We start from the raw sequence: 131,227 nt of genomic DNA on the forward strand, positions 1-131,227 counted from the left end.
TGAGACTTACTTTGTGCCTTACTTTATGTTCAGTTTTTGAGAGGGTTCCATGAGATGATGAAAAGAAGCTGTAGTCTTTTGAGTTTGGGTACAAAGTTCTGTAGACATCCATTAGGCCCATTTGATTTACTACATATGTAAATATCATTATTTCCCTATTTAGCTTCTGTCTAGATGATCTCTCCCTTGGTGAGAGTTGAGTATTGAAGTCTCCCACTACTAAGGTGTTGGGATTGATGTGTGATTTAAGCTTTAATAATGTTTCATTGACAAATGCAAGTGCTCTTGTATTTGGGGCATAGATATTCAGCATTCTGATACATGCTGTATTTCTGATACATGCTGAAAAATACATGGTGTATTTTTCCTTTGATGAGAATGAAATGCTCCTCTTCATCTTTTTTGATTAATTTTGTTTGAAATTGTATTTTATTAGATATTAATGTAGCTACCCCAGGTTGTTTAATGGGTCCGTTTGGTTGAAAAAACATTTTTTCCAGCCCTTTACTCTGAGATGTTTATTTTTGTTGCAAAAGTGTGTTTCTTGACTGTAGCAGAATGTTGGATCCTGTTTCTGCAACCATTCTGTTAGTCTGTGTCTATTTATTGGATTGTTTAGGCCCTTGATGTTGATAGATAATAGTGACTAATGAGTGTTAGTCCCTTTTATTGTGTAGTTGGTGGTGTCACAGTGTTTCAATGTGTTTTTTCCTTTTAATTTTTTGTTGTGAAGTTATCTATATCCTGTATTTTCTCAGGTGTAGTTGATTTCATTGGATTGGAGTTTTCCTTCAATTATCTTCTGTAGGGCTGGGTTGCTGTGTAGATATTGTTTAAGTTTAGTTTTGTCATAGAATATTTTCTTTTCTTCAGCTATGTTGATTAAAATCTTTGCTGTGTATAGTAGTCTGGGTTGTCATCTGTGGTCTTTTAGAGTCTGCATTACATCTGCCCAGGCACTTCTGGCTTTCATAGTTTCTGTTAAGAAGTCTGGTATGATTCTGATAGATCTAACTTCATATGTTACTTGCTCTATTTCCCTTGCTGATTTTAACATTTTTTTGTTTGTTCTGTAGGTTTAGTGTTTTGGCTATGATGTGATGTGAAGAGTTTCTTTTCTAGTCTAGTTTATTTGGTGTTCTGTTGGCTCCTGCGAGTTAATGGACATCTCTTTCTTTAAGTAAGGAAAGTTTTCTTCTAGGATTTTCTTGAGAATATTTTCTGGAGTTTGGAGCCAGGAATCTTATTTTTTGTATATTCCTATTATTCTTAGATTTTGTCTTTTCATGGCATTCTTGATTTCTTGAATGTGTTGTGATTGGAACTTTTCTGATTTTACTGGTCTGCTAGATGACACTGGTATACACACAGAACAGGGGTTTCAATGGTGAGAATGCTGTCTCAAGGATCCCTATGTTGCACACAGTGAGTGTGTGGGTGGGAGGGATCAGATGTCTGGCTGCTATCATACAGGGACCCTGGATCTGGGGTTCTGCAAGCACTCACTTAAAGGTGCGCTCACTTGCTCGCAGGCCTAATCAGAAAGCACAGAGGATCTCCCTGTTCTTTACTCTCAGATTTGGGTCTGCCAGAGCAAAAGAGAATGTAGGAGATACAGCAGCTTACTGATGTCCACTGTTTTGTCATCAGACAGGGAGGCCTGTACTTAGGGTAGCTGCCTCTGCAGTCTCAGTCCCCAATCGCAGAGGTTCACGCTTGGAGTAGCAGCTACCCTGCCAGAGCCACAGCTCTGGGAGGCCCATCTGTGCCATTTCAGTCATGGAGTGCCAGAGCACGGAGGTTCATGCTTGAAATAGCTGCAATCCTGCTGCAGCTGCAGCCCTGGGAGGCCTGCCTGTGCCATTTCAGTGATTCAGTCACTGAGCATAAAAGATCATCGTGCTTGGGGCAACCACTGAGGCTTTAGGTGAGCAAGGAGGCCCTTCCTTGGGGCCCAGGCCACTGCAGCCTGCCTCTTCCCAGCAGGGAGACTTTTTGTTGGGGCAAGGGGAAGTGCAGTGGTGTTGAATATTCATCACTCTCAGTCCCTGGAGATGCCCATGAGTTACCTGGATCCAAACTGGCCCAGCTCACGAGTTGTCCCCTCTCCCCCAAGGAAGTCTCAGTGTTGATGTTCTCACTTCAGCTGCCTCTCTACTCAACAATTTTGGAGTTCTGGATCCTTTGCCCATCAGATATGGTGTGTGCCAGTCGTCACCATCCTTGGACCGTTCCTGTGGCTTATATATTGAATACAGTTTTGGATACATAGCAACACACTTTCTCAAACACATAGAATTATATACTTTAAAGGTGGTTTTCTCCTTTACTTTGACATAGAGGTGCATACCTGTAACCCCAACTTTTGAGAAGCTGAGCAGGAGAATGCATGTTTGAGGCCAGCCTGGCTTACAAAATTGTATCCTATATGATTTCTACCTTATCAGCTAAGAAAAAAATATTAAAAAAAATATTGTGATTGAATATAAACATGAATGCTGGAGGCCAATTCACAGAAGTTAATATGTTAAGTCATACATTTCTTAGGAGGGAATTTCCAGCTTCCAGATTTCATTAGAGACCTTCCTAACATGAGATTTAAAGATAATTTTTATTGTGAGACATTGCATGGGAGATGCTCAGTGGGTACTACCTACTTAACAATATTACGGGGTGTCTAATCCTTGGGACAAGATAATAGACTCAGTTCAGTTATAATCAAAAGATTTATTGATTACTGCTAGCTGGATAACAATCTCCAAGACAAACTTGGGGTTGCTATGTGAAGGGGACATAAGGAAAGTATTTTTAAAGGCAAGAACCACGAGAAGACCTTGAGTGTCTGCACAAGCCAGCCATGAGCCTGTCTGCTAAGATTAGGAAGTCAAGGCAACATCAAAATAGTCCTTGACTATGTGCATGAGCAGATTACAGAAACCAAAATGTAGTAAGTCATATCATAACAAGTAGATGATCATGCCTGTACATTTCTGGGTTGGTGAGGGTCACAGAGTCAGGTTTATGGGGAACTTATATTCTAGAGACTGTAGTCAGAGAAAAACAGCCAATGGGTACCAAGTTGGATGCCCAGCATAAAATGGAGTTTCTTTAGCCATCATAATAATTTCATGGAAAATGTAAAAGAATTTGTGTGATTTGAATGAGACAGCCCACTCCCCAGTAGGCTCATGTATTTGAATTGTCTTGTTTTGCACTTGGTGGACTCTTTAGGAAGGATTAGGAGGTCTGAATTTGTTGGAGAGATATGGCCTTGTTGAAAGAAATGTGTCATTTGGAATGGGGTTGAAGTCTTAAATCCCAATGCCAGAACCAAAGTGTTTATTTTGGCCTGCTGCCTGCTGCCTGTGGATCAGATGTACATACTTAGCAACTATTTCTGCCTGCCTCCATCCATACTCTGGCCATGATGGCCATGGACTAACCCTCTGAGACTGTCAGCAAGCCCTCAATTAAATGCTTTGATTTATATGTTGTCTTGGCCAAGAAGTTTCATCATAGCAGTAGTAACCCTATCTAACTAAGCCTTATCAACATACCTTTTTGTTATATATGTAGTGATCCTGAATAAAGTCAGACAGTTAGCCAGGATGGTGTGTGTTTTGGGGAGCATACAGGCTAGGCTGTAGGTTAGCAAAAAATGACCTCTTAGGAGCCAGTCTTAGCAAATTCACACAATCAAGATCACACTGTAGGCTTGTGTGTTCTTAAGCACCTTGATGCTGTTTTTAGAGTGGAATGGACTCATCTGCATGTGACTCACATGCTAATGTCCTCCTTCACATCCAGAAACTTCAGGAGGAGTATGTTTTCAGTAGCATTTTCTGGCCAGCATGTTTTTCTAGATGCCGGGGATGATGAACAAAACCACAATACAGGCACTGGATTAGAATATTGATTGTTCTGTTCTTTGATCACCTCTCCCTGAGGGGGAAGCAGCCTTACCAGGCCACAGAAGATGACAATGCAGCCACTCCTAATGAGATCTGATAGACTAAGATCAGAGGGAAGGAGAGGAGGACTTCCCCTATCAGTGTACTTGGGGAGGGGCATGCCTGAAGAAGGGGGAGGGAGGGTAGGACCGGAAGGGGAGGAGGGAAGGGCTTATGGGGGGATACAAAGTGAATAAAGTGTAATTAATAACCAAAAAGAATCTTGATTGTTTATCTTTTGAAATGTGTGTAACATTAGGTGAATTCCATAACTTCCCCAAACCTCAATTTCCTGCCAAGGAATTTGCTTTTGTTGCAAAGATTAAAGCGTTACCCCCAAAATCACAATTCAGATGAAGGCTATTTAATATAATATTAAAAGGTAATTTAGTGCTTTACTTTGTGAATAAGGAAATGTTGGTTAAGGACTTTTTTTTTTTTTCAGATTAAAAACTTTTATTTCTGTGACATACACAGAACCCCTAGAGGCCAAGTAAGGAAACCAGACCAAACTCAAACACTATGAAATCATAAAAAAACTGTATTTAATATAATGTCAAGCTACTTAATTCACACTTCGTAGATTTATTGCATCAATCATTATTCTCCTACTAAAATCAATTTTTTCAAGTCTCAATTTCTACATAATTTACAACTCATTTTTAAAAATAGAATGAAAAGTTATGACAAAGAGAAGACCAATATTTATCTCATTGTTGAAATCAATGGTCTTTTATTAAAAACTGCTGACATCTGTCAGTAGTAACCATATGGAGGCTGCTGGTTGTCACCATACTGTTCTGCACTGTTGTTGATAGTAAGGCTCTGGTCTCTGCTGTGGGTAGTTGTTACCCCATGATCATCCATGCCACTGAATCTATCTGCTGTCACTTGGCCCTCCTCATCTGTTATCCCTACCAATAAACTGTCTGTTGTCTTGCAGCCAGTTGGCTCTATTTCTTTGGTGACCACCAACTCTTCTATTCCATTCCTCAACATTAGAAGAGATTCAGGAGGACATTTCAAGAATTCCTGGTACTCTTTGTCATCTTGTATGAATCTGCTTGCAAACATCTCTTCAAAATTTGGAATCACGTCAGAAGTTTCAATCATATTGAAATTCTGTACATTTTTTAAGATCCTTCCTCAAGACACAAGGAGGGATCAGGGGCACAGCAGCACCCCACACAGCTGTCCTAGGTGATCAAATGCTCAGCCTGTTAAGGACTTTTAACAAATAAGTGGATTCTGTTTATGTTCATGTCGTGTTCCCTCTACTAGGTGTAGTCAGTGCATAGCCTGAGATAAGCTTCAGAAACTCATAGTGAACATTCAAAACCTTTGATAACCTGATGGATAGAGTCTTTCAGAGGACCCCTGTGTAAGACTCCTGACCTATTCCCTGTCTTCTCTTACTTCCGGTGTCTATCATGTTTACCCTTCTGAATGAGGTGCCAGCCTCTTCCTTATGTTTCTCCTTGTTTAGCTTCTTTAAGTGTATAGATTTTAGTATGTTTATCCTATATTATATGGATAATATCCATAAGTGAGTGTATACCCTGTGTATTTCTGGTTCTGGGATACCTAACTCAGAATGATCTTTTCAAGTTCCATCCATTTGCCTGAAAATTTTATCATTTTCTATTTTTCAATTGCTGAGCAGTATTCCATTGCTTAAATGTACCACGATTTCTGTATCTATTGTTTTGTTGAGGAACATTTAAGGTTTTTATAGATTCTGGCTATTAATAGCAAATCTGCTATGGACATAATTGAACAAATGTCCTTGCTGTGTGGTTTTGGATCTTTCAGATCTATGTCCAAGACTGGTATAGCTGGATCTTAAGGTAGGACAATTCCTAATTTTCTGAGAAAGCATGAGATTGATTTCCAAAATGGCTGTACAAATTTACATTTTCACTATCAATTCAGGAGGGTTCTCCTATCTGCAGAACCTCTCCAGCATGTGCCATACTTTGGGTTTTTGAGCTTAGTCATTCTGAAGGCTGTGAGGTGGATTCTCAGGTTATTTTTGAGTTGCATTTCTCAGATGACTAAGGACATTGAGAATTTCTTTAAGTGTTTCTCTGATATTCAATACTGAGACTTATAGCCAGACTTTGGGAATAGTATAGACAACCTTTTGGATGAAGAGGGGACAGTAGCTCCACAAGGAGACCTAAAGAGTCAAAAAAACCTGGGCCCAGGAAGGCCTGCAGAGACTGATATTCCAACCAAGGACCATGCAAGGAGAGGACCTAGAGTTTCTGCTCAGATGAAGCCAAAAGGCTGTTCAATTTCCAAGTGGGTTCCCTAGTGAGAGAAGCAGGTCTGTCTTTGACAAGAACTCAGTGGCTGGCTGATAAGCTGTCCCTCAAGGGTGCAACTTTGCCAGGCCACAGATGAAGATGATATAGCTATACCTGATAGGCTAGGGTCAGATAGAAGGGGAGGAGGTCCTCCCCTATCAGTGGACTAGAACAAAGGCATTGGTGGATAATAGGGAGGGTGGTAGGATGGGAAGAAATGATATGAGGATGCTATAGCTTGGATATAATGTGAATAAATTGTAATAATAACAAAAAAAGAATTCAGGACCATTGCATGCTGTAACATGCTTTTGTAATCAAACTTGATGACCTAAACAAATGACTTTTCATCCTCCACCCCACAGTGTGAGCCTGTTTTCATGTGTAGATTTAATAATGGGATAAATGAAGTCAGTCTAATGCCATAGCTTTAATACTCTAAAATACTGAGAGAGATTCTGCAGTGCTGAAACTAGATCACTGCATGAAAGGCAAAGGATTTCAAGACAGTTTGAAGGATAAACAGATCAGCAGAGGAAGGGGGACAATGATAATTTTTATTATTTTTTTGTGATATTTCAAGTCTTGTATTGCCCAGGGAGACTGTCTTCCCTCAGTGGAATGTGTTAGAACAATTGATGTCTGGCCATTAAGCAGCAACAAGTCTGAACTTTTCATCTTCAGGAACATTTTAGTTTCACATTAAAACTGAAAAGACAATCTTGGACATTCTTTTCTTAATTTTTTTGTAATTTATTCATTTTATATCCTGACTGTAATCCCCTCCCTCATGTATTCCCAGTCCCACCCTCCCTACCTCTCCCCTTTCCTTTTCCTTCCCCTAGTCCAATGAAAAGGGGAGTTCTCTTCCACTGCCATCTGACCCTAGCTTATCAAGTCTCATGAGGACTGCCTTGCTCCTCTTCGTCTATGGCCTGGCAAGCCCATCTCACCAGGGAGAAGTGATCAAAGAGCAGGCAACCAAGTTCATGACAGAGGTAGTCCCTACTCCAGTCACTCAACAACCCACATGGAGCCTGAGGTGTCCATTGGCTACATCTGAGCAGGGTGTATCCAGGTCCTCTCCATGATAGTCCTTGGTTGGTACATCAGTCTCTGCAAGCAACCTTGGGCCCAGATTTTTTAGCTCTGTTTTACAGGTCCTCCTACATACTTCTTCTTCCACAGGACACTCTGTGATCTGCCCAAATTTAGCTATGAGTTTTCTCATAAGCTTTGATCCCTTGTTGGGTGGAGCCTTTCAGAGGACTTGTATGGTGGGCTCCCTACCTGTTCCCCTTTTCCACTGTTTCTGGTGTCATCCTATTTGCCATTCTGAATGATGATTAAACATCCTCCCTAGGGTCCTTCTTGTTTAGCTTCTTCAGGTCTGTGGATTTTACTATGGTTATCTATTGGTATAATGTTCTTGTGTAATGTGTACAATTTACCCTTGTTCATTCAAATGCTGATTCCTCTACTCCATTATCTGGTTTCAATCCAGACATTGTATTGTGATGCTTATTCTAAGCATCACCTTCTCAAGTTTGTATAAATATGCCACCATTTGTTCTCTATATTGTCAATTAAAAATTCAGCCTGTGTTGTGCAATGGAGAAAATAGGGTAGGACATCCTGGTCAGGAAAGGAGAAGGAAATGAATGGGATTATTTGGAGAGGAGTGATGAGTAGGAGAGGACTTGGAACGAGGAGTGATGAACTGGACCTATGAACCACACTGACCTTTCAAGGAGGATCAGTTCAAGAAGCTTACTATTCCTCATCTCTAGCCCCTGGCTTTCACAGAGTCAGGATAATCCTGTGTTTGGACCCTGGGTCTTCATCTGTGTAGGCTCCAGGCTGTTGCATACCACCTGGACAAAACCCTGGGCAAGGACATGTTCTGTTTTGGACTTTAGCCCTGGTTTACAGGTTTCACCTCCCTCAGGACTCTAGTTCCACCTCTCTCCACAGCACATGCACTGATGCTCTTTTCCACCTTTCCTGCCAGTTTATCATACCTTCGTTCTTTATAGTGTTGTCCATTTGGCCTGGGCAGCTTTGGCATCACCTTGTGACCCCCAAAATGCAGGCCATGTCTGTCTGGGCTGTCTCTAGAATTCCTTTTTTTTTTTTGTCTCTAGAATTCTTATAGCTTGCCTTATGTCAATGATAACAGAGGTATACAGAGTAGCCCTACTCTGCACTATAAATGCAGAAAACAATGAAGCTTACTACTTATACAAGGCTTATCTCATCTGTGTGAGCAGGAAGGAAGTGAAGAGCATGTCTATTTTCCTCCTGGAGACTGAACTGCATTTACATTTCTATGTCCTTGGCCCCAGTGCTATGTTAGGATTCCAGGGTCATGGTATCATATATTTCCATCAGATTCTGAATTTCCTCTTGAACTTCTGTCTGATGCTCCAGGCAACAATGAACTTTCTGTCCATTGGCTTTTTTCAAAAGATAGTATTTTATTGATCACCTTAAAGTCTGCCCACTCCAATTTTGAAAGGTATCAAATAAAAATTCAGTTTTACTCTGTGGCCTACTCTTTATCACTTTCCCTGGGCAAGGTGAACTTGCCAGGCCACAGAGGAAGAGGGTGCAGGCAGTCCTGAAAAGACTTGATAGTCTGGGGTAAGTTGGTAAGAGAGGAGGGCACCCCCTTACTTGGGGCTAGAGGAGTGGGATAAGGAAATGAGTGAGGTAGGGTGGGACCTGGAGGAGACAATGAAGAAGGCTACCATGGATATGTAAAATTATTAAATTACTAAAAATTCCAAATTTAAACAAAATTCAGTTTTAATTTCACCTCCATTGCTTGGGAGTTCAGCTTATCATATTGAGTTTGGTTTTCTCCGAATACCTTGGTACAGTTGATTCTCCAGATTCTTGGTAAGGACAAAGTGAGATGAGGAATGAAAACAGGTAATAGGTCACCTTTGAGATTACGATGTTTCCTATGTGTTTTAGTTCATACAAGATATGTGTAGGATTTATCCTGCTAGTTTCTGTCTCTAGGCAGGATGTTCTGACTTGACCTGTGGAAGAAGGATGGATCTCGGAAACAACTATGACAATTTAATATTCTATGTGAGAGATAGAGCTTGAGGTGGGGCAGAGATGAAGAGATTGAGGAGAGTTTTTGTTTATACAACTCAGATGAACCAGTAAAAAGTAAAATGTATCCATGATAGAAGAAAGAGAAAGACAAAGAAGATGGGTACTTTTAGCACTCTATCTTGGATAGTGTCCTAGTTTCCTTTCTATCACTATGATAAACATCATGACCAATTGCAAGTTGGAGAGGAAAAGGTTTATTTGGCTTACATGTCCTGATCACAGACCTTCATTGAGGGAAGTTAGGGCAGGAACTCGCAGCAAGAGCAGAGGCAGGAAGCATGAAAGTAAGGCACTTACTAGCTTGCTCTCCATGGCTTGCTCAGCTTGCTTTCTTCTAACTTCCCGGATCATTATGGAAGAATGGCCCGACCTATGGTGTCATGGACCCTTCTATAACAATCATTTATTAAAAATCATTTGTCTATGTGCAATCACATGGAAGCCACATCTCAATTAAGGTTCTTCTTCCTTTCTTGTGTCAAGTTGACAAAAAATACTAAACAGTATTCCTAAATATATAAGTCCAGTGTGAAGTCAACAGGCATGGCTCAGTCTCACTGAATTCTTCCCCAATGTAAGGGTTCATGCTGTTACTCGTGATGAGAACCTTGCAGAATTTCTTATTACTGACTCGTTTGTTGAGCTTCTGTTATGCAAGTAGTAATACTTTCTATTCCTGTGATAAAGTATAATTTCTCCTCCTCTCTACATTAGAGTACTTTACTGTGTAGAAGACTTAGGGCAACAGCAGAGTTTCTATTACTCTGGGGAATACTGCATCCTGGACATGGTGTTCTTATTCCCGAGGTGGAGCTTTACAGGATCCCATCAGGATGCAACATCATGAAGGACAAAACATTCATGTAAAGAAAGCCTGTCCTAAATTCAGTGGCTGAGAGAAGCTGGAAGGTGACTGTGAGGTGGAGATGTCCCAGTATCCAAAGGAGATTAATAGAGAAAGATGTGTGGGAGAGAAAGGGGAACAATGGGGGAGAGAGAGAAAGAGAATGAATGTTAATTAATCCAACCTGCTTTTCCTCTCTCTTTTTCTCTCTCTCTCCTTTTCTTTTCTTTTCTTTTCTTTTCTTCTTCTTCTTCTTCTTCTTCTTCTTCTTCTTCTTCTTCTTCTTCTTCTTCTTTTGTTATTTTGATCGCATGTCTTTTTTTTTTTTTTTGAAAAGCACTGAAGACCACAGAGAAAATTAAGGAGACAAGACAACTCCATGTAGTCTGTGTTGGTGCTGTTAAGCTGTTTTCACTGTCCACAAACAACTGCTCAGCTGTGTCTCTCACAGGAGTTCCTGAGTCCAGGGAAGGTGGATAAAGCAGGTTTGTGGGGAGTTATTGTTCAGGACTCAATCACTGTGGGAAGCCTTTTCAGTCTTTCAAGACAGTGGTAAACTGTGCAATACTCAGGCTGAAAGTCTGCAATAATGAAGGTGAAGTTTGTCCCAGATCTGCTGCCAATGAATCTGGTGGGGTCTCCATCAATCCCAACTGAAGTGGAGTAAATTAGGGCCTTGATGGTCTGTCCAAGACTCTGCTGGTCCCAGAACAGTGCTATCCATCTGTGTAGCAGAGGCTCAGACTGACCCTGTGTATGATGGAGACATCTTCAGGTTTCTCCTGGAGAAACCTGAAGGGATTCTGCTGACTGAGTGAGCATGATCTACCCATTAGATGCTGTAATCAGAGGCACAGGGGGATATTAAGAGTGTATGAGATGTTAGAGCAGAGGTTCCCACTATCAGGAGACCAGTACCTGCCAGAGCTGTGCTACAAATGGCTTTGATTCCTTACCAATCTCCAAAGCATCTTTGAGGTCAAAGTCATCTTGGGATGTTATTCCACTTGTGCCACACCGGAGGAGATGGAGGAAGAGCAGGCCTGCCACCATTTCTCAAGCTTCTGAGAATGCTCTGACCCAACCAAAGGCTCAATTTTTAACCCCTGATCACAGGGAGGTGACAATAAGATATATTAATGCAAATTCAATAGGGATGAAGGGTGAGCAAGTGGTATGGAGGCCTGTGGTCACCCCTGCATCTCTAATGCTAACCTCAATCTTCCATCAACTACCTGCCTTTACCCTTACCCCTGAGGATATCCTCTGGTAGTGCCACAGGCGTTGTGCTTATAGTGTGACAGCCACTGCCACCTCCAACGTAAACAGCTCAAGATCTGAAGATAGAATTGGAAAATTTAAAGAAAACACAAATGGAGGAAATTGTGGAGAGAAAGAATCTAGGGAAGAAAACAGGAACTACAGAGGTAAGCATAACCAACAGACTACAAAAGATGGAAGACAGAATCTCAAGTGTAGAAGATACAATGGAAGAAATTGATGTATCCGTCAAAAAAAATGTTAAATCTAAAAAATTCCTGACACTGACCATCCAAGAAATTCAAGACAGCATGGAAAGACAAAACCTAAGAAATATAAAATCATTGAAAAAAAATTCCCCAACTTAAAGAAGAGGCCAATAAGAATAGAAGAGACCTACAGATCATCCAATAAATTTGACCAGAAAAGAAAAACCTCCCTTCACATAATAATCAAAACAGGAAGTATACAGAACACAGAAAAAATACTGAAAGCTGCAAGGGAAAAAGCCAAGTAACATATAATGGCAAACCCATCAGATTCACACCTGACTTCTCAACAGAGACTATGAAAGCCAGAAGGGCCTGGACGGATATCATGCAGACCCTAAGAGAATACAGATGTCAGCCCACGCTACTATAGTAAAACTTTCAGTCCTCATAAACTGAGAAAACAAGATATTCAGTGACAAAAACAAATTTCAACAACACCTACACACAAATCTACAGAAGAAAGTAGAAGGAAAAACACAACCCAAGAAAACTAGCTACTTTCAAGAAAACACAGGGAATAATTAACCTCACTATAGTATAAGAAAAAGTAATCAAGCACACAGACTTACTAACACAGCGAATATCAAAATCAAAGGATCTAACAGCCACTGGTCATTAATATTTCTCAACATCAATGGACTCAATGCTCCAATAAAAAGACACAGACTAATTGAATGGATGCATAAACAAGACCCAGTAATCTGTTGCATACAAGAAATACATCTAAGGCACAAAGATAGACATTACCTGAGGGTAAAGGTCTGGAAGAGGGCTTTCCAAGCAAATAGACCCAAAAAGCGGGCAGGAGTAGCGATTTTAATATCTCATAAAATAAACTTTCAACCAAAAGTAATAAAAAGAGATGAGAAGGACACTTCATACTCATCAAGGGAAAATTCCACCAGAAAGACAACACACTCCTGAACATCTATGCCCCAAATACAAGGGCATCCACATTTGTAAAAGAAACATTGATAAAACTTAAACCACACACAGATCCCCACACATTAAAAGTGGAAGACTTGAACAAGCCACTATCAACAAAGAACATGTCAACAAAACAGAAATTAAACAAAGAAACAATGTCTCTAACAGAGGTCATGAATTAAATGGACCTAATAGACATCTATAGAATCTTTCACCCAAACACAAAAGAATTTACCTTCTTCTCAGCACCTCATGGAACCTTCTCCAAATTAGACCATATATTTGGTCACAAAGCAAGCCTCAGCAGATACAAGAAGATTGAAACAACCCCTTGTATCCTGTCTGATCACCATGGAATAAAGCAGGACCTCAACAGCAACAGAAATAGCAAAAAGCCTGCACACACATGGAAACTGAACAACTTGCTACTAAATGACAGTTGGGTCAGGGAAGAAATAAAGAAAGAAATTAATGTCTTCCTAGAACTCAATCAAAATGAAGACACATCATACCCAAACTTATGGGACACAATGAAAGCAGTGCTAAGAGGAAAATATGCAGGGGTGGTTCAACATATGGAAACCCATCAATGTGATCCACCATAATAACAAAAGGAAAGCAAAAAAAAAAAAAAACAAAAAAAACCATGATAATCTGTTTAGATGCTGATAATCCATTTATGTTTAACGTATTGGAGAAAACAGGGATATAATGTACATACCTAAACATAGTAAAGGCGACATACAACAAATTTATAGCCAACATAAACCTAAATGGAAAGAATCTTAAATCAATCCCACTGAAACCAGGAACAAGGCAGGCTGCCCAGTATTTCCATACCTCTTCATCATAGTTCTTGAAGTCCTGGCTAGAGCAATAAGATGATTACAAGACATAAAATTGTAAAGCAGGAAGTCAAAGTATCACTATTTGCAAATGATATGAGAGTATACCTGAGTGACTCCCAAAATTCTACCAGGGAACTCCTACAGCTGATTAACACCTTCAGCAAAGTGAATAGATTAAAAAAATCAATAAAAGGTGAAAGATATACACGATCTGAAGAGAAACCAGAGTATAGAAAGTGTAATTAATGAAAGTTAAATAAAAAATTAAAAAATAAAATAAATAAAAAATTAATTAAAAAATAAAATAAACAGAAATATTACTGCAGTAGTTTTCTGAAAAAAAAAATCATTTGCCCTCCTGTATTCAAAAGACAAAAGGGATACGAAAGAAATTAGGGAAACAACACCTTTCACAATAGCCACAAATGACATACAGTACCTTGGTGTGACCCTAACCAAGCAAGTGAAAGACTTGTATAAAAAATAAATATAAGAAGATATCAGAAGATGGAAAGATCTCCCATGTTCATGGCTTGGCAGGATTACCATAGAAAAATGGCCATCTCCCAAAAAACAATCTATAGATTCAGTGCAATTCCCATCAAATTACCAACACAATTTTATGCAGACCTCGAATATAAAAATCTCAACTTCCTGTTGAATTATCTGCAACCCAGACTAGCTAAAACAATCCTCTACAATAAAAGATCTTCTGGAGGTATCACCATCCCTGACCTCAAGCTTTAGTATATAGCAACAACACTAAAAACTGCATGGTACCGGCATAGAAACTGACTAGTGTATCAATAGAATTGAATACAAGACCCTGAAATAAACCCACACACCTGATTTTTGACAAAGATAGCAAAATCATACAATGGAAAAATAAATACTATCTTCAACAAATGTTGCTAGTCTAAATGGATGTCTACTTGTAGAAAAATGTAAATAGATCCATACTTATCATCCTGCCAAAACTAAAATCCAAGTGGATCAAATACCTCAATGTAAAACCAGAGAGATTAAAACTCTTAGAAGAAAAAGTGGGGATGAGCCTTGAACTCATTGGCACAGGAGACAACTTCCTGCTCAGAATGCCAACAGTACAGGCTCTAAGAGCAAAAATAAATAAATGGGACCTCATAAAACTGAAACCTTCTGTAAAGCAAAGGACACTGTCCTCAGAACAAAATAACTGCCTACAGATTAGGAAAGGATCTTCACCAACCATATATTTGTCAGGAGGTCAATATCCAGATTATAGAAAGAACTCAAAAAGTTAAACATCAACAAATCAAGTAATTGAATTAAAAATTGCAGAACAGTGCCAAACAGAGAATTCACAATAGGGGAATATAGAATGGCAGAGAAACATATGAAGAAATGCTCAATGTTCTTACTCATCAGGGAAATGAAAATCAAAAGGACACTGAGATTTCACCTTACACCCATCAGAATGGCTAAGATCAAAAACTCAATTGACAGCACATGTTGGAGAGGATATGGAGAGAGGAGAACGTTCCTCTATTGCTGTTGACAATGTAAACGTATACAACCACTTTGGAAATGAGTCTAGTGCTTTCTCAGACAATTAGGAATAGTGCTACCTCAAGATCCAGCTATAATACTCCTAGGCATATGTCCAAAGTTGCTCAACAAGCACATTTGCTCAACCATGTTTTCAGCAGCTTTATTTGTAATAGCCTGAAGCTGGAAATAAGCCAGATGCCCCTCAGTTGAGGAATGGGTACAGAAAATGTGGTACAATCACACAATGTAACATTACTCAGCAAGTAAAAACAAGGAAATTATGAAATTTGCAGGCAAATGGTGGAAACTTGAAAAGATCATCCTGAGTGAGGCATTCCAGAAGCAGAAGGACAGAGAGGATATATACACACACTCATAAGTGGATATGAGACATATAAGATAGGATAAACATACTAAAATCTGTACCACTAAAGAAACTAATCAAGGAGGACTCTGTTAAGATGTTCAATCCTCATTCAGAAAGGAAAACAGAATGGACATCAGAAGAGGGAGAAAACAGGAAACAGGACAGGAGCCTATCACAGAGGACCTCTCTAAGTCCCTACAGTGCAGAATATCAAAGCAGATTCTTAGTCTTATAGCCAAACTTTGGGCAGAGCACAGGGATTCTGATGAAAGAAGTGGACAAGACCTGGAGAGTTCAGGAGCTCCACAAGGAGAGGAAAAGAACAAAAAAATCTGGGCACAGGGGTCTTTCCTGAAACTGATACTCCAACCAAGGTCCATTCATGGAAATAACCTAGAATGCTATCAAAGATGTAGGCTATGGCACATCAGTGTCCAAGTGGGTTCCATAGTAATGGGAACAGGGACTGCCTCTGACAGGAACTGATTGGCCTGCTCTTTGATCACCTCTCCCTGATGAGGGAGCAGCCTTACCAAGCCACAGAGGAAGACAATGCAGCCACACCTGAAGAGACCTGATAAACTAGGATCAGAATGAAGAAGAGGAAGACTTCTCCTATCAGTGGACTTGGGGAGGGGCATGTGTTGGTATAATGTTCTTTTAAAATGTATATGCCTTACCCCCGTTAATTCAAATGCTGATTTCTCCCCCCACCCCCACACTCTCTGGTTTCAATCTGGATATTGCATTGTGATACTCATGAAAGAATAAAGTCCTAGCATAATGCTGGCAACACTATTTGACAAGACGGGAGCAGTGCAAGGTCAGAAGCAAGGCAGGACAGGTGTCCAACAACAGGATATCTGTGGTTGGGCACCTGGCCTTTGAGGGGAAACGGAAAGTCCCTGAGAAAAGCACTCTGGGTACCCGAGATAAGGGCCGGGTACGTGACTCGGCTCACAATCTGCCTTCCCGCCTTCCCTGTTCTGGGTACGTGACTTAACTATGCCTTTGTTCAAACCACCCAATCAGACCCCTGTAACTATGCTTCTCGCTTCTGTAACCGCGCTTCCTGCTCCCGAGCCCTATAAAAACCCGTCACCCCAACCGAGAGGCGCGCAAGTCCTCCAATAGGCTTGGTCGCCCCGGGTACCCGTGTATCAAAATAAACCTCTTGCGGCTTGCATCCGAAGGCTGGTCTCGCTGTTCCTTGGGAAGCGGGGTCTCCCTGTCTAGATAGGCTCTTGGGAGTCTTTCAACTCACTATAAGCATCCTGTCTCAACACTTTTGTAAACAGGACAAAATTGGGTCCTGTCTTTGCAACCTTCACAGGCTACATACTGTCAGCCTGTGAAAAATTGAGTTCATTGATGTTAATAGATATTAGTGACCAATGATTGTTAGTTCCTTTTATTGTGGAGCTGGTAATGATAGAGAGTCTGTGTGCTTATTTTCTTTTGGTTTTGCTGTTGTGAAGTTATCTATACTCTGCATTTTCTTGGGTAGAGTTGACATCATTGGATTGCAGTTTTCCTTCTAGTATCTTCAGTAGAGCTATTTTGGTTCACAGATATTGTTTAAATTTAGTTTTGTCATGGAATATCTTGTTTTCTCCATCTATGGTGATTGGAATTTTAGCTGGGTATAGTAGTTTGGGTTGGCATATGTGGTCTCTTAGTGTCTGCATGACATCTGCCCAGGTCCTTTCTGGCTTTCACAGCCTCTGTTGAGAAGACATGTGATTCTGATAGGTCTACCTTTACAGTTACTTGATGTTTTTTTTTTTTTTTTTCCCTTGCTGCTTTTAACATTCTTTCTTTGTTCTGTAGATTTAGTGTTTTGATTAGTATGTGGTGGGAGGAATTTATCTTCTGGTCTAGTCTGTTTGGATTTCTGTAAACCTCTTATATGTATGTTATACATATGTTCTGTAAGCCTTTTGTATGCATCCCATTTTTTAGGTTGGGGAAATTTTCTTGAAAATATTTTCCAGGTCTTGGAATCTGGTATCTTCATTTTTCATCTTTTCTTTATGTCTTTCACGGTGTCCTATATTTCTTGCATGTTTATTATCAGGAACTTTTCTGACTTAATGTTTTCTTTAAGAGATGTATTGATTTTTTTCAGTTGTATTTTCACCTGAGATTCTCTCCTCTATTTCTTGTATTCTGTTTTAGATGCTTACCTCTGTGGTCGCTGATCTCTTCTCTAAGTTTTCCATGTCCAGGTTTTTCTCAATTTCTTTTCTTTCTTTCTTTCTTTTTTTTTTTTACTTTGATTCTTTTTTTCTGGTCTTGACCTGTTTTATACATTTCCGTCACCTATTTGATTGTGGTTTTGTGTATGTTCTTGAAAACCTGTATTTTTTTGTAGCCCTTTGAGATATTTATGTGTTCTTATCTATATATCTCTAATAACAGCGTAATCATAGATTTTCTTGTGTTTCAGCTACATTAGAATAGCCATTGCTTTTGACGGTTTCTGGTGGAACCACGATGTCCTAGTTGTGTCTGTGTTATTTCACTGACCTTCAACCATCTGATTGTCCATAGCCTTTGCTGTTTGTTCTTTGTATCTTTACCTGTGACTGGATCTGCCTTTCTATGATGTCTGGAGTACTCTTCATGGTGAATAGAGAGGTCAGGGAAACACAAGGAGGTATTGTTTTTTTAGAAGCAGCCATGCTATGGTGGGTGTTTCAGTAGGCAGGGCTCTCAGGCATGGGTGCAGGTACCTTGAAGGGCAGGGCTCAGATGTCTCAGGTGGTAAATGAGGGGGCACTGGTGCCTCATTTGGAAGCTGTAGGGTGGGGGTGTTCTGCTTCAGTTTGTAAATACAGAGGATCTCATGACTCTGAAGCAGCTGAGCTATAGCTTAAAGACCTACCAGACACTGTAAGCAAGTTCAGAGGTTCAACCACCTGCTTGCTGAGCAGACAGAGTCTGGGGCAGTAATTTGTTGTGAAGCAATACATTCCTGACATTGAGATTCCTCTTTAATAACCCATGTCTTCGAGAGCACTCTTACTAAGTTAAGGTACTTTTTGAAATCTCTAATTTTACATATATTTTAATTAATGTGAAAGCTATTAGGGTTAATGTTTTTGATGACCCAATCCTACTCCTTTCCCTAAGACTTTTCTCATTTCCACTTAAACATTTATCTTCCAATATTTCCTCATCCTTGATTTTTTTATATCACATGTGTTCCCTTATATCCTCATATTTTTTAAACTTTAATTGCAAAATCCTAGGTTTACAAGTAGTTTCTTCATGTATACTTTGCTTTGGGCAAGTCTGTGTTTATCTCTTCATTTCCCCATAGCTCCCCTCTAAGATTTACTAGAACTCTTCTGCCACAACCCATATCTTTTCTACTTTCATTGAAATTATAGGCCATTATTTTTCCTTCCTAAATGGATGCCCCCACCCCCACCAAAAGCCTACTTCTAGTTTCCTACAAGGTATGTATATTCTGATAATACTGAATGTAGAAGATTTGAAGCTAAGATACTCATATGAGAGAACACATGTGGGGTTTATCTTCTGGGATCTTGATAGACTCAGCATAATTTTTTTTTCCTTTTATCTACTCATTTTAAAATTTCATAATCTCTTTTTACTTTATAGCTGAGTAATAATATGATGCTGCATTCTCAATGTAACATGATTATTTCATACATGAACTCATAGTAGCTGTTGTTGTCTGCACATGATTAAGCCAGTCAAAATTCTCATAAATGATAAATTGGCAGTTGATGCCTGCTGAGAGAGGGAGAGTCACTCTCCTTTGGAGAAAGGCTTCTCATGTCTTCATGGGTGGTGACATGGCTATATGGACAGCACTAACCAGACTGGGGAAATTGTTAAAGGGGCATAAACCTGGAAGGAAAATCAAATCGGGAGGAGTTGGGAAAAAATAGTGGTCTACAGATATGATCAATATATATGAATGCCTGGAACTATTTAAAAAAACAAAGGATATTGAGTATTGAAGAACTGAAATAAACACAATAAATGACTACAAATCAAAGCAAAAACACCTTGATGACAACAGGAAGAATGTGGAGAAGCTTAGCTTTGCATTTCCTGTTCCATAGCCTCCAGGTTAAGAAATTCTGAAAGAAGCTAGCATGCTAATTCATGTGATAAATCACAGATATTCTTGAAATGTTTTCAATTCCTATGTCCAGGTAATACAAAAAATAAAAATAAAAAAAACTTTAAAAAAAAAAACTTCATGTAAGGCAAATGGTACTTACATTTCCATAAAACAAAGAGAACTTATGTAAATAAAATAAAATAGAAGAAAAAGGGGAAATGCCATACATGGTTCCACAGGCTTTAATCCCCAGTGCTATGGAAGCAGAAGCAGACAAGCATCTGTGAGGTCAAGGTTGGCTGTCTACACAGTAAGCTCCAGGCCAGCCAGAGCTACATAGTATACCTCCTGGCAACCTTTGGGCAGAATGCAGGGAATCTTAGGAAAGAAGTGAGAAACCGTAAGATCTGGAGAGGACAGGAACTCCATAAGGAGAGCAACAGAACCAAAAATTCTGAGCTCAGGGGTCTTTCCTGAGGCTGATGCTCCAACCAAGGACTATACATGGAGATAACCTAAGACCCCTGCACAGATATAGCCCATGGCAGTTCAATATCCAAGTGGGTTCCATTGTAATAGGAACAGGGACTGTCTCTGACGTGAACTGATTGGCCTGCTCTTTAGTTACCTCCCCCTGAGGGGGAAGTAGCATTTCCAGGCCACAAAAGAAGACAATGCAGCCACTACTGATGAGACCTAATTGACTAGGATCAGAAGGAAGGAAAAGAAGCCCTCCCCTATCAGTGGACTTGGGGAAGGGCATGCATGCAGAAGGTGGAGGAAGGTAGAAATTTTGATGGGAGGAGGGAGAGAACCACAGGGGGAATACAAAGTGAATAAAGTGTAATTTATAAAGAATTGAAAAAATAAAAGTAAAAAATAAAATAATTTTACACTTCTAAAAAAAAAAAAAAAAACAGAACAAAACAAATAAACCTTATCATAAAAGTGTTAGCTGGCAGAGAAGGACTCTGTTTTCCCAAGGGACTTGCAACTGGAAGTTTCACCATGCTTCAATGAGAAAATGGGCAATAGAAGTTGAATTGTTTTCATTTTTCCTTTGTTGAGGTTAGGCCATAGGGGAAAAGAAGCAAATCTGAGAGGACTGGGAAGGCAGTGTGATCAGGGTTCATGATGTGAAATTCTCAAAAAAATAAAAAAAAATCATATGATTCCCTGCACTCTGCCAAAGGTTTGCTTATGAATCTTAGTATCTGCTTTGATACACTGCTAGGCAGAATCTTTCAGAGGCCCTCTGCGGTAGGCTCCTGTCCTGTTACTTACTTTCTCCTACATCCAATGCACATCCCCTTTGTCTTTCTAAGTGAGGGTTGACCATCTTACCCCATGTCCTCTTTCTTGTTTATCTTCTTTAGGTGTATAGATTTCATTATGTTTATTATATCTTATAGGTCTATATAAATGAGTATATACCATGTGTGTATATCTCCTTCTGGGATAAGGATAGGAGCTCCACAAGGACCAAATATATCCGGGCACAGGGGTCTTTTCTGAGACTGACACTCCACCAAGGACCATGCATGGATATAACCTAGAACTTCTGCTCAGATGTAGTCCATGGTAGCGCGGTAACCAGTTGGTTTCCCATAGTAAGTGGAACAGGGACTATATCTGATAGGAACTCAATGGCAGGCTCTTTGACCTCCCCACCCCCCAAGGGAGGAGCAGTCCTGCTAGGCCACAGAGGATGACTTTGCAGCCAGTCCCGAAGATACCTGATAAAACAGGGTCAGATGAAAGGGGAGTAGGTCCTCCCCAAGCAGTGGACTTGGAAAGGGGCATGGAGGAGATGAGGGAGGGAGGGTGTGGTTGGGATGGAATGAGGGACTGAATACAGCTGGGATACAGAGTTAATAAAATGTAACTAAAAATGAAAATAAAAATAAAAAAATCAATAAGAATATTATGTAAAAAAGAGCATTAGCCAGCATCTGAAAGTCAGATAATTACCAATGTTTTTAAATTACATTTCTTATATTAATTATATTTTATTCACTTTGTATCCAAGCTGTAGCCCCCTCTCTCATTCCCTCTCCATCACACCCTTCTTCCATCATTTCCTCCCATGACCCTCTCCAAGTCCACTGATAGGGGAGGTCCTCCTCCTCTTCCATCTGACATTAGCTTATCAGGTTGCATCAGAACTCTCCTAGCTGCAACCACTGCCTGTCTTTTTATTGTAGAGTTTTTAAGCCAGAGTAGAAACAATTCAGAACAATGGGTTATTTTCCAGGAGGAGCCTGAGGAAGAGGTGTGATTCTCACAAGCTATCCCACCTGCTGTCACAAACAAAAGGAGATGGACTTGCAAATTCTTCCCTGCCATTAGTGAAGGTCCCGTAAAAGCAGTCTCTCTGCTGAGATTTAAATATCAAAGCAGCTGCCTAAGGCACTGCTCCTGACAAATGACTAATTGATGCAACCTTCAATAGACATTTAATTAAGAGATAACCTCCATTCTTCCATAGTTTTGGCAATACAGGAGTAAATAGGTAAAAATTGAGAAGTTAAGTTAAATATTTAGAAGTTTTGTAAGGAAGCTAATCAGGAAGGAGGACTCTTGCTAAAATGCTCAATCCCTATTCAGAAAGGCAAAGAGAATGGACATAAGAGGAGGGAGAAACAGGGAACAGGAGCCTACCACAGAGGACCTTTGAAAGACTACCCTGCAGGGTATCAAGGCAGATGTTGAGACTCATAGACAAACTTCTGGCAGAGTACAGGGAATCTTTGGAAGAAGTGGAAGATAGTAAGACCTGAAGAGGACAGGAGCTCCACAAGGACAGTCACAGATCCTAAAATTCTGGGCACAGGGGTCTTTTCTGAAACTGATAATCCAGCCAAGGACCACTTATAGAGATAGCCTGGAACCCCTGCACAGAGATAGCCTATGGCATTTCAGAATCCAAGTAGCCTCCATAGTAACAGAAACAAGGACTGTCTCTGATATGAACTGATTGGTCTGCTCTTTGATCACCTCCACCTGAGGGAGGAACAGCCTTACCAGACTCTAGAAGAAGACAATGCAGTAACTCCTGATGAGACCTGTTAGACTAGGATCAGAGGGAAGGGGAGTAGGACCTCCCTTTTCAGTGGACTAGGAGAGGGACACTGGTGGGGAAGAGGGAAGGTGGTATTGGGAAGGGAGGAAAGAGGTAGGTACAGTGGGGATACAAAGTGAATAAATTGTAATTAATAAGAATAAAAATTGAAAAAAGAAAAATTGGCATGTTAATGGAAGAGAAGAATTAGAATTAATGTTTCATGAAAGATGCTTAATTAAATACATCTGTACTTTATGTAAAAAAAGTTATGTTGCACTGAGAAGATACAGTACAAGCAAGAAGGATCAATGAATTTCATTTACAGTGTCATACCAGTTTTAGAGATCTCTATGTTAGGCTTTGTGGGTATAATCAATCTGTATAAAAACAGGGTAGAATTTAAAATCATTTACAAAGAATACAGCATCATGAGATTATTAGTTTAGATTAAGAATCATCAAGCAATTAGTTACTTACCTGGTCAGTGCTCATCTTGCATTCAATTCATTCATAGTTTTCCAAAGATTTATTATACAAGCTGAAGATTAAATCCCTTTAGAACTGTCAGCATTCATTCAGTATTATGCTTGGAGTATTTGTGCTAATTAATCTTTGAAAATATCAGGACACATTTGCTGGTTTACCAGACCTTGGTGTCTCTTAGGTATTCCAATACATATACATATATCAGACAATAAAAAGTTAAAAAAATAACGAGAATATTAAGAGCGCGATAAACCTAATCGTCTCTCTGAGGCACTCAAGAAAGCACAAAGAGAACATTTGTTCTGTGTTGTTGTCCAAGGTATTCTTGGCCAGGTCCAGTCTGAACATGGAGCCTGAGCCTTGAAGTAGTAAAAGTTTTAGTCATTGGGAACTGGACTTTTTCCTCTGAAGGGCCATGGATATCAGTCCTAGGCAGTTGTGAAAGGGGCATCCTGTGTTTTCTTTGCCAAAAGTATCTGATTTCGCTCTCTTCTCACATGGATCTAGCATCACCCTTCAAATAGTATGTTTGAAGATGCTACACTTCTTAATAAACTTCTTTGACATAGTCATCAATTTATGCAAGCCTTCCTGGTCCCAAGGTTTCCTGTTGACTTCTTAATTCTTCCTTCTTTGCTTCTTCCACTGGAATTCTCACCATTCCTGACCCTTACATGTGCAGGTTTATTTCACTGTGGAATGTTTTTTCTTCCTCTGTCTATAGTTATTGATAGGTTTGTTGAGTATAGTAGTATTGGCTGAAACCTGTGGTTTCTCAGAGTTTGTAGGTTACCCTTACAGGGCCTTTGTTTTAAAGTCTTCACTAAGAAGTCAGGTGATATATTTATGTCCCTGCTTTGAATGTGACTTTGTCTTTTCTCCTTGAATCCCTTAATAATCCTTCCCCTCCACTATATGTTGAGTGTTCTAACAGCTATGTGTTGTGGAAAACTTCCTTTCTGCTCAGCCTACTTGGTATTCTTTATGGGTTTCTCATATTGCTTGAGAGCTATCTTGTTGTTTAGATTAGAGAAATATTCTTCTACAATTTTGTTAAATGTATTTTCTGTGCTCTTGACCTGGTTGTTTTCTTTCCTCTATCCCCAGGATTCATAGTTTTGGTCTTTTTATAGTGTATCAAGTTTCCTCCAGGTATTGTGTCTGGATATTATTTCAGATATAATGTTTTTTTTATTTTTATTTTTTTTTACTTTTTATATATTAATTACAGTTTATTTATTTTTATCACAGCTATAGCCCCCTCTCTCATTCTCTTTGAATCCCACCCTTCCTCCTTCATCTCCTCCATGCCCCTCTTTAAATATACTGATAGGGGAGGTCTTCCTCTTTTTCAATTTGACCTTAGCTTATGAGGTCTCATCAGGACTGGTTGCAATGTCCTCCTCTTTGGCCTAGCTATGCTGCTTCTCCCAAGGGGGAAGGGGGAGGTCAAAGAGCCAGCCACTGAGTTCATGACAGAGACAGTCCCTGCTCCAGTTACTAGGGAACCCATTTGGATACTGAGCTGCCATACTGGATACCTCTTAACAGGGGTTCGAGTTATATCCATGCATGGTCCTTGGTTAGAGAATCAGTCTCAGAAAAGAACCCTGTACCCAAATATATTTGGTCTTTGTGGAGCTCCTGTCTTCTCCATGTCTTACTAACACCCCCTACTTTCATATGATTCCCTGCACTCTGCCCAAGGTTTGGTTATGAGTCTCAGCATCTGCTTTGATACACACCTAGGTAGAGTCTTTCAGAGGCCCACTATGATATGCTCCAGCCCAGTTTCTTGTTTTCTCCTACTTCCAATGTCCATCCCATTTGTTTTTCTAAGTGAGGTTTGATCCTTTTCCCCAGGTCCTCCTTCTTGTTTAGCTTCTTTGGGTGTACAGATTTTATTATGTTTCTCTTATCATATGTGTCTAGTATCCATTTATAAGTGAGTATATACCATGTGTGTATTTCTGCTTCTGGGATACCTCACTAAGGATGATCTTTTCTAGATCCCACCATTTGCCTGCAAATTTCATGATTTTCTTGTTTTTATTTGATGAGTAGCATTCCATTGTTTAAGTATACCACAATTTCTGTATCCATTTCTCCATTGAGAGACCTCTCGTTTTTTTCCAGGTTCTGGCTATTATGAGTAAAGCTGCTACAAACATGGTTGAAAATGTCCTTGTTGTGTACTTGAGCATATTTTGGATATATGCCTAGGAGTGGTATAGCTGGATTTTAGGAAGCACTATTCCTAATGGTCTGAGAAAGAGCCAGATTGATTTCCAAAGTGGTTTTACAAGTTTACATTCCCACCAGCAATGGAGGAGGGTTATCCTTTCTCCACAAGTTCTCCAGCATGTGGTTTCTTTGAGAAAGCTTCTTCATCTACCTTGTGTTCAAGATCTGAAATTTTCTCTTGTGTGTCTTATAATCTAGTGGTGAGACTCAATTCATTTTTTATAATTTATTAACTTTTCATCCCAACTGTACCCCTTCCCTAATTTCCTCCTGGTCCTACTCACCCTTGGTCTTACCTCCTACCACCCCCCCTGTTTCTCAGAAAAAGGTACCCTCCTCCCCTACCATATGACCCCAGACTATTAATTCTCATTAATTCTGCCTTCATCTTCTTCCTTTGTGGCCCGGTCATGCCCCCTGTCAGGGGAAAGTGATCAAAGAGCAGGCTACAGAGTCTATGTCAGAGACAGCCCCTGCTCCACTTATTAGGGAACGTACATGGAGACTACATCTGTGCATGATTTCTAGATCATCTCCATGCATAGTCTTTGGTTTGTGCATTAGTATTGCAGGACCCCTTGGGCCCAGGATTTTTAGCTTTTCTGGTCTCCTTATGAGGCTCCTGTCCCCTCTGTGTCCTTCTCTGCTCCCCATCTTCCATAAGTCTCCCTGTGCTCTGTCCCAAGTGTAGCTGTAAATCTGAGTATCTCCTTCAATCCCCTGTTGGATGGAGTCTTTCAGAGGACCCTCTATAGTAGGCTCCCATCCTGTTCCCTTTCTTCCACCACTTTTCGTATCTATCCTGTTTGTCATTATTTATGAGATTTAAGCATCCTTCTTAGTGTCTTCCTTATTGTTTCACTTCTTTTAGTTCTGTAGCTTTTAGTATGGCTATTCTATATTATAAGGCCTATGTCTGCTTATAAGTGAGTATATAGCATGTGTTTCTTTATGTCTCAGGTTACGTCACTCGGGATAAACCTTTCTAGTTCCATCCATTTTCCTGCAAATTTCATGACTTCCTTGTTTTTTGTAGCTGAGTAGAATTCCACTGTGTAAATACACCACAATTTCAGTGTATATTCCTCCATTGAGGGGCATTTACCTATTTTTCAAATTCTGGTTATTATAAGTAAAGCTGCTATGAACAGAATTGAGCAAATGTACTTGCTGTATGGTGGGGCTTCTTCTGGTATTTTGCCGAGGAGTGGTATAGCTGGATCTTGAGGTGTGGCATTCCAAATTTCCTGAGAAAGCACCAGATTGATTTCCAAAGTGGTTGTACAAATTTTCACTCCCACCAGTAATGGAGCAGCATTTCTCTTTCTCTACATCTTCTTCAGCATGGGTTGTCACTTAGTTTTTGATCCTAGCCATTCTGATGGTTGTAAGAATGGATCTTAGAGAGGTTTTGATTTGCATTTCACTGATGACTAAGGATGTTTACTACTTCAAGTGTTTCTCCACATTTTAGATTCCTCTGTTGAGAATTCTTTATATCCCATTTTTAATTGGATTATTTGGTTTGTTGGTGTCTAATTTCTTGAGTTCTTTCTTGATATTAGCCCTTTATCAGATGTAGGGTTGTTGAAGACCATTTCCAAGTCTGTAGGTTGTCATTTTGTTCTTTGTTGACAATGTTCTTTGCTTTTCAAAAACTATTAAGTTTCAGGGGGTACCATCTATTTCTTGTTAATCTTCAAGTCTGAGCTGTTGGTGTTCTGTTCAAAAACTTGTTTCCCATGCAAGAGTTTGGAGCTCTTCCCCACTTTTTCTTCCAACAGAATTGGTGTCTGTTTTGTTGTTGTTGTTTTTGTTGTTGAGGTCTTTGATTTATTAGGAGTTTAAATTTGTGCAGAGTGATTGATATGGGTCTATTTGCATTTTTCTACATGTGGACATTCCGTTAGACTAGCACCACTTGTTGAAGACACTTTTTTTTTTTTCATTGTATGGTTTTGGCATCGTTGTCTAAAATCAGGTATATGTAGGTGTTTGGGTTTATTTCTGGGTGTTTGATTTGCTTCCATTGATGCACCAGGCTGTTTTTATGCTGCAACCAGCAGTTTTTATTACTGTTGCTCTACAGTACAGCTTGAGATCAGTTATTGATATACCTCCAGAAGTTCTTTTATAGTTCAGTATTATTTTAGCTTTTCTGGGTTTTCTGTTTTTCCATATGAAGAGGATAATTGTTCTTTCAGGTCTGTAGAGAATTGTGTTGTTTTTTTGATGACTGCTTTGAATCTGTAGAATGGTTTTGTTAAGATGGCCATTTTTACTATGTTAATCCTCCTGACTCATGATCATGGGAGATATTTTCTTCTTCTGATATCTTCCTCAATTTCTTTCTTGAAAGACTTAAAATGTTTTTTGTTTTGTTTTTTTTTTTTTTTTTTGGTTTTGTTTTGTTTTTTTTGTTTTTAGACAGGTCATTCACTTGCTTGGTTAGAGTTACATTCAGGTACATTATGTTATTTATGGCTACTGTGAAGGGTGCTGTTCCCCTAATTTTTTATCAGAATTTTTGTCTTTTATATAAAGGAGGGATACTGATTTGGGGGTTAATATTGCATACACCTACTTTGCTAAAGGAGTTTTCAGCTAAAGGTGTTCTCTCGTAGAAATTTTGGGGTCACTCATATATACTATCATATCATCTGTAAATAGTGATACTTTGATTTCTTTTTTTCCAATCTGATTCACCATGATCTTTAATTGTCTTATTGTTCCAGAAAGGACTTCAAAAACTATGTTGAAGAGATATAGAGGGAGTGGACAGCCTTGTCTTGTCTCTGATTTCAGTGTAATTAATTCACGTTTCTCTCAATTTAGTTTCTTGTTGGCTATGTGTTTGCTCTATATTGTCTTTACTATGTTTAGGTATGTGCTTTGTATGCCTAACTTCTCCAAGGGTTTAAACATAAAAGGGTGGTGGATTTTATCAAATACCTTTACAGCAACTATGGTAATAATAATGTTTTTTTTTTCTTTTTCTTTCAGTTTGTTTAAATGATAGACTTTGAAAATACTCCTTCCCTTTCTATTTTGTCAAAAAGTTTGAAGAGTATTTGTGTTAGCCCTTCTTTGAACCTATGGTCGAATTCTGCACTGAAACCATCTGTTTTTCTTTTCTTTCTTTTTTTTTTTTTGGTGTCTGGTGCTATTTTGTTAGTCAATATAAGACCATTTTGTGGAGAGCCGGGGTTTGGTTGCCATGGCGCTGGCTTCCGCCCTCAAAACTGGTAAACAAGTCCTAGAGTGCATGACCGTTCGGCAATAGAGCACCAAGTCACGAGCCCAGCCCGGGGTGTCATATGGGGTGATGGGTGAGCAGCCAATCAGGGGATGATACGCCATCTCACACCATGGGTGAGCAGCCAATCAGGGAATGATACGTCATCTCACACCACTCTGGTGCGAGCAGGGCTTATATAAACAGCGCCACTTCGGGGCTCGGGGTCTTCCTCCTTTCATCGCTTGACTGTAATAAAGCTTGCTGCAGAAGGATCCTGTTGTCCACGTACGTTCTTGCTGGCAAGATGATTACGCGGGTCGCAACACATTTTATATTTACCTGATCTAGATTAAGCGTTTTTAAGTGGTATTGATCAAGAAAATTGTCCATTTCATTTAGATTTTCAATTTTTTGTTGTATAGTCTTTTGAAGAAAAACCTACTGATTCCTTGGATTTCCTCATTGTCTATAGTGATGCCCCTATCATTTCTTCACTTTTTATTTTTCTTCATTAATTACAGTTTATTCACTTTGTATACCAAGTGTAGCACCCTCACTCAATCCCTACCAATCCCACCCTCCCTCCGTCTTCTCCACCCATGCCCCTCCCCTGATAGGGGAGATCCTCCTCCCCTTCCATCTGATCCTAGTCTATCCAGTCTCATCAGGAGAGGCTGCATTGTCTTACTCTGTGCCCTGGTATGGATGCAACACTCCCTAACCACAGAGGAGGAGGAGATCAAAGAGCAGGACACAGAGTTCATGTCAGATACATTCCCTATTCTCATTACTAGGATATTCACATGGACACTGAGCTGCCATGGATTACATATGTGCAGGGTTCTAGTCCTTAGTTGGAGTATCAGTCTCAGGAAACACTCCTATATCCAGATTTTTTTTTTTTTTTTTTGGTTCTGTTTCTCTTCTTGTGGAGCTCCTGTCCCTTCCAGGTCTTTCTATCTCCTCCTTCTTTTATAAGATTTCTTATGCTCTGCCAAAGTTTGGCTATGAGTCTTAGTATGTTCTTTGACACCCTGCAGGGTAGAGTATTGCAGAGGCCCTCTGTGGTAGGCTTTTGTTCTGTTCCCTGTTTTCTCCCTCATCTGATGTCCATCCTCTTTGCCTTTCTGAATGGGGACTGAACATCTTACCCAGTGTCATCCTTCTTGATTAACTTTTTAGGTATATATACTGATTTTAGTATGATTATCCTAAATTACATGTCTAATATACATGTATAAGTGAGTATATACCCTATATGTCTTTTTTGCTTCAGGGCTACATCACTCAGGATGATCTTTTCTAGTTCTCTCTTTTTGCCATCAAATTGCATGACTTCCCCTTTTTTAATTGGTGAGTAGTACTCCACTGTGTAAATGTATGACAATTTCCATATTAATTCCTCAACTGAGGGGTATCTGTGTTGTTTGCAACTTCTGGATATTATAAATAAAGCTGCTGTCAACATATTTGCCCTAATGTCCTGGTGGTATTCTCAGGCATCTTTTGGATATATGCTTAGGAGTGGTATAGCTGGATCTGGAGGTCACACTATTCCTAATTGTTTGAGAAAGTGCCAGATTGATTTACAAAGTGATTGAACAAGTTTACATTACCACCAGCAGTGGAGGAGGGCTCCCCTTTTCCTTATCCTCTTCAACATGTATTGTCATTTGAGTTTTTGGTCTTAGCCATTATGATGGGTATAAGGTGAAATGTCAGGGTCCTTTTGATTTGCATTTCATTGATGACTCAGGATGTTGAGTATTTCCTTAAGTGTTTCTTTGCCATTCGATATTCCTCTATTGAGAATTCTCTGTTTAGGTCTGTACCCCAATTTTTAACTGGATTACTTGATTTCTTGCTATTTAAGTTCTTGAGTTCTTTATAAATTCTGCATTTTAGCTGTCTGTCAGATATAGGGTTGGTGAAGATCCTTTCCCCATCTGTAGGTCTGTAGGCGATTGTTTTGTTCTTTTGACATTGTCCTTTGCTTTACAGAAGCTTTTCAGTTTCATGTGATCACATTTATTGATTGTTGCTCTTAGAGGCTGTGCTGTTGATGTTCTTTTCAGGAAGTTGTCTCCTGTCCAAATGATTTAAGGACTCTTCCCCACCTTTTCTTCTAATGGGTTTGGTGTGTCTGGTTTCATATTGAGGTCTTTAATCCACTTGGACTTTAGTTTTGTGCAGGGTGATAAGTTTAGATCTATGTGCATTTTTCTACATGTAGATATCCAGTTAGACCAGCACTATATGTTGAAGATGCTCTCTTTTTTGCATTGTATAGTTTTGACATCTTTGTCAAACATTAGGTGTCCATAGTATGTGGGTTTATTTCTGGGTCTTCTATTGGATTTCTTCGATCCACAAGCTGGTTTCTATGCCAGTACCATGCAGTTTTTATGCTGTTGCTCTATAATACAGCTTGATACCAGGTATGGAGACTAATCCAGAAGACCTTTATTGTAGAGGTTTGTTTGAGAAATTTGGGGTTTCTTGTTATTTCATATGAAGTTGATAATTTTTCTTTCCAGGTCTGTAAAGAATTATGTTGATAATTTGATGGGAATTGCATTGAGTCTGTAGATTGCTTTTGGTAAGATGGCCATTTTTACTCTGTTAATCCTGCCAAGCCATGAGCATGGGAGATCTTTCCATCTTTTGATGTCTTCTTCTTTTCTTTTTTCAGAGACTAAATTTTTTTTTTCATATAAATCTTTGACTTGCTTGGTTAGAGTCACACCAAGGTACTTTATGTCCTTTGTGGCTATTGTGAAGGCTGTGTTTTCCTAATTTTTTTTCTCAGCCCTGTTGTCTTTTGTACTGATTCTTTTTTTATTCAATTTTGTATCCTGCCACTTTGCTGAAGATGTTTATCAGCTGTAGAAGTTCCCTGGTAGAATTTTTTTGGGTTCACTCAGTTATAACACCATATCATCTGCAAACAGTGAGTAGTTTGACTTATTCCTTTTCAATTTATATTGTCTTTATCACCTTCAATTGTCTTATTGCTTTAGCAAGGACTTCAAGAACTATTTTGAAAGAAAATGGAGAGGGTGGGCAGCCTTGCCTTGTCCATAATTTCAGTTGGATTGATTTAAGTTTCTCTCTGTTTATGATCTCTCCAAGTCCGTAAATAGGAATGGATGTTGGATTTTTCAAGTGAATTTTCAGCATCTTTTGATATTATCGTGTAGTTGTTTTCTTTCATTTTGTTCATATGGTCGATTACATTGATAGCTTTCTGTGTATTGAACCACCGCTGCATACCTGAGATGAAGCCTACTTGGTCATAGTATATGTTATCTTTGATGTGTTCTTGTATTTGGTTTGTGAGTATTTTGCTGATTATTTTGGCATCAAAGTTTGCAATGGAGTTTGGACTCCAATTTTCTTTATTTGTTGGGTCTTTGTGATGCTTAGGTATGAAGGTGACTGTAGCTTAATAGAATGAGTTTAGTAATGTTTGTTCTGTTTCTACTTTGAAGCATATTGGTGTTAGCTCTTCCTTGAAAGTGTGGTAGAATTCTGGAACTAGGGTTTCTTTCTTTCTTTCTTTCTTTCTTTCTTTCTTTCTTTCTTTCTTTCTTTCTTTCTTTCTTTCGGGGATAGGAGCCTTTTAAGGGCAGCTTCTATATCTTTAGGGGATATAGGAGTACTCAGTTTATTTATCTGGTCTTGATTCAGCTTTGCTAAGTGAAATCGATCAAGAAAATTTTCCATTTCATTGAGATTTTCAAATTTTGTGGTGCATAGACTTATGAAGTAAGACCTAATGATTGTTTGGATTTCCTTTGTGACTGTTGTCATGCCCCCCCCTTTTCATTTCTGATTTTGTTGATTTGGATATTTTGGGAATATTTTCTTCTGTGATTTTCTTGAAAATAATTTCTACATCTTGGAGTCTAGAATCTTTCATATATCCCTTTTATTCTTAGATTTCTTCTTTTCATGACATCCTTTATTTTTTGGATGTTTTGTGTTTGGAATTTTTTTAATTTTAAGTTAATTTTATTTTTAATTACACTTTATTTACTTTGTATTCCCACTCTAGCTCCCTCCCTCCTCCCCTCCCAATCTCTCCTTTCCTCCCTTTTCTCCCCACATGTCCCTCCCCAAGTCTACTGGTAGGGGAGGGTTTCTGTTTTTTCCTTCTGATCCTAGTTTGTTAGGTCTCTTCAGGAGTGGCTGCATTGTCATTCTCTGTGGCATGGTAAGGCTGATCCCCACCTCAGGGGGAGGTGATCAAAGAGCAGGCCAATCAGTTCATGTCAGAAACAGTTTTTTTAATTATTATTATTATTTTACTTTTTCTTTGAGAGATATATCAATTTCTTCAAGTGTATCCTCAGCGTCTGAGATTCTCTCTTCCATTTATTTTATTCTTTGGTGATGCTTATCTTAAGTGTTTCCTGAAGGACAGGTTGCTAATGCATGTCGATGCCTGGAATTTGGGGCTTAAGTGCAGGAGGGGGTGCGGGTGCTGATGGTGTCTCATGAGCAATGCACATGTGAAGGTGCTCTGAGTACCTCAGTGGCTTATAGGCCTGTCTTACTTTCTTCCTGGTGTTCTCATCTGTCTGGGCTCCAGGAAATGTTTGCTGGAGTCCACTAGTAGACCCACAGAGCAGGGGCTTCAATGTTGAGAACACTGTCCCAATGATCTCAATGTTGCCCACAGTGGGTGTAAGGGATCAGATGTCTGGCTGCTAGCATAGAGGCCTGCCCCTGCTGTCTCAGTTATGAAGCAGGGAAGTCCGTGCCTGGAGCAGTGGGCACTGCAGGTTGCCTCTGCTGAGTTGGGAGGCCCATCAAGGTAAAGGGAAGGGCCCTCCACCAACCAATTTCAGAGTTTGGAACCTGTGCCCCTCAGATATAGTGCATGCTGATCGCTGCCATCTTAGATCCTACTTATGCCTATCTTGATAGCATGATTTTAAAGGTGATTTGACACAAAATATTCTCATTTTTATGGCTGTGGCTATTAGCAGAATAAGCAGTTTCGAACCAATTTAAAAATGTTCTTTTCATATTAATCATTCATACTCTTTAAATAGACAGTCTTTAAATTCTAGTCATAATCTCATTTTTCTTTATTGAGCTTCTGATATTACCTATGAATAAATATTGCCTTTGCATAAAATTTATTTGTGTCTGAGTGATTTAGTAAAACTGAAAGTACTTACAGAAATCATGAGGATTACGTTACATAAATGTACACTTGAGCTAAGCAGGAATACATCAAATTTGTGGCAGACCCTGAATAAGTAAACAATGAAACTGATACACATTCACCTTTCTAAATTCTACAGTGTCCATGTATTGTATATATGAACAGAACATACATGAACAGCAGCAGAACCTCAGAGAGCACCTTCCTACACACTCTGCTCCCTAGCCTGTCCTTGTTGAAAAATTAAGTGTGTTGGCATATATTTATTACAGACAATGTTGGATTTTATGAAAGCAATCTTCTTTCAAGATTATGTTACATAACCATATGTATACCCAGTACTGATGAGATTTTATGTCAAATTGACACAAACTAAAATCATCTGAGAGTGACAAACCTCATTTGGAAAAATGCCTTAGTACTATTGATCCTTAGCAAGCCTGTTGGGCATTTTTTCCTCTTTTTAAAGATTAATCCATTTTTTATTAATGACAGTTTATTCCTTTTGTATCCCAACTATAGCCTCTTCCCTCATCCCCTCACAAACCCACCCACACTCCTTCATCTCCAGCCATGCTTGTTCCCCAGTCCACTGATAGAGGAGGACATCCTCCCCTTCCATCTGATCCTAGTCTATCAGGTCTCATCAGGAAGGGCTGCAGTGTCTTCCTCTGTGGACTGGGAAGGTTGCAACCACCTTAGGGAATGGTGATCAAAGAGCCAGCCACTGAGATCATGTCAGATACAGTCCCTGTTCCCATTACTACGGAACCCATTTGGACACTGTTCTTCCATGGGCTACATCTGTGCAGGGGTTCTAGATTATCTCCATGCATGTCCTTGGTTGGAGTATCAGTCTCAGAAAAGATCCCTATACCCAGATTTTGTTTTTACTCTCCTTATGGAGCTCCTCTCTATTCCAGGTCTTTCTATCTCCCCCTTCTTTCATTAGATTCCCAATACTCTGCCTAAAGTTTGGCTATGAGTCTAAGCATTGGCTTCGATACCCTGAAGGGTAGGATCTTTCAGAGTTCTCTGGTAGGCTCCTATCCTGTTCCCTTTTTCTCTCTCTTCCAAAGCCCATCCTGTTTGCCTATATGAATGAAGATTCAGCATCTTACCCAGGGTCCTCCTTCTTGATTAGCTTCTTTTTAAATTTTTTTAAATTTTTGTTAATTACAGATTATTCACTTTCTCTCCCACTTGTAGCTCTTCCCTCTCCCTTCCCAACCTCACCCTCCCTCCGTCTTCTCCACCCATGCTCCTCCTCCAATCCACTGATAGGGGTGGTCTTCCTCCAATTTCTTTTGATCCTAGTTTATCAGTTCTCATCAAGAGTGGCTGCATTGTATTCCTGTGGCCTGGTAAGCCTGCACTTGACTGAGGGGGAGATGATCAAAGAGCAGGCCAATCAGTTCGTGTCAGAGACAGTGATTACCTTCTTTAGGTGTACAGATTTTAGTATGTTTATCCTATATTATATGTCTAATATCCACTTGTAAGTGAGTGTATACCATGTGTGTCTTTCTGCTTCTGGGATACCACACTCAGGATGATCTTTTCAAGTTCCCAGCATTTGCCCGCAAATTTCATGATTTCCTTGTTTTTTATTGCTGAGTAATATTTTACTGTGGAAATGTACCACAATTTCTGTGGTACATTCCTCAGCTGACATTATTTAAGTTTTTTTCCAGCTTCTGTTTATTACAAACAAAACTGATAAGAACATGGTTGTTTAAATATTCTTGCTGTGTACTTGAGCATCTTTTGGATATATGCCCATGAGTGTTATAGCTGGATCTTGATGTAGCACTATTCCTAACTGTCTGAGAAAATGCCAGATTGATTTCCAAAAGAGGGTTCCCTTTTCTCTACATCCTCTCCAGCATGTGTTTCCATTTGTGTTTTTGATCTTAGCCATTCTTGTAGGTGTAAGGTAAAATCTCAGGGTTGTTTTGGTTTGCATTTCCTTAATAGCTAAGGATGTTGAGGATTTCTTTAAGTGTTTCTCTGCCATTTGATAATCCTTTACTGAGAATTCTCTGTTTAGCTCTGTTCCCCATTTTTTTTAATTGGATTACTTGTTTTGTTGCTCTTCAACTTCTTGAGTTCTTTATGTATTCTAGATATCAGCCCTCTGTCAGGTATACTATTGGTGAAGATGTTTCCCAGTCTGTAGCTGTCGTTTTGTTCTGAACCAGTGTCTTTTGCTTTACAGAAGTTTTTCAGTTTTATTAGGTCTCTATTATTGATGGTGTTCTGTTCCAGAAGTTGTCTCCTGTTCCAATGAACTCAAGTTTCTTCCCTTCAATTTCTTCTAACTGATTTAGAGTATCTGGTTTTATGTTGAGGTCTTTGATCCACTTAGACTTTAGTTTTGTGCAGGGTGATATGTATGAATCTATTTGCATTTTTTTGTACATGTAGATATCTGGTTAGAGAAGCACCATTTGCTGAAGATGGTATCTTTTTTCCATTGTATGTTTTTGGCATCTTTGTCAAAATCAGGTGTCCATAAGTGTGTGGGTTTATTTCCTGGTGTTGTATTTGATTCCTTTGATCCACCAGCCAGTTTCAATGTCATTACCATTCAGTTTTGTACTACTGATGCTCTCTAATACTGCTTGAGATCAGGGATGGAGATACCTCCAAAAGATCTTTTATTGCAGAATGTAAGAGAACACATATGTCAAACAAGGCTACTATACCCAGCAAAACTCTCAGTAATCATAGATGGAACAAACAAGATATTCAGTGACAAAACAAAGTTTTACAATACCTACCCACAAATCCAGCATTACAGAAGTTACTAGAAGGAAAATATAACCCAAGAAAACTAACTACTTTCGGGAAAATACAGGAAATAAATAACCTCACTACAGCAAAACAAAAAGTAGCCAAGGACAAAAACACACTGCCACAACCAACATCAAAATCAGTGGATCTAACAGCCACTGGTCATTAATCTCTCTTAACATCAGTGGATTCAACTTTCCAATAAAAAGACACAGACAAATAGAGTGGATGTGTCAAAAAGACCCAGTAATCCTTTTGCATCTGAAATACACATCTAAGTCACAAAGATAAATTTTAACTGAGAGAAAAGGACTGGGAGATGGTTTTCAAAGCAAATGGATTCAAGAAGGCAGGAATAGCCATTCTAATATCTAATAAAATGGACTTTCAACCTAAATTAATCAAAAGAGATGGCAAAGGTCACTTCAAACTCATCAAATGAAAATACCACTAAGAAGACATCACAATTCTGAACATCTAGGCCTCAAATACAATGGCACCTACGTTTGTAAAAGAAACATAAAACTTAAACCACATATAGATCCCCACACATTAATAGTGGGAGACTTCAACACCCCACTCTCAACAAAAAGCGTTTTCTTAATTAGTAATTGATGACGGAATATCCAGTCTATTTTAGGTGATGCAGCAATTGATGTTGACCCTGGGTTCCTCAACAAAGCAAAATGAGCAAGCCATGTGGAGGAATCCAGCTAGCAGTACGACTGCATGGCCTCTGCTCAGCTTCTGCCTCTGGGTTCCTTCTCTGTTTGGATCCCAGCCCTGGCTTCCCTCAGTGATGGACTATTACCTGGAAGTGTAGGAAGAATAATTTTTGCCATTTTTTAAGTTTTAATGTTTTTTAAGTTTTAATGTTTTATCATAGCCACAATAATCCAAAATTAAACATACCCTTTACTCTCCTCTTTCTCTCTTTCTATGTTTCATTTACCTCAATTCCTTCCCTCACTGAATTGTCCTTCTATAATCCACTACAATTGTGTTTATCTTTACATAATTGTGTTTAAAGTATACGACTTATAAATGAGAGGGTACATGTAGTAGTTTTGTTTCTAAGCCATATGTTCACCTCTGCCTCTTCTTAATGGGTCACATACCACTCTGAATTCCCTCTATCTGCTCTCAAATATAGACACCCAGAAAACTGTGCTCTATACTAAAGAAGTATGATTGTGTGTGGATAGAGTTTACCTTCCAGGCTTTTATCTCGTATTTATGAGTAAATTAAACATTTATGAAGAGGAAAGCAAAGCCCTCATGTAAACTATATGCTAACTATTGTCATCTATGTATTCCCTAAAAACAAATTGATCAACTGCTTTTGGAGACAATGTGTCTTATTACACGTATAATATCTTCTTGATTTATTCTCCCTTTTTATTAGTTGTTTAGCTATTGCTGTGATAAACAAGATAACCAAAGCAACTTTTTATTTTGTTTTGATATCAGAAAAGGCTTTTATTCATGCCAATTACTATAATTTGATTGTTTCTAAGAAGGCAGATAAATTTACCAAGTTGGTGTACAAACAAATACATTTATCTTATATACATTTAATGGAAAGAAAAATGACAAAACACACTTAATTAGGACCAGCAAACATTACATCTTACTATAATTACTCATCACATGTAAAGGAAATAAGACCATTTCCTCTTTACAAAATAGACAATTCTAATACGGTTATCCAATATATACATTTACATTTTGGCTTCATTTGCCAAAATCAAGTACGAACAATACAATCTATATATTTACACAATGACTACATCTTTATAAATTAAAACTCAAAGTAGTAAATATTTTACTTCCAACTTTACCCCCATGTTTATCTTTTACCTCTGGATGTTTACCCTTTCATGTTGATGAAAATGAGCTTCCGGGAAGCACATGAAGGGCATAGTCCCAGGAGACCATGTGTAAAATCTAGATGAGGGAGCTTGGCTGAGAATCCTGCCTTCTGTTTAATGAAATCTTAATGGGATTTTCACATGCTGGGTTCAGCTATGTGTCGGGATAGACACAGTATAACATATTTAATAATTTAGAGTAGTCACTTGCATGACTTTCCTAAGTTGACTTTAGTTTTCTTTATTCTTCACAGTTAAAAAGGCAAGTTTCACTGATGTATAAAAACAACACTGCTAGCTAAAAAACAAAAACAAAAACAAAAAACAAAAAACAAAACAAAACAAAAAACCCAAACAAACAAACAAACAAAAAATGTTTGTCCAGTTACGTATTCATAGTTTGATGCTCAAATGAGTGGTGCATAATTGTAAATGAGCCTGGTTTCTTTATTACACTATTTAACTGTGCTGCTATTTATAGAGTTGTGTGCTGACCATGCAAGAAGAGACTCAGGTTTTAAGATCACATTTTGTGATTTACCATTTATAAAATGGAATTTTTAACCTGACATTCTTTTGAGTCCTATACTTACTTTTAAAGCACACGTATCGTTCAATGGACCACATAACTTCTTTGAAAACTCCACCTACTCAATCTCTGCCCCCCCCCAAGTATTTCTTAAAAATATTTTGCCTAAAATTTCTTGAAAAAAAAAAAGAGTCATTTGGCAAAGGCGGGATATTTGTTATTGTCAGTGTCGTGGTGGAAAATGAAGTCTGTCTTTGAGTAAGTAGAGGTTAGGGATGGCTGCTTAAAAGGCCCGAGAGAGCCCCTTCCCTCCTAAAACTATCTGCTCCAAAATGACAATATGGCTAAAGCTCACAAACCCTGGTCTGTGGGTGCATGTGTGTGTGTGTGTGTTTGTCTGTGTGTGTGTGTGTGTGTGTGTGTGTGTGTGTGTGAGAGAGAGAGAGAGAGAGAGAGAGAGAGAGAGAGAGAGAGAGAAATGGGTTACAGTCTGTGTCTAAGTCTAAGTTGTAAGCCAGCATCTTACCCCTTATAGACTAATCAGGGCTGATGACATAAGCCAAGGCTAGCTAGAGATCTCAAGCCTATGTGTATAGTAGATAATCCTAGTTTACTGCCTGTTGGAGAGGGAGGAGGCCGTACAATAAAGAAACTGTGTGTGTGTGTAGGTTAGCCTAGCATGTGAAGTGTTCTCTAGCAACCTAACGACTGTTTTCTCCACTGTTTAAAATAAAATTTTGGTTAGAGTAGCACAGTGACTCCACACGAGTGCTAAAAGAATTGAACATCATGTAACTCGAGGAGTTTTTGCTATACATCCATGACATTTACAGCTAATATTTTTCCCCTTTTAAGGAAAGTTTTCAGTGGGGCTTTGAGAGAACTGGAATAGATGATAGCAGAATGAAGGCAGCCAACATAGTAAAAGCTGGATCAGAAGCTCAGGGCTCACATCTCCAAGTCTATGTACGTATTTAGATATGTATGAATGTATGTGTGTATGTATACCATCTATGTGCCATAACTGGAATTATAGATGCTTAGAATTACTGAAAAATTGGAATCAAACCCGAGTCCTTTTCAAGAGAAAAATGTTTTTAATTTATATATAATTTATTTATATATAATTTATTATAATTTTTATTTATTACAATTTATTTACTTTGTAACCCAGCTGTAGCCCCACCTTCCTCCCCTCCCAATCCTGCCATCCCTTTATCCCTCATCTCCTCCCATGTGTCTTCCCCAGTCCACTGTTCTTAACCACTAACGTAATACTCTATCCCTAAACATTTCTGTTTTAATATTTATCTTTTTTTGTCTTCTCCATTCCTTCAATCCTCTCCACATTTAGCATTCCTTCCCAATCCAGATTTCCCTCTTCTCTCTATCTTATCCTTTTTTTCTTTTCTCTCACCTCTTCTCTTTACCCTCCTTTCTTCCATTTCTTCATTTTCCCTTTCCCTGTTTCTTTTTGTTGTTGTTGGTTACGATATTTATTGTTTACTCAGAATTGTATTGAAAAGTTTTTCTAGTATTATTTCTGTGGAACTCGCTTGGCATAATTTTTTATTTTATTTTTTTTTGAAATATGACAATATTTTATTCAATAAAAAGTTTTATATTTTCTTTACGCATTAAACAAAAACATTCATTTTACCTGATATAGTTCCCCAGTCAAATGACTGTTCTTAACCTTTGATTGAAACTATGACTTTTTCTTTCTTTCTTTTTTCTTCTTTATATATTATTTTTTATATTAATTAGAGTTTATTTACTTTGTATCCCAGCTGTAGCCCCCTTCATCATTCCCTCCCAATCCCACCCTTCCTCCCTCATCTCCTTCCTGCCCTTCTCTAAGTCCACTGATGGGGGAGGTCCTTCTCCCCTTCCATCTGATCCTAGCCAGGAATCATATGAAAGAAGGGGAAGTTAGTATGACCTGGAGAGGACAGGAGCCCCACAAGGACCAAATATATATGGGCCCAGGGGCCTTTTCTGAGACTGTTTCTCCAACCAAAGGCCATGAATGGTTATAACCTAGAACCTCTGTCCAGATATAGCCCATCGCAGCTCAGTATCTAAGTGGGTTCCCTAGTTAGGGGAACAGGGACTGTCTCAGACATGAACTCAATGGCTGGCTCATTGAACCCCCCACCCCTGAGGGAGGAGCAGCCTTGTTGGTCCACAGGAGAGGACATTATAGCCATCCCTGAAAATTTTTGATTTTTAACAAAAGTCTGTCATGACTGCATCTCGATATTTGTAGTTTGAGAGCTCTAAGTTGGACCTTGAATTTTTTTTTTAATTTTTAATTTTTTGTATTTTATGTGCATTGGTGTTTTGCCTGCATGTATGTCTGTGGGTGTCAGATCTTGGAGTTACAGACAGTTGTGAGCTGCCATATGGGTGCTGGGAATTGAACCTGCATCCTCTGGAAGAGCAGCCAGTATTTCCAACGGCTGAACCATCTCTCTAGTCTGGCCCTACAAGTTTTATGTTGACTTTTCCCCCAGTGATGGCTTACTCACTCTGAGGATATTTTTGGCTGTAGATTTAACCTGGATACTCTCACAACACAATACCCAGGCTACTGACTTTCTTATTTGATAACTACTTTGCATAGGTTCCTACAAGCCAACCCACCTGCCATGTTTTATAAACCAGGCCTTTCCAGTGAGAACTGAAATGCATCAGACAGGCAGAGGCATTAAGATGGAGTCACAGATCCAGGTCTTCATATTTCTGCTCTTCTGGATGTCTGGTGAGACAGAAAAGACTATTGGAATATCATCAATATAATTAATTTGTAGAAAACTACAGCTATTTTCTATAGGAATCCAGTAGTATGCAGGCAATGCAATTTGAAAAGGAATTTTAAAACACAACGTTTGTATTAGGATTTATTTTGTGTATATGTATATACTCATTGTCTCTTTCTGATTCCAGGTGCTGAAGGGGACATTGTGATGACCCAGTCTCCTGAAACGATGTCCACATCTGTAGGAGACAGGATCTCAATAAGCTGCAAGTCCAGTCAGAGTGTATATAATAGTGTAACCTGGTATCAACAGAAATCAGGGCAGCCTCCTAAACTGCTAATCTATGGTGCATCCAAACGGCAAACTGGGGTCCCTGATCGCTTCACAGGCAGTAGATCTGGGACAGATTATACTTTTACCATCAGCAGTGTGCAGGATGACGACTTGGCATTTTATTATTGTCAGCAGCATTATAGTACTCCTCCCACAGTGCTTCAGCCTCTAACAAAAACCTCATTGAGAGTTTCAACAGCTGCCTGCACCACAGATTGATTTCCAGAGTGGTTGTACAAGTTTACATTCCCACCAGTAGTGGAGGAGGGTTCCCCTTTCTCCACAACCTCTCCATTATGTGTTGTCACTTGAGTTTTTGATCTTGGCCATTCTCATGGGTGTAAGGTGAAATCTCAGGGTTGTTTTGACTTGCATTTCCCTAATGGCTAGTGAGGTTGAGCATTTCTTCTGCTTCTCTGCAGAAGAAGTGCTTCTCTGCCATTCAGTATTCCTCTACAGAGAATTCTCTGTTTAGCTCTGTTCCCCATTTTTTAAGTGGATTACTTGGTTTGCTGCTTTTCAGCTTCTTTAGTTCTTTATATATACTGGATATGAGTCCTCTGTCAGATAAAGGATTGGTGAAGATTCTTTCCCACTCTGTAGGCGGTCGCTTTGTTTTGATGATGGTGTCCTTTGCTTTACAGAACCTTTTCAGTTTCATGAGGTCCCATTTATTGATTGTTGCTCTTAGAGCCTGTGCTGTTGGTGTTCTGTTCAGGAAGTTTTCTTCTGTACCAATGAGTTCTAGGGTATTTCCCACTTGTTTTTCATGCCGATTTAATGTGTCTGGTTTTATGTTGAGGTCTTTGATCCACTTGGATTTCAGTTTTGTGCAGAGTGATAAGTATGGATCTATTTTCATTTTTCTACATGTACACATCCAGTTGGACCAGCACCATTTGTTGAAGATGCTATCTTTTTGCCATTGAATGGTTTTGGCGTCTTTGTCAAAGATCAGGTGTCCATAAGTATGTGGGTTTATTTCTGGGTCCTCTGTTCGAATCCATTGATCCACCATTCTGTTTCTGTGCCAGTACCATGCAGTTTTTAAAACTGTTGCTCTATAGTACAACTTAAGATCAGGGATGGAGATCCCTCCAGAAGATCTTTTATTGTAGAGGATTGTTTTAGCAATTCTGGGTTTCCTGTTATTCCATATGAAGTTGAGAATTTTTCTTTCCAGGTCTGTAAAGAATTGTGTTGGTAATTTGCTGGGCATTGCATTGAATCTGTAGATTGCTTTTGGTAAGATGGCCATTTTTACTATGTTAATCTTGCCAAGCCATGAGCATGGGAGATCTTTCCATCTTCTCATATCTTCTTCTAATTCTTTCTTCAGAGATTTGAAATTTTTTTCATACAATTCTTTGACTTCCTTGGTTAGGGTTACTCCGAGGTACCTTATGTCATTTGTGGCTATTGTGAAGGGTGTTGTTTCACTAATTTCTTTCTCAGCCCTTTTGTCTTTTGTATACAGGAGGGCTACTGATTTTTTTGAGTTAATTTTGTATCCGGCCACTTTGCTGAAGGTGTTTATCAGCTGTAGGAGTTCCCTGGTAGAGTTTTTGGGGTCACTCACGTATACTATCATATCATCTGCAAATAGTGATAATTTGACTTCTTCCTTTCCAATTTGTATCCCCTTGATCTCCTTCAACTGTCTTATTGCTCTAGCAAGGACTTCCAGCACTATGTTGAAGAGATATGGAGAGAGTGGGCAGCCTTGTCTTGTCCCTGATTTCAGTGGGATTGCTTTAAGTTTCTCTCCGTTCAGTTTGATGTTGGCTATAGGCTTGCTGTATATCACCTTTACTATTTTTAGATATGTGCCTTGTATCCCTGATCTCTCCAATACTTTGAACATGAATGGATGTTGGATTTTGTCAAATGCTTTTTCAGCATCTAGGGAGATTATCATGTGGTTTTTTTCTTTCAGTTTGTTAATATGGTTGATCACATTGATGGATTTCCGTATATTGAACCACCCCTGCATACCTGGGATGAAGCCTACTTGGTCATAGTGGATAATATTTTTGATGTGTTCTTGGATTCGGTTTGCAAGTATTTTATTAAGTATTTTTGCATCAATGTTCACAAGGGAGATTGGCCAGAAATTCTCTTTCTTTGTTGAGTGTTTGTGAGGTTTAGGTACCAAGGTGACTGTGGCTTCATAGAATGAATTTGGTAATATTCCTTCTGTTTCTATCTTGTGGAATAGTTTGAAGAGAATTGGTGTTAGCTCTTCTTTGAAGGTCTGATAGAATTCTGCGCTGAAGCCATCAGGTCCTGGGCTTTTTTGGGATGGGAGACTTTTGATGACCGCTTCTATTTCTTTGGGGGATATAGGACTATTTAATTGATTTACCTGGTCCTGATTCAGCTTTGGTAAGTCAAATCGATCAATAAAATTGTCCTTTTCATTTAGATTTTCAAGTTTTGTGGCATATAGACTGTTGAAGTAAGTGCTAATGATTGTTTGGATTTCCTCAGTGTCTGTAGTTATGTCCTGCTTTTCATTTCTGATTTTGTTGATTTGGGTGGTGTCTCTCTGCCTTTTAGTTAGCTTGGCTAAGGTTTGTCAATATTGTTGATTTTCTCAAAGAACCAGCTCTTGGTTTCATTGATTCTTTGAATTGTTTTATTTGTTTCTAATTGATTGATTTCAGCCCTGAGTTTGATTATTTCCAGCCATCTACTCCTTCTTGGTGTGTCTGCTTCTTCTTTTTCTAGGGTTTTTAAGTGAGCCATTAGGGTGCTTGAATGAGCTCTCTCGAATTTCTTCTTGAAGGCACTTAGTGCTATGAACTTTCCTCTTAGCACTGCTTTCATTGTGTCCCACAAGTTTGGGTATGTTGTGTCTTCATTTTCATTGATTTCTAGAAAGACTTTAATTTCTTTCTTTATTTCTTCCCTGACCCAGCTGTCATTTAGTAACAAGTTGTTCAGTTTCCATGTGTGTGTAGGCTTTTTGTTATTTCTGTTATTGTTGACATCCAGCTTTATTCCTTGGTGATCAGACAAGATACATGGGATTATTTCAATCTTCTTGTATCTGTTGAGGCTTGCTTTGTGACCCACTATATGGTCTATTTTGGAGAAGGTTCCATGAGGTGCTGAGAAGAAGGTAAATTCTTTTGTGTTTGGGTGTAAAGTTCTGTAAATGTCTGTTAGGTCCATTTGATTCATGACCTCTGTCAGAGACATTGTTTCTTTGTTTAATTTCTGTTTTGTTGACCTGTCCTTTGTTGAGAGTGGGGTGTTGAAGTCTCCCACTATTAATGTGTGTGTATCTATATGTGCTTTAAATTTTATCAATGTTTCTTTCACAAATGTGGGTGCCCTTGTATTTGGGGCATAGATGTTCAGGATTGTGATGTCTTCCTGGTGGAATTTTCCCTTGATGAGTATGAAGTGTCATTCCCCATCTCTTTTGATTAATTTTGGTTGAAAGTCTATTTTATCAGATATTAGAATGGCTACTCCTGCTTGCTTCTTGTGTCCATTTGATTGGAAAGTCGTCTTCCAACCCTTTACCCTCAGGTAATGTCTATCTTTGTGTCTTAGGTGTGTTTCTTGTATGCAACAGATTGCTGGGTTTAGTTTACGTATCCATTCTGTTAATCTGTGTCTTTTTATTGGAGAGTTGAGTCCATTGATGTTGAGAGAGATTAATGACCAGAGGCTGTTAGATCCCTTGATTTTGATGTTGGTCATCAGGTTGTGTGCTTGGTTGCTTTTTGTTTTACTGAAGTGAGATTATTTATTTCCTGTGTTTTCTTGAATGTAGCTAGTTTTCCTGGGTTGTATTTTCCCTTCTAGTGTCTTCTGTAATGCTGGATTTGTTTGTAGGTATTGTTGAAATTTGTTTTTGTCATTGAATATCTTGTTTTCTCCATCTATGAGGACTGAGAGTTTTGTGGGGTATAGTAGCCTGGGTTGACATCTGTGTTCTCTTAGGGTCTGCATGATATCTGTCCAGGCCCTTCTGGCTTTCATAGTCTCTGTTGAAAAGTCAGGTGTGATTCTAATGGGTTTGCCATTATATGTTACTTGGCCTTTTTCCCTTGCAGCTTTTAGTATTTTTTCTTTGTTCTGTATACTTACTGTTTTGATTATTATGTGGCAGGAGGATTTTCTTTCCTGGTCAAATTTGTTGGGTGTTCTGTAGGCCTCATGTATTCTAATTGGCCTCTCCTTTAGCTTGGGGAAATTTTCTTCAATGATTTTGTTGAAAATATTTTCTGGGCCTTGGAGAAGGGAGTCTTCTTTTTCCTCTATTCCATTATTCTTAGGTTTTGTCTTTTCATATTGTCTTGCATTTCTTGGATGGTCTGTGTCAGGAATTTTTCGGATTTAACATTTTCTTTGACAGATACATGGATTTCTTCCATTGTATCTTCTACACCTGAGATTCTTTCTTCCATCTCTTGTAGTCTGTTGGTTATGCTTACTTCTGTAGTTCCTGTTTTCTTCCCTAGATTCTTCCTTTCCATTATTTCTTCCATTTGTTTTTTTCTTTAATTTTTCCAATTCTATCTTCAGGTCTTGAGTTGTTTTGTTTACTTCCTTCACCTGTCTGATTGTACTTTCCTGTTTTTCTTTTAGTTCCTTCAACTCTGTTTCTATCATTTCATTCAGTGTTTTAAGCATTTCCTTTCTAAAGGCCATAAACTGTTTGGCTGCAGCTTCCTCTATTTCTTTATGGATGGCAATATTCTGTTTGAGTTTATCTTCCTCTATGTCTTTACGAATCTTATTTGTTTCCTCTGTTATCATCTTCATGAGCATACTTGTTAGGTCATCTTCTTGGATTTCAGTTATGGTGGGGTGTCCAGGGCTACTTGCCCCTGGGTAACTGGGTTCTGGAGATGCCATATTGCTATGTCTTTTGTTGCTTGAGCTTTTACGCTGGACTCTACCCATTGTGTTATCTCAAGTGTTTGGGGTTATTTTCTGGTGGTTCCTGGGGATCCTGTGGTGGAGAGAATCCCCTTTGCAGAAAGCTGGTTTTTCCTGAAGGATGTCTTCTCAGCTTTTTGGGTATAGTCCCTGGATGGCTGGTGTTTTTTCAGGAGTTGCTCACCTCAGGGATATAGACCTGAGTGGTAACTGTGGTCTTTGTTAGTCGAGAGGGTTCTCCTCTCACCCAGGGAAGTCCTGAGGGCAGCTGCCCTGTTTCTGGGTTTCTTGTTGCAAATTTAATGATCAGCTGCTGTGACCCAGTTGGATATCAGGAGCGCCTCAACTGTTTGTGCTTGTGTCTGGAGCACAGCTGAGTGCTGGCGCCTCGGCCCCACTAGACTGCTAGACTTTTTCTAGGGAAGGAGTGGGTGATTTAGATCAGTACAGTTTCCTTCCTTCCCCGTGGATTCTTTGGAGACAGGGACTCCTAGTGTCTTTTTTTGCCCTGGTGCACACTGCTCAGTGTCTGCCAGCTGGCTGGCCTCAGAAATTGCCTGTGCCTGGAGCACAGCTGTGTGATGGCGGCTCAGTCTCTGCCAGCTGTCTGGTGCGCAGAAACTGCCTGTGTCTGCCTTTGCGGCTTTTGGGAGCCTGAGTGGCTCCCTAAGCTGGGTAATTTTCCGGGGACCTTTTCAGGTTGGGGGTGAGCTGAGTGCTCTGAAATCAGACCCACCGTTTCTATCTCTGGTGGCGAATCAGGCGCGCAGGCAGGCAGGGCTCTGTGCTGGAACCTGGGTATCTGGCTCTGGCTCCGGGCTGGCTCCTGGGGTGCCCGTGGAACCCGCCCGTGTCTTTTCCAGGGGATGTCTGGGTGACCTAAGGCTGGTCCCAAGCGTTTCCTGTACCTTGGGGTTATCTCTCGACTGAAAATTCCAGTCTCTGATAGTGTGGTGCCCACGGTTCAGTCTGGGACCATGACCAGAGACACTGGCCTGTGGCTCTGGGCTGGGGCTGGGGCTGGCGGCCGGCAGCCAAGCGTCTGGCGGAACCGGCATCTCTTCCGCGGTTTAGCTGGTTGAGTTAAAGGCTGATTGAATCCCCCACCGTGGTGTATCCTCTCACCTGGGAAACAGAACGACTGTGTTTTATGGCCGAGAGTTCTGATTGCTGGTCACTGTGCTGATCCTGCTGCTGCTGCTCAGAATGAGAGTCCTCCCGGCTCCGCCATCTTGCCCCTCCGCCTATTAATTAATTTTTATGTTCATGGGTGTTCTGCCTGTATGTATGTCTTGTGAACTTGTTATTTTATTTAAATTTTTATATTAATTACATTTTGTTCACTTTGCATTCTAGCTGTAGTCCCTCCCTCATTCCTTCCCAATCCCACCCTCCTCCCCCATCTTCTCTCTTGCCCCTCTCCAAGTCCAGTGATAAGGGAGGTCCTCCTCCCCTTCCATCTGACCCTAGCCTATCAGGTCTCATAAGGACTGGCTCATTGTCTTTCTCTGTGGCCTGATAAGGCTGTTCCCTCATCAGGGGGAAGTGATCAAAGAGCCAGCCACTGAGTTCATGTCAGAGACAGTACCTTTTCCCTTTAAGAGGGAACTCATATAGAGACTGAACTGCCTTCTGTGCAGGATTCCATCTTATCTCCATGCATGGTCCTTAAGTTGGAGTATCAGTCTCAGAAAAGCCTCCAGGCTCTTGGTTCTATTGCTCTCTTTGTGGAGCACCTGTCCCCTCCAGATCTTTATATCTTCATTTTTTATTCATAGGATTCCCTGCACTCTGGCCACTGTGTAGCAACAAGCCTCAGCATGCCCTTTGATACCCTGTTGGGTAATGTCTCTCAGTGGCTCTCTGTGGTAGGGACCTGTCCTATTCCCTCTTCAGGTGTCTGTCTCATTTACCTTTCTGAGTGAGTATTGATCATCTTACCCATGGTCCTCCTTTTTGCCTATCTTCTTCAGGGGTACAGATTTTAATATGTTTATCCTATATTATATATCTAATATCGACTTATAAGTGAGTATATACCATGTGTGTCTTTCTGTTTCTGGGATACCCGTTTCAGGTTGATCTTTTTTAGTTCCCACCAATTGCCTGCAAATTTTATGATTTCCTAGTTTTTAATTCCTGAGTAGTATTCTATTGTGTAAAAGTACCACAATTTCTGTATCCATTCCTCTGTTGAGGGACCTCTGGTTTGTTTCCAGGTTTTGGATATTATGAATAAAGCTGCTTTAAGCATGGTTGAGCAAATGTCCTTGTTGTATACTTGAGCATATTTTGGATACATGCCTAGGAGTTGTATAGCTGGATCTTGAGGTATCAGTATTCCTACGTATCTGAGAAAGTGCCAAAATGATTTCCAAAGCAGTTGTACAAGGTTACATTCCCACCAGCTGTTGAGGATTGTTCCCCTTTTTCCACATCTTCTCCAGCATGTATTGTTGCTTGAGTATTTGATCTTAGCCATTCTGATGGGTGTGAGGTGAAATCTCAGGGTTGTTTTGATTTGCATTTCCCTGATGACTAAGGATTTTGAGCATTTCTTTAAGTGTTTCTCTGCCATTCTATATTCCTCTATTGAGAATTCTCTGTTTAGCTCTGTATCCCATTTTTTAATTGGATTGCTTGATTTCTTGCTTTTTAACTTCTTTAGTTCTTTATATATTTTGGACATTAGCTCTCTGTCATATATAAGGTTGGTGAAGCTCAATTCCAAATATGTAGGCTGTTGTTTTGTTCTGAGGACAGTGTCCTTTGCTTTATAGTAACTTTTCAGTTTCATGAGGTCCCATTATTGATTGCTGATCTTAGAGCTGGTAGTATCGATGTTCTGTTTAAGAAGTTGTCTCCTGTGCCAATAATGTCAAAGGTACTTCCCCAATTTTTCTTCTAAGACATTTAGTGTGTCTGGTTTTATATAGAGGTCTTAAATCCACTTGGACTTTAGTTTTGTGCAGGGTGATAACTATGGACCTATTTGCATTTTTCTACTAGTAGATATCCAGTTAGACCAGCACCCATTTGTTGAAGATGCCTTCTATTTTTCATTGTATTTTTTTAGCATCTTTGTCAAAATCAGGTATCCATAAGTGTGTGGGTGTATTTATGTGTTTTCTATTCTTTTACATTGATCTACCAGCCAGTTTCTATGCCAGTACTATGCAGATTTTATTACTGTTGCTCTATAATACAGCTTGAGATAAGGGATGGAGATCCTTCCAGATGATCTTTTATGGTAGAAGATTGTTTTAGCAATTCTGGTTTCTTGTTATTCAAGATGTAGTTGAGAATTTTTCTTTCAAGTTCTTTATGGAATTGTTTGGTAACGTGATGGGAGTTGCAATGAATCTATAGATTTCTTTTTGGCAAGGGTTCCACTTTTACTATTTTTATCCTGCCAAGCCATGAGCATGAAAGATCTTTCCATCCTCTGATATCTTCTTCTTTTTCTTTCTTCTGAGACTGCAAGTTTTTTCTCATAAAGTCCTTGACTTGCTTATTTAGAGTTATACCAAGGTATTTTATGTCCTTTGTTGCTATTATGAAGGGTGTTGTTTCCCTAATTTATTTCTTGGCACATTTGTCTTGGGTATACAGGAGGGCTACTGATTTGTTCATCTATCTATCTATCTATCTATCTATCTATCTATCTATCTATCTATCTATCTATCTATCTATCTATTTTAGTTAATTTTGTATCCAGCCACTCACTTTCCTCACTATTTTTAATAGCTGTAGGAGTTCCCTGGTAGAAGTTTCCCACTATTAATGTTCGGTATCTATGTGTTGTTTAATTTTTTTAAATGTTTCTTTTACAAATGTGAGTGCCCTTGTATTTGGGGCATAGATGTTCAGAATTGTGATGTCTTCTTGGTGGAAATTTTCTTTGATGAGTAAGAACTGTCCTTCCCCATCTCTTTTGATTAATTTTGGTTGAAAATCTATTTTATTAGGTATGAGAATGGCTACTTCTGCTTGCTTCTTGGGTCCATTTGCTTGTAAAACCATCTTCCAGCCCTTTACTCTCAGGTAATGTCTATCTTTGTGACTTAGGTGTGTTTCTTGTATGTAACAAAATTGTGGGTCTTGTTTACCCATCCATTCTGTTATTCCAAGGTTTTTTTTTTTGTTTGTTTGTTTGTTTTTTTGAGATTTGAGTCCATTGATGTTGAGAGAGATTAATGATCAATGTTTGTTAGATCCTTTGATCTTGATTTTGGTTGCGGTAGTATGTTTGTGTGCTTGGCTTCTTTTAATTTTGCTGTGCTGAGGTTAGTAATTTCATGTGTTTTCCCAAATATAGTTAGTTTTCCTGGGTGGTATTTTTCCTTCTAGTATCTTCTGTAATGCTGGTTTTGTGGATACGTGTTGAAATTTGTTTTTGTAGTTAAATATCTTGTTTTCTCTATTTATGATGACTGAGAGTTTTGCTGGGTGTAGTAGCCCACGCTGACATCTGTGTTCTCTTAGGGTCTGCATGATATCTGTCCAGAATCTTCTGGCTTTCATAGTTTCTGTTGAGAAGTCAGGTGTGATTCTGATGTGTTTGCCATTATACCTTACTTCAGTTTTTTTCCCCCTTACAGCTTTTAGTATTTTTTCTTTGTTTTGTGTACTTAATGTTTTTATAATTATGTGGCTGGAGGATTTTCTTTTCTGTTCTAATTTATCAGGTATTCTGTAGGCCTCTTGTATGTTTATAGGCATCTCCTTTCAGTTCAGGAAATTTTCTTTTATGATTTTGCTGAAAAGATTTTCTGGGCTCTGGAGAAAAAAATTCATTTTCCTCTATTCCTATTATTCTTAGGTTTTGTCTTTTCGTGTTGTCTTTGATGGTTTGTGTCTGAAATTTTTTAGATTCCATATTTTCTTTGATGGCTACATCAATTTCTTCCATTGTATCTTTTACACCTGAGGTTATTTCTTCCATCTCTTGTAGTCTGTTGGTAATGCTTACCTTTGTAGTTCCTATTTTCTTCCCTAAGTCCTTCAAGTCCATGATTTCCTCCCTTTGTGTTTTCTTTAATATTTCCAATTCTAACTTCAGATCTTGAACCATTTTGTTAATTTCCTTCTCCTGTCTGACTGTATTTTCCTGTTTTTCCTTTAAATCCTTCATCTGTTTATTTGAACATTCCGCTGTTTTCTTTTATTTCTTTCAGTGACTTAATTATTTCCTCTCTGAAGGCCACCAAATGTTTGGCTACATCATCCCTTATTTATTTATTCGTTTTACTTTATTTATTTATTTTATCATTTATTTATTTATTTTGTATATTCTGCCTTGCATATAAGCTTGCTAACCAGAAGTGGGCACCAAATCCCATGTGGTTGTTGGGACTGAAAATCAGGACCTTTGGAAGAGCCATATCTCCACCTCCATGTATTTCTTTACAGATGTCCATACTCTATTTGATTTTATCTTTCTCTAATTCTTTATGGATTTTGTTTCCTCCATTATGCATCTGTTCATAAGCATAGATGTAAAGTCCTATTTTTTTTTCCAGTTATGGTAGGTTTTCCAGTGATGTTTGCCCTTGAATAACTGGGTTCTGTAGATGCCATATTGCATTGGCTTTTGTTGGTTGTGCTTTTATGCTGGCCTCTATCCATCTGGCTTTCTCAGGTATTGACTGTTAGTTTATGGTACCTCCTGCAATCCTGGGGTGGGGAGAATCTCCTTGGCAGGAAGATGGTTGCTCCTAAAGGAGGTCTCCTCAGCTTTTTGTGTATAGTTACACAATGGCTGGTGATTCTCAGGAATTGCCACAGCTCACCTCAGCCATATGGACCTGTGTGGTAACTGTGATCCTTGGTAGTCAGGTGGGCTCTCCTCTCACAAAGAGAAGTCCTAGAGACAGCTGCCCTGCCCCTGGGTTACTTGCTCTGAATTTATTGGGCTGCTCCTGCTGCTCTTACACTGTGTTTGCTGGGCACAGGCCTCTTAAAGAAGCAGGGAACCCTGTGGTTTGGTCAGTTTATCTATGGGGACAGGTTGTGCCTTGGTGCAGTGTCTCTGGCTGAACTCGTGGATCCCAGGCCTCTGTAGTTCTGAGGTTGGAACACTGTACCCCAGTACCCAATTGGTAATTAGTGTGAGGTGAGTGCAGTATGCCTCCATGCAGCAGGAGGCCAGAGTCTGGAGCCTGCAGGAGCCCAGAAACTTTTCCAGAGCTGGCTGTCCTGAGGCCAGACCTGATGTTTCCTTCACCATAGGGTTTCCTCCCAACAGAGAGACCCAGTCTGTGGTGTTTTGTGTCCATAGTTCAGTCTGGGATGGTGAGTCAAGCACCCAGGCTCAGGTAAGTGGCTCCATGCTGGCAGCTGAGTGCCTCTAACCTGTAGGAAACTAGGAACATTTCTAGAGAACTTTTTGGGAAAAATGGGGATTAGGCTGAGTGGCTTAAGGTTGGACCTTCTGTTTCCCTCACCGTTGGATTTCCTCCCAACAGGGAAACCTAGCCTCTGGTGTTCTGGGGCCCACAGTTCTGTCTGGGATGTTGAGTTGGGAATGCAGGCAGGCCTCTGGGGTGGTGGCTGGTGGCTGAGAACAGGTCAGAACATACAATATTTTCCAGGGATTGTCTGGGTGACCTGAGGTGGTTCTCAATTGCTTTCTTTAGCTTAGAGTTTTCTCTTGACTGGAAATCCCAGTCTCTGATGTTGTGGGGCCTACAGTTCAGTCTGGGAAGGTGATCAGAGCAAGCAGGCATGTGGCTCTGGGCTGCTGACCAAGCACCTACCAGGACCCAGGAACCCTTCCAGATGGGTGACCTGAGAATGGTCCCAATTCCTTCCCACACTGTGGGGTTTCCTCTCACCTGGTAAAAACAATAGCTGGTGTTTTAGGGCCCAGAGTTGATGCTGTTGGTTGTTGTGTAGTCACTGCTGTCCTGCTCCCGAGACACAGTGTCCTCTTGGCGCTGCCATCTTGGATCCCTGTATTTGAATTTTCTACATATAGACATGCAGTTTTTCAAATAGAACCATTTGTTGAAGATGTTGTCCTTTTTCCGTTGTATGATCTGGCTTCTTTGAAAAAAATGAGGTGTCCGTATGTTTATTTCTGGGTCTTCAATTTGATTCCATTGATTCTCCTGTCTGTTTCAATATTACTAGCATGCTCTTTTTGTTTTGTTTGGTAGTACAACTTGAGATCATGGATGGTTTACCTCCAGAATTTCTATTTTTGTACAGGATGATTTTAGCTATTCTGGGCTTTTTGTTTTTCCACATAAAGTTGACAATTGTTCTTTCAAGTTCTGTATGAATTGCATTGAAAGTTTAGATTGGATTTCGGTAGGAAGGGCATTTTATTTTTTTTTTTACTACATCAATGCTACCAATCCATGAGCATGGAAGACCTTTCCATCTTCTGATATCATCTTCTGTTTTTTCCAGAGACATGAAGGGTGTTTCTTTTTTTTTTTCATACAAGTCTTTCACTTGCTTTGTTAGAGTTACACCAAGCTACTTTATTTTATTTGTGGCTATTGTGAAGGGTGTGGTTTTCCTAATTTCTTTCTAAGCCCTTTTGTGTTTTGTATACAGGAAGGCTACTGATTTTTTTTTATTTTTTTTATTTCAAGCAACATAACACAGAGAAGTTTAAATAAGCAAATACTCCCATCACATTCTCAGAAAAAAAACTAATAAAAATGCCATTCAAGTGGGGTCGATGAAAGAAAAAAAAAAGGCAGAACAAAAGAAACAGTGGTTTGGAGGAAGTTCAGAATTCTTCAAATATTGTAGCATTTGTGGCTTGCTTTCTTTTTAATTATTAAAAATTTTATGTGTACCGTGTTCTGTATACATTGCCAACATGTATGTCTATTATCGTGTGTGTGCCTGGTGACAGTGGATACCAGACAAGATACCCTTGGACTGGAATCAGGGATGACTGCCATGTGGGTGTTGGGATTTTTTTGAGTTAATTTTGTAGACAGCCACTTTGCTGTAGATGTTTATCAGCTGTAAGAGTTCTCTGTTAGAATTTTTGGGGTCATTCATGTATACTATCATATTATCTGAGAATAGTGATTCTACGACTTCTTCCTTTCTTATTCGTATTCCCTTTTGTTGTTTCATTTTTTTCTAACTAGGACTTCCAGCATTATGTTGAAGAGAATGGGCAGCTTTGATTGTCCCTATTTCAGTGGAAAGAATTTAAATTTCTCTTCATTTAGTGTGATGTTGGCTGTATGCTTGCTGTATATTGCCTTTACTATATTAAGATATGTGCCTTGTATTACCAATCTCTCGATGTCTTTAAATGTGAAATGGATTTTGTCAAATATTTTTTTTTAACATTCAAGGAGATGATCATGTGGATTTTTTACTTTCAGCTTGTTTCTATGTTTGATTTCATTGATGGATTTCCATATATTAAACCAACCCTGCATGGCTGGGATGAAGCCTTCTTGTACATGGTGTATGATATCTTTGATGTGTTCGTGGATTCTGTTTGCAAGTATTTTAATGAGTATTTTTTCATCACTGTTCATAGCAAAATTGGTCTGAAATTCTCTTTCTTTGTTGTGTCTGTGTGAGATTTAGGTATGAAGGTGACTGTGGCCTCATAGAATGAGTTTGGTAATGTTCCTGCCATTTGTATTTTTTTGGAATGTTTTAAAGGGTAGTGGTGTTAGCTCTTCTCTGAAGATCTAGTAACATTTTTTCCCTGAAACCATCTAGCTCTAGGCTGTTTTTAGGTGGAAGAGTTTTGATGAGAACTTCTTTATCCTTAGGGAATATAAGACTATTTAATTTATTTATCTGATCTCTATTATTCAGCTTTGGTAAACGCTATCTATGAAGAAAATTGTCAGTTTCATTTATATTTTCAAGTTTTGTTGTGTATAGGCTTTTGAATTAGGACCTAATGATACTTTGGATTTCCTCAGTGTCTGCAGTTATGTCCTCCTTTTCATTTTTTGTTTTTGTTGATTGTATAGTGTCTCTCTGACTTTTAGGTAGTTTGGCTTAGGTTTTATTTATGTTGTTGATTTTCTCAAAGAACCAGCTCTCTGTTTTGTTGATTCTTTGAATTGCTCTCTTTGCTTCTAATTTATTGATTTCATCTCTGTGTTTGATTATTTTCACCCATTTTATCTTCCAGGGTGTGTCTGATTCTTTTGTTTTCTAGTGCTTTCAGGCATGCTGTTAATTTGGTTCTATGAAGTGTCTCCAATTTATGAAGGCTCTTAGTGCTATGAAATTTCCTCTTAGCACTACTTTCATTGTGTCCCATAGTTTGGATAAGTTGTGTCTCCATTTTTATTGCATTCTATGAAGGCTTTAATGTCTCTATTTTTTCCCTGATCCAGATGTTGTTGAGTAAAGTGCAGTTCAGTTTCCATGTGTTTATAGGCTTTTTGCTATTCCTATTATTGTTAAGGTCTTTCTAGACCATGCTTGTCTGATATGATACAAGGTATTATTTCAATTTTCCTGTATGTGTTGAGGCTGGTTTTGTTTCTGAATATATAATAAGTTTTGGAGATTTTTCTGTGAGATGCTATGAAGAAGGTATATTCTTTAGGGGTTGGGTGAAAGTTCTGTAGACATCTATTAGCTCCATTTGACTTAAGACCTCTGTATGTATCATTATTTCCCTATTTAGCTTCTGTCTCGATGATCTGTCCATTTAGTGAGACTTGGGTTTAGATGTCTCCCACTATGAAGGTGTTCAGATAAATGTGTGATTTAACCTGTAATAATGCTGCCTTAAAAATACAGGAGTCCTATGTTTCGGGGGGGCATAGATGTTTAGGATTGTGACGCCCTCCTGGTAGATTTCTTCTTTGATGAGAATGCAGTGTTCCTTCCCATCTCTTTAGATTAATTTTAGTTAAAAGTCTATTTTATTACATACAAGGGTGTCTACTCTATCTTGCTTCTTGGGTCTGTTTTTTTTTTTTTTTGACACCTTTTTTCTAACCCTTTCCTCTGAGGTAGTGCCTATATCTGTTGCAGAGCTGAGCTTCTTGAATGCAGCAGAAAGTGTTGGATTCTGTTTCCATAACTATTCTGTTAGTCTTTGTCTTCTTATTGGAGAGTTGAGCCCATTGATGTTGATAGATATTAGTAATCAATGATTGTTAGTTCCTTTTACCTGTGGTCTCTTAGTGCCTGCATGATATCTGCCCAGGCCCTTTGGCTTTCAAGGTTTCAGTTGAGAAGTCTGTTGTGACTCTGATAGGTTTGCATTTGTATGTTAATTGGACTTTTTCCCTTGTCAGTTTTAATATTTATTTCTGCTATAGTCTATTTGGTGTTCTATAAGCCTCTTGTATGTTTTAGAAGATCTTGTTCTTAAGGTTAGGGAAATTTCCTTCTATGATTTTCTCAAAACATTTTCTGGGCCTTAGAGTCTGGAATCTTCTTTTTCATCTATTCCTATTACTCTTTCTTTTTCTTTTCTTTCTTTTTTCTTTCTAAGTATCCTTGATTTCTTGGGTGATTTGTGTCAAGAACTTTTCTATATTTCTGTTTTCTTTGAGAGATGTATTGATTTTTCTAATTGTACCTTCAGCACCTGAGATTCTCTCCTCCATCTTTTGTATTTTTTGGTAATGCTTACCTTTGTAGTTCCTGATCGCTTCTCTAAGTGTTCCAACTCCAGCATTTTCTTTGTTTGTGTTTTCTTTATTGATTCTAATTCAGTTGTCATGTCTTGAAAGATTTTATTCATTTCCTTCACCTGTTTGAGTGTGACTTCCTGTCTGACCATGATGTCCTCTATTGTTTTGTTTGTGTACTCCTTATGTGCCTCGAATAAATACATAATCATAGATTCAAGATCATTTTACTGTATTTCAGTTGTATTAGAATATCCATTGATATTTGGGGATTCTGGTGAAGGCATGATGTTTTTGTTTGTTGTATTCTTACCCCAGCCTCCAAACATCTGTTTGTATGTAGCCTTGACTCTTTGTTCATAGAGCCTACTGTTGTGTGGATCCACCAGTCTCTGAAGTCTGGAGTAATCTAAAGGAAGATGGAAGATATCCAGGATCTCAAGAATGGGTGCTGGAGATTTAGATGCAACTAAGGAAGGGAAGGAGTTATGTCACATGTTCTCTGCACTTTAACAAATTGTGAGTTTCTGTTTGAACCACTTTCTACTGTAAAAAGAGGCTTTTAAGATGGATGCTAAGAATAGCATGTTTCTATGTGCTTAAATATAAGGACATTGAAAGTAGTTTGATGCCATGTCCATTCAGCAAACAAAACAAAACAAAATAAATGAATGAACAAATATAGAATGGGAGGTTTTTTCCTTGGTCCTAATTCACACACAGTTTCTTGAGCAAGTTTGAATTTCTGGTCCTCGCCATTAATATCATTCAGTGTATTCCATATAAGGATGGGAACTACTTTCTAAAAGTTCATCTGTAGTCACCTCCTCAGTGTGTCAGCCTATAATACAAACCCCTTTAAGAGCTCAGCCTCTCAGCCAGTGTCTGAAGCAGCAGCTTTCATATCTCTACACAAAAATGATAAATAGTCTTCACATTTTCTCCTTCTTTGTGTGTCAACACAACTTTGACAAAAATGTACTTGGTGAAAACGTGTGCTCACTGTGACCATTGTCTCACAAGCTCTCATTGCACTTAGCATTAACCTTAATGTTACCAAGAGCATTCCAAAATCCAGTAGTCTCAGACATATGTTATCTTCTATGCTCGGCTATTTTATCTGCTTCTTAAAGGACAAGTTTTCTCAGGCCCTGTGCATATAAGACCTTCTGCATTTCATGAACACAGAGCCCTATGCAAAGGTAAGGCCCTGTACTTTGTAGTTTTGAAATGACAAATGTCTTTCATCAGCCCTACTCTCAAATAGCTGCTTCTTAAGAAAGCATTCCTAACTCCTTATTTCTGTTGCATACCCCACCAGCTCAATCACTTTTCATCTTATTTTCTCATTATTTATTTATTTATTTATTTATTATTAATACAATGTCTGTCTGCATGTACACTTGTATGCCCAGAAGAAGACACCAGATCTCATTATAGATGGTTGTGAGCCAACATGTCGTTGCTGGGAATTGAACTTAGCACCTCTGGAAGAGCAGCCAATGCTCTTAACTTCTAAGTCATCTCTTCATCTTATTTTCTATTGTTTAGTATTTTTGTCTGACTGAAAGTACTAGCTTCTTTCTTATCAATGTTAAAAAAATATGAAATTTATTTGTTAACTTCCTTTGAATGACAACATATATGCATGTTAATGGAATTCCATGCAATGAGAGACAGAAGAGTGTGTACATACATACATTTGATATGGTGTCTAGCTTTCTTTCTTTGTCAAATAAACTATTCATCACAGGTTGCCAGCAAATGTCAGTTTCTCATCTGTCAACATAACAAAATCTGAGATTTAAGCACCTGTCAACAAAATTGGCAGAGGTGTGGGCTCTTAAAACCACACTATGTGGCAAATGATAGTATAGAGGTAATATCTTAGGAAGACAGATAAGAATGCCAGCCAATTTTTTTTTAATCACATGTCTCACCAACAGCAAACATCCTGCTAATAAAATTTAATGGGATGTGAAATGATTTGAACTTATGGCCCCATCTATATACTACAAGTTTTGGAATTCTAGATACACAATTACTGTGTGCATAAATTAAAACATACTGTAACACAGCTTGAAGCTAACATTATTTTCATTGGTTACCTCTAGGAGGAGCTATGAACTGTAGGCTTCTTGAGAGAAATAGTTTGTGAACGAAACAGGTGGAAGTAGAGAACCTCCCTGGCCATGTCTACAGCTTAGAGTGTTACCATCTGCTGCAAAATCAGTGGTATCTACGCAGCTCTCACAACCAGCTATTTAGCCTGATTCCACCAAAAGCAGAGAAAGCCTTCTCATTTGTTCATCTGTTTAACTCCCAGGCATCTTGGCTGCTCCTGGGTCGAGGATATAGTTCACTTTTTCTACCATCAGCATTCAGACTAAAGATGTAAGGGCTGTTACAGTCTCTTCCTCAGTGCATTAGCCTGTAATACAGACACATTTAGAGCTCAGCCTGACAGCCAGTATCTAAAGCAGCAACTTTTAAATCTCCAAAGAGCCTGGTAATCACTCTCCCATCAGTCCAAGGATCAGTGAGCGTTGCCTTACTCAACTAGACTTGAAGTTCTAGGAGACCAAGGGCCAATGTGTCCTTTAATCTTTTGTGGGAGATATTACTTTGAGTCAAGTTTAAATAATTATTTTCCACTACTTTTGCCTATCTTGGTAGCATGATTTTTAAGATGAGTTGACACAAAATATTCTCATTTTTATGGCTGTGATTATTAGCAGAATAAGTAGTTTGGAAACAATTAAAAATGTTCTTTTCATATTAATCACCTATATCCTTTAAATAGTCATTATATTCCAGTAATGAACATATATTTCTTTATTGAACTTCTAATATTACCTATGAATAACTATTGCCTATGCATAATACTTGTTTCTGTCTGAGTTATTTAGCAAAACTAAAAGTACTTTCACAAATCATGAGGAATTATGACATATAAATATATACTTCAGCTAGGCAGGAATGCATCAAAATTTTGGCAGACTCTTAATAAGTAAACAATGAAACTGACGAACATTCACCTGTCTAAATCCAACAGTCTCCATGTATTCTGCATATGGACAGAACACACACGGGCAGCAGTGGAGACTCAGTGAGCACCTGCATAGCCACTATGCTCCTTATGCTGTACCTGTGGCAAAATTAACTGTATTGGCCTATAGTCGTTACACATAATGTTGGATTTTATAAAAGCAATCTTCTTTCAAGATTATGTTACATAACCAGGTGTATACCCAGTACTGATGAGATTTTATGTCAAATTGGCAGAAACTTGAATCATCTGTAAGAGACAAACCTCAGTTGAGAAAATGCCTTAATACTACTGGGCATTGGGCAAGCCTGTAGGGCATTTTCTTAGTTTGTAATTGATGGGTGAAGATCCAGTCTGTTATAGGTGATGCAGCCATTGATGGTGACCCTGGGTTCCTCAACAAAGCAACCTGAGCAAGTCATCAGGAGGATTCCAGTAAGCAGCACTCCTCCATGCCCTCTGCTCAGCTTTTGCTTCTGGGTACATTTTCTGTTTGGATCCCAGTCCTGACTTCCCTCAGTGATGGACTGTTACCTGGAATTGTAAGAAGAATAAAATTTCGCATCCTTTTATGTTGCTTTTCTTCATGATATTTTATAATAGCCATAGTAATCCTAAATAAGACACACCCATTACTGTCCTCTTTCTCTTTGTTCCATGTATCATTTACCTCATTTCCTTCTCTCATTGAATTCAACTTCTACACTTCTACCACAATTGTGTTCATGTTTATATAATTATATTTAAACTATAAGATTTATGGGAAGGATCCAAGATGGCAGTGCTGGGAGGACACTCTTTCTGACCTGCAGCACAATAGGATATGCACAGTGACCATCAGACAGAACCCTTGGTCCTAAAACAGTTTTTCCCAGGTGAGAGGATAGCCCAAGGTGTGGGATTCAATCAACTTCAACTCACCCAGCAAAACCATGAAAGAGGTCCCTGTTCCACCAGGCGCTTGGTCACCAACCCAGAGTCACATGCTTTGATCACTGTCAAAGACTGAACTGTGGGCCTCACAACACAAGAGACTGGGATTTCCAGTCGAAAGAAAACCCCACAGTGCAGGAAATGATCAGGACCAACACAGTGCAGGAAATGATCGGGACCAACACAGTGCTGGAAATGATCGGGACCAACCTTAGGTCACCCAGACAATCCTTGGAAAAGTGCAGCAGGTGTGCAGCAGCCAGCCCAGAGCCTGGGACACAGATGCCAACACAAAGCCTGGCCTTCATGCCTGACTAACAGCCCCAGATAGAACTGTGGCCCAGAGGGATCCAAAGACTGAATTTCTCTGTCGGGTGACTACAGAGAGAGGAACAGCAGGTTTGACCTTAGAATATTCAGCCGACACCACCACTCCCCCGAAAAGTTTTCAGGAAAAGTTACAGATTCGGCAGAAGCCCAGATGTCCAATTGTCAGCAAGGTGGAGACACACGCCTGTGCCTGCTGGTTCTATTCACCATCCAGAAAGAATTGTAGTCCCCAAAGCACAGTCTGGGTGTCCCTGACAGGAGGAAACCCCATAGAGAGGGATCATCAGGTCCAACTCTCAGGACATCCAGCACCAGAAGAATTTCTGGGTTAACTCAGGCTCTAGGCTCTAGCCTTCTACTGCAAGCAAGAGTGCCCTACTCACCTGCCATTGATTACTTATAGGGTACAGGGGCATACAACTGCAACCTCAGACCTACAAATGCCTGAGACCCATTAGAGCAGCCCTCAGATACTGGTCTAATATGCCACTTGTTATCCCTAGCTAAACTGACAAAACTGTGGGAATCCCTGGTTCTTCAAGAAGGGTGCACCCAAAAAATACACCTTAAGAACAGCAGCTGCAGCTCACTAAACTCAGAGCAAAAAACCCAGCAGCAGGGAAGCCATTTCCAGGACATCTCCTGATGAGAACAGAGCCTTCCTGAACACCACAGTTACCACACAGGTCCATGTGCCTGAAGTGAACTGTGACAATTCCTGAGAGGAATCACCATTCAGTTGACCACACCCAAAAAGCAGAGGAGATCTTCTTCAGAACCCTGCCAAGAGGATTATCCCTACCCCAGGACCCAGCAGGCACCAAAAATTAAAAGACAGCACTTGAGATAGCCAGATGGATTGAGGCCAATGTAAAAATGCAACCAACAAAAGGCAAAGCAATATGTACAGCCACTTTGAAAATCAATCTGGCTATTTCTCAGACAATTAGAAATAGTGCTTCCCCAAGATCCAGCTATACGACCCCTAGGCATATAGCCAAAAGATGCTCAAGTACACAATAAGGACATTTGCTCAACCATGTCTGTAGCAGCTTCATTTGAAATAGCCAGAAGTTGGAAACAGCCCAGATGCCCCTCAGTTGAGGAATGGATACAGAAATTGTGGTACATCTACACAATGGAATATTATTCAACAATAAAAAAACAAGAAAATTATGAAATTTGCAGGTAAATGGTGGGACCTGGAAAAGATCATCCTAAGTGAGGTATTCCAGAAGCAAAAAGGCACACAGGATATATACTCTCCCATAAGTGGATATTAGATAAATAATATAGGATACACCTGCTAAAATCTGTACACCTAAAGAAACTAATCAAAAAGCAAGACTCTGGCTAAATGTTCAAACCCCATACAGAATGGCAGAGAAGATGGACATCAGAAGAAGAAGAAGAAAACAGGGAACAGTACAGATGCCTGCCACATAAGGCCTCTGAAAAGCTCTATCCTGCAGCGTATAAAAGCAGATGCTGAGATTTATGGCCAACTTTTGGGCAGAGTCCAGGGAAATACATGAAAGAAATAGGAAATGATAAGACCTGGAGAGGACAGGAGTTCCACAAGGAGAGCAACAGAACCAAAAAAATCTGAGCACAAGGGTCTTTTCTGAGACTGAACTCCAACCAAGGACCATTACTGGAGATAACCTAGAACCCCTCCAAAGATTTAGCCCATGGTAGTTCAGTGTTCAAGTGGGTTCCATAGTAATGGGAACATGGGCTGTCTCTGACATGAATTGATTTGCTTGCTCTTTGCTCAACTTTCTATGAGGGGGAGCAACCTTACCAGACTACAGAGGAAGACAGTGCAGCTACTCCTGATAAGATCTGATAAACTAGGATCAGAAGGAAGGAGAGGAAGACCTCCCTTATCAGTGGACTTGGGAAAGGGTATGTGTGGAGAAGGAGGAGGAATGGTGGGATTGGGAGGGGGGGAGTGAGGGTGTCACAGGAGGATACAAAATGAATAAAGTGTAAATTAATAAAATTAAAATAAAAAAATGAAAGAAGATTTATAAATGAGAAGGTACAGGTAATAGTTTTGTTTCTAAGCCATATATCTACTTCTGCCTCTTTGTCATGGGTCACATACCACACTGAATTTTCCCTATCTTCTCTCAAATTGTGGAGACCCAGAAACTTCACTCTGTCCTACAGAAATATGATTGTATGTTGATAAACTCTACCTTCCAGGCTCTTATCTCATATTTATGAGTAAATTTATTTATGAAGGGGAAACCAAAGTCCCCATGTAAACAATATGATAACTAATCTCATCTATGTATTCCTCCCTTGGAAAAAGTTAATCAAGGGCTTTTGGAGCAATGGATACAGGAAGCCATGGCAGTATTACAGTAGAGATACAATTGTTCTTGTTTTGTGTGTGTGTTCTTATAGGTATAATATCTTTTTGATGGATTATCCCTTTTTCTTATTTATTTTTCCTGCTGTGATAAACAGCACAAGTAAAGCAACTTTTAAGGAAAGTGTTCATTGGGCCTTTCAGAGAATTAGAATCTATGATAGTGGAATGTAGGTGGCAGACCTAGTAGTAGCTTGAGTAGAGAAGCTTAGTGCTCCAACTCTACGCATGTATTTAGATAAGAATGTATATATGTAGGTGTACCATGTGGGTACCATAAAGGAAATTATATATGGCTGAGAATTGTCAAACAATTGCTTGGAATCAAAAGTGAGTCATTTAAAAGAGAAACAAATTCTTGTAACCATTGACCTGACACTCTACCCCTAAACTTTTCTGTTATACTATTTATTCTCTTTTATCTTCTACTTTACTTCTCTCCTCTCCATATTTTACCATCCCTCCCCAATCTAGACTTACCTTTTCTTCTCTCCATCCTATCCTTTCTTTCCTTTCTCTCACCTCCTCTTCACTTTCCCCTTCTTTCTTTCCTTTCTTCTTTTCCCCTTCCCGAGTTTCTTTCTGGTGCTGTTGATCATGATATTTATTGTTTCCTCAGAAATGAAATAAAAGGGTTTTCTAGTATTATTTCTGTAGAGGTTACTTAGCATAAATTTTTTTATTTTTATTTTTAACAGAAGTCTGTCATGAGTCCATCTTGATATTTGTGGTTTGAGAGCTATAATTGTTCCTTGAAGTTTTAAGTTGACTTTTCTTCCAATGATTGCCTTATCACTGTGATGATATTTTTGGTTTTAGATTTAACCTGGATACTCTCACAACGCAATACCCAGGCTATTCACCCTCCTATTTGATAACAACTTTGCATAGTTCCCTACAAGCCAGCCCAGCTGTCCACATTTTATAAACTAGACCTTTGTAGTGACACTGAAGCATCAGACAGACAGGGGCATGAAGATGGAGTCAGAGGCCCAGGTTTTCCTATTCCTGCTGCTCTGGGTGTCTGGTGAGACATTAAAGAATATTAGTATATCATCAATATAATTCATTTGTAGAGAAACAGCTGTTTACTATTGGAATCCAATTGTATTCAGGCAATGCCATTATAAAAGGCATTGTATAACCTAACATTTGTATCAGGAATTTATTTTGTGTATAAGTGAATACTCATTATTTATTTCTGATTGCAGGTGCTGAAGGGAACATTGTGATGACCCAGTCTCCTGAATTCATGTCCACGTCTGTAGGAGACAGGATCACCTTAAGTTGCAAGTCTAGTCAGAATGTAGATAAGTATGTAGCTTGGTTTCAAAAGAAATCAGGGCAGTCTCCTAAACTGCTAATCTACGATACATCCACTCGGCACACTGGGGTCCCTGATCGGTTCACAGGCAGTAGATCTGGGACGGATTTTACTTTCACCATCAGCAGTGTGCAGGATGATGACCTGGCAGTTTATTATTGTCAGCAGCATAGCAGCTCTCCTCCCACAGTGCCTCAGCCTCTAACAAAAACTTCATTGAGAGTCTCACCAGCCGCCTACAGCACACACAGCCCTTGGGCTGCACACTTCCCCCTTCTGCCTGAGATTTTCTTTTTTCTTTTTTTTTTTTTTCAATGCAGTTTATTCAGGAACCTTGAACAATCCTCGGACCCTGGGGAAAGCCAGCCCACAGCTTAAATAGCCTCTGGGTAGCCAACCCAGGCATGCCACGTGTGCAATGCAGATAGGTCCACATACATGGAAGCAAGCCAGATCCTCAGCCTTAGCCAAATGTGGAATTGTTCGTGACAGAGAGCACTCACCATCGGGAAGGTGGAAGGCGGAAACCAGCTCCATCTTTAAGGCATAGCATTCCACAGCTCTCTACAGTTCCCCCTTTTTGTTTTAGACGCATCAGGCAAGAGTAGAGGTCTGATCTCTGATATTAGAAATAAATTGGGACTTTGTACCGATGTTCATTTAGGTGTCATCCACCCAAAGAGCATCAGATACCTTTTTCTCAGAGGCGGGACCTGGGGCATCAACCCTCATGCAATCAGACATGCTCTTCTCTGGGTCGAAAGCTGCTGACCCTGAGTGCAGTGCTTAGCCTCGCATCCTGAGCGTATCATTTTAGCTTTTTATGGTATCCAACCATGCTTCGGGAGAATGTCCTGCTTCAATGGCTGTAAAGGCCTGAATGATCATGGCTGCATCACACTGTTGTGAGACTCTAATCTTGCATATATACCACAGGCAAACCAAGGAGACCAACACCAGAAGGCCTGCTAATGCTCCCATGCCCGCCCATTCCTTCAGATGATTCATGGCTGCAGCAATCCATGTTGATAATCCTGTGGCTAGTCCTGCGTCCACTCTGGTAGAATTTACTGTGACAATGGCCACTCTCAGCTGCTCCATCGTAGTATCGAATTCTCCAGTCCAATTACCTAAAATATAGCTCGACAATTGTTTAGACAAATTTGCAGCACAGGAAAAATTATCATGTTGTATGCTAGTGACACAAAGTCCAGCATACTTTCATTGACAGCCAGGTTGAGCGATTTGCCATAGGGTATCAATTTGCTCCTGCAAGAGGTCAATCCTCTGATTGAACACCATCAAGCTTCCTTTTAGTTGAGCATTAATTCCTTTATGTACAACTAAGGCATGAGCTACATTGGCTAAATGATTATTCAGGGTCTGAGCAGTCTGCCCAGTATGACTCATGGCTAATGCCCTGGTGGTAGCTCCAACAGCCGTCAATGAGATGGTAGTAACAATGGTGGCTGTAGTTCCAAGATCCCTTTTCTGTCTGAAGAGAGTCATAGCGTGAGGAGCATCAATGGGCACAGGCACCCAGTGAGGCATGCGAGTAACCAGGGCATACCTAAATTTACTAGCATTCCAGCATTGGACAAAAAAGCAAGTATCATTACCACAATTACTTGGCTCTATCTGGCTAATAATTTTCTATGCATGACTAATTGATCCTGCATTCAGCAGTAAATTAATCCAGAGATAGCCTTCATTCTTTTATAGTTTTGGCAAACATAGGTATATTTATATAAAGAGTGAGAAGCTAAGTTAAGAGATTTAGAAGTTGGGGTGTTGCACCTAGAGGATACAGAACAAGCAAGACACATTAGTGAACTTTACAGTGTCATGCTGGCTTTAGGTATCTCTATGTTAAGCCTTTAGGCTACAATGAATCTATACAGAAATAGGATAAAATTTAAAATCATTTACAAATATGCAGCACCATGAGTTTATTAGTTTAGATTTAAGAATCCACAGCAACTTAGTATTGAACTGGGCAGTACTCATCTTGCATTCAATTCTTTCAGAGTTGGCCAAAGATTTATAATACCAGCTGCAAGGGTTAAATCCCTTTAACAACCATCAATATTCATTGAATATTATGCTAAGAATATTTATGCTAATTAAACTTTGAAAATATTAGAACATGTTTGCTGGTTTATGGGATTTTGGATTCTCATGGCTATTCAAATATATCTTATGAAAGATGGGGGAGATAGTAAGACCTGGAAAGAACAGGATCTCCACAAGGAGAGCAACAGAACAAAAGAATATGCACACAAGAGTCTTTTCTGAGACTGATACTCCAACCAAGGACCATTTATTGATATAACCTAGAACCCCTACTCAGATGTAGACCATGGTAGCTCAGTATCCAAGTGGGTATCCTAGTAATGGGAACAGGGACTGTCTCTGATATTAACTCAGTGGCTGGTTCTTTCATCACCTCACCCCAAGGGTAGAGAAGCCTTGATAGGCCACAAAGGAGGACAATGCAGCCAGTCCTGATTAGACCTGAAAACCTAGGGTCACAGGGAAGGGGAGGAGGACCTCCCCTATCAACAAATAAATAAATAAACCTGCTACGAACATGGTTGAAAAAAAATTAAAAACTTAACAGGGAGCATGTTAAGAGATAGAAAGACCTCTTCTGCCTCTCAGAAGCCCTCAAGAAAAGACAAAGAGAATATTAGTTCCCTGTTGTTGTCCAAGGTAGTCTTGGCAAGGTCCACTGTGAACATGGAGCCTGAGCATTGAAGGAGTTAAGGATTCAGTCCTTGAGAATTGGGCTTTCTCCCCTGAAGGGCCATGGATATCAGTCCTAGGGCAGCTGTGACTGAGGCATCCTGTGTTTTCTTTGCCAACAGTATCTGATTTAGCTCTCTATTCACCTTGATCCATCACCTCCCTTCAAATAGTATAGAATATGCTACACTTTATAATAAACTTGCTTGACATAATCATCAACTTATGCAAGCATTCCTGTTGTCTTCTTAATTCCTCCTTCTGTTCTTCTTCCACTTGACATCTCACCTTTCCTGTCCCTTACTTCTGAAGGTTCATGTTACTGTGAAATGTTTTTTTCTTCCTCAGTCTATTGTTGTTGATAGGTTTTTGGAATATAGTAGTGTTGGCTGAACCTGTGGTCCTTCAGAGTTTGTAGGATATCCTTACAGGACTTTTATTTTTCAGTCTTCACTGGGAAATCAGGTGGTATTTTAATGGTCCTTCTCTATATGTGAGTTTGTCTTGTCCCCATGAATCCTTTAATCACCCTTCCCCCACTATATGTTGAGTGTTTTGATTGTTATATGTTGTGGAAAACTTCTGTTTCAGTCTACTTGGTATTTTGTGTGGGTCTTGTGCAATGCTTGACAGCTATCTTATTGTTTAGATTAGAGAAACATTCTTCTAAGATATTGTTGAATGTATCTTCTGTGCTGTTGACCTGATTGTTTCCTCTATCCATACTATAAATAAGGTTGGTCTTTTGTTAATGTATCAGGTTTCTTCCATATTTTGTGTCTGAATATTGTTGTAGACACAGTGGAATCATTGAGATAGCTACTTCATCTGCCTTGTCTTCAAGACCCAAAATTCTTTCTTGCGTGTCTAGTAATCTGGTGTTTTTAAAATTTAAATTTACCTTTTATGATTTATTCACTTTTCATCCCAATTGTAGCACCCTCCCTCAAATCCATCTGGTCTCAATCTACCTATCTCTTATCCCTTATTACTATCCCATATGTTTCAGAAAGGGAGAGCCCTCCTTCCCTACTATCCTGACTCCAGCATATCAAGTCTCATTAGGACTGCCTGCATCTTCTTTCTCTTTGGCCTAGCAATGCACCCTATCAGAGGAAAATGATCAAAGAACAGAGTCGATGTCAGAGACAGCTCTGATCCCCTTACTAGGTAGTCTACATGGAATCTGTGGTACCTGTAGGCTGCTTCAGGTGAGGACGTCTATGTCCTCTTCATGTATGGTCCTTGGTTGTTCATCAGTCTCTGCTGTGCCCTCTGTGCCAGGATTTGTTCTGTTTCTCTTGTTATTGTGTTCTTGTCCATTTTGCTTCCTTCAATTCCCCCTTTGCTATGACTCTGTGAGTTCTGACCAAAGTTTGACTGTGAGTCTTAACATATGCTTTGAATCCATACTGGGTGGAGTCTTTCAGAGGACATTTATAATAAGTTTTCATCCTCTTTCCTCTTTTCAACCACTTCCAGTATCTATTATATTTGTCCTTCTGGATAAGAATTAAGCATCTTCCAGAGGGTCCTCATTATTTAGCTTCTTTAGTTCTGTGAATTGTTGTATGTATCCTGTATTTTTCCTTCTTTTTTGTGTTTTTCTTTTTTTCATTTTTATTTATTTTTTTTACAATTTATTCATTTAATATATCCATACTGAAGCTCCCTTCCTAAGCTCCTCCCATTCTCACCCTACTTCTCTCTTCTTCCTTAAATCCTTCCCCTAGTCTACTGAAAGAGGCAGTTCTCCTCCTCTGCCATCTGCTCACACTTATCAAGTCTCATCAGGACTGCCTTGATCCCCTTCCTCTGTGTCATGACAAGACTGCATCACCAGGGTTAGTGATAAAGATCAGGTAATCTAGTTTATCACAAATGCAACACTTGCTACCCTTAGTGAGGAACCCACATGGAGAATGAACTCAAATCTACATCTGAGTAGGGCATCTAGCTCATCTCTATGCAGAGTCCTTTGTTGGTCCCAAGAACTCAAGTTTTTTAGCTTTGTTGGTTTCCTTGTGGAACTCCTGTCTCCTCCATGCCCTTCTCTCCCCTCTCTTCCCTAAGACTCCCTGCTCTCTGCGCAAAGTTTGGCTGTGTTTCTCAACATCTGCTTCACTCTCCTATTGGGTGGAGCCTTTCAGAGGACCCTCTATAGTAGGCTCCCATCCTGTTCCCTCTCTTCCACTGCTTCTGGTGTGTATCCTGTTTGTCATTCTGAGTGAGATTTGAGCATCCTCCTTGGGTCCTTCTTGATGTTTAGCTTCTTTAGGTCTGTAGATTTTTAGTAAGGCTATCCTATATTATACAGCTAGTATTCCACTTTTAAGTGAGTGTTTACCATGCATGTATTTCTATTTCTGGGTTACCTCATTCAAGCTGATCTTTTCTAGTTCTATCAATTTGCCTGGAAATTTCATGATTTCCTTGTTTTTAATGGCTCAGTAGTATTCTATTGCATAAATATGCCACTATTTTTGTATCCAGTCCTCCGTTGAGAAATATCTAGTTTGTTTCCAGATTCTGGTTATTACAAGTAAAGCTGCTCTGAACATAGTTGAACAAATGTCCTTGTTGTGTAATGGGGCATCTTTTGAGTTTATGCCCAGGAGTAATATAGATGGATCTTGAGATAGCACTCTGTGGTTTTCTGAGAAAGTGCCAGATTGATTTCCAAAGTGGTTGTACAAGTTTAACCTCCCACTAGCAAGGGGGCAGAGTTCCCCTTTCTCTACTTCTTCTCCAGCACATGTTGTCAGTTGAGTTTTTGATCTTAGCCATTCTGATAGGTGTCAGATGGAATCTCAGAGATGTTTTACTTTGCATTTCTTTGATGAGTAAGGATGTTCAACATTTCTTTAAGTGTTTCTCCACCATTCTATATTCCTCTGTTGAGAATTCTCTTATTATTTCTCTCCCAAACTTTTTACTTGGATTATTTTGTTTGTTGGTGTCTAATTTCTTGAGTTCTTTATTTATTCTCAATATTAGCCCTTTGCCAATGTAAGGTTGTTTAAGTTTTATTTCACAATCTGTAGGCTGTCATTTTGTTCCTTTGAGAGTTTCCTTTGTTTTTTTTTTCAGAAATTTTCCATTTCCAGGAGATACCATTTATGAATTATTGATCTTAGAGCCTGAGATGTTAATGTTTTGTTCATGATATCAGTTACAGTGCCAGTGAGTTTGAGGCTCTTCCCCGCTTTTTCTTTCAACAGATTTAATGTGTCTGGTTGTATTTGGAGGTCTTTGATCCACTAGGGCTTTGTAATTGTGTGTAGGGTGATAGAAATTCTTCTAATTGCATTTTCCTATATGTGGACACCTGGTTAGACAAGCACCATTTTTTTGAAGTAGCTATCCTTTTTTCATTGTATGGTTTTGGTATTTTTGTCAAAAATCAGTTGTCCACAGGTGTTTGGGTTTATTTCTGGGTCTTTGATTTGATTCCATGGATGCGCCAGTCAATTTCTATGCCAATACGATTTAGTTTTTATTACTGTTGCTCTATAGTACAGTTTGAGATCAGGGATGGAGAAATATCCAGAAGATCTTTTATTGTAGAGGATTGTTTTAGTTATTCTTGTTGGTGTTTTTTCATATGAAATTTAAGAATATTTTTCAAGGTATGGAAAGAATTGTGTTGATAATTTGATGGGAAATGTATTGGTTTTGGTAAGATGACCATTTTTACTATTTAAATCCTGCCCATCCATGAGCATGGGAGATCTTTTCATCTTCTGATATCTTCTTCAATTTCTTTCTTCTGAGACTTGAAATTGTTTTCATTCATGTCTCTCAGTTGCTTGTTTAGAGTTACCCTAAGATACTCTTTACGTCTGTATTCCAGTTTTTAATTGGATTATTTGAATTGTTGCTTTTTAACTTTTTCAGTTCTCTGTATATTCTTAATATTAGCCCTCTGTCAGATATAGGGTTGGTGAAGCTCCCTTCCCAGTCTGTAGGCTGTCGTTTTGTTCTGATGACAGTGCCCTTTGCTTTACAGAAGTTTTTCAGTTTCATGAGGTCCCATTTTTTGATTGTTAATCTTTGAGCCTGTGCTGTTGGTGTTCTGTTCAGGAAGTTGTCTCCTGTGCCAATTAGTTCTAGGCTCTTCCCCACTTTGTCTTCTAATTATATAGTGTGTCTGGTTTTATGATGAGGTCTTTGATCCACTTGGACTTTAGTTTTGTGAAGGGTGATAAATATGGATCTATTTGCATTTTTCTACATGTAGAAACCCAGTTAGAGTAGCACCTTTTGTTGAAGATACTGTATTTTTCCATTGTCTGGTTTTGGCTTCTTTGTCAAAAATCAAGTATCTGTAGGTATGTGGGTTTATTTCCTGGTCTTATATTTAATTCCATTCATCCAACATTCTGTTTCTATGACAGTACCATGCAGTTTTTATTACTATTGCTTTGTAGTACAGCTTGAGATGAGAGACAGAGATACCACCAGATCATCTGTTGTTGAACAGTATCATTTCGGCAATCCTGTTTTTTATATTTTTATTTTTTCCCTATGAAGTTGAGAATTGTTCTTTCAAGGTCTTTAACGAATTGTGTTGGTATTTTGGTGGGTATTGCATTGAATCTGTAGATTGCTTTTGGCAGGATGGCCATTTTCACTATGTTAATCCTACCAATGCTTAGCACAGGAGATCCTTCCATCTTCTGATATCTTCAATTTCTTTCTTCAGAGACTTGAAGTTTTTCTTCAAACAAGTCTTTCACTTGCTTGGTTAGAGTCACACCAAGGTACATCATCTTATTAGTGGCTAAAATATGTTTATTTTTGATGCATTGATAAATTTTATTATATTGATAAAATTTCAAAGTTACATCCAATACTTTCAAACTGTTATTACTGACTGTTTAGGGAATTAGGTAATGCAAGTTAATTGCTACTTAATCAACTCATAGTCATGTCAGACACTAGTTTAATTTTTCACAGGGGCATACATCATAGGTTTAACAGATAGATATGATTTTGTAGACAGTTCAATTTCATAAAAATAGGTAAGTCTTCAAAAACTTCAGAGACCTACAGGATATGGCATTTAGAAAATATTTTTATTATTTGATAGATTCTTTGACAATGAGACAGGTCATTTCCTTGCAGCACCCAGCTTACCTAAAAGAAGATGACGAACAGTGAAGGACCTCCATATGGAGATGGCTTAAAATGTAGCAAACGAGCCATCCAGGATAAAAGAAAATGCCTTGGTTTCATGGGAAACAGAATTCTACCAAAAAAATGGACAAGCTTAAATGCAGGACCAGCTGCCTGCTGAACTCTGCCAAGACAGGTAAGCAAGTCTGAAATAGTTTGTGTTTCACATATATGTCTGTCAAATATTCTGAGCTAGAAGGCTGAAGATGAAGAGAGTTTTGGATAACTGTTCAGGCAGCAAGCTGTCTTTGTCAATTTTTTAATTTTTTTGGAAGCTGCTAATATGCACTTCCTGTTTACTCCAGTATCTCATTTTTATTATTTTTCAATTATCTGATGGAACTGAAGACCAAATAGTTATAGTTTCACAATTAAGCTTAAGTTGTTTAGAATTTAAGAAAATGTTTTCAAATAGGTGATATCAATAAGAATAAAAGTTAATTTAGGTAAAGAACTCTAAACTAGTTAAGATAGGATATATAATAGTTAAGATAGTTAAGATAGGATAATCAAATGCTTTTTCCTAAATTTCCAAATGCATGTGAACAAGACATTGCACATGTAAATCTTACCTTATAGTTTTCATCACTTTTATAATTATTATTTTATTGAAAGAAAAGAAGCAATTTATTGGACTTGAAATGGAAATGTTCATATAAGATTCTTTTGGAACATACACAAGTTAACCTGGTTCACTCAAGTGCTGATTTCTCTATCCCACTATCTGGTTTCAATCCTTACACTGCATTGTGATGTTTATTCTAAGCTTCACCTCTAGTAAGTTTGTGTAAACATGCCACCATTTGTTCTCTGTATTTTTAATTAAACAACTAACCAATGCTGTGCAATAGAGAGAATAGTGTGGGGCATCTTTGTCCAGAGGGGAGAAGAAGGAAACCAGAGGGAGGGGTGGAAAAGGAGAGGTCAGCAGGACAGGACTTGGAACCACAAAGAGAGATGAACCAGACCTAAGTTATGACTAAAAGCAAGTATAATGGGTGAATTCTGAATGGTAGGAAACTATGTGGGCTTGGAGTCTTAGTATGGAGTAACTATTGCCCAGCACTGTGCTCTAGGTTAATTAAATAAATCCTAGTCTTTCTGTGGTGATTTGGATATACGGCAGGTTTAGAAATAACTGATGCTTAACTAAAAGATAAATCAATAATAAATATTAATATTCAACAACTGTGAGTTATACCAAAGAAGATAGACATGCACAGTATATGCTCATGTATAAGTATATATTAGAAATATAATATATTATTAACATACAAAATCTGTACATATAAAGAATCTAAGCAAGAAGGAGGACCCTGGGTAAGATGATCAATCCTCATTCAGAAAGGCAAACAGGACAGATATCAGAAGAGGGAGAAAACAGGGAACAGGGCAGGAGCCTATCACAAAAGACCTCTGAAAGACTCTACCCAGCAGTGTATCAATGCAGATGGTGAGACTCATAATCAAACTTTGGGCAGAGTGCAGGGAATCTTTTGATAGAAGGGAGAGATAGAAAGATATGGAGGGAATAGGAGCTCCACAAAAAAGCAACAGAACCAAAAAAATCTGGGCAAAGGGGTCTTTTTTGAGAGTGATACTGTAAACAAGGACTATGTATGGAAATAATCTAGAACCCTTGCACAGATGTAGCCCATGGCAGCTCAGTCTCCAAGTGGGTACCATAGTAATGGAAACATAGTCTGTCTCTAACATGAGCTCAGTGGCTGATTCTTTGATCATCTCCCTCTTATAGGGGGAGCAGCCTTACTAGGATAGAGAAAGACAATGCAGACAGTCCTGATGAGACCTGATAGGATATGGTCAGAGGAAAGGGAGGAGAACCTCTGCTATCAGTGGACTGGGGGAAGGGCATAGGAGAAGAAGAGGGAGGGAAGATGGGATTGAGAGGGGTGGAGGGAGGGAACTCTAGCTGGGATACAAAGTGAATAAACTGTAATTAATAAAAACAAATTAATGAAAAAATGAAAAAGATAAGAAAATATAAAATGTACAATGAACTTTTACTGAAACAAATATATATCCATCTATCTATTTATATATCTCTATCTATCCATTTCTATATCTATCTATCTATTGAGCCACGGAGATAATTTAACACATTCTGTGATTCTTGTTTTAATATAGCTGAGTAAATATCATTGCACATATGCTCCTTCTTTTATTATCTATTTATTTGTTGATAGACATTTCATTGATTTAGTTCATACTATTCTAATAGTGCAGTAATATGTAAGGAAATAGAAACATCTATTTCCTGTTGCTTTATATTTGTTCAAGAACATACCTAGTGCAGTAGTAGATGAATTATATGGTAGTTTCATGTTTATTAAGCTTTTATGATTTTCTTTTATTAGTTATTCAAATGAAGTGATTTTTATGGTTTTGTTTTGATTTCTATCTCTTTGTCAAAAAAATGAGAATTATCATCAAGCCACAAAAGATCATCCAAAAGCACTACTGATCTTCAGAACAACACATGAATTTGATATCCAGGAACTTTCCATGCATTTATTCACATCTATTCATTTAGAAGAGATTGGAGAATGTATATTCTTCTGCTCAATATTGTCAGGCTGAAAATGGTATAGATGAGGATAGTATAGCTGAAGGCACCATTGAGGATTTGTCTGGATGAAACTGTGTTTTCCATTGGGCATACAACTCATCTGAAACTTGATAGTCTATTTTTATTTCAGAGAAGATCAGAAAATTTTCTATGATGTTCCAAAGACATGATGGCAGTAGGACTGTTTAAGTAGTGAGATTTTCATTTTAGGTTAAAGCACTGTGTGAGGAGATTATTTCTCACCATAATAAATGATGACAACCTCAGCCTCCAGTCTGCTGATTTTGAGAGTGATATGTGCATGTTTCTTGGCCCATTGCCATGGAGGCAAGATCCCTAGGGTCCAGTCTGGAAATGTGTGGATGAGTAGCTGTAGCCCATGCCTGGCTTGTAAGTGTGATATCACTGTGAAATGTCCACTGCAACAATAGACATATAGATCTACATGCTTGGTGTAGAAGACAAAAAGTGCATAAATAATAAGTATATTATTTTAAAACATTTTTATTGTGTAATTTTATAACTTTTTAAATTGAAAGAAAATCAGCATGTTAATGACATTGGTGTGCTTGCTTATTTTTATAAAATAATTTCACCTTGTCTCATATTTGATTTTGTACTGTGTAGCACAACTTCAACATATATCAGAGTAGATAGGCATTGTGAATATATAGTAAACAATGCTGAAATTCCTACATCACCTAAACATACTGCAGAAAATGGCAGAAATATGCTTAGGTGCATTTCAGGAAAATTTGGAAATGCTGATGTTTCTCCATGCACTTTTCCCGTGTGCATATGCCCACATTAGGAAGGCTTAGAACCACTGTTCTAGGATCTGCTCATATCTTCTTACTCCTTCTGTGTGACCATCTTCATCAGAGCCCAGCTCCTTCATGTCAGCTCTCTCTCAAGAGATAGGTCTAAATCCACAGGCACATCTGCATTTGAACTAAACACACTTGGGCAGCAGCAGTGTCCCACAGCTCCCCACAGTACCCATTCACCTCATTTCTTGCCTCTAATCTTGCCAGGGATCCATAGCATCAACAACCCTAGGAACTAAGTGCAAGGCCTCATTTTGAGAAGCTGAACTAAGTGTTCCAGAGGAGTTAAAGCAAGGCTGCAGCTGAACTTTTATCTCACACTTGCAAGGGAGACTCAGGCAACAATATGCAAATCTGCAGGTGGGTGAGGTGAGAGAGCTAGACAAAGGAAGGAAGTCCATGGGGTGAGGCAAGTTGTACAACAATCATTCTTTTTATTTCTTTTTTTTTAATCATTCATTTTTTGATGGAAGAAAAATTAACATAAAATCACTGTTGCATGAAGCAGTCTGGAGAAGCCCATGGTGAAGGTATGAGATCTTTGGAAAATACAGGGTATACACAACAGTTCCATTATGACAGTGGCAAAAGATCAAAGATATGTAGGTTGTGTGTGTGTGTGTCTACAAGTACTCAAAGGCCATGGCTCTACCTCATTCTGTAATAACAAGAAGCATTTCTTTTAAGCAACAGGAGCTGATCATCAATTTGCTGATGGCAACCAATGGCCAGAGTTGCCTGGGAGTTCCCATGGAGACCCTCTGGCCAACAACTCATTTAGATGTAACCTTTCTTGGCAATGGTGCTTTTACTTAGAAAAGAAAGATATCAGGTGAGTTTTTGTCTCTGCTCTTATTTTGATTCCAGTAAGATTTTTTTCATATATGTATATATGATGAGAACTGTCTGCTGAAATAGGTTTCTATATGACCCCATCATATGGCTCTTAGTACTAGTTAAATCTTCCTTTGTTCTCTGTCTTACCTTCATCTTTCCTTACCACATAATCCCATTGAATATGGAGGAATTGTACTGATTCCTCACTAGAGCCTTATACTCTTCTGACACTTTTTCATTGTAGTGAAAATTACTCTGCATTCTATCAGAGGAAAAAAGTAACCACCAACTTACCTATAACCCTCTGATATAGATTGATTTGGGGTCTAAACAATTTTATTCTAACTACATTAAACTCCCACTTCATAAGATGGAACACGTCCAGACACTTCTCAGGTGGCCAAAAACCTGAGACTAGATAGCCCATGGATGTAGGGGAAAACCAGAATGTATACTTTTGTTAAAGGAACAGAGCAATGAAATGACTCCTTATGACATTCTTTTATACCCATAGATCATATTCTTGCTTATCCATCACCAGAGAAGCTTCTTCCTGCAGTTAATGGGAACTAATAAAGAGACTTACAAGTAGACAAAGTAGAACGAGTAAGAGACCTTGGAGAATGCTGTCCTAAATGGAGTGTCTTCTTTAATACCCTTCACAGAGGGCTCAGAGATCTCTGCAAAAGAGGATTTAGACAGATTTGGAGAGCACAGGAGATGGATGACATCAAGGAAACAGTGTCTTCCAGACACAGCTGGACCAGTGCACATATGAACTCACAGAGACTGTGGGAGCATACACAGGTCTAGTACAGTTCTAAGCTAGATGGGGTCCCAGTGGTGAGAAGGGAAAATGGACATGGGCTCCCATCTCTAAAAGAGAGAAAGACACAATCTTGAGTGGTTGTGTCTCTGCATAGATCTGTCTGCACTAAAACTTGCTTTGTACCTAATGTTTGCCTAAAACTCACAGTCCACCTTCTTCTGTCTCCCCAACTCTGGGAGTACACATATGAATCACCATTCCTTGTCATGCTACATTATTTATTTTCCATTTCTTGTACTTTGTATGTAATACTGGGTTTATAATCTACTTATATATTTTTTTCATAATTCACTAATATGAAATACTCAAGGTCTTTTAGTTCTGTGATTGTTATTCATTTTTATTCATGCTCAAACATCATTTGATGGCAATATTCTCTGATGTTGTGGTCTATTGGTCTTTATAAAATTATTGCTTGAGTGGGTGTCCTAGTAAGGGGAACAGGGACTGTCTCTGGCATGAACTCATTGGCTGGTTCTTTGATCACCTCACCTTGAGGGGGCAGCAGCCTTGCATGATCATGGCTCATCATGCCTGGTCCTTTAAAGTTCATGCACCTGTATTTGTATAACATGAAGAAAATAAAAAGGAGCTGGGGATAGTATCATGTAATCCAGCAGTTAAGGGAAAGGGGAGGTAAATTGCAGTCTAGAGGTCACATGGCAACAAAGAGCGATGTACAGGTCAGGATATGCAGTGAGACTTTGTACTCTTCCATCTGAGAAGACAGAAAACATTAAAGATTACAAGAAGAGAATCTACCACACTGTGGAAGATATTATAGAGAAAGGTATGAGTTTTGAAAAAGGAGGAAAAGACAACTAGCCAGTCTAAGACTGTAGATGAGCATCTGGGATAGAAACAGAAAGAGATTAGAGATAAGCAGAAGAATCGGCTGCAGGAGGCTTGCTTGGGTGGTCCAATAAAGAAGAACTTGTGAAATATCACACAAATAGAAGTGGAAATGTAATATTAGCTTATGTCTGTAAGATCACTACCAACATTCAGTGTTCAAAGCTCTGGTTATTAGGAGGGAGTGAGGATAGTTTTCTGCAAATTTTAAATAATTGTTTGCTCAGTGTATTGAACATAAAAATGCCTTAAAATTGTATCATGGAGGCATTTATTAAGTAAGAGAAATGAAAAATTATAAGGCATACATAGTGATACAATCTCTTTCTCACAGCTTAATGCTCATTGCAAACAAGACTTCTACCTTAAGATAGTAAAGATGTAAGAGATAGTTCAGACCCCAAAGGGAAAGCAGCCTTACCAGGCCACAGAGGAAAACAATGCAGTCAGTCCTGATGACACCTGACAGGCTAGGATCAGATGGAAGGGGAAGAGGACCAATCCTATCAATGGACTGCGAGAAGGGCATGGGAGAAGAAGAGGAAGGGAGAGTAGAATTGGAAAGGAATGATGGAGGAGGCTACAGCAGGGATACAAAGTGAATAAATAGTAATTAATAAAAATAATTAATTAATTACAAAAAAGAGAATGTTCAGAGACTGAGCCTCAGTGAGTCCCAGGAGGTTTCTCTTTAACCCTGGAGCATTGTGAGAGGAAACTCCCTACTATGCTGACAGTAATATGTTGTAGCAGCATCAGTCTGCACAGGATGGATGGTTAGGTTGAAGTCTGTCCAAGGTTCAATGCCACTGAACCTGGCAGGGACCCCAGATGCTAGGTTGGATGCTGCATACATGAAGAGTTTAGGGGGATGTCCGGGTTTCTGTTGATAGCACTGCACATAACTGCAGTTAAATGAATTGACACTTTCATTGGCACTGCAGCGAAAGTGTATCTCTGCCCTAGAGAAAGAAAGCAAAGAAGCTGGAGACTGGGTCAGCACAATGTCACCAGTGGAACCTGGAATGTTAAACACACTTTAATGTCACATATGTACTGTAAGCATCCCAGTATAGAACATTTCTATTTGAAATATAGGACAGCAGCCATGAGCTGCACTCTGAGAAGCTATTGAAAACAAATATAAAAAATAAAAAATGTGGCACAATTAAATGCTATTTTCAACATTATATTTTTATTGAATCTTTGGCATTTTCATATCATGTTCTCCATCACACTTATTTCCCAGTCCTTCCAGACTCCAAACATTGTGACCTACTTTGCCCAAACTTGAAAATTAAAATAAAAAAAAGAAAGTAGTATAAAGTTCAATCTATGTTTTCTATACATTCATTGGAGCATGGACAAACTCTCAGTGACCTGCTTCTCTTTAAGTTCTCTTTTTTATTAAAAAAATAACTTTATTTTTATATTTATTTATTACAATTTATTTGCTTTGTAACCCCTCTGCAGCTCCTCCCTCATCTCCTCCCAGTTCCAGTCACCCTCCCTCTTCTCCCCCTATGCCCTTTCCCTAATCCCCTGATAGGAGTACCTCCTTAACTTCTATCTGACTCCAGCTTATCAGGTCTCCTCTAGGCTGGCTGCATCATTATCCTCTGTGGCCTAGCAAGGTTGCACTCCCCCAGAGGGAGGTGATCAAAGAGCCAACTGCTGAGTTCATATCAGAGACAGCCCTGTACCCCTTACAAGGGACCCACTTGGAAACTGAGAAGCCAATGGGTCTAGATCTTCTTCATGCATGGTTCTTAGTTGGAGTATTGGTCTCTGCAGGCCCACATGAGCCCAGGTATTTGGCACTATATTCTCCTTGTGGAGATCATGTCCACTCCAGCTCTGTTTATCTTCCTCTTCTCTTCTTCCTCTTCTCCAGGAGAAGATAAGGATTCTGGCAATCTGTCCAAAGTTTGGCTATGAGTCTCAGTATGTCATTTGATACACTGGTGGGTAGAATCTTCCATAGAGGACCTTTAAGTTCCCTTTTAAAGATAAATGAGTTGCTGCTTTCTTGCACACCCAACCAGAAACCATGAATTGTGAAGAGCTAACTTAAGTATACTTATCACACGTTTTTAAAGTTCTGCCATTTTTTGAAGAGAAACAGAGGAGGAATTGTTGGGGGGGGTGGTAGAAGGAAGTTTTCGGAACCTAGAAGGGACAGATGGAGGAGAAACTCTGGCCTGTATGTAAATAACAACAACAACAACAATAACAAAGCACACAAACAAAAATGAATGAGTTCACTTCAATGGCTTCCTGTTTTGGCTACAACTTTTTTGAGCAGTTGGGGTTTAAATGGGTGAAGAGGTTGTCACGACAGCCTTTCATGTGCCTCTTTCTTACCTAGGTCTACAATCATCCATTTCAGTACTAACACAGGTTTTCTTGAACCTTTTTTGTTTTTTAGAATTATCAAAAATTGTTTTTACATTTCTTAAATACATTGTTTTTACTAAGTACAGTTTATTCACTTTGTATCCTAGCTGTATTCCCATGTCTCATAACCTTCCAATCTCACTCTCCCTCCCTCATCTCTTCCCATGCCCCTACCCAAGTCCACTGATAGGGGAGCTCTTCCTCCCCTTTGTCCTTCTGATCCTAGTCTATCAGGTCTCATAAGGACTGGCTGCATTGTCTTCCTCTGTGGCCTGGTAAGACTACCTCTCCCTCAAGGCTACCTCTCCCTCACCTCAGCGGGAGGTGATCAAAGAGCCAGCAAGTGAGTTCATCTTAGAGACAGTCACTGTTCCATTAGTAGGGAACTCACTTGGAGACTGAGCTGCCATGGGCTACATCTGTTCAGGGGTCTAGGTTATCTCCATGAATGGTCCTTGGTTGGAATATGAGTCTCAGAAAACACTCCTGGGCCCAGATTTTTAGTTCTGTTACTCTACTTGTGGAGTTCCAATCCCCTATAATTCCCCATCTTTCATAAGATTTCCTGCACTCTGCCCAAAGGTTGGCCATAAGTCTCAGCATCTGCTTTGATACCTTACTGGGGAGAGTCTTTCAGAGGCCTTCTGTGGCAGGCTCCTGCCCTGTGCCCTGTTTTCTCCCTCTTCTGATGTCTGCCTTTCTGAGTGAGGATTAATCATTTTACCTAGTGTCTTCCTTTTTGTTTAGCTTCTTTAGGTGTACAAAGATTGTAGTATGTTTATCTTATATGTCTAATACCCACTTATAAGTGAGTTTATACCATGTGTGTCTTTCTGCTTCTGGGGTACCTTAACAGGGTGATCTTTCAAGTTCCCACCACTTGCCTGCAAATTTCATGAGTTCCTTGTTTTTAATAGCTGAGTAGTATTCCATTGTATAAATGTACCACAATTTGTGTATCCATTCCTCAATTGAGGGAAATGTCAGTTGTTTCCAGGTTCTGGCTAATTTGAATAAAGCTGCTACGAATATAGTTGAGCAAATGTCCTTGCTGTATTCTTGAGATTATTTTGGATATATGCCTAGCACTGGTATAGCTGGATCTTGAGGAAGCATTATTCCTAATTTTCTGAGAATGTGCCAGATTCATTTCCAAAGTGGTTGTACAGGTTTACATTTCCACCAGCAACGGAGAAGGATCTACTTTCTCCACATCCTCTCCAGCATGTGTTTTCACTTGAGTTATTGTTCTTAGCAGTTCTGATGGTATAAGGTGAAATCTCAGGGTCATTTTGATTTTCATTTCCCTGATGAATAAGGATGTTGAGCTTTCTTTAAGTGTTTCTCTACCACTCAATGTTACTCTATTGAGAATTCTTTGTTTAAGGCTGTAATCCATTTTTAAATTGCATTACTTGATTTGTTGTTTTTTAACTTCTTTAGTTCTTTATATATTATGGATATTGGCCCTCTGTCAGATATAGGGTTGGTGAAGATGCTTTCCCATTCTGTAGGCTGTTGTTTTATTTTGACAACAGTGTCCTTTGCCTTCAGAAGCTTTTCAATTTTATGAGGACCGTTTATTGATTGTTGAGCTTAGAGCCTGTGCTGTTGTTGTTCTGTTCAGAGATCTGTCTCCTGTGCCAATGAGTTCAAGGCCCTTCCCTACTTTTTCTTCTAATAGATTGAGTGTGTCTCATTTTATATGGAAGTCTTTGATCCACTTGGACTTTAGTCTGTGCAGTTTGATAAATATGGATCTACTTGCATATTTCTACATGTAGACATCCACGTAGACCATCACAATTTGTTGAAGATGCTGCCTTTTTACCATTGTATGGTTTTGGATTCTTTGACAAAAATCAATTATCCTGTTTTTTACAGTTGGCAGGAACATGAATCATGGCCTTCAACATGATTTCTGGGAACAATAATGATCACGAACACAATCTGGCTGCAGTAGGATGACACAACAAGACAATATCATAGGGACAGCTCAGAGCATGTACATCATCATGGGCTCTGGGGCAGCACAGGCAGTACAGGCTAGACACATTAATGTGACCCCCAGCAGCAGCACAGCCCTCAAACCTCAACATTGCTTCAGGCTATAACACAGACCACAGACTTTTGCATGAGCACAGACAGAACCAAGCTGCAAGTAGGACCATAAACCAAGACATGACCCTTAGTGGCAGCATGTGTCCAAACATCACCATAGCCACAGGGGACAGTGCAGACCATTCACTTCAGCAAGGTCCTCACTGCCATCAACATCCCAATTCTGCCTCTCTCCCCAGTGCAGGTTATACTCTGCTTTTCTGCCTTTCTCATCTTTCCATCACCTATTTGTTCATCATAGTGGTACCTGTGTCTGCACTGCCTACCTGCCATAATTTTGATAATCAGGACAGCAAGGCATGGGAAACAGCAATTGCCACAAGAAATGTTCCCCAAACTGGAACCTCTCACATGATACCCACAGCAGCAGTCCCCACAGCAGAAAAGCAGCTGACTCCATCTCTGAGAGCTGGACTAGAGGCTGCTTCTTGGGCATTGCAAAGCTGCCTGTAAAGATGCTTTGGATAATCTTCACTGTGTCTAATGTCTCAACATGCAAATCATCTCAGAAAAGATTGATTTACTGCTCAAAGAACACCTGTACTTGTGTCACCCTATGGCAGATAGGATTAGCAGAGCATTTCCTAGTGTATTTCAAATGTATCACAGTGATTTTCTGGCTAGCATTATGGATTCATCATGTTCAGTTATTCTGAGCTTCCATGTCACAGCCCTGCTGTAAAGTATGTGCGGTGCAACAGCACATTCTTCCATCAGAATTAAACTTTCAAAAAATTTCTTTCTTCTTCTGGGTTATCTCACACATGTGTTTGCTTGAAAATTTCATTATTTCCTTGTTTTTAATTGCTGAGTAGTATTCCATTGTGTAAATGTACTATAGTTTCTATATCCATTCCTCTGTTGAGGGACATCTGGGTCATTTCCAGGTTCTGGCTATTACAAATAAAGTTGCTATGAACATGGTTGAACAAATGTCTTTGTTGTTTACTTGAGCATATTTTGGATATATGCCTAGGAGTGGTATAGGTGGATCTTTTTTTATTAATTTTTATTTTTTATATTAATCACAGGTTATTTACTTTGTTTCCCAGCCGTAGCCCCCTCTCTCAGTCCCTCCGGATCCCACCCTCCCTCCATCTATCTTGATGTTGCATTATTCCTGATATTCTGACAAACTGACAGATTGATTTCCCAGTCACTTGAGTTTTTGATCTTACCTATTTTGATGGCTGTGAGATGGAATCTCATGGACATTTTGATTTACATTTCCTTGATGACTACAGATGTTGAACATTTCTTTGTTTCTCCACCATTACATATTCCTCTCTTGAGAATTCTCTGTTTAGCTGTGTACCTCATTTTTAATTGAGATATTTGGTTTATTTGTGCCTATTTTTTTGATATCTTTATATATTCTAGGTATATAAAGATAGGTATTATTAGGATGTTGGGTTTGTAAAAACTTTTGCTTGTCTGTAGACTATCCTTTTGTTCTGTTGTTAGTGTCCACCCCCTGCTCAAATGTACCCAATATGCAGCTCAGTATTCACGTGGGTACCTGAGTAAGAAGAACTGTGTCTGCCTCTGTCATGAACTTGGATGCATGCTCTTTGATCAATTTCCCCTAGCAAGATGGCCAGGCCAGTAAGGAAGATTCTGATGAGATCTGATATGCTTTAACCAACTGACTGTCTATGTAAGTGTCTCATTTATGTTGTTATTTTTTTAATTTTAATTTTATTTTTATTAATTACAGTTTATTCACTTCGTATCCCAGCTATAGCCTCATCCCCCACCCCTCCCTATCCTACTCTCCCTCCATCTTCTTCCTCTATTTCCCTTCCCCAGTCCAATGATAGGGACGTCCTCCTCCCCTTCCATCTGACCCTAGTCTATCAGGTCTCAGTAGGACTGGCTTCTTTGTCTTCCTCTTCTTTGTCAATTAGTAAGGCTGCTTCCCTATCAGGTGGAGGTGGTCAAAAGTCATTTAAATTTTACTTTAGACTCAAACTTATCTTCTTTGGATCTCTGATGACCTTGATGGTTACTTGCAGCTCTAACAGCAGCAAACACCCAGATGCTTGGTCAGTCCACTACATATGTAAAGTTTACCTTACTGACAGGCTTTACACTAAGAAAGATATGAATTTATAAAGGTTATGAGACAAAGGCAAGTAAGTTATATATGTCTAGAAAAAAAGCAAAAGATACAAGTTATACAAGTCTAAGACATATAAGTCTATAGTTATGACAGTCCAAGAAAATGTGTTATGGTCTGATGATATGAATGCCTGAGAAAGTGATTTATATATCTGAGAGAATAATTTAAAGTGTATAAAGAATTATTTTAGATTTATTTTCTTCTCTCTATGCTACTGTTGGGGCTTCCCCTCTCTCCCTCACCTATAGTCAGAATTCACAATGAGTCCTCCAGGCCCCTCCAGTCTTTTCCCTTAAATTGCTCCTTTCAAGAAATTTTACTACTCATTTCCTAATGTCTTCTTACCTTAGTAGGAAGATGTCTTCTCCACTGACATAAATTTTGCTTTTCTGCCCCTGATATTAGCTCCCCGGATACTCCTGAGTCCCTCCATTTCCTTCCTTAGACTCTATTTGTACACTGCCAGTCTCTAAGTCCCCAAACACATCTTATCTTCTGCCCACTTCTTTACTCAATCCCACTGTATGGGATGCTTTTGGCATGTTTTGTGGGATGTATATAATTTAAACTTGTTCATTTAAACACTGATTTCTCTACCCCACTATGTACTTTCCATTCAGATATTTCATTGTGATGCTTATTCTAACCATCAGCTGTCTCAAGTTTGTGTAAACATACCACCATTTGTTCTTTGTATTGTCAATAAAACAATCAGCCACAATGCTGAGCAATGGAGAGAATAGGGTGGTCTGGAGTGGGAGGATGAAGAGTGCAAAGGATTGGCAGGAGAGGACTTCGAATCACAAGGAGAAATGAACAGTACCTAAGATATGACTAAAGGCAAGAATAATGGGTGAAATCTGAATTTTTAGGAGACTACATGTGCTTGGAGGTTTAGGATTGAGTAACTATTGCCCAGCATTGTGCTCTAGGTTAGTCTCTGTGTGGTGATTTGGGTATACAGCTGGTTTAGGAATAACCACTGCTTAACTAAAAGATAAATCATAAATAATTATTAATAATCCACAACAAGATGCCACCTCTCCTTCCCTCACTGTGTATCATAAACCTCTCTCTATTATACTAACAGACCTGTCTGCATACATCTCCAAACTCAATACTCCCTACCCTTAATCAACTTTGCCTAGGCCTCACACCCATCATTTCTACCTCCCCACCCTACAATACTCCAAAATTAACAGAAAAAGCAAAAAACAAAGAAACAAACAAACAAACAAAAAACAAAACCTAAGAGAACCCTATACCTAATCCAAGATCCTACTTCATTAACTGCTGTCTCTTTATATCCTTAGGCTATCCTTTATCATCCCTGACCACAACACTCATTTTTTTTTTTCAATGCAGTTTATTCAGGAACCTTGAACAATCCTCAGACCCTGGGGAAAGCCAGCCCACAGCTTAAATAGCCTCTGGGTAGCCAACCCAGGCATGCCACGTGGGCAATGCAGATAGGTCCACATACATGGAAGCAAGCCAGATCCTCAGCCTTAGTCAAATGTGGAATTGTTCGTGACAGAGAGCACTCACCATCGGGAAGGTGGAAGGCGGAAACCAGCTCCATCTTTAAGGCATAGCATTCCACAGCTCTCTACAGTTCCCCCTTTTTGTTTTAGACGCATCAGGCAAGAGTAGAGGTCTGATCTCTGATATTAGAAATAAATTGGGACTTTGTACCGATGTTCATTTAGGTGTCATCCACCCAAAGAGCATCAGACCCGTCCGATACCTTTTTCTCAGAGGCGGGACCTGGGGCATCAACCCTCATGCAATCAGACATGCTCTTCTCTGGGTCTAAAGCGGCTGACCCTGAGTGCAGTGCTTAGCCTCGCACCCTGAGCTTATCATTTTAGCTTTTTATGGTATCCAACCATGCTTAGGGAGAATGTCCTGCTTCAATGGCTGTAAAGGGCTGAATGATCAAGGCTGCATCACACTGTTGTGAGACTCTAATCTTGCATATATACCACAGACAAACCAAGGAGACCAACACCAGAAGGCCTGCTAATGCTCCCATGCCCGCCCATTCCTTCAGATGATTCATGGCTGCAGCAATCCATGTTGATAATCCTGTGGCTAGTCCTGTGTCCACTCTGGTAGAATTTACTGTGACAATGGCCACTCTCAGCTGCTCCATCGTAGTATCGAATTCTCCAGACCAATTACCTAAAATATAGCTAGACAATTGTTTAGACAGATTTGCAGCACAGGAAAAATTCTCATGTTGTATGCTAGTGACACAAAGTCCAGCATACTTTCATTGACAGTCAGGTTGAGCGATTTGTCATAGGGTATCAATTTGCTCCTGCAAGAGGTCAATCCTCTGATTGACCACCATCAAGCTTCCTTTTAGTTGAGCATTAATTCCTTTATGTACAACTAAGGCATGAGCTACATTGGCTAAATGATTATTCAGGGTCTGAGCAGTCTGCCTAGTATGACTCATGGCTAATGCCCTGGTGGTAGCTCCAACAGCCACCAATGAGATGGTAGTAACAATGGTGGCTGTAGTTCCAAGATCCCTTTTCTGTCTGAAGAGAGTCATAGCGTGAGGGGCATCAATGGGCACAGGCACCCAGTGAGGCATGCAAGTAACTAGGGCATACCTAAATTTACTAGCATTCCAGCATTGGGCAAAAAAGCAAGTATCATTACCACAATTACTTGGCTCTATCTGGCTAATAATGAATAAAAATGGGGAATATAGACAAACAGGTGTGGGCTTATAGGAAATATTATGAGAAGCCTTAACCCTTCCTTGGAACATCCTGTGTCACTTCTAGAACTAGCAGTGGTGGTGTCCGAGGTCTGAGTAGGTTCAGGAGACCATTGCCCCCAGGGGCGAGACGTGCTCCATGCCAATTGACTAACTCCATGTTTTCCTCCAATTTTGAAAGTCATTTAAGGTTCTTAAATTATTTTTCCCTTTTTTTAAAATTTTTCATCAATTACACTTTATTCATTCTGCATCCCCCCATAAGCCCCTCCCTCCTCCCCTCCCAATCCCACCCTCCCTCCTCCCTCTGCTTGCATGCCACTCCCCAAGTCCACTAATAGGGGAGGTTCTCCTCTCCTTTCTGATCTTAGTCTGTCAGTTCACATCAAAAGTGGCTGTATTGTCCTCTACTGTGGCCTGGTAAGGCTGCTCCCCCCCAGAGGGAGGTGATCAAAGAGCAGGCCAATCAGATTATGTCAGAGGCAGTCCCTCTTCACATTACTATGTAACCCAATTGGACTCTGAACTGCCCTGGGCTACATCTGTGCAGGGGTTCTGGGTTATTGCAATGAATAGTCCTTGGTTAGAGTATGAGTCTCTTGGAAGTTCCCTGTGTTCAAATTTTCTTGTTCTGTTGCTCTCCTTGTGGAGACCCTGTCCTCTCCAGTTCTTACTATTTCCCAGTTCTTACCTAAAATTCCGTTCACCTGCCCAAAAGTTGCCCATCCAGCTCAGCATCTGCTTTGATAGTCTGAAGGGCAGAGGCTTTCAGAGGCCCTCTGTGGTAGGTTCCTAGGTTGTTTCCTGTTTTCTTCTTCTTCTGATGTCCATCCTCTTTGCCTTTCCGGATGGGGATTGGACATTTTAGTTAGGGTCCTCTCTCTTGCTTAGTTTCTTTAGATGCACAGGTTTTAGTGGGTTTGTCCTATGTTGTATGTCTATATGAGTGAGTATATACCATGTGTGTCTTTTTGCTTCTGGGACAACTCACTCAGGATGATCCTTCCCAGATCCCACCATTTACCTGCAAATTTCATGATTTCCTTATTTTTCATTGCTGAGTAATATTCCATTGTGTAGATGTACCACAATTTCTGCATCCATTCTTCAGTTGAGGGGCATCTGGGTTGTTTCCAGCTTCTGGCTAATACAAATAAAGCTGCTACAAACATGGTTGAGCAAATGTCCTTTTTGTGTACTTGAGCCTCTTTTGGATATAAGCCCAGTAGTGGTATGGCTGGATCTTGAGGAAGTGCTATTCCTAGTTGTCTGAGAAAGCGCCAGATTCATTTCCAGAGTGGTTGTACAAGTTTACATTCCCACCAGCAGTGGAGGAGGGTTCCCCTTTCTCCACAACCTCTCCAGCATGTGTTGTCACTTGAGTTTTTGATCTTGGCCATTCTCATGGGTGTAAGGTGAAATCTCAGGGTTGTTTTGATTTGCATTTCCCTAATGGCTAGTGAGGTTGAGCATTTCTTTAAGTGCTTCTCTGCCATTCGGTATTCCTCTACAGAGAATTCTCTGTTTAGCTCTGTTCCCCATTTTTTAAGTGGATTACTTGGTTTGCTGCTTTTCAGCTTCTTTAGTTCTTTATATATACTGGATATGAGTCCTCTGTCAGATAAAGGGTTGGTGAAGATTCTTTCCCACTCTGTAGGTGGTCGCTTTGTTTTGATGACAGTGTCCTTTGCTTTACAGAAGCTTTTCAGTTTCATGAGGTCCCATTTATTGGTTGTTGCTCTTAGAGCCTGTGCTGTTGGTGTTCTGTTCAGGAAGTTTTCCCCTGTACCAATGAGTTCTAGGGTATTTCCCACTTTTTTTTCAAGCCGATTTAATGTGTCTGGTTTTATGTTGAAGTCTTTGATCCACTTGGACTTCAGTTTTGTGCAGGGTGACAAGTATGGATCTATTTTCATTTTTCTACATGTAGACATCCAGTTAGACCAGCACCATTTATTGAAGATGCTATCTTTTTTCCATTGTATGGTTTTGGCGTCTTTGTCAAAGATCAGGTGTCCATAAGTGTGTGGGTTTATTTCTGGGTCCTCTGTTCGGTTCCATTGATCCACCATTCTGTTTCTATGCCAGTACCATGCAGTTTTTAAAACTGTTGCTCTATAGTACAACTTAAGATCAGGGATGGAGATACCTCCAGAAGATCTTTTATTGTAGAGGATTGTTTTAGCAATTCTGGGTTTCTTGTTATTCCATATGAAGTTGAGAATTTTTCTTTCCAGGTCTGTAAAGAATTGTGTTGGTAATTTGATGGGCATTGCATTGAATCTGTAGATTGCTTTTGGTAAGATGGCCATTTTTACTATGTTAATCCTACCAAGCCATGAGCATGGGAGATCTTTCCATCTTCTCATATCTTCTTCTAATTCTTTCTTCAGAGATTTGAAATTTTTTTCATACAAGTCTTTGACTTCCTTGGTTAGGGTTACTCCGAGGTACCTTATGTCATTTGTGGCTATTGTGAAGGGTGTTGTTTCCTTAATTTCTTTCTCAGCCCTTTTGTCTTTTGTATACAGGAGGGCTACTGATTTTTTTGAGTTAATTTTGTATCCTGCCACTTTGCTGAAGGTGTTTATCAGCTGTAGGAGTTCCCTGGTAGAGTTTTTGGGGTCACTCACATATACTATCATATCATCTGCAAATAGTGATAATTTGACTTCTTCCTTTCCAATTTGTATCCCCTTGATCTCCTTCAACTGTCTTATTGCTCTAGCAAGGACTTCCAGCACTATGTTGAAGAGATATGGAGAGAGTGGGCAGCCTTGTCTTTCTCCCTGATTTTAGTGGGATTGCTTTAAGTTTCTCTCCGTTCAGTTTGATGTTGGCTATAGGCTTGCTGTATACAACACTCAATTTTCAGTCCTAAATCTTAAGGACACCATCTACTCAATATTCCTGGATGTCAACTCTTAAAGCATTTTGTCTTCACTTAGATGGATCCTGATACTCAACAATCCTAACAACAGGGATTTAGAGACTGTCCCCATTCTTTTGGCCAAGCATTACTATGGACTTGGCCTGCCTTCTCCCTTGTCCTCCCACCTGCTTCAATATATAAATAACCTCCTTCCTCACAGTCCTTCTCTCTCTAATAGCCCATCTGACCTCATGCCTCAATTTCCTCATTTTCAGAAGTTTCTGGCTCTCACCTTCCAAAGCACAGCACTCCTTTCCCCAAGTCACCTATCTCTTATTCTCTCACATACCATCCATAGACATCTCACTTTAAGACCACGTTTCCTATCCCCACTCCCCATCTCTGCAGTCTCAGCCAGCCTCCTCCATCATAGATCCTTACATACTCCTAATATATTCCCTATACCATGTTACTTCTGGATTGACACTTACCTCCCATCCACAAACAATTCCTCAAGCATTAAACATTCTCTTTTCTATTCCAGACCTCTGCATCCCAGATATACAGAAACCTTTTCATTCTTGGACTTCCAAAATACACAGTGTACTTTTCCCCATTGCATATCTCTCCACAGCTCTAAACAACACTGTCCACAGCTGATTTTTTTGTCTACACACTCTTGCCACAGCCTCTCTGCTTACCTCTAAATCTAGCAAATAGCTATGGTTCCCCAGAGCACTAATATTCCATCCCCCACAGCTGCTAAAGGTGAGGGTAAAGACAGAAGCCCCAGGGTCACCTCTTCAAATCTATTCTCAGCAGAGTCTCCCTCAACAGTAACTTACAGAGGACTCCACAACCCCTTCCACCTTCTCAGATTTCATTTCTCCAAACTTCTCTTATCAGAGATTCACCAGTGATATTTCTTTCCTATCCTCTCCTAGTTGCTCCACACTTAATCTCTTTGCCTAAACATTTCTCAAATCCTCTATACACCTGACCAACAGTCTTCAAGGAGCTCCTATCACATCCCTTTTACACACAAGGCAGTCCTATAGATACTTCTGCTACAATTTTTAATGGCTGTTAGCTCCTTCCTGTCAGACAGGCACATCATACAGACCCCTCCATTAGTATTAATCATCTTCAAAATCTGGCTCCAGTGCTCTTGAGTTCATTCATTCCCCACAAACCCCATTTTTCTTCTCACACTCATACTTTTCCTCTGCCCAAGTGAGTGCCAAACATCTACTGCCAACTGACTCCCCTAAAATTAACTGTTTAGATGTTCTCAAACATCAAACACGGTAAACAAATCATATATCCTACACACCCAATTATAAGATATAACCAAACCCAAACTACCTCCTCTCTGTGTATCTTTGTCTCTCTGTTTTTGTATCTCTTCGTGTCTCTCTTTGTCTCTCTCTCTCTCTCACACACACACACATGATTAAATTCTAACTTGAATGAAATTCATCCAACAAACTCTGTTCTCATCTCCTCTGACAACTCCTTAAATGCCTCTCACTGTTTTCTTTCTGCTGCTTCTTCAAATTCATTGGTTAGTCACAGTTACTCTCACTGCCAATACCAGAGTAAAAATGCCCTATCCTCAGAACTTGCTGCTTGCATCTTTGACCATCTAAGTCCCCCTTTAGGAACAAAGCCATATGCTCTCAACCTGTCCACACCAAACTCCCCCAAATTGTTACTGACTGTTCCTTTTACTATCTGTCAAGACCCATCCCAAATCCAATGGTCTTAAAACATCTCAATTTATTTAATTTTTTAAATATTTTATTTATTTATTTATTTATTTATTTATTTATTTATTTATTTATTTTTTCAATGCAGTTTATTCAGGAACCTTGAACAATCATCTGACCCTGGGAAAAGCCAGCCCACAGCTTAAATAGCCTCTGGGTAGCCAACCCAGGTGTGCCACGTGGGCAATGCAGATAGGTCCATATACATGGAAGCAAGCCAGATCCTCAGCCTTAGCCAAATGTGGAATTGTTCGTGACAGAGAGCACTCACCATCGGGAAGGTGGAAGGCGGAAATCAGCTCCATCTTTAAGGCACAGTATTCCGCAGCTCTCTACAGTTCCCCCTTTTTGTTTTAGACGCATCAGGCAAGAGTAGAGGTCTGATCTCTGAGAAGAGCCTGTCTGATTGCATGCGGGTTGATACCCCAGGTCCCGCCTCTGAGAAAAAGGTATCGGACGGGTCTGATGTTCTTTGGGTGAATGACACCTAAATGAACATCAGTACAAAGTCCCAATTTATTTCTAATATTTTTTTTATTTTTATACATTCACTTGTATCCCAGCTGAAGCCCTCTCCCTCTTTCCTTCCCAATCTTCCCCTCCCTCCCGCATCTCCTCCCTGCTCCCTTTCAACTGAGAGGGGTTGTCCTCCTCTCCTGTATGACCATAGCTTATCAGGTATCTTCAGGACTGGCTTCAGTATCTTCCTCTGTGGCCTAGCAAGGCTGCTCCTCCCTCATGGGGGAGGGGAAGCTCATGAGTTCAGAAACAATTCCTGTCCCCCTTACTAGGGAACCCACTTGGGTACTGAACTACCATGGGCTATGTCTGACCAGGCGTTGTAGGTTTATCCTTGGATGGATAAACAGTCTCATAGAAGACCCCTGTGCTCAGATATATTTGGACCTTATGAGCCTCCCTGTCCCTTCTAGGATATAATAATTCCTCCTTCCTTCATATTATTACCTACACTCTGTCGAAGATTTGGTTATGGGTCTCAGCATTTGCTTTGATATACTGCTAGGTAGAGTCTTTCAGGTGCTTTCTGTGGTAGGCTACTGTCCTGTTACTTGTTTTTTCCTATTTCCAATGTCCATCCCCTTTGTCTTTCTAGATGAGGATTGATCACCTTACCCCTGGACCTCTTTCTTGTTTATTTTTTTTAGGCGTACATATTTTAGTATGTTTATTCTATCTTATAGGTCTTTATAAGTGAGGATATACCATGTGTGTCTTTCTGCTTTTGGGATATTTCACTTTGCCTGCAAAGTTCATGATTTTCTTGTTTTTAATTGCTAAGCAGTAATCCATTGTGTAAAAGTACCACAATTTCTGCATCCATTCCTCTGTAGATGGACATCTGGGTTGTTTCCAGGTTTTGGCTATTATGAATAAAGCTGCTACAAACATGGTTGAGCAAATGTCCTTGTTGTGTACTTGAACATCATTTGGACCTTCAAAGAAGTGCTAACTCCAATTCTCTCCAAATTATTCCACAAAATAGAAACAGAAGGAACATTACCAAATTCATTCACCTCAATACCTAAACCACACAAAGAAACAACAAAAAAGAGAACTTCAGACTGATCTCTCTTATGAACATTGATGCAAAGATACTCAATAAAATACCTGCAAACCGAATCCAAAAACACATAAAAGATATCACCCACCATGACCAAGGAGGCTTCATCCCAGGCATGCAAGGGTGGTTCAATATACGGAAATCTATCAATTTTTTTTTCTTATCAGTTACATTTTATTAACTCTGTATCCCAGCCGTGTCCCGATCCCTCATTCCCTCCCAGTCCCTCCCTTCCTCCCTCATCTCCACCATGCCCCTTTCCAAGTCCATTGATGGGGGGGACCTCCTCCCCATTCATCTGATCCTGTTTTATCAGGTATCTTCAGGACTGGCTGCAAAGCCCTCCTCTGTGGCCTAACAGGACTGCTCCTCCCTTGGGGGTGGGGAGGCCAAAGCGCCGGTCATTGAAATAGTCCTTGTTCCCCTCACTTTCGGAAAACAGTTGGTTACTGAGCTACCACAGGCTACATCTGAGCGGAGGTTCTAGGTTATATCCATACATAGTCCTTGGTTGAATGTCAGTCTCAGAAAAGACCCTGTGCCCAGATATATTTGGTCCTTGTGGAGCTCCTATCCTTTCCCCATCAGACTAACTCCCCTTCTTTCTTATGATTCCCTGTACTCTGCCAAAGGTTTGGTTATGAGACTTTGCTTTGAAAACACTGCTAGTTAGAGTCTTTCAGATGCCTTCAGTAGACTCCTGTCATATGTTCAATGCACATCCCATCTGTCTTTCTAAATGAGGATTGATCATCTTACCCCATGTCCGCTCTCTTGATTATCCTTTTTAGGTATATAGATTTCATTATGTTTATCATATCTTATAGGTCTGTATAAGTGAGTATATACCGTGTTTTTCTTTTTCCTTCTGGGATATTTCACTCAGAAGGATGTTTTCTAGATTCCACCATTTGTGTGCAAATTTCATGATTTCCTCCTTTTTGATTGCTGAGTAGTATTCCATTGTGTAAAAATACCACAATTTCTGTATCCATTCCTCAGTTGATGGACATCTGGGTTGTTTCCAGGTTCTGGCTATTACAAATAAAGCTGCTATAAACATGGTTGAGCAAGTATCCCTTTTGTGTACTTGAGCAAACTTTGGGTATATACCTAGCAGTGGTATAGCTGGGTCTTGAGGAAGCACTATTCCTAATTGTCTGAGAAAGCGCCAGATAGATTTTTGCTCCTCTCAAATACTATCAGATTCAGGATAAGTATAACTATAAGATTCCTGACAATCAATAGCCTAAATTATCCTGCCTAATGGCTACTCTGAAAGGTGGAATCTCTCCTCATTTCCCTGGGCTTGACACTCTTCTTCCCTACTACCAGGACCATGAAACTAACATGTTGGGTCTCATAAGCCCTGCTGTAACTACCTGAGCCTGGCTCGAGTTTATGACCTGTCTTTAGCTTATGATTTAAGAGGTGCTACTTCTGGGCAAAAGTGATTCAGCATATCCACCTTAAAATTAACCCTGCCTGGTAACTGTGATGTGGACTATTGTCACTGGCCCATCTCTTCTTGCACTACCTAACCCTGCCCTCTGTGTCATCTTTCCTCACTCCTTAACCCTGCCCCTTGACCGAAACCTATTAAAAGGACTGCTTTATTCAATAAACCGAGTTCCTGCTTCGACAGATCTCTAGGCTCAGTGATGTTTTATTCCCTGGGGCATCTGGGGAGGTCCGGCCATCAACACTCATCCCACTCAGCCACAGAGGGCATCCAGCTGGACTGGCCACCCTCCTCTCAGCTCCACCTGCAGGATATCGACCTGGCATTAACACTTTCAAATGTAAACCTAAGATAGAATATTTTTTTCTAAACTGCTTAACTTTGTTCCAGTAGATTTCAAACAGCCACACACTACTCAAGCAACTCCTATTCACTCCAGGCTATTTTCTCAGAATCTATATCCTAGTCCTGTCTCACAGGGTACATTTCCCTAGCCTCTTGTCCGGGGGCTCAGAATTGCATTTATTGGAACAGGCAATTAAAATGCAGTCCATATCAAAATGCTCTTTTAGTGTAAAATATATTCTTTTTTTCTTTTTATTAATTACAGTTTATTCACTTTGTATCCCCCCTGTACCTCCCTTCCTCCTCCCCTCCCAACCCCACCCTTCCTCTTTCTCACCCGTGTCCCTCTCCCAGTCCACTGATAAGGGAGGTCCTCCTCCTCTTCCCTCTGATCCTAGTCTATCAGGCCTCATCAGGAGTGGCGGCATTGTCTTCCTCTGTGGCCTTGGTAAGGTTGCTCCCCCCTCAGGGGGAGGTGATCAAAGAGCAAGCCAATCAGTTCATGTCAGAGACAATCCCTGTTCCCATTACTATGGAACCCACTAGGAGACTGAACTATCATGGGCTACATCTGTGCAAAAGTTCTGGGTTATCTCCATGCATGCTATTTGGTTGGGGTATCAGCCTCAGGGAAGACCCATGCGCCCAGATGGATTTGGTGAGCATGTATACTTTAGGACCTAAAGTACCTAAAGGCCACTTGAATACTGAACTGCCATAGGCTACCTCTGTGCAGGGGATCCAGGCCATCTCCATGAGTGGTCCTCACCTGGAGTATCAGTTTTAGAAAAGACCCCTGTGCCCAGACTTTTAGAATCTGTCACTGTCCTTGTAGAGCCCCTGTCCACTCCAGGACTTACTGTCTCCCACTTCTTTAATAAGATTCCCTGTGCTCTGCCCAAAGTTTGGTTATGAGTCTCAACATCTGCCTCCTCAATACCCTGCTGGGTAGAGCCTTTCAGAGGCCTCTGTGGCATGCTCCTGTCCTGTTCCCTGTTTACTCCCTCCTCCTATGTCCATCCTCTTTGCCTTTCTAAATGGGGATTGAACATCTTAGCCAGAGTTCTCCTTCTTGATTAGCTTCCTTAGCTGTACATATTTTAGTATGTTTATCCTATATTAAATGTCTAGTATCCACTTATGAGTGAGTATATACCCTGTGTGTCTTTCTGCTTCTGGGATTCTAAATATTTAGTTGAGCTTCTTATTACATTTTAAAGCAGCTAAAAATTGAAATGTCCTACGTGTCTCTTATGGATGGTTCTAAGAGCAACCAAGTGTCCCCAGATCACCTGCCTCTTCCACATGGATGACCAGGAGGACTCAGTGCAGATCACATATGTGTCTCCATGGAGAGATCACTCTCTAGAAAGATCTATAATGCACACTGGGATAGGCACTTGAAATAGATTGGCTGAAGATTGGATACAATCTTAGTATCTCACATTTGTGCTCTACTTTTAAAACTGGGATTGTAAAATTAAATTAGCTATTTTATGCACATTTTTACTTTTTCTAATGGACATAATATTGTCTTTACAACAGAAAAAGTTAAAATTCTGTCATTGTTTTTCCCTTAGAAGCTGCCAAAAATTATGACTTTCATGCTGGCCTACAGTACCAGATGCCTTAAACTACGCCATTCCTTGTCATTTTATATCAGGTCCAGTAAGCCCAGAGCTTGCACTTTCCCTGTAGCGAAGTTACCAGTGTCTTCTAAATTATTATGAAGCTCAGCTGACAGTTGATGAGAGTGTGCCCAACATGAGACTTATATTTCTGCACCAGGTTCATGAAAATGGGCTGAGTTTTTGTCAAACATAAAATAAAAAAGACAAATTTAATCCATAAAATGTGTCTGAAGATGAGCACCTCCATTTTTTCACTGTAGCCTGGGAGCCAGCCCTTTTGCAACAAACCCTGGTAGTCATGGTCTTCTGACATTATGGAGCCTGCTCATAAGTCATCTTGAATGTGGATAGTTAATGGTTTTCAGCAAAATACAGCACAATGTTTGCTCTTTTCCCTGTTGGTTCAGGGCAGCTTATTCTGGCATGTTACCCTGGTGGTGTTTGCACACAGCTGTGTGGTGAGACCTTATGTTTCAAAAGCTGTTCCACCAGTGGCATGTTTTCCTCTGTCTTCAATGAGGTCACTCAGATCCTAGTTTGGATTAAAACTCTGATGTTTTCACTTCATCTGCAAGAGCAACAGTCAATGCTGCCCGTCAGTGCATTTACAGCAGAATGTCTAGTGTGAAGTCTAATGATGTGCAGAACTTGTCCTACTCCCAATTCTTTAACTGCACAAGGCTCTTCCACTTCTCAACTTTTCTTTGATTTGCTCAGTTTCTGTGCTTGGAATGTTTGTCCTACAATCTCCTGGAATTCCTGCTTTATCTGTGCTCATATATATTTTATTTCCACCTGAATAATTTTCCTTTTTAAGCTCATGAAATGTTTCATTTGTGCTATACGTGGTGTTTTTTTTTCCTTGGGGGGGTGCTGTTTTGTTCTTTCTTCTTTCAATTTTTCCAAGAGTTTTGTGATCTGCTTCTGTAGGATTTTTTCTTGAACTTGTTTAAATTGGAAGGGATTCTTGTTTACTCTGCAGCTCATTAATGGGTGTTTTGCCCTAATATTTTTCTTGATTATATGGGAATTTTGCATCAGAAGGTCATGCAGATGCGCTTCCATCTTAATCCATGAGGCTGTCCATAGATTGATGTGAGTGATCTGCACGGCCAGCTGAAGCCATGTTGATGTTCTTGGACTGTGCTGTTGTCAAGGGCTCTGAGAGTGTGCTTGATCCAGTCTGTGGCAGAGGCTTTGCTGGTGTCTGTTCTCTGTACAGGAGACCATGCTGAGGCCTATGACATGTATGGCCCAAGATTTCATTTGTATGTTCATAGTCCATACTGTCACCCGAAACCACATGGAAGTCCATGATCAGTGTCCAGATGATTTATAGTTGAGAAAAGGACATAGAATGATTCTGTGACAAACTATACAGGAACTCATCTGCCCATCCCCTAAAAAATATAGCAGCCTCAATGGGAGGGTTTTATAAGTACTTCATTAGCTATAAATTTGCAATTCAGTTCATCCATCATAGAAAAGAAATTCTTTGCTAAGCTTTCAACAAAGAATTCCTTGATTTCCTTCAGATGAGATGCACTGTTTTTAAGGGGCACAATGTGTCATCCTTGATGTTTGTGTGGAGTTTTCAATTGGTATATTAATGCTTCAGAATATATCTTTAGCTTATTTTTCTCTAAAATCATTCCTTCTAGCTTATTTCTCAATCTGATCTCAATCTGAAGTTTTCTGATAGAACCGCTGAAATACGGGACTCAGTAAAGACTTGTGGCTGGTACAGTTTGTCATCTAGGGTTCTAGGGCAGGAGTTTATGTTTGCTCTATTTGAGTGCAAAAATGTTCTCCTCAGTCTTTTGGCAGAAGTTTCCTCCCTCTCTGCTCCTGGGGCTCTGCTTGAACAGAATTATTCTTCTTTTGGTGCTTTCCCACAATTTCCAAAAGGACTTGTATAAGGACTTCTCTTTCTCTCTCTCTCTCTTCTTGTTCTTTGTCAACTATTGCCCACTTTGCTTTAGCTTGCTCTTCCTGGAATTCTATAGGCTAGATATCCTGATCATCTTTGCCATTCTTCTTGTTTTCTAACAGCAGTTTGACATTTGAAAACATCTACATCAGGTTCCAGATTCCTTACAGTAATTTAATGGCATCCTTTATGTCTCAGAAGTTATACAGAAGTAAAAGAATGATAATACTGAGTTCTTTTTGCATTTTCATATAAAGGATTTTGATACCAAAAGACATAAGAGAAATTGAACCCATACTTTTGCAGTGGCTATGTAAACTATTCATCACCCTCTCAGGCACACCTGCTATCATGCAGAAAGGGGAAGTGGGTAAGTCCAGGGCTGTGTGTGGTGCAAGCAGCTGGTGAGATTCTCAAGCAGATTTTTGTTGGAGGCTAAAGTACTGTGGGAGGAGTATAGGAGATACTGCTGACAGTAATAAAATGCCAGGTCTTCAGCCTGTACACTGCTGATGCTGAGAGTGAAATCTGTCCCAGATCCACTGCCTGTGAAGCAATCAGGAACCCCAGTTTGCCTACTGGATGCCCAGTAGATCAGCAGTTTAGGGGAATGCCCTGGTTTCTGCTGGTACCAAGCCAAGTAGTTTAATCTGCCTAAAGTAAGGCTCTGACTGGATTTGCAGCTGATGGTGACCTTATCTCCTGCTGACACAGCCAGGGAAGATGGAGACTGGGTCATCATGATGTCTGCACACGTACCTGCAATCAGGAATATGCAATGAACATGCATATGTACACAAACACAGAGTATAAAAACAGTTGAAATTTATCATTTAATTGCTTTGTACTACTATCTTATCAGAGCATTATTATGTAAGAAATATTGAGCCTAAAACACTCAAATTTCTTTTCTGCAAAGAAGTGACTTTGCAAAGATTATAATAATTTGAGTTTCATACCAGACACCCAAAGCAGCAGGGATATGAGGACCTGGGTCTGTGACTTCATCTTGCTCCCCCTCCTGTCTGATGAAGTTCAGTTCTCACTGCAAAGGCCTGGTTTATAAATTCTCAGCAGCTGGGCTTGGCTGTGAGGGTGCCATGCAAAGCAGTCAGCAAATACATAAGCAAATGCCTGTGCAGTGTCTGTGAGTATAGCTGGTGTCAATCAACAGGCAGAAAGACTGTTAGAGGGAGCATAAGCAATCACAGAAAAAGATTGCCTTGCAGCTCTCAAGCAGAAAAGTACTACGTGTTTTAAGAGCAGACCTGGGTTAAAATCCAAGATATATTTAAATCAATTGACTTCTGTAGAAATATTAGTAGAGCTATCTCAGATTGACAGTCTTAAGCAAATGATAGGCTATGTTAAAAAAATCAAAACAACAACAATAAAAGAAACAGAGTGATAAAGCATGCAATAAAAGAAAGTAAAGGTTGATGGAAGATAAGATGAGAGGTAAAAAGAGAACTGAGGCTACATGTGTTCAATATTGCCCATCTCCAAAGCCACTCTTATACTGAAGGCAGAGAGGAGGGTCTCATACATTTTGGCTCTAGTTTCTTGGAAAAACAAGGGACTAAGAAACAAAGAACAGCCCAGAATTCACTCTGTGGATATCCTGGCAAACATTAATTTCAGACTGAGATCAGAAGAACTTTAATCTCAAAGCAAAGGATACACAGCAAAAGCTAACAAGCATCCTCCCCACAACATCAGGAAATTGAAAGTGGAATATAAATCTGGAGAAATAAAAGATGAACAAAGATTTTTCGTGAAGTTTTTCCTGTAGACCAACACTGGCATGAGTTTTTATTCATGGAATTCAAATGTTAGTGTAATTTAAAAATTAGTAATATTGAAACTGGATTAAGATAGGCTTATGACATCTTGAACAGATAAATGTCTATTGAAGGGGGCACAGCCATGCTAAACTACTTAATGATTTTATGGAGACAAGTAGAACACAACATCAGCTCTTGTTATCCAAAGGGTGAAAAAGAGTTTGGCTATGAATAAAAAGTCAATAGCAATAAGAGAACTCTCAGAACATGCCAGGACTTCATATTATAAAAATCTGAAAGTATATATAAGAAGTAAATTATAAAGCCAAAATTATTTGTAAAGTATAAAAGAAAATTGAAACATGAAATATCATGGCAAGGAGTGGAGATTCTGATCTGAACTCCCATAATTGGATAGACAAAAGCAGAAGTTTCACGAGTTTGAGGCCAGCCTGGGGTACATGCCAGCTTCTAAGCCAATCTAATCTATACATATAGACAATCGCTCAACAATGTGTATCAGAAAACCACTAGTTACAAGGCAACTCTTGACATAATCTTCCCAACACAAATATCTTATCTGATGTCAATATTTCACCATGAAACCACAAATATTATTGAAAAATAAGTATTCATTTATATAATACACATTCCCTTCTATTTTGAATTACATATATAATTTTTTATACTTATTTATTTTATGCATATGAACACTCTGTTTTCATACACATCAGAAGAGGAAATTAGATTCCATTGCAGATGGTTGTGAGCCACCATGTGGTTGCTGGGAATTGAACTCAGGACCTCTGGAAGAGCAGTCGGTGCTCTTAACTGTTGAGCCATCTCTCTGGACCTACATATATAATTTTATACATCTACTTTTCAGGTATAAAATGTTGTCCCTACCTACGGGAGTTCAACGGGTTCCTAATGAAGGGAGGTGGAAAGAATGAGGTACAACAAGAGACGCAAGGAGTAAAGCCAAGTCTGTTTGTCTGATCAAGGCCTCCTTTATTAGAAATTTTTACCCAACTTATATAGGGAGAAGGCAGGAAAGGGGGAAGGCTAAATTACTGCTGCAGGAGACAGGAAGAGTGCTTCCATGGCTTATATATTGCACCTGCAAGATACCATAAGGATGTTTTCTTAAGCTATCTCAGGGATGCTCTAAAACCAACAGACAGATATCCTCACAAATCTATCACCCATGATTTAGGGTCCTAGGTAACTCTTTCACTAAATAGCTTTAGGTCTCCACTAAATGACCTTTGTCTCCACTAAATAACTTTGGCTCACTATTTGGCTTTGGCATCAGTAAATATCTTTGGCTCCCGGCAATCTCTCTGGGTCTACATATATAATTTTATACATCTACTTTTCAGGTATAAAATGTTAAATAATTTCTGATAAGCACATGCAGATGTCTTCTGTAAACCACTAACACAACATCATAGAGAGAGGTAGACCATATGCAGATAGAGGAAGTTCCTAATCTCAAGGTCTAGACAATGACAGACAAGGAGCCCTGCTCCTATCAGTGTCTCTCAAGTTGTCATATGCCTTTGATCCTCACTAAACTTTACACTTCTTATTGTGACAGCAGCACTAAGCTCAGACTGTGCCCTCATGATGTTTACAACTGTTCTTTTAGACTGAACAACTGGGAATAGGGATCTTAAAAATCCAAAGACTCTATGGTCTTCTCACAGTATGCATTGGGAGAGCATGGGGTCTAAAGAGATAAAAGGTTCAAGTTATAGTATGTACAATATAAAGAGCCCAACACTCCTTAGTTAAGTTTCCACAGTCTGTCCTGGTTCTTTAGATTTTGTTGGCTTTCATTACAAATGAACCCTAACCCTGCTGGCTGAATACAATACTGATTAATATGCCTCCACCCTTGTAAATAGGAAGTATGAAAGTGATGACCTTCAGCTTCTGAGACACAGTACCCTCTTCCATGGACACCACTGTGGATAGATAACGAGGGCATATCAGTCTGAGATGCAAATTATCCTGGTACAGTATAAACCTGAACTCAGCTTTTCTGTTCCAGCACTTAGAATCTTTTATTCTCTGGATGAGAGGCCATGTCTACCCTCTACATGTGACAAGGAACAGTAGACAAAGAAAGATTTTTGAAGGAAAATTAACAAAAACTATTGCTTTACTAAATGATTCTGATTAATAATAATGGGTTTATTTAAGAGGTTTTCAACCTGTGGGTCCCAACTCCTTTGAGGTCAAAAGATATCTTCAGAGGGGTTGCGTAAAATCATCTGGATTATCAGATATTTTCATTATATTTCATAAGAATAGGAACATTATGGCCATGGAGTATAAATGAAAACAGTGTTATAGTTGGATGTCACCACAACCTGAGGAACTATACTAAAAGAGTTGCATTATTAAGAAGTTTGAGAACCACTGTTTTACATGAAGAACTTTCTTTATATTCTTTGCCAAAGATTTTCTTTACTTAATAAAAATAATATCCTACAGAATTTCAAAATAGTATATATATATATATATATATAGTATATTAACTCACATCTAATTAAAAGGTTAACTCTCCTAAATATACTGTTTTAAACCATTGTCTTAACTGACATGTGTTTGTCTGTAAATTTTTTAGGTAAACTCCCTTAAATTTTTTTCAGTTAATTCTTTTTATTTTATCTCTAATAAATATTTTTAAGTTAAAAGCTTTGAGTTTAATATTTTAAAATGTAACCTGGTCTGCATTATGTAACCATTTCAAGAGCCTTGAGAATAATATATCTTGTGATAATAAAAGGAGGATTTTCAGTTCTTCTTTACAGCCATTAAAAGAATAAAATGAGTTGGAGGATAATCAAACCCAGTTGAATGACCCACTAATTGTGGTGGGGCCAAATGGGTCCAACATCGACTTTGGGAACATCACTTTGGATAACGTGGTTAACTTGCTTAATAAAGCAAGTTCTTTCACTAGTTTAGGTACCCAGCCTTGATCACTATTCCATGTTGATGCCTCTCAGACTTTTCCACTCTGGATGACATTTATAGATTGTTGAAATAAAGACATTATAGTGAAGACAGTAACAAGAAGGTCAGATGGGGAAAGGGAAGGAAGATAACATTGAGGGAATGAATGCAAGAAATGAAAGCTGGAATTTGGGCATGTGAAGGATGATGTGGAAGGGAAAACTAGAGCAATGAAAACTTTCTATAATATATGAATGCAATCTGGCACAGCCATATATTCACTGGAAGTGGCAAGAGTCATGACACCAGCACAGCTACTTGACACAGTGCCAGCAAAGCAGAGCAGATTGTTGCCATAACTGACTTTCTAACTCTAACTTTTGGATTTGGTGTTTGCATGTTGCATTCTTAGGGACTTTCAGCATTATGGTTCATTTTATGTCTTTTACTGAGAAAAATGCTGCATGAGTCTTTTTAGGAAAATCCTAAAATTATCCTTAAGTGACCACTATTTGGAAGGCTTATGTCCTGGAGACCATTAAGCACAGATAAGCACATAGCTTTGTGAGGCCATTACTACAGGAACCTACTTGGGATATCTGCTTCTGCAAGATTCCCAGACCATCATACCTAGCTCCCTCCCTCCTTTCACTGACTCCTAATGTTTTCTATGGGCTGCCCTGTCAACATCAGCAAAGATCCTCACTATCTCCTCTCTTCCCTGGACAAAGCCAACAGAGAAAATCCCTGGCAGTAATCATATCTGAGTAACCAAATAATAAGAATGATAAAACAAAAAATAAGAATGATAAAACACACAATCATGTCACCGAACAAATATTTCAATGTTATGACTGGGTTTGACTGGTATGACTGGGTTTGAATGATATGACAATGTTTGACTGGGTTCAATGTTGTGACATTTGGCTTTGTGGCTGAAACAATCCCAAAGAAATCCCCAAACTGTCCAGGCTATTGCTCTCTGCAAAGTGAAATCAAGAGCCCATTGCTGAAGACAACACCCCCATAATTCATTGAACATTGAGAAATTAAGCTAGTGCTTTTACTCTGGTTCTTAGAACTCCCAAAAAATAAGTCAGTTATAGATTTCATGTAATAGAGTGGGCCTTAAGACAAATTAGACAACTCTGTTTTAGTCCTATAAGGTTAGTGCCACCATTGTATAATCATATTTTGCATGCAAAACCCATTGTAAATCAAAGGCTTGGTGGTTGAGTTGGTGGATACTTTCCTCTATTGGCCGCCTGGAAAGTGTGTTTCCATTTTCATAGATATTATAACACGGGGGGTGGGGAGGAGAGCTCCTGGTAGGCACCATCTCAAATTCTCCCTAATCAATGAGTTGTGTGGGTGTTGTCTTCTGCAATGAGACACCAATGTTAGTTTTCAGAAAGAAGCTTATGTCTTAGCAACAGCCTATGTTTGGGAAGTGGAGGAGGAATTACCCTGGGACCCAACTGGCCAGAGATGAATTGAATACAATCTAGTCCTGGTAATGGAGGTCTCACCTGGATACGGTAATGAACAATTGAAACTCCATATCCCCATCACTAGGAGTCCTCATTAGTGACACCTTTGTAAATTCCAGGAAGTTTCCACTACATTATATTTCTATACCATCACACCATAACCCGCAATACCATCTGTGTCTTTCCACACTCTCCCCTTCACCCCATTCCCCTCACACTTTATTCCACTGCTTCCATCCTCACCTGTCTCCTGTCTGCCCATAAATTTAGGACTGAATTCTTCAAGGTTTCACACTTGTTCTACTTTGCTTGTAACTTACAATATTAGTTTGCATTTAATGAGAAAACAAGCTTCTTTGGTGAAGGATGAGCAAGAATCTGATCTACAGGTATAAAATAATGTCATTAGGAATCATTTTATTGGCTGTATTCCTTCGGCAAGCCTATACTATCTGGGTTTCTTCTAGGTGCACGGCCTAAATAGTGTCAGGTTTTGGGAAATGTGAACAATTTCTGGCATGGGTTCCATCTTATGAAGTGGGCCCTAAATCTAGTTGGAAAAAAAATTGTTTAGTCCCAAAAATATTTTAGATTACAGGGTTTATAACTGGGTGGGTGGTTACTTTTCTCTTCTGATAGAAGGCTGAGTATTTTTCACTACAATGAACAGTAGTCAGAAGGGGTTAAGGCTCTTAGTTAGGCACCAGTACAATTCCTCCATGTTCAATGAGATTATGTGGTAAGGTAATAGGAAGCTAAGAGAGAGAGCAAAGGAAGATTTAGCAAGTACTAAAGGCCATTTGAGAGGTTATATAGAAACCTACTTCAGCAGACAATTTTTATTATATGCATATATATGAAAAAAAATCTAAATGAAATCACCAGATAACAACAAAGACAAAACCTCAACTGACATCTTTCTTTTCTAAGTGAAAGCACCATTGCCAGGAATGGGTATACCCAAATGAGTTGTTGGTCAGAGGGTCTCCATGGGAACTCCCAGGCAACTCAGGCCATTGGTTGCCATCAGCAAATTGATGATCAGCTCTTGTTGCTGAAAAGACTTGCTTCTTGTTATTACAGAATGAGGTGGAGCCATGGCCTTGGAATACTTGCAGACACACACACACACACACACTCACAAACACACATGTAACCTTGATCTTTTGGCACTGTCATAATGGAACTGTTGTGTATACCCTGTATTTTCCAAAGAGCTCATACCTTCACCATGGGTTTCTCCAGACTGCTTCACACAACAGTGATTTTATGTTAATTGTTCTTCCATCAAAAAATGAATGATTAAAAAAAAAAGAAATAAAAAGAATGATTGTTGCACAACTTGCCTCACCCCATGGACTTCCTCCCTTTGTCTAGCTCTCTCACCTCACCCACCAGCAGATTTGCATATTGTTGCCTGAGTCTCCCTTGCAAGTGTGAGATAAAAGTTCAGCTGCAACCTTGCTTTATGTCCCCTAGAATCCTTCATTTAGCTTCTCAAAATGAGGCTTTGGACTCAGTTCCTAGGGTTGCTGATGCTCTGGATCCCTGGCAAGGTTAGAGGCAAGAAATGAGGTGAATGGGTACTGTGGGAGCTGAGGGACACTGCTGCTGTCCAAGTGTTTAGTTCAAATGCAGATGTGCCTGTGGATTTAGACCTCGATCTTGAGAAAGAGCTGGCAAGAAGGAGCTGGGCTCTGATGAAGATTGTCACACAGAGGGAGTGGAATTATATGAGCAAATCCTAGAACAGTGGTTCTGAGCCTTCCTAATGTGGGCATATGTGCATGTGGGAAGATGTGCAAGGAGAAAGAACAGAGTTTCCAGATTTTTCTGAAATGCACCTAAGGTTATTTCTGCCATTTTCAAAACTGGTGTGCACGTATACATAATTAGCGTATAGCCTACCTCAATCATTTACCATATTTTCCTATATAAATTAAAATCATAAAGCAATATTTAAATATATATAATTGATAACTATAGCCACTTAACTAATAAATCAGCAATATTTAATCCTTTTGCTTGTAACATTCTACTCATTGGTTTCAGCTCCTTTTCTTTTCGGTAATAATCCTCACCAAATGTACTTTATGTCTTATCATACATTCTCATCAAATCCAGAAGAGAATAAAGACCATCTAGGCACATGGGTCTTCCCTTAGACTGATAGTCCAACCAAGTAGCATGCATGTAGATAACTCAGAACCCCTGCACAGATGTAGCTCATGACAGTTCAGTCTCCTAGTGGATTCCATAGTAATGGGAACAGAGATTGTCTCTGACATGAACTCACTGGCTGGCTCTTTGATCACCTCCCCCTGAGGGGGAAGCAGCCTTACCAGGCCACAGAGGAAGACAATGCAGCTACTCCTGATGAGACTTAATAGGCTAGGATCAGAAGGAAAAGGAAACCTCTCTTACCAGTGGACTTGGGCAGGGGCATGCTTGGAGAATGAGGAGGAAGGGAGAGATTGGGAGGGGAGGAGGGAGGGAACTTCAGGGGGGATACAAGGTAAATAAAGTGTAATTAATAAATTTTTTTTAGTTTTTTTTCTTTATTAATTACACTTTATTCACTTTGTATCCCCCTAACCCCCGTGGTTCCCTCCCTCCTCCCATCCCAATCCCTCCCTTCCTCCACCCTCCGCATGCCAGCCCCTCCCCAAGTCCACTGATAGGGGAGGACTTCTTTTCCTTCCTCCTGATCCTAGTCAGTTAGGTCTCATCAGGAGTGGCTGCATTGTCTTCTTCTGTGGCTTGGTAATACTGCTTCCTCCTCAGGGTGAGATTAAAGAGCAGGGCAATCAGTTCATGTCAGAGACAGTCCCTGTTCCTATTACAATGGAACCCACTTGGATACTGAACTGTCATGAGCTACATCTGTGCAGGGGTCTTAGGTTATTTTTAAAAAAAGGTACTGCTGTAATGATGTATCTTACAATGTATTAAGTGAAATGGGCCCTCAGGAAAGCCTTTGCCGTCTTGAGGAAAAGAAAGCTGATCAAAAGACATAAAAGTCTTGCTGGGAAAATCAGTGGAGGGAGTTCAAGACTTATGCCTCAGTCCTAAAAAAAAAATCATTTGGTGCTACATTGTTGGAAAAGAATCCTATGAGAATCAGAACCCCTTGTCTGCCTCTCTGACCCAGGCCCTTTCCCCAAACAAGGCCATGGGGAGCCAATTAGTTTATAACATGGACTTGAGGGCCATTCCATAAACAAAGATCAAAACTGTTGTATCTTAAGAGAGACACACTGATCTCTATGCATAGATTTGAACTGTAAATAATATTTCACATGAACACCTGGAATGAATACCTCCTCTCTAGTCAAATAGCCTCAAATAAGATTTCCGTCTATGTTAACATCTTTAATTTCCCCAAACATGCTCTTATTAATGACACCTATGCAGATGTGGCAGAGGAGGGAAGTGATTGTTAGAAAAGAACATGACTTCAGACTTGCCTGGGATTTGTGTTCAAGGTTTGGATTTATTTGGAATTGATAGTGACTCCATCGAGAGTATAAAAGTACATTGTCACCAGCTTCCCCATTTTCATGGTGAGACAGTGCTGGTTTGTCTGATTCTCTGTTCCAAATCCAGGCTGAGACTGCTGAGACAGAAGCTGATTGTCAGAGTTCTGAGAATCAGACCACGTGATCATATTTCCAGATTAAGTGCTCACGAGCACATTTTCTGTCTTTAGGGTTGATGATGACTTTCAGACCAACACTCCTCACCTTTTACTTTGTATTGAAGGAAAATTGGCAAAAACTATTGCTTTATTAAAGGATTCTGATTGACAATAATGCGTTTATTTAAGAGGTTATCAACTTTTGGGTCCCAACTCCTTTGCATTCAAAAGACACTTTCACTTTTTGGGTTGCCAAAAACCACCCAAATTATCAGATATTTACATTATAATTCATAACAATGGGAAAACTACAGTCATGAAATTTCAATGAAAATAATGTTTTGGGTGAAAATCACCACAACCTGAGGAACTGGAAAGCAATTAGGGTTGCAGCATTAGCAAGGTTTAGAACCAATGGTTTATATGAAGAACTTTCTTTACATTCTTTGCCTAATATTTCTACTTAATAAAAACAATATCCTACAGAATTTTAAAGTAATGATTAAAGTATATAGAGTAATTTAACTCAAATCTAACAAAATGTCAACTCTCCTATACTATAATGTTTTTAAACCTTTGTGTTAACTGACATTTGTTTGTCTGTAAGTTTATTAGGTAGAATGCCTTAAGTTTTTTTCAGTTAATTCTTTTTATCATACCTTCAAGAAATGTTTTTAAGTTAAAACCTTTAAGTTTAATATTTTAAAACTTAAACTACTCTTCATCACATAAACATTTCAAGAGCCTTGGGGACAAATATCTTTTGGTGATTAAGTGTGGATCTTCAGGTCATATTTACAGCAACTAGAAAAATGAAACAAGTACAAGGTGGAGGGTTAATAAAACCCACTGGTATGATCCACTCCTGCTTTCATGGTGCCAAATGGGTCCAGTGTCAACTTTGGGACCATCACTTCATGGGCTTAATCCACAACGAAGCAAGTTCTTTCACTAGTTTAGATACCCAGCCTTAATCGCCATTCCGTGTTCATGCCTCTCACACTTTTCTGCTCTGCCTGACATTCATAGATAGTGGAGATAAACATCACATTGAAGATAGGAACAGGAGGGGGAGGGGAAGGAAGGTAGGGTTGAGGGAGTGAATACAAAGAAAGACAGATGGAATTGGGTAAATTTGAAGGATGATGTGTTAGGTAAAACTAGAGCAATGGAATCTTTCTATAATATATGAAGGCAACCTGTAATAGCCATATATTCACTGGAAGTGGTGGGAGTCATGACACCAGCACAACTTCTTGACATAGTCCCAGAAATGCTGAGCAGGTTGGGGCAATCACTATCTTTCTAACTCTAACTTTTGGATTTGGTGTCTGCATGTTGCATTCTTAGGGACTCTCAGCATTATAGTTCATTTTATGTCTTTTCCTGAGAAAAATGATGCCTGAGTTATTTTAGGAAAATCCTGAAATTAACTTTATCTGACCACTATTTGGAAGTCTTCCTTATGTCCTGGAGACCATTTAGTACAGATAAGCACATAGCTTTGTGAGGTTGTTACGGAAGAAATCTTCTTAGGATATCTTAGGATATCTGCCTTAGGCAAACTAAAATAGTATATTTGGTACAGGGTAAACAGACAATTGACAGATCCTGACTGGGCAGGAAAATATGTTACAGGTCAAGACCTTGTTTTAATATAGACTTAGAATTCTCTAAAAACTGTACTTTAAAGACAATGATCTTATAGGCACACTCCTGAAGAAATGAAACTCAGTAAATAAGACAGCTTGACTAAATTAATTAAAATAAGCTTTTCCTACTTTAGAGCATAGATTATAAAACTTAAAGTAAAATGTGTTAAGTATTAGTATTTACTATTCATAAAAGACTAGTTCAAATATTTTTTGTTTTGTTTTGTTTTGTTTTTCTGGAGTGATCTCAGACTGCCAAAGTTATCAGCCTAAAATCAGACTGTCATATATATAAACATGTTTTCTTTGGAGGAGACATTCTTAAGATTCTTTAAATTGGTGTTATAAGGCTAAAAAATAATGAAAGGTGTTCTGTTTGTATTTTCTAATTGTTATTGAACTTTTAACCCTAGACATATAATGAAAAATCAAACACATAATCTGTACCACTTGGATCATTATTAGTCTGTCTTTTTTTCTATGAAACTTGTATAAATAAAAGAGCACCTGGTTGCTAGAAATCAGAGTCACCTAAGTGGCATGACCATTGGTCACTCAGCTGCAAAATTCCCCTGACCACCATTTCGATCACTCCCTACTCTTACTTACTCCTAATTTCCTCTCTGTGCTGCCCAATTAGCATCAGCAAAGAACCTACACATCTTCTCTCTGTCCCATGAAAAGTCCCCAGAGAAGGTCTCTGGCAGCAATCTTAATGCTGTCACCAAATAATAGGGAAGAAAAACCCATATTGGCCATCTCTTGTCACCAAATGAAGATTTCAGTGTCATCACTGTGTTTCATTCATTTGGATTTATGGCTAAAATAGTCCCTAAGATATCCCCCTAAAATATAGGCTGTTGCTCCCCACAAAGTGAAAACAAGACCTCATTGCTGAAGAAAATTCACACATAATTCATTGAACATTGAGAAGTTAAGCTAGTGCTTTTGCTCTGGTTCTTAGACACCTCACAAAAAGTCAGTTATAGATTCCATCTCATGGAGTAGGACTTAGGATAAGTTAGACAGCTGTTTTTCAGTCCTATAAGGTTGGTGCCCCCATTGTCTTATTATACTTTGCAGACAGGACAGATTGTAAATCAAGGCTTGGTGTTTGGGTTGGTAGATACTTTCCTGTTTTGTCAGTCCTGACACTTTATGTTTCACCTGGCTAGAGTGATGGACAATTGAAACTCCATATCCTCCATCACTAGCAGTTCTCATGAGTGTCACCTTTGTAGATTACAGGAAGTTTCCACTACACCGTGCTTCCATACCACCACAACATACACACCCATTCCATCTGTGTCTTTCCACACTCTCTGTTTCACCCCATTCCCCTCACTCCTTATTTCACTGCTTCCATCCTCACCTACTTCCCTCTCCCAGGGAAATCCATGCATCCACCCTAGACCCATCATCTTTACTTATATTCTTTGGGTCTACAGTTTTTAGTTTAGTTATCACTTGCTTAGTGACCCATATCTACCCATACATGAACACATAGCATATTTAACTTTAAAGATCTGGGTTACCTCACTCAGGATGATATGTTTCTAGTTCCCTACACTTGCTTGCAAATTTAATGATGTCATTTTAAAAAAATAGCTGATTATTTTTTTCATTTTGTAAATGCACAACATTGTTTAATCTTTTTTTTTTTTCCAGCTGAGGGACATATACGTTATTTCCATTTCCTGGCTATGATTATTAAAGCCAATAGATGTGGAGAGAATGGACAACCTTTTGTTCCTGCTTTTAGTGGAACTGGTTTGAGTTTCTCCCCATTAACTTGGTCATTGGCTACAGGCTTTCTGAAAACTGCCTTTACTATTTTTAGGTGTGTTCCTTGTATTCTTAATCATTTGAAGATTTTTATCGTGAAAGGGTTTTGGATTTTATCAGAGGATTTTTCAGCATCAGAGATGAACATGTGGTTTTTTTTAAAGTTTATCTGTTTGTTTCAGCTTATTTATATAGTAGTTTATACTGATTGATTTTTGTATATTGATTCATCACTGCATCTCTGGGATGAAGCTTACTTGATCGTGATGGAAGATCTTGTTGGTGTGTTCTTGAATTCAAATTCCAAGCATTTTATTGAGTGTTTTTGTATCTGTGTTTATAAGAGAAATTTGTCTGTAATTCTCCCTTTTTGAGCCCTTATGTGGTTGGGTATCAGAGTAATTGTGTCCTCATGAGATGAATTTGGCAATCTTCTTTCTGTTTATATTTTGTAGAATAAGTTGAGGAGTACTGGTATTCATTTTCTTTGAAAGTCTGGTAGAATTCTGCAATAAAGTCCCTTGGCCTTGGGGTTTTTCTATTTAGAGAAATTTTAATAAGTACTTCTACTTTTCTAGGGTTTAGTGTTTTATTTAAATTATTTATTTTATCTTGATTTACCTTTAGTAAATGGTACATATAAAAATTATCAGTTTCTCTTAGATTTTTCAGTATGGTGGAGTATGGTTTTTAAAAATATGTTTTTATGATTCTCTAAAATGTTTTGGTGTCTTTTGTTATGTCCAAATTTTGTGTTGTATTTTTGTTAATTTGGATATTCTCTTCCTGTTTTTTGTTAGTATGGATATGGGTTTGTCTATCTTGATGATTTTCTCAAAGAACACACTACTAATTTTTTGAATTGTTCTCTATTTCTATTTTATTGATTTGAGTGCACATTTTCATTATTTCTTTCACTTTCATCTTCTTGGATATGATTATTTGTTTAGGTTCTACAGTTTTTAGGTACAAGTTGCTAATGTCAAATCTCTCAAACTTTTTTTAAAAGATTGAATTTTTATTAAAATGTTCATATGTCTAAAAGTTACACATTAGATTACAATAGTGTCTTTGGTGATTTTTTTCTTCTTTAATTTTTCTTTTTTTATTAATTACAGTTTATTCACTTTGTATCTGATCTGTAGCCCCCTCCCTCATCCCTTCCCAGTCCTACCCTCTCTCCCTCTTGTTCTCCTATGCTCTTCCCCTATGCCAGTGATAGGGGGAAGGTCCTCCTCCCATTCCATCTGACCCTAATTTATCAGGTCTCATCAACACTGGGTTCATTATATTCCTTTGTCGCCTGGTAAGCCTGTTCCCTCCTCAGGTGGAGGTGATCAAAGAGCCAGCCCATGAGTTCATGTCAGAGACAGTCCCTTTTTCTATTATTGGGGAACCCTTTTGGACACTGAGCTGCCACATGCTATTTCTGTGTAGGGTTTCTAGGTAATCTCCATGCATGGACCTTGTTTGGAATGTTAGTCTCAAAAAAAAAAAAGATTTCTTTGTTCTGTTTCTCTCCTTGAGGAGCTCCTGTTCCCTCCATGTCTTTCTATCTCCCCTTTCTTTCATAAGATTCCCTGCACTCTGACCAAAGTTTGGCCTTGAGTCTTTAGCATGTGTTTTGATACACTGTTGGATAGAGTCTTTCAGAGGCCCTCTGTTATTGGTTCCTTACCTGTTACCTGTTTTCTCCCTCTATGTGAAATCTCTCAAACTTTTTAATGTCAGCCTTTAGTGCTATGAACTTTCCTTTTAGCACTGAGTTTTTATTGTTTTCCATAAATTAGGGTCTGGTGTTTATTCCCTTTCTTTTAATTTCAGAAAATATTTCCTTTCTCTACTAATTTATCTATTTTCCTACTTATCATTCTGTGAAAAAACTTTGTAAGCTTTTTTTTAGTCTATATTCAGTCCCTAGTGTTCATATAAGGTGGAAGGAGTTATTTTAAATTTCCTGTGTCTGTTGAGACTTGCATTGTGTTCAAGTATTATGCAGTCTTGAATTTTTAACAACCCTACTTTATTTACGGTTATTAAAGGCTTCTACATTCCTTCCCAACCTTCAATACTGAGTAAGAGTGAAAGACGTTTAGTGGGAACAGGGGCAAGATTTCCTTCTGTTATTTCCTGCTATGTAGGGTCATAGGATTCTTTTGTGGGCAATACCAGTGTCAGTCATCCAGAAATACAGAAGTCCAGGTAACCAGCAAATCAGCAAACAGCAAATGCAGTAGCAGACTGAAGGAATAGGAAGCAGTCTTTCTCCAAACCACCATGAATTCTTCCTCTGGATTTTCATATTTATTCTCCTCAAAGTCTTCAGAATTAAATTAATTTGACTGGGCAAGACTCTTCAATCTCTCTTCATGAGACACCAACAAGTGTGGAAAAACTTAAACCGTCATCTTGGGAAATTAACAAATATCCTCAACCTCCAGATTTAAGGTCTGGTGCCTTGCCAACTGAACATTTTAGCTTTTTTGGCTCTTAAGATGAAGAAGCCACTCTTTAACTAAAGGTTTCTATTGTTTAACAGCAGGCAGTCCCAAATAGACTGACAAAGGGCCCCTGGCTTGACTACTCAGTTTACTTACTTCCAAATGCTAGATCCTGGGCCATGAAGCTTTTGACTGCATGGAAAGGAGGGCTTGCCTAGGGGAAGCCTTGTTGGAACTAACTTCTCCAGCAGGGAGAAACAACTAGAACTGTAAAAATGAATCTCAGCCCCCCTCTTTCAATGAAGCTAGCTTGCACAGCAACTTGCTGGAAACCAGGAACTTGATTGCAGAAGCCAAGAAGGGATTCTGGACAGTTTATCACTAGTTACTGGGACCTGAAGAGCATACCCAGTCTTTGAGACAGGGCTTAATACAGTGGCTCCTGTATCATGGAGTCCTCCCTAGGAGGCGGGCTCAATAAAAATTTAATTGCTTGGGTTTGGGTAGGCCCAAATGACAGAGGCTTGGGCTTCATTGAACCTATGATGATGACATTGATCTTAACTAGCATTTCCTCTGCAAAAAACTCCAACAAATCCAGGCTGCCTTTGGGGAAATCTCATTCCTGACCTGGTGTTGTGGCCTTTTCCATTGTGTTAGTCCAATAATCACACATATAACCCTGTACATATTTATACAAACATCAGTGGACAAAACAGAAAAGAAGCTCTTAACAGACAAATTGACATGCATTCATGTAAAATACATACAAAAAAACAGGTGGACGCATTTACATGCAAACACATTGTTAGGATAATGCTGTGGAGTTCTACAGCGGCTTCATAAATCACACAATGAACACGTTCCACATGGGGGCTTTTATTACGAGAAGGGGGCGGGGTCAAAAACTGTCTCTGGGCAAGGCAAGAAAGAGAGAGAGAGAGAGAGAGAGAGAGAGAGAGAGAGAAGGGGGTGCAAGTCCTCTTATAAGGTGACCCAGCAAAAGCGCAGAACTAATAGGTGGTTGCGGGTGGTCTGCAGGTGGCCCAGACTTTTTGAGGTGACCTCACAGATGCCTGATGTCCCACTCGTAACGTCTGCTGGGGGCTGTCCTTAGGGATGGCTGTTTCCTGAGCCCAACACACATATGTGTATACATATTAACATATAAACAAATTATTGATGAAGCTAATTCCATTGGGCTTTAACATTTTTATATGAATTTATTTGTTTATACCCTTTTAACATAGAGTCCTTACCTGAGAAGAATAATTGCCTCACAGAAATTAGCAGGATAAGGGGTTATGTGGTATTGCATGTAATTACATATAGTATTCTAATAGGTTCATGGTAGGTACAGAACAATAATAATTTATGTCATGTGTTAACAAAGTCCATGCTGTAGGGTATATGGAAAGACAATTGTTTAAGTGTTTGTATTAAGAGATTTTTTAACTACATCTGTTTTCACAAGTTCATCTAAAGTTTAAAACAATCATTTCTAGATGCCCAAATACAAACTGAGTCCCACTGCTCCACTGGAATGTTTACTTGTTGGAAGTATACCATACTACATACTTATCAATGTACAACCCCACTAAAATACCATTCCAATTTTTAAATTCTATGCCTCAAACACAAGGCCACCCAACTCTGTAAAATAAATGCTACTATAGCTTAAATCACATATTGACCTTCATACATTGGTAGCAGTAGATTTTAACACCTACTTTTACCATAAGATGTGTCATTGAAGCAAAAACTTATTGTACATGTTTTGTTGTAAGATATGTAAACATGCTTTTTTTTTAAATTCCAAGGAGGTTTTAGTTTGTCCGTACTTGTTAAGTGTCTTGTGCAGAACATAGTGCTTGCCAGGTGGAATTAGTTGAATTCTGAGGACTTTGAGCAGTATAAATATGACAGCTCAGAAGGCATGGCTGCTTGGAGGAAGACTGTTTGCTGCTGGTTCATCCTGCTGCTGCATCTGTTATTTGCTGACTTTCTGGTTATCTGGACTTCTATATTTCTGGACAACTGATACCGGTATTGCCCCCAAAAGGATCCCATGACCCTACTCTGCGGGAAGTAGGAGAGAACTCTGCCTCCTGTTCCCACTAACCTTCTTTTCCTCCTACCCTGTGTCAAGGGAGTGGAAAGGAGTTAGAAGCATTTAATAACCCTAAATAAAATGTGTTCGTTTAAAAAAAAATCAAGTTCAACAGTATTTCTCTGTTTAGTTTTTAATATCTAACAAATGAGACTTCAAATCAAATCTAATCTTTAGAAATGGGAAGGATACTACATACTTATCAAAATACAAATCCCAAAAAAAGGGTTGGGTTCTACAGGTTGAAAACCTCTTAATTAAACCCATTATTGTTAATCAGAGTCCTTTAGCAATACAGTAGTTTTTTGCTAATTTTCCTTCAATACAAAGTAAAAGGTGAGGAGTGATGGTCTGAAAGTCATCATCAACCCTAAAGACAGAAAATGTGCTCATGAGTGTTTAATCTGGAAATATCATCACGTGGTCTGATTCTAGGAACTCTGACAATCAGCTTCTGTCTCAGCAGTCTCAGCCTGGATGTGGAGCAGAGAATCAGATAAACCAGCACTGTCTCCCCACGAAACAAGGGGAAGCTGGTGACAATGTACTTTTATACTCTTGGTTGGGGTTGCCATCAATTCCACGTAAGTCCACACCTTGAACAAAAGTCCTGGTCAAGTCAGAGGAAATGCTATTTTCTTACAATAACTTCCCTCCTCAGGAGCATCGTGGGTGTCATTCATAGGGGCATGTTTGGGTGGAAATTTAAGATGTTCACACAGACAGAACTCTCATATGAATCTATTTGACTATTCAAGAGGAATTCATCCCAGGCATTTATGTGAAATGTTATTTACACTTCAAGGTATGAGTAGACATCAGTGTGTTTCTCTGAAGTTACAACAGTTTTGACCTTTGGATCTGAAATGCCCTTCAAAGTCCATGTGTTAAACTAGTGGCTCCCCTTGGTCAGCTTGGGGAAAGTGACTGAGTCAGTGAGGCAGAGCAGAAACCCACATTCTCATATGATCCTTTTCCTACAATGCAGCACTGAATGTATTTTTTTTTTCTCTGAAACATAGTTCTTGAACTCCCTCCACTGATTTTCTTTTAAAACTTCCCAGCCATTCTTTTATTGTCTTTTTAATTTTTTTTATTTATTACAATTTATTCACTTTGTATTCCAAATGTAGCCCCCTCCCTCAGAGGGTCACATGTGAGCAGAGACCATTTAAATCAAGATAACCCACCGACTTCTCTGAGCACAGAGAGTGGCAAACATTCAACCCCCCTGCACTTCCCCTGGCTGTCCTCTCTCCTCCTTGCCAGAGGCAGCCCATAGTACACATGGCTCATAGCACAGAACTCCCTCATTGACTGAGTCAGAAGAGGCCAGCCTCCTAGTTCCTCAGCGATGGCTGCCAGCTTTATCACCCTTCTGGGTCCCAAAAGCCAGAGTAGCTGTATGCCCCACAGGGCCTCCCAGCCAGTGACTGTACCAGCCACCCAGTACCTCAGTGGTGGGCACCCAGTGGCACAGGACATCCAGGTTCACCAGGTCCGCCGGGCCACCCAGGTGCAAGGACCACTGTATGGGCTCCCCAGTTCTTCCCAGCGGGCATCTGTACCAGCCTTACAGTTCTGCAGCTGCCTGGACTCCCTGTGGACCATTTTAACAGCCTAAATTCTGAGGCTGCAGCACTACTGAGCAGACTACTCCTGTATTTGCCCAAGCAGGACCAAATCTGATAGTACAGAACAGGGGAGACCCCTGTGCTTTCCCATTAGACCTGCTGGAGAGTGAGTGTGCCTTCAAGTGAGTGCCTGCAGAACCCCAGATCCATGGCCCCTTTATGGTAACAGCCAGACATCTGATCTCTCCCACCCATACACCCACTATGGGCAACATAGAGATTCTTGGGACAGCATCCTCAACATTGAATCCCCTGTTCTGTGTTTCAACCAGTCAAGTCCAGGCAAACAACACCTAGAGCCCAGACAGAGCTGAATGCCAGAGGCCTGTAGGCCATTGAGGTGTTCCAGGAACTCATGCTCATGATGCCTGTGAACAGTACTGCTCTTATGCCTATAATAACCCCTGTTCACATTATAGGCATCTACACTTACTAACAACTTGTCCTTTAAGACACACTTCCATGCACATGCTTGCTTGCCTGAATTTGTGCTTATGCACCACCAGATCTTCTTCCCTTAGGTACAGCATAAATACCAATACACACTCTCAAACCAGTGGACCTCTCTCATGGCCCTGAAAAATATTTGAGACACCAGAGAGAGATGGACCCACTCTGAGGTACAGACTCCAGAAACAAACAGTGAAGGTTACAGATAAATTGATGTCCAGAAGTTGGCATAAGAACACATCCAACAAAACTTAGAACATCATAGCTTCACCACTGAACTACAAAGTCAATACTCCAATTCATTAGAAAAATGATTTTAAAGCTATGCTTATTCAGTTATTACAGGCACATAAAGAGGAAATCAACAAATCTCTCAAAGAAATAGCTACACAAATGGATGCACAAGTAGAGGCACAATTAGTGGTATATAGAGAGGAAAGGAACAACAAAAAAAATAGAGACCATCATAGAAAGACAGGAATCCACATTCAAACAGATGAAGGAAATGGTGAAAGGCATGAAAACAGAATTAGAATAATAATAATAAACAAACAAACAAAAAAACAGAGAAAACCCTTGATGTAGAGAACTTAGAGAAAAGATCAGGAACCACAAAGGTAAGTATCACAAATAGAATACAAGAGATGGAAGAGAGAATCTTAGGTACTGAAGATACACTTGCAGAAATTGATACTTCTCTCAAAGCAAAAGTAAAATCAGAAAAGTCCCAAACACAAAACATCCAAGAAATCAAAGACACCATGAAAAGGCTAAGTCTAAAAATAATAGGAATTGATGAAAAAGATGATTCTACTCTCCAAGATCCAGAAAATATCTTCGAGAAAAATCATAAAGATGACACACAAATTCCTAAAGCATTCCGTATTTATACTAAATACTAAGAGGGAAAACAACAAGTAACATATAATGGCAAGCCCATCAGAATCACACCTGACTTCTCAACAGAGACTATAAAAGCAAGAAAGGCCTGGACATATAATGCAGACCCTAAGAGAACACAGATGTCAGCCCAGGCTAATATATCCAGCAAAACTCTCAGTCATCATAGATGGAGAAAACAAGATATTCAATGACAAAATCAAATTCAAACAATACCTACCCACAAATCCACCATTACAGAAGATACTAGAAGGAAAAATAGAAGCCAGGAAAACTAACTACATTCAGGAAAACACAGGAAACAAATAACCTCACTACAGCAAAACTTAAAAGTAGCCAAACACACAAACACAATACCATAGCCAACATCAAAAGCAAAGCATCTAACAGCCACTGGTCATTAATCTCCCTTAATATCAATAGAATCAACTCTCCAATAAAAAGACAAAGACTATCAGAATGAATACATAAAAATAGACCAAACAATCTGTTACATACATGAAACAGACCTAATTCACAAAGATAGATATTACCTGAGAGTAAAGGGCTGGAAGACAGTTTTCCAAGCAAATGGACCCAAGAAGCAAGCAGGAGGAGCCAGTCTAATATCTAATGAAATACATTTTGAACCAAAATTAATCAAAAGAGATGAGGAAGGTCATTTCATACTCACTAAAGGAAAACTCCACACAGAAGACACAACAATTCCGAACACCTATGCCCCCAACACAAGAGCACCCACATGTGTAAAAGAAACATTGATAAAACTGAAACCACACATAGATTCTCAAGTATTAATAGTGGGAGACTTCAACACCCCACTCTCAACAAAGGACAGGTCAACAAAACAGAAATTAAACAAAGAAACAATGACTCTAACAGAGATCATGAATCAAATGGACCTAACAGACATCTACAGAACCTTTCACCCAAACACAAAAGAATTTACCTTCTTCTCAGCACCATCAGCAAAATAGAGCATATATTGGTCACAAAACAAGTCTCAACAGATAGAAAAAGATTGAAATAATCCCATGTATCTTATATGACCACCATGGAAAAAAGCTCGATCTCAACAACTAGAGAAATAACAAAAAACCTACACACAGATGGAAACTGAACAACTTGCTACTCAATGACAGTTGAAAGAAAGAAAGAAAGAAAGAAATTAAAGTCTTCTTAAAATTCAATGAAAATTAAATCACAACATACCCAAATATATGGGACACGATGACAGCAGTGCTAAGAGGAAAATTCATAGCACTAAGTCCCTTCAATAAGAAATTTGAAACATCTCATGCAAGCAACTTAATGGCTCACCTAAAATCCTTAGAGAAAAGAGAAACAGCACACAAAAGAGGAGTAGATGTCTGGAAATAATCAAACTCAGGGCTGAAATCAATCAATTAGAAACAAATAAAACAATTCAAAGAATCAATGAAACCAAGAGCTGTTTCTTTGAGACAATCAACAAGATAGACAAACCCTTAGCCAAACTAACTAAACAGCAAATAGACACTATCCAAATCAACAAAATCAGAAAAGAAAAAGGGAACATAACAACAGACACTGAAGAAATCCAAACAATAATTAGGTCTTGCTTCAAAAGCCTATATACCACCAAATTTGAAAATCTAAATGAAATGGGCAATTTTCTTGATCTATTCTATTTAGCAAAGCTGAATCAAACTAGGTAAATCAATTAAATAGTCCTATATCACCTAAGGAAATGGAAGTGGTCATTAAAAGTCTCCCCCACAAAAATTAATAAAGAAATAAATAAATATTTTTAAAAAAGCTCAGGGCCAGATGGTTTCAGCACAGAATTCTAACAGACCTTCAAAGAAGAGGTAACACCAATACTCTACAAACTATTTCACAAAATAGAAACAGAAGGAACATTACCAAACTTCTTCTATGAAGCCACAGTCACCTTGGTACCGAAACCTCACAAAGAACCAACAAAGAAAGAGAATTTCAGGCCAATCTCCTTCATGAACATTGATGCAAAAATACTCAACAAAATACTTGCAAAACGAATACAAGAACACATCAAAGATATCATCTACTATGATCAAGTTGGCTTCATCCCAGGTGCAGGCGTGGTGCAATATATGGAAATCTATCAATGTGATCCACCATATCAACAAACTGAAAGCAAAAAACACACAAGATCATCTCCTTAGATGCTGAAAAGGCATTTGACAAAATCTAACATCCATTTATGTTTAAAGTATTGGAGAGATCACTGATACAAGGCACATACCTGAACATAGTAAAGACAATACATAGCAAGCCTATAGCCAACATCAAACTAAACAGAGAGAAACTTAAATAAATCCCACTGAAATCAGGGACAAGGCAATGCTGCCCACTCTCTCCATATCTCTTCATCATAGTAACTGAAGTCCTTGGTATAGCAGTAAGAAAACTGAAGGAGATCAAGGGGATACAAATTGGAAAGGAAGATGTCAAAGTATCACTATTCACAGATGATATGATAGTATACATGAGTAACCCCAAAAATTCAATCAGAGATCTCCTTCAGCTGATAAACACCTTCAGCAATGTGGCTGGATATAAAATTAACTCAAAAAAAAAATCAGAAGCCCTACTGTATACCAAAGACAAAAGGCCTAAGAAAGAAATAAATTAAACAACACCCTTCACAATAGCCAGTAATAACATAAAGTACCTAATCCAGCAAGTGAAAGACCTGTTTAAAAAAAAAAAAAAACTTCAAGTATCTGAAGAAAGAAATTGAAGAAAATATCAGATGGAAAGATCTCCCATGCTCATCAATCGGTATGATTAACATAGTGAAAATGGCCATCCTGCCAAAATAAATGTACAGATTCAATGCTGTTTCCATCAAAATACCAACACAATTCTTTACAGTCTTTGAAAGAAAAATTTTCAACTTCATATGGAAATACAAATAAACAAACAAAACCTAGAGTTGCAAAAATGATCCTGTTCAACAGCAGATCATCTGGACATATCTATTTCCAACCCTGATCTTAAGCTGCACTACGGAGCATTAGTAATAAACACTATAAGGTACTGGCATAGAAACTGAATGGTAGATAGATGGAACTAAATAGAAGATCCAGAAATAAATCCATAAACCTATGGGTACTTGATTGTTGACAAAGAAGTCAAAACCATACATTGGAAAAACGACAGCATCTTCAACAAATGGTGCTGGTCTAACTGGATGTCTACATGCAGAAAAAATGCAAATAGATCCATATTTATCATCCTGCACAAAACTAAAGTCCAAGGGGATCAAAAGATCTCAAACTGGAACCAGACACACTAAATCGGATAGAAGAAAAAGTGGTGAAGAACCTAGAACTCATGGGCACAAGAGACAACTTCTGAACACAACACCAACAGCACAGGCTCTAAGATCAACAATCAATAAATGGGACCTCAGGGAACTGAAAACTTCTGTAAAGCAAAGGACACTGTCACCAGAACAAAATGACAGCCTACAGACTGGGAAAGGAGCTTCATCCACCCTGTATCTGGCAGAGGGCTAATATCTAGAATATTTAACGAATTAAGGAAGTTAAAAAGCAACAAATCAAGTAATCCAATTTAAAAATGGAGTACAGGGCTCAGCAGAGAATTTTCTGTAGAGGAATACAGAACGGCAGAGAAACACTTAAAGAAATGTTAAAAGTCCTTAGTTATCAGGGAGATGGAAATCAAAACAACCCTGAGATTTCAACTTACATGCATCAAAATGGCTAAGATCAAAAACTCCAGTGACAGACAATACATGCTGGAATGAATGTGGAGAAAGGGGAACCATCCACCATGCCTGTTGGGAATGTAAACTTGTACAACCTCTTTGAAAAATCACTCTGGTGAATTCTCAGACAATTAGGATTAGTGCTTCCTCAAGATCCAGCTATAGTACTCCTAGGCATATATCCAAAATGTGCTCAAGTACACAAAAAGAACATTTGTTCAACCATGTTTGTATCGACTTTACTGGCAATAGCCAGAACCTGGAAACAACCCAGATTTCCCTCAGTGGAGGAATGGATACAGAAATCCTGGTGCATTAATAAAATGGAATACTTCTCAGCAATTAAAAATAATTAAATCATGTAATTTACAGGTAAATGGTTAGATCTAGAAAACATCATCCTGAGTGGAGGTATCTCAGAAACAACAGGTAAGTGGTGGGATCTAGAAGAGATCATCCTGAGTGAGGTGTCACAGAGGCATAAAGACACACATGGTATATACTCACTTATAAGTTTATACTAGACCTATAATATAGGATAAACATACTAAAATCTGTACACCTAAAGAAGCTAAACAACTAGGAGGTCCCTGGGTAAGATGATCAATCCTCACTCAGAAAGACAAACCGATGGACATTGGCAAAAGGAGAAAACAGGAAACAGGATAGAATCCTACCACAGGAGTTCTCTGGAAGATTATACCCAGAGGTGTATCAAAGCAGATGCTGAGACTCTTAACCAAAATTTGGGCAGGGAATCTTATGAAATAAGGGGGAGAGAGTAGGACCTGGAGAAGACAGGAGCTCCACAAGTAGAGCAACAGAACCAAAATATCTGGGCTCAGGGGGGTTTTCTGGGACTGATACTCCAACCAAGTTCCATTCATGGATATAACATAGAGCCCCTGCTCAGATGTAGCTCATGGCAGCTCAGTCTCCAGTGGGTTCCCTAATAAGGGGAACAGGGACTGTCTCTGATAAGAACTCAGTGGCAGGCTCATTGACCACCTCACTCCGAGGAGGGAAGAGCAGCCAGGAAGATAACTCAGCCAGTCCTTGTTAGACCCAATAAACTTGGATCAGATAGAAGAGGAGAAGGTCCTCCCATATCAGTCGACTTGGAGAGGGGCAGGGAGGAGATGAGGGAAGGAGGGTGGGTTGGGAGGGGAGGTGAGGGAGGTTGAGATGAGGGAGGGGGCTACAGCTGGGATACAAAATGAATAAACTATAATTAATATGAAAAATAAAAATTTAATTGAAATACTAACTCAGAGTAGTTCCCATGATTTTCTCCTACTACTCGTACAAAATGAAAGTATTTTCATGCAAAAGTAATTTCCTTTCCACTTTATTTTCAAAGAATCACAGAGTTTACAAGGCAGAAGGAGCCTTTAGGAGTCATTTACCCATCCTCCTCTTTCCACTGCCCTTCTTTTTTGAGTCAGAGGCTTCAGCAGAACATAGGCCTTTATGTTTTCATTGATCTTCCTTTTTCTCGATCATGTCTATTTACTCATAGGGCAGTTGTTGGGTTAGATATATGTCTAATTGTTTATGAGCCTTGGATGCTATTCAGAGGATCTAGGTTCAATTCCCTGCAGACATGATAGGTGTCAAAGATCCATAACTGCATTTCCCAGGGATCTGATATCTTCATCTAGCTTCTGCAGACACTAGCTTCATACATTGTACACAGACATGTATCCAGCCAAAATAGTCATAGACTTAAAAATGTTAAAATAAGACCCTCACATCATCTCTATTTGTCTACCAGTATGCCATCCACAGCTGTTGAACCTAAAGGGCCCCTAATGGGTTTATCTTCAGTACATCTTGAGACAAGTGTTAAAGAACACTCAGCATTGATAGGTTGCTTTGAGTTCTGTAACCTCATCCTCTCCTACTGACTCAGAGAATCTGTGCAGACTCTTCTGAGTGAAGCAGTACATGTGGGCTCTAGACTCCTAAAGCAGAGCACTTTTTGTCCATGCCTGTCACTCTGTATAAGAACCTCCTGTACCTTGAATGCAGCAATAAACTTCTATATCCCAAGGTGCCATGCTGCTGATTTTAACTAAGAATACTATGTCAATGTTTTATCTGAGTTATTGGAAATCTTTCTATGTCTATTCTTTTTTTATTATTTATTTATTTAATTTTATTTTTTTCTTATCAGTTACATTTTATTAACTCTGTATCCCAGCCGTGTCCCGATCCCTCATTCCCTCCCAGTCCCTCCCTCCCTCCCTCATCTCCACCGTGCCCCTTTCCAAGTCCACTGATGGGGGGGACCTCCTCCCCATTCATCTGATCCTGTTTTATCAGGTATCTTCAGGACTGGCTGCACAGCCCTCCTCTGTGGCCTAACAGGACTGCTCCTCCCTTGGGGGTGGGGAGGCTAAAGAGCCAGTCATTGAGTTCCTGTTAGAAATAGTCCTTGTTCCCCTCACTTTGGGAAACCAATTGGTTACTGAGCTATGTCTATTCTTTCTAGTCACATATATTGAGTAAACATAGCCACTCATCCAGAGAATAAAAGATTCTAAGTGCTGGAACAGAAAAGCTGAGTTCAGCCTTGTAATATTTCACTATAATTTGCATTTCAGACTGATATTCCCTGGTCCTCCATACACAGTGATGTCCATGGAAGAGGGTGCTCTCTCTCAGGGGCTGAAGGACATCAGCTTCAGACTTCCTGATTACAATGGTAGAGACATATTAATCAGTATTGTGTTCAGTCAGCAGGGTTACAGTCCATTTTTAATCAATTCCAACATAATCTAATAGACCAGGACATACTGTGGAAATTTGGTAAGTGACTGAAGACCATTAGGCTCTTTATATTATGTATAATATAATTTGAAATTTTTATCTCTTTAGACCCCATACTCTCCCAATGACTACTTTGAGAAGCCCATGGAATCTTTGGATTTGTAAGATGCCTGTCTCCATTTGTCCAATCTGATGGAGCAGCTGTAAACATCATGAGAGCAGAGTTTGAGCTCACTGCTGCTGTCACAAGGAAAAGTGTAAAGTTTAGTGAAGATCAAAGGCATATGACAACTTGTGAGAGAGTGACAGCACCAGAGCTCCTTGTCTGTCATAGTCTAGACCTTGAGATTCGGAACTTCCTGTATCCGCATAAGGTCTACTTCTATCCTATGATGTAATGTTACTGCTTTGCAGAGGAGATCTGCATGTGCTTCTCAGAAATTTATTTAACTGTTTATTCCTAAGAAGTGGATTATAAAATTATATATGTAATTCAAAATAGAAGGATATGCACATTGGATAAATGAATATTTATTTTTCAATAATATTTGTGGTTTAATGGTGATATATTGACATCAGATAAATAACTTATGTTGTTTAGAGAATGGCACGAGCTTCCTATAACCAGTTGGTTAATGATTCACATTTTTGAACGATTGTTTCCAAGTATAGATTAGATGGCACAGAAGTTGGTATGTACCCCAGGCTGCCTCAAACTCGTGCGTCTCCAACTATTGTCTCTCCATTTCTGAGATTACAGATGTGAAACTCTACTCCTCGCCATGATATTTGATTTATTTATTTTTCTCTTATATTTTACACATAATTCTGGCTTTATAACTTATTTCTTATATATACTTTCAGATTTCAAAAATATGAAGTTCTGGCTGCTTCTGTGATTGTTCTCATTGCTATTGATTTTTCATTCATAGCCTAATATTTTATTCACTGTTTGATGGCAACAATCTCTGATGTAGTCCTCAATTGTTGTCTTTACAATCATTATATAGATTAGGGTAGCTGTGCTCCCTTCTGGAGAGACTTACCTGTTCACAATGTCAGAAGCACATCTTAATCCAGTTTCAATACTGCTGATTTCTAAATTTCACTAGCATTTGTATTTCCTGAATAAAACTCATGGCAGTGTTGGTCTACAGAAGTCTTCATCAAAAATCTGTTTTTCCCCTTTACTTTCCTCTTTCAATTTCATGAAGTTGTGGGGAGGATAATTATAGTAATTGCTGGGTTTCCTTTTGCTTTGAGATTAAAGTTTTTCTGATCTCAGAATGAAATTAATGTCAGCCAGGATTTCCCTAGAGTGAATTCTGGCCAGCTCTTTGCATTTTAGTCCCTTGTTTATCTAAGAAAATAGAGCCCAAATGTCTGAGGCCCTGCTCTCTTTCTTCAGTATAAGAGTGACTTTGCAGATGAGTAATACTGAACACATTTAGTCTCAATTTTCTTTTGTCCTTTCATCTTTTCTTCCCTCTATATTTTCTTTCTTTTATGGCAAGTTTTTTGGTTCTTTTGTTGTTGTTGTTCTGATTTTTTTGAAACTATCCTATCATTTCCCTAAGAATGTCAACCTGAGAAAGCTCCACTAATGTTTATACAGAAGTCAATTAACTTGAATATGTCTTGGATTTTAACCCAGGTCTACTATTTAGAGCACCTAGTATTTTTCTGTTTGAGAGTTGTAAGGCAATCTTTTTCAGTGTTTGCTCATTCTGTGATACTATTTTTGACTGTTGATTGACACCAGCTACACTCACAGACAATGCACAGGCATTTGCTTTTGTATTTGCTGACTGCTTTGCATAGCCCCCTACAGCCCAGCCCACCTGTTGAGAATTCATAAATCAGCCTTTGCAGTGAGAATTGAACTGCATCAGACAGCAGGGGGAGCAAGATGAAGTCACAGACCCAGGTCCTCATATCCCTGCTACTTTGGGTGTCTGGTGAGAAACTCAAAATATTATAATCTTTCCAGAGTCACTTCTTCATAGATAAGAAATTTAGACTGTGCCAGGCTCAATATTTCTTATATAATTATATGCTTATAACATGATAATACAAAGATATTACATGACAAATTTCAACTGTTTTTATACTTTGTGTTTATACATGTCATATGCATGTTCATTTTGTATTCCTGTTTTCAGGTGCCTGTGCAGACATCGTGATGACCCAGTCTCCATCCTCCCTGGCTGTTTCAGCAAGAGAAAAGGTCTCCATCAGCTGCAGGTCCAGTCAGAATCTTTTATACAGTGCAACCAGAAGAACTTGCTGTCGTGGTACCAGCAGAAACTGGGGCAATCCCCTAAGATGCTGATCTACTATGCATCCACTTGGCTCACTGGGGTTCCTGATCGCTTCACAGGAAGTGGATCTGGGACAGATTTCACTCTCAGCATCAGCAGTGTGCATGCTGAAGACCTGGCAGTTTATTACTGTCAGCAGGGTATTAGTACTCCTCCCACAGTGCTTCAGCCTCCAACACAAACCTCCTTGAGAGTCTTATCAGCTGCCTGAAGCACACACAGCCCTGGCCCTGCACACTTCCCCCTTCTGCATGATAGCAGGTGTGCCTGAAAAAGTGATGAGAAAGTTTGCAGATGCCCTTACAAAATAACCATTTCAACTTTCATAATAATGGATTATGTCTTTTGGTATGAAAAACCTTTATGTGAAAATATAAATAATAACTCAGTATTATCTTTCTCTTCCTTCTGTAACACAAACACTTGAACATAAGAGACTAAACTTTTTACAGTTTTGGCGCTCTGATATCCAACATAGTACACTTTGGGCTGATGTGACGATGATAGAAAAGTTTATTTAATTTGGGGGTTGTAGGAAAGATTATGTTTCTTGGTTTTTTTTCTAGATTATATAGTACTTTCTTTCCTTTCTTCCTTCTTCCTTCCTTCTTGGCTCTGCTGCTTATTTTTTACTTTCCATAAATTATATTAAATTTTATTATATTTTAGTTAATGACCTTTATCTCCATGCATGTGAGTGTGCACTAGTGTGTCTGTGTGTGCATATTGATTGATGCACATATGACATGGCATATTTGTGGAGGTCAGAGGACAATTTAGACCTCTTTTTCCATTTTGTTTCTAGGGCTCAAACTCAGGTTTGACACCAGGATTAGTGGAAAGCGTATTTTTCCATATTAGTTATGTTGCTGCCCCTTATAGTTTTTTATAGGTGTTAATTCAATGAACACAATTTTCATGAAATGCATGTATTCTCAATGTATCGTGTATTTTGCACTAACTTTCATTTTGCCTTTCCTTTCCTACTATTTCTTTTTTGCTGTCAGGAGGCATTCAGGGAAAGGGATTCAAGAGACAACTGAGCTTTCTTAAAGACAACCTGTTTTTTCTTTGTTTGTGTTTCAAGGTCTGCACTTGAGGTAAATCTGAGGCAGAGACTGTACCTCTAGCATTCCTTCCTCTAACTGACACCC

General features: G+C 39.3%; 1 pseudogene and 3 gene segments (V, D, J or C); 2 read left to right on the forward strand and 2 right to left on the reverse strand.

Annotated features, from left to right (window-relative positions):
• Nucleotides 1–4,706: 4,706 nt before the first annotated feature.
• LOC110541669 (RNA guanine-N7 methyltransferase activating subunit-like) lies at nt 4,707–5,063 on the reverse strand (annotated as a pseudogene).
• A 36,567-nt stretch (nt 5,064–41,630) lies between these two features.
• LOC132651437 (immunoglobulin kappa variable 4-1-like) lies at nt 41,631–42,256 on the forward strand. The segment is given in 2 exon segments: nt 41,631–41,706; nt 41,892–42,256. Coding segments are annotated over 2 exon segments (441 nt in total).
• Nucleotides 42,257–65,201: 22,945 nt separating this feature from the next.
• LOC110544957 (immunoglobulin kappa chain variable 6-17-like) lies at nt 65,202–81,362 on the forward strand. The segment is given in 3 exon segments: nt 65,202–65,250; nt 65,435–65,736; nt 81,300–81,362. Coding segments are annotated over 3 exon segments (414 nt in total).
• Nucleotides 81,363–100,719: 19,357 nt separating this feature from the next.
• On the reverse strand, nt 100,720–101,384 carry LOC132651438 (immunoglobulin kappa variable 4-1-like). The segment is given in 2 exon segments: nt 100,720–101,129; nt 101,330–101,384. Coding segments are annotated over 2 exon segments (459 nt in total).
• Nucleotides 101,385–131,227: the final 29,843 nt, after the last annotated feature.

This window comes from Meriones unguiculatus (assembly GCF_030254825.1).
Source record: "Meriones unguiculatus strain TT.TT164.6M chromosome 16 unlocalized genomic scaffold, Bangor_MerUng_6.1 Chr16_unordered_Scaffold_43, whole genome shotgun sequence".
NCBI lineage: Eukaryota > Metazoa > Chordata > Mammalia > Rodentia > Muridae > Meriones > Meriones unguiculatus.